This window comes from Neophocaena asiaeorientalis, unplaced genomic scaffold (assembly GCF_003031525.2).
Source record: "Neophocaena asiaeorientalis asiaeorientalis breed wild unplaced genomic scaffold, Neophocaena_asiaeorientalis_V1.1 scaffold364, whole genome shotgun sequence".
Lineage (NCBI taxonomy): Eukaryota > Metazoa > Chordata > Mammalia > Artiodactyla > Phocoenidae > Neophocaena > Neophocaena asiaeorientalis.
In genome coordinates this window covers 1,531,267-1,641,851 of record NW_020172457.1, presented here as the reverse complement: position 1 = coordinate 1,641,851, position 110,585 = coordinate 1,531,267, and the positions used below count along the sequence as shown (strand labels likewise).

At 41.4% G+C, this 110,585-nt stretch overlaps 2 protein-coding genes and 1 long non-coding RNA gene across 3 annotated transcripts; 2 read left to right on the top strand and 1 right to left on the bottom strand.

The window, feature by feature from the left end:
• The first annotated feature begins 6,761 nt into the window (after window positions 1–6,761).
• On the top strand, window positions 6,762–9,554 carry LOC112394967 (aldo-keto reductase family 1 member B10-like). The gene is given in 6 exon segments (XM_024737976.1): window positions 6,762–6,884; window positions 6,886–6,933; window positions 7,809–7,930; window positions 8,181–8,312; window positions 9,281–9,389; window positions 9,507–9,554. Coding segments are annotated over 6 exon segments (582 nt in total).
• An 8,790-nt stretch (window positions 9,555–18,344) lies between these two features.
• On the bottom strand, window positions 18,345–57,394 carry LOC112394943 (uncharacterized). Its single transcript, XR_003002253.1, has 7 exons — window positions 57,224–57,394; window positions 36,243–36,356; window positions 34,471–34,578; window positions 24,753–24,967; window positions 21,232–21,332; window positions 20,447–20,538; window positions 18,345–20,059 (listed from the first exon to the last, which is right to left on the bottom strand). It is a non-coding gene; the product is annotated as an uncharacterized LOC112394943 (long non-coding RNA).
• A 232-nt stretch (window positions 57,395–57,626) lies between these two features.
• On the top strand, window positions 57,627–85,717 carry BPGM (bisphosphoglycerate mutase). Its single transcript, XM_024737983.1, has 3 exons — window positions 57,627–57,743; window positions 67,490–68,151; window positions 83,632–85,717. The coding sequence occupies exons 2-3, from the start codon at window positions 67,551–67,553 to the stop codon at window positions 83,808–83,810; spliced, it is 780 nt and encodes a 259-aa protein (XP_024593751.1). The 5' UTR covers window positions 57,627–57,743; window positions 67,490–67,550; the 3' UTR covers window positions 83,811–85,717.
• The last annotated feature ends 24,868 nt before the right edge of the window (window positions 85,718–110,585 follow it).

Below are 110,585 nucleotides of genomic sequence, written 5' to 3'. Positions count from 1 at the left end.
AAAACCTGCACGCGCTGGCACCACTTCTGGGCATGTCAGCCACCTCCACTAGTTATTAGTGTCCCCGAGAATCCCCAGTGCCATCCCCCACCAGATGCTACAGTCTCTCTCCTTCTTTGGTGTTTGTTTATAGGGGTAGCAATAAGTGGAATACAGGGATTGGGGTGTGAGGGTAGCAGAATAGCACAAGAGTTAGTCGTGGAGCCTCTGGATTCTGAAGGCCCGTTTGCATCTTGGCTTTTCCAGTTGGCCTTGTACCTCTTTCTCAGTTTTCTCCTTGGTATAAAATGGGATTAATAATCATATCTACCTTATAGCACGGTGACAATTGAATTGGAGAATGTGTATGGCACTTAGCACAGAGCCTAACTATAAACAAACAAGTAAATGGCTCTAGAGCCCAATAATCTGTATTCAAATCCCAGCTCCACCATTTACCTTGAACAAATTACTTAACATCTCGATGTGTCAGTTCCTCATCTATGAAATGGAGATAAGAAACGTATCTACCTCGTGAGGCTACTGGGAGAGTAAATACATGTAATATTACGTAGCACAGGCCTGTTAACAGTAATAACAATAAGAGCAAACCATAATCAGAATCACCTCTCTCCTCACCTGTCAATGACGGCTTGTTTTTGCTTGTTTGTTTTAAGCTAGGTAAGACTTGTGCCTGGGTCATTCTTCCTGTGAGATACATTCTGAAGCAGATATTCCTCGTTTCGTCACAGAACTAAAACTTACTTTTTCTTTATAAATGAGTTTGAAATTAATTTTTGATGGCATGAACTAAAAAATGGGCTGCAAGCAACTGCTTCTGGATGATTATATCCACTTCTGAAAATTTTCTGTGTTACACCTCCAGCTTACACTGGCTTTCTCCTTTAGGTCAAAGTCTTGACTTTGATTTCCTTGTATTTCAGGATTAAAATCTACTACATTTAGGATTCCTTCTCTGTAGTTATCAGCAGGGTTTAGGGGAGACTTGCAAAATCCCACAGAGTGGGAATGGTAGCCGGTGTGGATCACCATCTATACACTGGCTTCCCCTGAGATATGACTCATCTCTCCGGTGCTTAGGTGTGATCATCCATCCCTTTGTGCAGTCATCCAAGATGTCCTTATCTCCATCAAGCCCTAGCCATACAGCCCACTCTATAACCTCCATCCAGCTCCCCTGAATATAATGTGTAGGACGAACTTGTACACGTGACAACTTTCACAGTCTCAGCCTTGAGATGTTCAGGGGCTCACGCTCCCTCGGAAACCTTACCCTGTAACTTACACACTCAAGGCCTATAAGGTAGCAACAAAATAATTAACAGAGACCCCCAAGCTTGTCTTACAGAGTACCAGGGAAACCAGGTATGGAAACACTAACAGCCCCTGCCACTGAGCATCACACAGGCACACTGAGGGACTAGAATGATTGATCACGAACTTTGGACATCATATGCCAAAAATCTACCAAGTGTAACGTATGGAACTCTCCTGATATTGCACATGCCACTCATGAAGAGACATGAAGGACATTCACACCTGCACAGAGGACTCCTGAAACTTCCTCTTAACTTTCCACCAATCGTTTCCGAGCCGCCTCCCTGTCTTACTCCCTACTTCCACGATAAATACCCCACTCAAAAGCCCACTGGGGAGACAGAGCTGAGCTATGCCTTCTGTCTCCTCACTTGGCTGCCCTGCAATAAAGCCTTTCTCTTTCTGCAAAAGACCTTTGCCTCTTTTGGTCTTGCTGTTACACAGGGCACCAGCCCCACTTGCTCGGTTACACTTCCTTTCAGCCAACTTTGCCAGTGGACATCAGTAACCCGGCTGTTCTCCCAATGGGACACCCTGAGACTACCTCAGGCCCACTCACCTGGACACCTCCTGTGGTCGTGGCGATCCAACAGCTTTGGGAACCAGGAGATTCCATCCTAGACTTGGTGTCTTCCCCACAGCCTCACCCCGGGAAACGAGGCACAGTTCTCCTCTGCTTTAGGATGTCCCAACTCAATAGGGTATCCACAGATGCCTGAAGATATTAACAATAATCACCTCTAAATGTGGGACTATGGATGGGTTTTATTTTCTTACTTAATCTATTCTTCATTCTCCACTGATTTTTCTTTTTATATTTTACAAAGAACATAATATTAAAAAATGAAAGTTGTAAATAATTACTGAAACATCACAAACAGTAAGGTGTGTTATTCTATAAATGGTAATACAAAAAAAAAACCCTCTCAATTTCGAACCACATTTCACATGATAAACTAAAACAAATTTCCTTTGACCACATAATCCTGCTCCTGGAGAACAAGCCTAAAATTAATCAAAATGTGTTCAATGCTTTACTCACAATGCTATTCCTTGAAATATTATTTATAATAGAAACAAACTAGAAATAAACTAAATGTCTAAGAATAGGGAGAATGATTGAGTACATTATAACCATAAAACAGAATTTTTTACAACAACTAAAAATAGTTGATGTAAAAACAATTTTAAGAAGAGCATTTATGAATGTATAGAAAAGTTTATTTTGTGGTCCTAAGTTTAAAACTATATGTGTAACTGAGCAGGACCCTATGGGGCCTTCTTGGAACTGACCTCCCCGCATGTCTTCTGCCTGTCCCTTGTCAGTAGAAGAACTTAGGCAAAGAATAAATTTAATCAGAGAAGTGAGAAAATGCAGAAAGGAAAATAGTCAAGTAAGAAAAAATAATAATAGTTTAACCATTTAACAAAGTCAAGGACCTTTAGTTCCTCCGCAAGGACTATAGATAATGTTCTGAGCCATGTCCTTCAAGCTCGATTCCAGATATTGAAACCCCCATCAAGTATAAGAAGTTAACTGTATGCTGCTCACAAGCATGGAGACCCCAGACCATTTGGAACCAATAAGGTTGATGATGTCGACCCCCGATTTCCTCACCACCAACCTATCAGAAGAATGTCCACGAGCTGATCACACATCCAACAAGCCTCAGCACGTAGCCCCTTCCTCTTTTCCCTGTATATATATGCACAGAAATGGTGCACTCTATATATGCACTCTTGTAATGGTATCATGAGTGGTGAGAATACAGATGATTAATATTTCCTTGCTTATAATCTACATTTTCTAGTTTTACTATAATGAGCATATATCATTTTGTTATCACAAAGCTTTTTTTCTTTAAGGAAGTGACAAGAATCACTAAATAAATATACGAAGAGTGTTAGCATCCTGTCCAGGTGGTTAACAGATAAACATATTCTTATACTTCTGTAATTTCCATGTTCTGAGGGAAAAAATTTGCAACTGTTGAGCAATTAGATAGGAACAGATTAAAATACATGCACCTTTTTTATTTTCCATTTATTAAACTAGCAAAAGAAAAGAAAAATGGATAAAATCTCTAAGTGTCACTCTCATAAAATAATCCATGCATTTTGAATCAGGGAGAACTGGACACAAGGTTGCAATATTTGAAGTTCATTCAAATGAATCAATATTACAAAAGGCTGAAAGGGCTTTCCTGTTCTTTCCAGGGTTGGAAATGCCTGCCCACTCCCAACCTCTAGCTCCTCCCTCTGCAGCCAGAGTCAGCACCATTAAGCGGGGCAGAAGACAACTAATCTGCTCACTCACGACTATTTTGCACTCACGGTGGCCACCCTTGTGGAGCTCAGTACTAAGGCCAACTTGGGCCTGGGCACCTGGAAGGTATGTATGCAAGGATTTGGACACCTACTTCCCTCGAGGGGCTTTGGACATTTTCTCTTGTCAGTAGGGAAAGCTCAGAGGCAAGGGTTTGGAGAGGTAAATGTTGGGCCCTGGAGGCAGGACCGAGGTTCCTTTGCTTTCTCAGGGCTGATTCAGGCTGCAAAGCTCCAAGACTGGCTTTTTCCAGCAGTGGTGAGAGCTTTGCTAGCAAGTATCAAGTTTTAAGCAGTTTGGGGACTAAAAAACACTTGCTTTCCTGGGCACTTTCTCTCTCAGCAGCCGTTCCCTCTCAACTCCCCCTGGCTCTGGGACACTTAGAGGGCCCTGGGTTGGCTGCTGTGGCCTGGGGGGTTGGGAGGACTCAGGAGGCTCTGGCACTTCACGCTGCCCAGGCAGCATCAGCAGTCCCTGGGAGAGTGTTGAGAATCAGAAGCTGAGACCCCACCCCAGGCTACTGAGTTGGAACCTGCTCTTTAACGATCTCCAGAGCATAGTAGAGTCTGAGAAGGCTGTGACCACAGGGAGGGTGGTCCCAGAGAGAGGGGCGCCTGGGCTGGGAGTCGGGGAGCTCGGGTTCCCCAGGTGTTGCTAGAGTGAGCTGGCAAAACCCAGAAAGGCACTCCCAGTGCTCAGGGAAGCAGATTGCGGAGCCTCTCTTAGGATAAGTTCAAAATGTCTTCCCATCACTTTCTAACTACCTTTGCTGTCACTTCCGTCCGTGATGGCGCCATCCTAACTAGTTCCAGTTCTCTACTTACCTTCTTCCCTCTTGTCCCTCTGTTGAGTCTTTCTCCTCTGACTCTGTCCTTCTCTGCACCTGGTTTTCTCATCTCCTCTCCTGGGTTTGTAGGTAGGCTCCCTCCTAGTCCCAGGACTGCGTCATTCTCAGAAAGCTCTCTCAGATAATCTGGGCGAGCAGATTAATTCCAGCTTGATTCATCCCAGCTTCTCTTGCTTGAACAGGGCTGCTTTTCTCCAAATCAGAGCTTTGACTTTGACACAGATGTGACAAATAATTACTTCCAGATCTCCAGTGAATCTGCTCACCTCGTCTAAATTTACCCAAAAAGGGGACTTCCCTGGTGATGCAGTGGTTAAGAATCCGCCTGAAAATGCAGGGGACATGGGTTTGAGCCCTGGTCCAGGAAGATCCCACATGCCACAGAGTAATTAAGCCCGTGCGCCACAACTACTGAGCTTGCGCTCTAGAGCCCTTGAGCCACAACTACTGAAGCCCGCACGCCTAGAGCCCGTGCTCCGCAACAGAAATCACCGCAGTGAGAAGCCCACGCACCGCAATCAAGAGTAGCTTCAGCTCGCGGCAACTAGAGAAAGCCGGCGCACGGTGTGGAAGACCCAACACAGCCAAAAATAGAAAAATAAATTTATTTTAAAACCCCCACTAATCTGAAAAAATATAAAGCTAGATGAACTGGGAGATTGGGATTGACATATATACACTAATATGTATAAAATGGATAACTAATAAGAACCTGCTGTATAAAAAATAAATAAAATTCAAAAATTCGAAAAAAAAAGAATATAGCACTCAAAGCAGTATTGTATAAAGATATAATCAATGTGATGCCAAGTATTTGGTACCAAGTATTCATCAAAGATACCATATACTTTTGGTCTTTATTTTTGTACAAGAATTACTTTTTAAAAGACAACTTAAAAGTTGGATTACTAAGTTCAACTATGCTTCGTCAATATTTCTTCTTCTAGCCCTACAAAGCAATACTGGATCTACTCTAATAAATGATTTTTCATTGGAATAAATAAATAAAAAGTTCACCCAAAAAATTATGTTCAGAATTTCAGAATTAGATGTAAGGATTATGAAGTGAAACATTTTCAAGGTGTAGGGATGGTGTAATTTTTAAGGCTTATGTGTTTACCAGTGAAGGTAAAGTAGGGTGTAGTGATTGGGAGGGGCATCCAGGGATGCTTCTTTCTTTTATTTTTATGTATTTATCTGGCTGCTTTGGGTCTTAGTTGGGGCATGCAGGTCGCGGTGCGTGGGCTCTTGGTTCTGGAGCGTGGGCTCTAGAGCGCTTGGGCTTACTTGCCCCACAGCATGTGGGATCTTAATTCCCCAACCAGGGATGGAACCCACATCCCCTGCATTGGTAGGTGGATTCTTAGCCACTGGACCACCAGGGAAGTGCCCAGGGATGCTTCTGAATGTGTTTATTATTTCATGATGAAAGAAGAGGTTTGAAAAAGATTTTGTGAAAGATCAGTATTAAGTGCTTTTTTTTCAGTTTGGCTTTGCTAGATTAGACAGAATGTGGTATTTTTAATGCCCTTCCTCCCTCCCTTCCTTCCTCCCCTCCCTCCTTTCTCTTTCTTTTTTTTCTTCCTTCCTTCCTTTCTTTCTTTTTCTTCCTTTCTCTCTTTCTTCCTCTCTTTCTTTCTTTCTTTCTTGCCTTGCGGGGGTCGGGGGGAGGAATAAACCCTATTCTTACAAGGTTTTCTATTTCTCCTTTTTCTGAAACAACAGTTATATAATGCCTTGCATCCATTGACTCTTAGGTGTGTGCCCAGTGCTGTGCTGCAAACTTGACATTCATTGTGGCCCTTAACACAGTGACCTCATGAGGCAGGTGCTATTGTTATTATTCCCATTTTGTAGACTAGGTTTAGAGAAGTTAAGTAATCTGCTCAGGCCACACACCTAGTATGCGATGAGCCTGGATTTATACAGTAATGACCATTTTCTCTCTGAAGATTCCTTTGAGTTACTTCAAAATCCAGTCTTCAGCCTGGTCATTAGAAAGAGGTTGCAGTCTCTTCCACACACCTGGAGACAGCTCCCGGCTGGAGGGTGAACCTGGATTAGAAGGGAGTGGGCTTGAGCTAGGATACGACATGAGGCTATAATCATAAAGTTAATTCACTTTCCTTCCTTCTCTTTTGAAAAGTTTTCCAAAGCACGTTTTCTTCCCAGGTGTCCCCTGGAAAAGGGGACCCCAGGGAAACCTTGGTTTGGAGAAGCTGGGCTGTATAGGAGAGCCTGTTGAAGGTGGTCTGGGGATAAGAGTCTATGATGGTCTTTTCTTTTTCCTTCCGGTCTACCCCAGGCAAAGTCAGAGAGGCTGTGAAAGTGGCCACTGACATAGGATGTTGCCACTTGGACTGTGCTTATGCCTACGAGAACGAGCGTGAGGTGGGGGGAAGCCATCCAACAGAAGATCTGAGAGAAGGTTGTGAAGCAGGAGGTGGGAGGACTGCACTTCAAGGCAGGCAGAAGTATTGGATTTGGTCAGCACCCGGAACTCTGCCAGCCTTTGCTCTAAGTACTCTGGTCATTTCCCCCGCTGCCTTTATAACATCCCTGGATACAAACATCCACACTCTAGCTCAGTATTGGTGTGCAGAGACGCTACTGCTACCTTACCCACCTCGACTGGGTTTTCCCTTTGTGGGGATGGCTCCATTGAGCCATGGCAGTACCCTTAGCATCCCCGTTCCCCATCAGTGGGCTCCATCTGCCCCGTGGCAGTTAAAAGCTAAGGCTGCAGTCAGAAATGGATCCTGAAGCTCCACCTTTTTTTTTTTTTCTGCGGTACGCGGGCCTCTCACTGTTGTGGCCTCTCCCGTTGCGGAGCACAGGCTCTGGATGTGCAGGCTCAGTGGCCATGGCTCATGGGCCCAGCTGCTCCGCGGCATGTGGGATCTTCCCAGACCGGGGCACGAACCCGTGTCCCCTGCATCGGCAGGCGGACTCTCTACCACTGTGCCACCAGGGAAGCCCTAAAGCTCCACCTTTCAGCACTGTGGTCTCAATGGTTGTGGCCCAGACGTTCTCAGCGAGCAGGTATTTTGGAAAATGGTGGGAGCGTTTTTATTGTCATATATGAATTTCATTTTAGTTCAGTCTAGTAAAAGGCAAGTTACAAAATGTTATTGAAAATCCTTTCCTCCTGCTTTCCTCTCTCTCCATGGGCTGAATGGAAAATTCCTCTTCACGCTTTGGTTAATCCTTACAACGGTGGATCCTGTACCAGCTACTCCTGTCCCAGAGAGGACTAAGCCAAGCCAGGATCCCTGGGGTCCCTCTAGCACTGCCCAAAGGTGTCCCTTTCTATGACAGGCCATGGAGGAACTGGTGGACGAGGGGCTGGTGAAAAACATTGGGATCTCCAACTTCAACCACTTCCAGATCGAAAGGCTCTTGAACAAACCTAGACTGAAATACAAACCAGTGCTTACCAGGTAAATTCTGTTTAGTAAAGGGTAAGGGTCCTGCGCTATTACTTCTTAAACATTTGGAGGCAAGTTCAGTGCTTTGCACTGAGTCTCATTTGAAGGTCAGTCATCAGGTACTTCGTTGGTCATGTGAGACAGCTCTTGGGGTCTGGTTTAGCCAGGCTAGCAGTGGGCAGTGTTTGGCTTCTGCTTGACGGTCTTTTTTTGTGTGTAGAACTCCCTATGAGCAGCTCAAAAAGCAGGTGGACTTTTCTAGTGATGAGGATTGTCCCCTTTTACAGATTGAGTGTCACCCATACCTCAGGCAGGAGAAATTGATCCAGTACTGCCAGTCCAAGGGCATCACTGTCATGGCTTACAGCCCTCTGGGCTTTCCAGATAGACCTGGGCGAGGCATTTGATCTTTCTCCTGACATTCTTTAAGAAAAGCCATCAGATGGCTAGTGGGAAGCTGTTGCTTAGCACAGGGAGATCAGCTCAATGCTTTGTGAGGACCTAGAGGGGTGGGATAGGGAGGGTGGGAGTGAGGCTCAAGAGGGAGGGGATATAGGGATATATGTATACATATAGCTGATTCACTTTGTTGTACAGCAGAAACTAACACAACACAAGGTATATAGTTTCTTTTCCATCCAGCAGATCAGTCTTGTGTTTTATTCCTTGTGCTGTCTTCATTTAATTCCTTGAAGGCAAAAAAAACAGGAAAGGAAGCCCACTGAGGCCCTTCCTTGAAAGCCTGTTTGTTTGGAACTCCAGGAAATCCCGTGGTTATCACTGAAACAAGGATGGCATCTAACGGCTTCTGTTGAGTCCTGTTGTCCAGGAAGAAGAGCATGGCTATACAGCCAAAAGATCTGGGTTCAGATCCCAGTTCCACTACTTATCAGCCTCATGACCCCAAACACTGTCCCAAGCCACTTTCCTTATTTTTAAAAAAGGAAGGTTATGAGGGCCTCCCTGGCGGTGCAGTGGTTGAGAGTCCACTTGCCGATGCAGGGGATACGGGTTCGTGCCCCAGTCCGGGAAGATCCCACATGCCGCGGAGCGGCTGGGCCCATGAGCCATGGCCGCTGAGACTGCGCGTCCAGAGCCTGTGCTCCGCAACGGGAGAGGCCACAACAGTGAGAGGCCCCCGTACCGCAAAAAATAAATAAATAAATAAAAATAAAATAAAATAAAAAAGGAAGGTTATGGAGTTGTTGTGAGGATTAAGGGAGATACTGGCAGAGGACTGACAAGCTTCTGATAGTTATAAAGTGCTCAGTCAATACTAGCTGTTGTACTAAAGATACAGTGAGTGGCAGAGATGTTTTATTTTTCTGAAAAAAAGTAGAGGGAGCAGTCCTTGTAGATAAGTGGAAACACCACGTCCCCTTCTGCACGGGTTCTGATCCGGTTCCATATCCGGAGGAACGTCGTCGTAATTCCCAACGTGACGCCAGCACGCATTGCTGAGAACTTTCAGGTAAGATTCCAGCTGGTTGGCCCTGGTTTTCTCAGTGGAGGAGGGGACGGGAGAGATTCCCTCACCAGGCCTCTCATGCTGTCCCTGAGTTTTCTGTGGGCTTTTCCCCCTTCCCAGCACCTTGCAATCTCTCAGGCCAGGAAGCTGACCTCAGAGCTGAGATGAATGACTAAGGATGGGCTGGGGGAGCAGCCGGTGAGGTCCTGTCAGGTCTGAGCACAGCTGTACCTCTGATCTGATCATGGGGACTCTGCTATCTTGAGGATATGAAGATTTAAAAGAATAAAGAATAATAATAACCAACATGCATGGAGAATTTACCCTGTGCCAGCACTATTTGGAATGCTTTTTGTATGTGTTACTCACTGAATCCTGCAAGCACCTCTTGGAGGTAGATACTCTTACTCACATTTTACGGAAGATGAAATGCAGGAATGGGGAGGCCAAGGAACTTGCTCAAGGCCACTCAGGTTGTAAGTGGCTGAACCAAGTTTCAAAGGCTCTTGGGAGATCTTTGGTTTCGCTTGCAATCAAAACGTCATCTACATACTGAAGTAAGGTTCCCTCGTATAACTGTAGGTCCATTAGCTCTTTGGCTAGGGCTTTCCTGAAAATGGTGGGGGCATTCTTGAATCCCGGGGGGAAGCACGATCTAGCAAAACTGCTGTTTCAATTTGGTCTCTGGGTCATCACATTCAAAAGCAAAAAATCCTGAGATTCGGGACTTAAGGGTGTGCAATAAAAGGTGCCTTGTGGGTCCCAAACCGTAGGGCCGGCAGAAATCCCAGGATAAAGTTGTAAGTAAGGTATAGGGGTTGGCTACCACCAGATGAATGTCCTCAGCTATCTGATTTATTGCTCTCAGGTCCTGTACAAAGTGGGTCCCTGGCTTCTGGACTGGTAGGATGCCAGTGTTGTATGGTGACTGGCAGAGGCAGATGAGGTTATGTTCAAGGAAGGCAGATATCACTGGCTGGATTCCCTTTCTGGCATGTTCCCTTAAGGGCTATTGTTTTAAGTTCGGGATCTTAGACCCTGGATGGAGTTTCACCTGTACAGGTGTTACCATCTTTGCTCTTCTTGGCCTCCTATCTGCCCAAACATCCTATCTTACCTTCTGCAGGATCTCTTCAGGAAATTCCAGGCACTCAGTCTTTCCTAGCTATAGTAATGTTGCTTGAAGCGAGCAAGTTTGTTCTGGCGGCACCTTAATGTCCATCCTTTCTTGGGAGAAAGTGACTCTTGCATTTAGTTTACTCAAGAAGTCTCGTCCCAGCAGAGGTATTGGACACTCAGGCATGTACAGGGAAACTGCTTCAAATAAGTCTCCTATCTGACACTCCAGTGGCTTCCAAAAGGGCTTTTGGAGAGGTTTTGGAGACAGTCACTATCTCTGAGGAGGCTTTGGCCAGTTTAGAGTTTAGCACAGAGAAAGTAGGTCCGGTATCAATCAAAAAATCAACAAGCTTATTTCCCACAGTCATTTTTACCCAGGGCTCCTTGTGGGAAATATCAGTGGAGCCAGTAGTTCCTAGGGGAGACCCTGGGCCCTGTCATTCTTGGTCACTATCAATCATCTGGGGCATCAGCGGAAGGGGCTGTGAGCAAATTATTTCCATATCTGCGGTTTCCCTGGCACTCTGAAAGACAAGCTTGGGGGTCTCAGTTCATCATTTTGTTTCTACCTCATGGGCCTTGTAAATGACAGAGTATGGTGTCACACTTCCCATCCACATTTTTATATTTTTGCTATTTATTTATATATCCATAAATAATCTATGAGATTGTTTTGGGTATTTTTTAAAATTAAAAAAAAATTTTCCTTCATGTGATTATGATTATGATTTCCTTAATTAAAAAGCTTAGTTATAGGATAAAAAGATTAGGTTCCTATTAATAAGTTATATGACATTTTTTGTTTCACTTGAATTTAACCAAACAGAGGTGAATTAAAATGCTGATATAGAGAAATATTTTAAAAAAACAACTTCCTAGTTTTTCCTGATTTCACTTTTCACATTTACATCTCGAGTAATGAGAACTTTGCAGGCCTCAGACCCTTCAATCTCACGATTCTAACCAAGACAATGAATCCATCCTAAAATTTGTTCACTGATTTTGGATTGCTGGGAATAAAGCCACACTAGTCATCAGCTAAACCTGAATCCAGTCTAAGATACACACTACAGGTGTGTGTTAAATTGACTCTTTGTACTCTATGATTACGTGATTATGTAGTGAACTTGCCTTTTCTTATGGGGAGAGAGGTTGGGGAGTGATGGGGAGGGGAGGATGGTGAAGCGGGGTGTGGAAAAGGAAGGCAGCTTGTCATGGGAAGTAGGGGACCAGGGAGTGGGTCCTCATGTCCCAGGTATGTCTCTCCACCTGTATTTTTGGATTGAGCTGGAAAGATGGGTACCAGCTAACTGGAAATCTGGGAATCACTGCTGCTGTCCTACAAGTCCCAGGGAGTCTCAGGACTAGACTGGACCCATTAGTATTTAAGTTAGATCTGGTAAATGCCAGCCAGATGGTACCAAACTCCAACTGAGACCTGGAGGGATTTGACTTTCTCAATAAGACCCCATAATGCGCAACCTCTCAGGCCTGCTTTAGTCATTCATTAACTTGCAATAATTGCATTTTATATGACTAGAATTTTGTACCCTACTTATTGCATTATTGTGAGATTTTGCTATTTTGCTCTATATTATAGAGTTAAAAGGGGTACAGATTAGAGAGAGGTTCCTGTAGAAAATAATTTCCAGTAAAATTTGAAAGGACCCTCATCAGTGAACATTGTTGGAAATAAGCTTTTTTTTTTTGCTTTAATATTGAGTACACATGGGTATAAGAGTGAAACATAAAACTGAACGTAAAAACCATGCAAAAATAATAGGCTGTAAAGAATCTTGGAAAAAAACATTTGCCATGAATGTGACAGACAACAGATGAGTAATTTTCTTACAATCAAAAAAGCTTATTCAAATCAGTAAGAAAAATCTAAGATGGCAAAAGAAAAGTTGGTGAATGAAAATTGGCCAATAAACAACATGAAAAGTTATTCATACTAGTAACCAAAAATGCAAATTATAACAAGCTATCTACACTATCAAATCAATAAAGCTTAAAATAAAAGAAAAATCTATCTAGCAAAATAAACATGTAAGCAGGGTTTTTTTCTATGTGGTAACCAGTGAATTTCATGTTTGTTATTCTTACATAATTTTCGTATTTTCTAAAATAGGAAATTCATGTTTACAATCAGAGATGTAAACATTAAACATTTTTTAAGCATTAAAAAAAATAACAAGGATCCAACTCAATCAGTTATTTCACACACCTATGGGGAAAGTCAAATCAAAGAAACATTTTTACTTGAAGTCATTTTCATTCAGTTGGTCTTTCAACACCCTGAGTGTACTACAGGGTGGAATGTGATTACATTGTATTTAAAATTCTATCCAGTTTGTTTTTTTCTCATTTGTTGTCAGTAGGGTAAATGTTTTCCCAGCAACTCCAGGGAAGTGCTGTCTTTAAGCACTTTTGTTGGTTCAGAATGGTCAGGCCCCACGTCAGTTAGGGAGAGATGGAAAGACCAAGGAGAAGACTTTGACCATTGTTTAAAAGTTACCCACGATAGGTGGTTTGAGGTTACCGTGTTTGTGGCCTCGGGCCTTTGCCCGGGTTATAATCAATGCTTGGGATGCTTTATCTACCCTCGGATAGTGTGAGTGATTCTCTGCCTCATAGTCTTCAGGTCTTTGCTCATTTATCATCTACTCAGGAAGCCCTTCTTTCCCCACCCTATTTAAGATGAATCCATCTTCTCTGGGGCTCCCTCTTTCTCCTCTCTGTTTTCCTCTTTTCCATAGCATGTATTTACCTAACATATTATGTGTTTTATTTATTTGTTGTTTGCTTGCTTGCTTGTTCTGTTTCTACCTAATAGAATGTAAGCTCTATGAGAGCAGGAATTTTTGTCTGTTTATTTTTATTTTATTTTTATTCTGATGTTTCAGATGAGAAAACTGAAACCAGGTCTCTTAATTGTTACAACCCATGGTGCCTACCTACCTACCTACCTACGCTGAAGTGATTCTATGAAGGACTCTACAACTAATCATAAATTATATTAATTACTGTTATGGATTAAATGTTTGTTACGGAATTCACATGTTGAAATTCTAACTCCTAATGTCATGGTATTAGGAGGTACGATTTTGGGGAGGGGATTAGGTCATGAGGGTAGAACCCTCATGAATGGGATTAGTGCCCTTATAAGAAGACACAGGAGATCTCCCTCCCCCCACCCCCGCCTGCCTCTCTCTCTCTCTCTCTCTCTCTCTCTCTCTCCTCGCTGCCATATGAAGATACAATGAGAAGATAGCCATCTGCAAATCAGGAAGTGCCAGATCTGCTGGCACCTTGATCTTGGACTTTGCAGCCTCCAGAGCTATGAGAAATACATTCCTGTTGTTTAAGTTACCCCTAGCCCGTAGTAACTTGTTATAGCAGCTTCAGTTACTAAGGGGAAAGAGTTCGTTTACGGTGGAGAAAGGTGGCAGATACCTCTGGTATTAGTTTTCTACTGCTGTGTAACAAATCATCACAAATGGCTTGAAACAACATCCACTTACGATTTCATAGCTCTGTAAGTCAGATCCAACTGGGTTCTACGCTCAGGGTCTCCCAAGACTGAAATCAAGGCGTTGGCCAGGCTGGAATTTCATCAGGAGGGAGGCTTTGGGGAAGAATTTTCCTTCAAACTCATTCAGGTTGTTGGCAGAGTTCTGTTCCTTGTAGCTGTAGGGCTGAGGTCCCCACTTCCCTGTGGCTGTCAGCTGGGGGCTGCTCTCAGATCCTGGAGGCCAATCACAGTTATTTGCCACAGGTTTTCTCCAACTCAACAAGGTAGACCTCCCTGGAGTTGAATCCCTGTCACACTTTGCATTTCTCTGACTTCCCCTTTTGCTACCAGCCAGAGAAAACTCTGCTTTGTAAGGGCTGATGCGATTAGACTAGGCCCACAGATAATCTTCCTTTTGCCATATAACTAAGCAAAATCATGGCAGCAACACCATGGGCCAAGGTCATAGGGCCATCCTAAAATTCTGCCTACCACCCCACCTTAATCAAGTGATCAGTTTAACATTATCAGTAATAGGACAAATTGAAATCATGTATCACCTGCTAGGAGGCAATGAGAAGAAGCTAGCATCACATCTCTGATATCCCTGCCAAAGTTGTATAACTTGAATATAAACATGAGGAAACATCAAACAATCCCATCAGGAGAGCTGTTCAACAAAATCAGTGGTCATGTATCAAAATGGCAAAGCTGAAGCTCAAAGGGATGGAAAAATAGAGTATTCCTTTCTACAGCATATTAAGAATGTAATTAATGTTTTTCAAAGTACACAGAAATGTCAAGGGTTTTGTCAAGGTCCCGGGCCACTCCTTTATATAGCAATAAGCAGGGTTTTAAATAGTTTTTTTTAATTTTAAAAGGAATTAATATTTACTGATTTTTTTTTACATATTTCTCCTAGAATTCAGCATGCAATAAATACATAGGACTACTTTTTAGTTTCTGTTTTTTAAAAAAAATCAGTCTTTTCTTTTTTATTTTTTATTGTCTTGGTGACCTTAGTCTCTAGACATGACCAGAAACAAGGTCATGAGGTTCCACTTTTTGAGCAGCCCCACTGCCTTCTATGTGTATTGTTCTCTGCACTTTGCACTACCATGTCCAAACATCAATACAATCTTATCAATTGTTACATGGTTGGCCAAGTTCCCCACACCATGACTTTGCATATGCATCCTCCTCACCCTGTCTTTGGATCTGGGGCTTTGGCCTTCTGATCCAAGGCTGTCGCTCGCTCTCCCAGCAAGGCAAGGGCAGCGGAGTCAGAGGCGGCAGTCCTCTGAAAATCAAATTATCCACAAGCCCCAGCTCATTCTTTCTTTTCACAACCTCTTTTTCCTGTTAGTTATTGTAATAAAGCAACACACACATCACCGAAATATATTCTTCAGAGTAAATCAAATACCGAGTATTTTCTTATAAGTCCAGAAACAGGTTAATAGATTGAAGTTAGAACCTACAACTCTTCCAGAAGTATTAATAATTGCACATGTGCCAAAATTAAGCTCCCTCTCTTCTGCCTGCCTCTCAGATGATGTAGCTCTTCTTGGATCCCACACTTCCCACTTCCTGGCAAAAATGTGAAACCAGCTAGTTCTAAGGGCCCTTGAACTCCTGAACTAATTCCTTAATTTCTGCTTAGGATTTCAGAGGAAAAAGAATGATCTCAGGAAAATACATCCCTCTACTTCTTTCTTCTCTGATCTCAGAACTTCAGATGTGCAGCTTCTTTCAGATTTGCTTGGTTTATTTCTAAACCAACAGGTGATATTCAAAAGCAGAAAATACTGCTGTAACTGTTGTGTGCTAATGTTCCGTAACTTATTTCATTTCTACCTGTAAGCTGGAAGCCAAGCACCCAGACAAGGATTTAAATATTTGCTTCATCCTAACTATCAACCGTGTAACACCATCCAGTATGAATCTGTGAACTGAAAAAAAAAACCCGCACAATGTGAGGGTTGTGAGTTAAGTTATATTCATGTTCTTACTGAGGACTATAGCCCAGGAGACTATGGCCTCTTGGTAGCTCTGAGAAAGTACTCCGAAGAGGTAGGGGGGAAGGCTAGCTCATATATGATTTTTTTTGGGGGGGTGCTGGGGAATATGCGCAGTCAAGTATGCATCTTGGTAGAAGATTGCTGCTAGTCATGAAGAACAGGTAACTCAAGTCAACGATTTTAGTGCTTTACTATGTATGGGAAAATGCAAGAAGCTGGATTCATTAAAGTTCTTCCTGAGATACAATACATCTAACTATCTAAGGGGCCTGCTCCTCAGAAGCACAGAGCATCCTGTTATCATCTTCATTTCCTCTGTCTGGAGCACAGAGTTTTTCACCCTGTTATCGCCTTAGTCTCTTCTGTCTGAAGTAAGGGATGCACTGTTGGTCAGCCACTGCAGTGGGTTCATATTCGTAGAACTGGATGGTGAGCGAAACACTCTTTGTTCTCCTTCTGCTTGCAAATCTACCAGTGGATAAGTGGCACATTCACAGCTGCATGCTCTACAAGCTCTGCTGAACAGATAGGTTTGTCTCCCTGGAGTTATGCCCTGCTTCTGTGTTGTATGAGGTAGGCCAGAGCCAGCAGCTGAGGGACCCCCAAGGCTAAAGGGCAGCTGTGCATTTTGGGCTGTGGCAGAAATGATAGGGCTGATTTAAGAGATTCACCTGGTACCAGCCAGGCTAGACTCACAGGCTATCAATGCTGGTGGGGCCTTAGAGGCACTGAAGGTCTTCCAGGTCTTCAAACATCACAGTCTGGCTAACGCCCAGCCTTCTCTTCTGCCAACTAGTATTCAGAATTTACTTCTGCCCACTAGTATTCAGAAAAATCTTGTGTTGAGAGAGGTCTTTCTTATGCTGAGGTAAAATTTGCCTTCCTATATCTTCCACTTATAGATCTCAATTCTGTATGCTGTGACCACACAGCATCCTGATCCTTGTGTAATAAGGAAGAACAAATCTGACTCCATATTGGATCTGTTTCTTTTACTTTAACCTTTGTATTCTATTGCTTTTGCTACAAGTTAATCACTAAAGGGATGTTGCCTAAAATATACATAATGGCCTATCTCTGGGAACCCTGCTTCCCATGCAATGAGCATTAAGTTAAAATACCTTTGTTTAGGGCTTCCCTGGTGGCACAGTGGTTGGGAGTCCGCCTGCCGATGCAGGGGGCGTGGGTTCGTGCCCCGGTCTGAGGAGATACCACCTGCCGCAGAGTGGCTGGGTCCGTGAGCCATGGCCACTGGGCCTGCACGTCCAGAGCCTGTGCTCCATGGCGGGAGAGGCCACTGCAGTGAGAGGCCCGCGTACCGCAAAAAAAACAAAAACAAAACCAAAAACCTTTGTTTAGCTCACAGGAAACATCCTGACCAGGCCCACCTGTGAATCGTTGCCGGAAAGAAGAAATTAACATAACCCCTCTGGAGTCTGGCCAGAACCAGGAAATATCTGCAACAACTTATTGCCTTTCTTACTTTACCTCTTCACCTCCCCCTCTTCGTTCTATAAAAGAAACTAGCATCCAAACCTGGGTAAGACAGTTCTTTGGGACATTAGTCCACCATCTTCTCAGCCTGCTGGCATTCCGAATAAAGTTGCTACTTCTTGCTCCAGAAATTTGTGTCTCAATTTATTGGCTCGTCATGCAGCGAGCAGTACAAGTTTGGACTTGGTAATGCTGTGAAAACCCTCCAAATATATGATATAGCTGTTATAGTCCTATGTTATACCCAGTTGTTTTGGGTAAATATCACCAATTAATTGATACAGACGAATGGATAAAGAAGATTGACAAAAAAAACACACACACAAAACACACTCACACACACACACACACACACACACACACACACAAAGAAGATTGACAGACGAATGGATAAAGAAGATGTGGTACATATATACAATGGAATATACTCAGCCATAAAAAGGAATGAAACTGGGTCATTTGTAGAGACGTGGATGGATCTAGAGACTGTCATACAGAGTGAAGTAAGTCAGAAAGAGAAAAACAAATATCGTATATTAACTCATATATGTGGAACCTAGAAGAATGGTACAGATGAACTGGTTTGCAGGGCAGAAATTGAGACACAGATGTAGAGAACAAACGTATGGACACCAAGGGGGGAAAGTGGCAAGGTGGTGGTGGTGGTGGGATGAACTGGGAGATTAGGATTGACATATATACACTAATATGTATGAAATAGATAACTAATAAGAACCTGCTGTATAAAAATAAATAAGTAAAATAAAATTCAAAAATTCAAAAAATAAATTAAACGAATGAATTCATTTTAATAATTTAATTTATTAATACATTATCTCAAATTAATTTTTAATATTAAATCAAGAGTAAATTAATTAAATTCAATTAATACAGTTTAAATTGGACGTGTCTTTAATTTAGTACTGATAGCTTTAAGAGACAAGAAGGATCAAGCTGAACCTTCGAGGATGCCAGCCAGTGCATTGGTGAGGTCATTTTGAAGCCAAGGTCTAGTCTACAGTGTTGCAAATTTAAAAGTTCATCTTTGTTAGTTTACTCAGAAGTGATCTGAGTTGGGATAATCCATAATAATCTAGTTCATAACAAACAGATAAATGGGGCAGGATTCTAAGTGACTGTTCTGAGAGAGGTACCCGTCATGCAGTCTAGAACATACATGTATCTGCTAGTCACACATTATCTTTTCATTAAATAGAAAGCCTTTGAAAACTACTTGAACATCGGGAGAGATTATAATAAAAACCTTATCCTGAGGCACTTACCTCTTGACTGAGCACCCAGCTGAGCACACTGGCCTATGCCTGCGGGCCAGTGAGTGGATTCTCTTTCCATAGTGCTGAAGGGGGAGTCTGACAAATTCTGGATGAATGATTCTTCTTGTTAAATATTCTTTATCTGCCACAAATGTGCTTCATCATCACATGTCTGTATTTGGCAGTACGTAGTAGTTAGGAGTCTTGGCTCAAGTCAGTTAAGTATTTACTAATTGAATGACTGAATAAATGAATCAGAAATCATTGCACAGGAAGAACAAGGTCAATTAAAATTGGACAGAATAGATTTTATGTTAGTTTGTGAATTTTTCAATGAAAAGTTTGAAAGCACTGTCTTTGCAGATGAGATTTTTAACAGCTACCACCCCAGTCCTAAGTTAGGAAACACTCCAGCCATCAACATTTGTAACGGTTCTGGACTAAATATTTGTGTACCCCAAACTCATATGCTGAGACCCTAATCCCCAATGTGATGGTATTTGTAGATGAGGCCATAGGAGTTAGATTAGATCATGAAGGTGAAGCCCTCATGATGGGATTGGTGGCCTTATAAGAAGAGGAGAGAGAGAGAGATCTCTTTCTCGCTCTGTATGCACCCAAGGAAAAACCACGTAAGAACGTAAGGAGAAGGTGGCTGTCTACAAACCAGGAAGAAGATGTTCACCAGGAACCGAATTGGCTGGCACCTTGACCTTGGACTTCCTGGCCTCCAGAACTGTGAGGATAAATGTCTATTGATTAAGCCACCCAGGCTGTGTTATTTTGTCAGCCCGAGCTGACTAAGAGAGTAACATATCATTCAGAGTAGTAAGTTGATTCTGAGATGAGATGTAGGCTAGCTGTTTTCTTACTTTGCCTTGAAAAGGATGAAATTTCTGATGTCTTTCCCATTCAGCTCAAGAAATGTACCATGGAGGACTCTGTAGGTCCTGTGCTCTGTCTACAGTGGAGAGGGCCTGCAGAGGAGGACTGGATGGATGGTCCCAGTCCTCCAGACAAAGGAGGATGTGAGGTCATCTGCTGTGGTCGAGGAGCTGAAATGCAGAAAGGGACTTCAGCGAGTGGAGAAGGCTTAGAATTGCTTCTATGAGCAATGCCCCAAGGAATTAACTAAGGATGAAAAGAGGAAACTTCAGCAGCCTTGAGGTTACCACTGAGGTTACATATTATGGATTTAGAGTTGATCCAATGTGTAGACTTTTGTAACTTTCTGCAGGAGCACCTGGCCGCCTGGAAGGAGAGAGACAAGAGGGTCGATTCCATCTAGCACTGGGGATTGGCAAGGCAGTTAAGAGCAAAGGATTCCAGGAGGCTTGTTGACATTAAGTAACTAACCTTTAACTAGAAAGAGCTTCAGAGCAGTTGGGCAAGGGATGTTTCAAAGCAGGAGGAGACTACCCACGTGTATAGGTATGAAATGGTTACACAGAACGAACCTGGGAGAACCCTGCCATCTCCCCCATTGCTTGGGTCTAGCCACTTCTCTGGTTTATACTTACATGAGGATCAAGATCTTCTTGTCCCCTGCTGCCTGATCTCCCTGTATGCTCTATCCTTTGTTTAATTCCACTTCCCCTTCAAACTTGAGGCTCCCATTATAAATAACAATGACCATACCTGACTTGGTGCCCAAGTTGGTGGACAGTTTAGTTGAGACTCTGCTGCCACCTGGTGGTCCTTGGTCACTTCAGATGTCCACGGTATCCAAGCTAGGAAGAGGCAAGTGAAACCAAGACAGAGCTGAATACTCATACCTGAATACTCGGGCATGAGCATTCAAGGGGTCTGGAGTTCACGTGAGGTTAAAGAAAAAATTAGTAGGTATGAGAAAGACAGAAAAATAAGAGTTTGTGGCCTAACAGAATTTCAGAGTTTGAAATCTTGATGACAGAGGAGTATTAAGTATCAATACCAAAGGAGTAGCCATGGTTGTGTGCTTCTAAAAATGTCCTGAAGACAATAAAGTTGAAGGTCAGAGAATCCAGGGCCAGGTTGTTGCAAGCACCATTCACATTCTCCACTTGGAGATGAACATCCCTGTGTTAGAGTCCATGTTTCAATAATATTTTCCATCTCCCACACTTCCCAACACATTGTCTACAAAATGTTGGTTGAATTGGTTTGAATGTTGAAAAATCACTAATGGTGATTGCAGGGGGTGGAGTGGAGATGACAGCTGGGATCTGGCTGAGCTAGTTTCAAATACTTGGCTTTCTCAAGTTAAGTAGCTGCTTTCAACATTTCAGTGACTGCTCCAACACATGGCCATTGGGAAAAATCTCCCCTTAACGTGGTACTTTACAGTTTCACGTATATCCTCCTAGGGCAAGAAAGCATCCATGATGTTGCTATGCGCTCATTGCCTGAAATGGGCAAACCACACTCAGAATTGCCCTTCTTACCTTCCCTGCCATTTATTTTCCACCGTGAACTTTCTGTAAGGAAGATTTTCATCCAGGAGTTCTTAACATAGTGCTCATGGATCCCAGGCTTTGGGGAGGCTCTGAAATCAAATGCAAAATTCTATGCTTGTGAATACTTGTTTACTTTCTCTCATTAAAAAAAAATAATAATTCTTAAAGGAATGTGTGGCCTATGAAAGAAGAACCCTGACTTTAGGCAATTTGACTTCCTTTGACCTCAGGCAAGTTTCTGTACCCTTCAAACTCCATCACCTCTTTCCTCCTTTCTGAGTTTGTAAAAGTTTTTGGAAGTTAATTACTCTTCTTTCCCATCCTTCTCCTGGGAAGTTTGGAATTCCTGTACCTCTGCTTCCTGGGTAGCTCTGCTCTTGACCACACTGTTCTCAGTCAGTTGGGTCATTGGCTGAACCAGAAGGGTTCCCTTCTCTACTCCCTGAAGGGTAGAGGATTTCTAGAGAATTTTTCATTTCTTACGTAGTGGATTCTACATTCCTTTTCTTTTTCTTTTTTTTTTTGTGGTGCACAGGCCTCTCACTGCTGTGGCCTCTCCCGCTGTGGGGCACAGGCTCTGGACGTGCAGGCTCAGCGGCCATGGCTCACGGGCTCAGCCGCTCCACGGCATGTGGGATCCTCCCAGACCAGGGCTCGAACCCCTGTCCCCTGCATGAGCAGGCAGATTCTCAACCACTGCGCCACCAGGGAAGCCCCTGATAAGAATTCTTAATACCACTTCCCACCTAAAAATTAGCAAAAGATTCCCAGAGTCATTCAGGGTTAAATAGTGGATGAGGGTAGTTTTTCTTGTTCAGAAAAATTTCAAGCTGAAAAAAAAAAAAACACAGTCAAACTTTACCATTGCTAAGCTATCAAACTGCTGTTTAGTTGAGCAAGTCAGGATATTCAGCTTCTATTGCTGACAAAAATTAATAGAACTGAAGTTGTGTAAGTATACAAGAGTGAATAAAGTTAATTTTTTTTACAGTATTGGTTCAATAACTCATGATAGATTCAAATACTGCCTTTGAAGTATCTGCTGATGAATCACACAAAGAATAATCACAGTCTTTAATATCCTTCTTTTCCACAAGCTTTGTAAATTTGTCCAACTAAGCCTTTTCCTGCTCCACACCAATTTTTATCACCAGGAGTTGTATACATCTTAGCAGATTCCACTTCAGGTTGTACTAAATTCGAAATTTTCTCAACTTCTTTGAAAATATTCTTGCTTGTAGCTCAACACAGACTGTTCATAGAAGCCAGTTGTTCAGTCATTTCAAACTTGGCATTGACACATCCAAGTAAACAACAGCTGACCAGCATCAGTACCATCTTGTCAATTCATGAAGATACAAGGAAGAATACTCAGAACCATTAACATTTTTTTTTTTTTAAAAACTAACTATTGATGTTGCTACCAAGGTCCTCAACTCCGAACCAACTGTTCATACCAAAAGGCTGATCATCTTAAACAGGTTTATTTTCTCTGGACACATTTATTCAGCTTCTATGATCAAACACAATTTAATTAACTTGCCATCGGTAAATGACTTTCCTTGCTTGCTAACAAGTGAGCCACTCAGAAACTCACTTTCTTTGCAGCCTCATTTACATTTTTAATTCTTGTGAAGAAATTCTGCTATAATGAGGTATTCTATTTTAAATTTCCTAATTTTTCCGACTGTTGCTTTCCTGTGAGTTTGGGGTATTGTGATGAGTGCTTAACCTGGAAATGTTGCTATATCTTGTGTTATTTTAGCACAGTTATAGTGTCATTGCCTAATAAATATAATTCAATAACAAACAAACCACCCTCCACCAGTGATTTAAAAGTGCAACATTTGAAGTCCACTTTTCTTGTTTAGACATGAAAACATGTCTGGTAACGTAAAATAGAACAAAATAAAATAAAATAAAATGGTATAACAAAATGCTTAGCATTTGTAACACTGTTTTGAGTGGGTTATGACTCATTGAGTGATAAGCATGAAGTGATGAGAGTTCCACATATGGTCTCTGTTGCAACTTTTCAACTCTGCTGTTGAAACTCAAATGTATCCATAGATAATACATAAGTGAAAGAGTGTGACTGTGTTACAAAAGAACTTCATTGACATATACTAACCCTTAATTTCAAATATTTTTCACATCACAAAATATTCTTCTTTTGATTTTTAAAAACCATTCTTAGCTTGTGGACCATACAAAATAGACAGATTTGGCCCACAGGCCATAGTTTGCCAACCACTGGTCTAGACCATTGTACCTCTAAAAGTTCCACAGATCTGTCAGGTTCCTGAATCTTTGTAGGGTTTATTTCCTATCACCTGAGGTGCACATTTCTTAATTAGGCATTCAAAGCTCTTGCCACTTTTTGTTACCGGGTCCAACTGGCATGGTGTCATCAATATAGTGGACCAGTGACCAGAATGTCCAGGCAATCAAGGTCCGTCATTATCATCCATGATCTATATACTTTAAGTGATGATCAAACTGGTGCACTGAATGGGGTATATGGAGAGCATCACTCCTGCATCCTTGAAGTGGTTGAGGGTGACATGAATCACTGCAGGATGTCCTTTCAATTTACTATCTTTGCCCAGGGATGGGGATCAGGGAGGACTTTTAGGGGTTTCCACTTAGCCTTTCCTACTATAAAGATTCACTCCACAGAGAACCAATGTGAGGGTTCTTCCAGTTGTTAAATATTCCACAGCCCCCTGACTTGGGGTAGGACTCCATATATCAATTGTTCTCTAATCATCCCCACTCTAATAAAGAGGCTGATGCTATTTTGGGTTGCTTGGTATTCATGTTGACTTATCCACAGCCTTCAAAATACCTGAATATTCACTTTCCCCAGTGTGTAGTTAATCTGGTAAATGTCTGCAGGCCCTTTTGAGGAAGGATTGCTCATAGCTATGATAACTACTTGCTATGGTGTTTCAGGGACTTTCTTCAAGGGGACATGGCTCTTCAATCAATGGATTCTGAGTCTGAAAACTGCCTCAACTCTTGAAACTAGACAAGAGACCATGATTTTCCATTGTGGTACTGACTGACTCAAGATCTTTCTTGGATATATAAATCAAGCAATTGCCTGCCTTTATAGCTTGTTCCTAGGATACCATTTTGTTTGTTAGTTAGTTTTTGGCACAGATTCCTGCGGTTCAAGTCCCCTTGCTCGTCACTCTGACCTTGTTATCCATGAGGATAATCGCACCAACCTGTCTTCCTTTAGACTTATTGTGTCAATTAACACAGCAAATTAATTCCACCAATCCTACCTTCGCTCTGACAATTATATGCTCTCAACTTGCTTCTTCTACTCCAGAGTTCTATCATCCCCCCTGACACCAGGGAGCCCAGTTTTCCCAGCAGTATTTCCTACTTGGCCTACAACCATGGCCTACAGAGGACAGAAAACACTGAGTTTGTTAAGATTCTAGTGTCTCCCTCATGAAGCATCACTTCTTACTTTAGTGAAGAGAGTGTTCACTCACCTTCCTGAGAAACATAGTCATCTGGTGATTCTCTGGTGTTGCACAAATAAGTCAGTTCTAATAGGCCCACCTTTCTGTGCCTTTGACCCCTTCCTCTGCCAAGGAATTTCCATCATCTCCACCTCATTTACTGTAGGCATCCTTTTTTCCCAAACTTTGAGGAGATATTCCAGGAGTTTATTAGGAGTGGCTCCAGGTGCCCTTGCCAGGACAAGCTGGGAGAGGAGAAAGCAAAGAGCAAGGGGAGTCAAAGAATAGACCACATATCTTTTCCCACTGGTAAATCCTCAAACCCAAAATCAGCTCTAAGCTGAGGGAGGGGAAACACTTTGAAATGGATGACAATTTGAATTTTCCGGCTGGAGAGTACCTTTTAATACCTGAAAAATCAGACTATTTAATACCCAACAGCGAATAGAAAGTGAACGGGGAGCCATTGGATCTGCCCATGGTATCTCCAAAGAAGAGTGAAGGGAGAGCCAACAGTGTTTTTGAAGGCAAAGGTAAAAGAAAAATAGAGCGGTTCCCTCATTGTACATTATCAATTATAAATGGTTCAAACGACCAGTTGAAAAAGTGTTGAAGTGCAAAATTGTGTTGCTACCTTCTAGTTCTTTGAGTTGTTTTTTCCATTTAGGACATGGGCTACAATGAGCCATTATGCAAGTGAAACCGCTAAGCATTCTGTTTTTATAAACACAGGTAACAAAATATATTAAATCTGCATACCATAATATGTGAACTGGTCTTAGAAGTTGAGAAGTAGTGACATAAGGGCCATACAAAGGTCTTAGCCATGAAGTCTGGAGCTCAGTGAAGGGAAAACCTCACCCATGATATGGGGGGTGCTGGTCAAAGAAGCTTTCATGAAGCAGATGATATTTAAAAGGACTCGAAATGCTGAGTATGATTTTGAAAGATATATAAAAAGAAGTCTTTCCAAGTAGAACGACAGGAAAAGGCACAGTGGTGTGTTACTAGGGATGAGAAATTCAATTTAGGTGAAACAAGGACTGTAACGGCAAACAGTACATCCACGTAGGGATGTCATGGGAAACTAAGCCTGAAAAAAACATGTTTGACTTGTACCTGGAGAGTCCTGGACAGCATGGAGCAGGATTTATACTTCATATGGAGGCACAGGAGTGATTGATTGAAATTCAAATACTTTCCCTAGTATTTTTCAAAGAATTTCCTGAATATGATTTTCAAGTTGTTTTTAAACCGAGTCTCAAGACAGAGCAAGTGGGAGTAAGAATCTGCTAAGGAGCCAGTGGGCAGGTAATTGCCGAAGCAGAGCACTGAAGGGGGGGTGGTGTGGGGGGTGACTGCTGTACCATACCACTCGGATGGGAACGACCTGGCAAACAGAGAGAGCCCTAAAGATCGGTCTCTGTCCACCAGCCAGCAACAGCTGAGGTGGAAGGAGGCGGGTGTCTCTTACTCAGGCACTGCTTCTGGATTTGGCATCCTCCAATAAATCCCTCTTTCCTTGAAGTCCATCTCCGGCCCTGTCCCAGTCTGCTCCTGGTCTGAGGACAGAAAGTGAATGGTACACCACTGTGTCAGATCCTGGAAGCAAAGGGCCTTCTTCTGAAGCTGATTGCTTAACCTTCACGTTGAATACTGGAGCCCAGTATCAAAAGACTTGCTCATATTAGCAAGCATATACTTGATCTTCAAATGGAAGAGAGTCATTACAATGCTGCTAAGGTGTTGAAAACATATCGATAATTGTCTTAGAGAGTTGGTGCAGGGAAGTAATGTGACAGCACGTGTAAAGTGGTTATCACTTCCTGGCACAGAGTAGACACTCAATATTAAGTTCCCTTTCTATCATTTTTCTGTAGAAGGGAGGGGCACAGAGTAAGTAATTTATCTCTTACACACTCCCTCCTTGAATCTCCCTGCCCAGCGCAGATATACCCATCACTATATTCGCCATTCCTGCGGACACGCTTCAGGTGGATGGTCAGAGCCTTGTACCTTCCCATCCCCTTCTTCTGGACCCCTGTGGCTTGATGCTGTTCCTCTATGATGCAATGCCTGAAGCAGTACTCAGTTCCCCAGGTATGGGCTGATTAGTGAAGGAGAAACAAAAAGGTTTCTTCACCTTGGCCTAGATACTACAATTCTGTTTTTCCAAGCTAAGATTTCTTTAGGGTTTTGTTTTGCTATGTTTTGTTAAGAAGCCACAACTTGCCATTGACTCATATTCAGCTTCTAGCCAACGGAAACCCCTGAGCCTTTTTTTTTTTTTCCATCTCTCTCCCACCCAGATCTTGGACAGCTGTTTGTTGTTCTAGATCTGAGTAAAGGATGTCTGTTAAATTCCATCTTGTTAGATTAATTTTCTCCATTCTAGCCTATCACAATATAAAAATTCTTGTTAAGTGAAAAATTAAATGCAGTGCACTGGCATACAGATGTCAGACTAAGGCCCAAAACATCAAATCATGGAAACCCCTCTAGCAGCAGAGTATAGCAACAACAAAACACCATAGAAAAGACATACGCTGTAGTTTTCTTAACAAAAATGACCCACGAGCCATATAACTCACCAGTGTTAGTCTCTGTTAACTTCCCAACATGCTAGACTCAAAACTTTTTTCAGAATATATTAATTAAATCTCCAGAACATGATTTCTTATTACAGTCCAGTATTTATATATTTGTATTTATTTATTTTTTTTTGAATGAAAGATTTTTACAATTCTATAGTGCTTCATAATTTTCTTTTTAAAAATATTTATTTATTTGGCTGCACGGCACACGGGATCTTTAGTTGTGGCATGTGGGATCTAATTCCTGACCAGGGATCGAACGCGGGCTCCCTGCATTGCAAGTGTGGAGTCGCAGCCAGTGGACCACCAGGGAAGTCCCTACAGTGCTTCATACTTTTCAAAAGCTTCACACAGATGATTTCATATAATCCCATAATGACCCTTTTTTCTCCTACCCCATATTGTCCCCCCCCTTCCCTCTTCCCACCTATGTAAATAGTCTCACCTATGTAAATAGTCCTTTTTATTAAACTCTCTTCAAATTACAAAGTTCCTTTGGGGACTGAAACTGATACAAGCTGTCAATCAGGATTCAATGGATAAAATAGAAATAGTTCTGAGTATTTTAAAAGAGAGAAATTTAATACAAAGAATTGGTTACATGGATATTGGAAGACCTGAGAGGCCAAATAAGTAAGAGTAAAGGAACCCAGAAATCAGCAACAGATGGAAGCCACTACCATTCCTATGACGGAGGGACAAAAAATACTGTGCTATCAGATCCTGGAGGCTGGAGTGCCCTGGAAGAAGCTAGAAGCTAGTTCAAAGGGAACTGGAGCCATAGGAGAGACACGCTGCTGCCTGGAGATGCAGGCTGAGACAGGAGAAAATATCCCTCCCTCTTCCCTCCTCCAACTCTCCAAGCTTGTGAGTTGACTGAATCTGACCAGAAGCCAGCTAACATAGGAGTCTGAGAAAAGCAGCATGCAGGAGAAAGCAGAGCTGAGCAAGGTCGTGATCAGAGAACATGCACCTCATACCACACAGAGAAGACCCTTCTAAATAAGGTGATATTTCAGGAGAGACTTTAAAGAAGTAAAGAAGCAAACCATGCAGATATGTGGAATAAAAATGTGCCAGCAGGAGAAAAAGTGCAAAGGCCCTAGGAAGAGCATGTTTAGGGGCACAGGCAACGAATGATCCTACAACAGAAACAGCACGGGAGTGGTAGGAGATGAGGTCAGAGGGAAAGACAGGCAGCAGACCATATAGGGCTTTATATGCCATACAATGGGCTTTGGCTTTTGCTCTGAGATGAAGTCATTGGCAAGTTTTGAGCAGAGGAGTGACATGAGCTGACTATGGTTTAAGAGGATCCTTGTGGCTGCTGTGAGGAAAAGAAACTTTAATGGGGCAAGAGACCAAGAGAAAAAACAGTTTAGAAATTATCTCAATTGAGGCAAGGTAGCTTGGGTGAGGGCCAACAGGTAGAGGAGAGGTAAGATTTGCACCTACGTTGAAGATGGAGCCAACAGACCTCGTTGTTGGGTTATACGTGCATGTGAAAGGAGTGGCATCAAACTGACCTCAGCTTGAGAAGTGCAGGTTTGGAGGGGAAACCAGGAGCTCACTTAGGGACACATGAAGTGTGACACGGCTATTAGACACCCACACACAGCTGTGAGGGAAGGCTATTGAACAGTGATTCTGGAAGCTGGGAGATGTTTGGACCGCAGATATAAGTGTGGTGGTCACGGGCATATAGACAGTACTTGTCTTAGTTTGTCTACTTGTCTAGAAGCAGACCCTGACAAGAATTTGAGCGCAAGTAGTTTATCTGTGAGGAGAGTTCAAGAATTACCAGTAGAGAAGAAAAGTGAGACAGGAAAAGGAAGAGAATCAATAAAATGTGCATTACGAAAGAAGTCATCTCTGTCGGCAACTGAAATTTGTCCCATTGTGGAATTCTGGGAGAGAATGTCGAACAGGCTTCCAAGGAATGTAATAGGGGCGGGGCAGGCTCGCGGCTGTTAGCGAGCGACGTTAGCAGTCCTGCTCAGCCATTGGTCGGCATCGCAGTGGGCCCCTCTCCCAAACGAGCGACCGTTAGTGAGCAACTGTTACGGAGCAACTGTTAGCAAGTGACCGTTAGCAGTCCCGCTCAGCCATTGGTTGGCATCTCGGTGGGCCCCTCCCCCCTTCCTCTGTATAAAAGGAGCCCGAATTCGGACTGAGAGAAGACGGTATTTTTGAGACACTAATCTGCCATCTTCTTGGTCTGCGGGCTTTCTGACTCAAGTCGTTATTCCTTGCCCCAACAACTCGTCTCCCAATTTATTGGCCTGTTGTGCAGTGAGCAGAGCGAGCTTGGGCTCCGTAACAGGTATCCTAACTGAGGGATTGGAAAGCTAGGTTAATTATCCACCAAACTACCGTCCATCTTCGGTTGAGGGCTGCTCTGGGGGCATTAACTCTCCAGCACTTCCAGCTTCCTCACAGGAGAGCCCCTCGTCCCGGGGGCCATTAACCCCTCCCCTAACCCAGGGAGACTCAGAAGAAAGGTTGCCAGCAAGCAGCCTTCTGTGTGTACAGGCGAGTCTTGAAGGGATACAGGTGGGGCGGCCACAGCATGAAATGATCTAGCATCACCCCAAAAGCGAGTGAGGTTAGAGAGAAAAGGTGTCCAAAGCTCTAAAGCATTCCAACATTTAGAGGTCAAGGAAATGAGAAGAAACCAGGAAAGGAGACTTTGGAGAGGCTGGTGAAAAAGAGAGTGGAGTCGTGGAAGGCAAGTTTAAAAAGTGCTCCTAGCAGGAGGAAGAGAGTAACTTTTTCAAACAGTTTTGTTGTGGAGAAACTGAACAGTGGCTGGAGGGAGATGTGGGGCTCAAAAGAGAGGGGTGTAAGAGAGAGAGAGAGAGAGTGTGTGTGTGTGTGTGTGTGCACGCGTGTGTAAAATGGGAAATGTTGCAGCACATTTGCATGTTGATGGGACTGATCCAGTCAAGAGGGAAAAACTGATGAGGCAGGAAAAAGCGGGAAAAGTACAGATATCCTTAGTAAATGAGAGGGAACATGGGATCAGTGCACAACTGGAGGGGGCTTCCTTAGGAGCACATGTTCATGGAGAGAAGGCAGAAGCTATGGCCATGTAGAGAGTGGGGGAGTGTGTAGAAATTCTCTTCTGAATTGCAATATTTTTCACAGAAGCAAGGAAGTTAGCTGATATTTGAGAATTGAGGAGGAAGAGTTGTTGGAGGATTGAGAAGAGAGAAGTTATGGAACAGTCATTCAGGATTGGGAATAGATGAGAGAAATGGAGAGAGATGGCCAAGTAGCACCAAAGGCCCACTTGAGCTTAGTGATCATAATATAAAGTGAGAGCAGTCAGCAAGGTTGGGTCTTTCTCCAGCCATGTTCAGCTGTTGCATGCAGGCATGGAGTAGGGGAAATTAGATTTGACCAAGGTTGAGCAGGCTTTATTTATGACCCCCAACCTGTAGTTTTACTCCAGGAAGACATTATGTAGTAATTAGCTAAGAAATAAAATTTTCTTGGCAAAGTCATCCTGAATTCCAAGATTCTTGGGAATATGCTATAAGCAAAGAGAGAAAAGTGATTTGTGGGAAAGTAAGGTAGAAGTAGCTTTACTCAATCCATTTTGAAAGTTTGAAATTTTGTTGCTCTACAAAAACTGATCTGGGATTTTTCAGGAAGCAATTGGCTAACCCTTCTACCCTCAATAAATGTTGTGAACTAGTCCTCCTCGCTGAGCCTCTTGGCTCTGGTGGACCCTGCAGCTACCTATTAGCTAAGGGATCAGAACCCAACATTCCATTTAACTGTTAGTGTTGTAAATAATCTGTTCCCATTCACAAAAGGATGAACATATGACAACCACAGACTGTGAAAAGCAAAAAAGGTGTGTTTTAACTAGCCCCACCTTTCTCCAGAAAAAATTTTTACTCTGGACCTTTTGCAGGTAGAGCTCACATCTTTGATGTGCCTCTGGTCAAAGATTCTAGTAAGAAAACTCTGGATAATCTGGACCTTTGTTTTACTCCTCGCCAATGGGAGCTATGGTACTGTGTCTTTCCATCCCAGTACCCAGTTTCTGGACAAGGTCTAACAACCCAGCTACAAGTGCTCAGAAGCCACCGGACGTGGGCAACGAAAGGGTGGACATAGTGAGTTGAATACTGCTCCCCCAAAAGGTATGTCCAAGTTCTAATTCCTGGAACCTGTGAATATGACCTTGCTTGAAAATAGGATCTTTGCAGATGTAATTAAGAATCTTGGGATGAGATCATCCAGGATTTAGGATGGGCCCCAAACTAATGACTAGTATCCATATAAAGAGAGGGGAGAGGGAGCTTTAAGACACACAGAGACACAGGGAAGGAGGCATTTTGAAGATGGAGGCAGAGGCTGGAGTGCTGCATCTATAAGGGCCAAGGATTGCTGGTAATTACCAGAAGCTAGGGGAAAGGCATGGAACAGATTCTCCCTCAGTGTCTTCAGAAGGAACCAATCCTGCTGACACCTTGATTTTCAGACCTCTGGCATCCTGAACTGTGAGAGAATAAATTTCTGTTGTTTTCAGCCATGCCTGTGGTAACTTGTTATGGTAGCCCTAGGAAAACAATACAGGGAGTGAACTCATAGCTTAGTAAAGTAAAGAATACATGGTCAGGAAAACCACAAGGAAGCATTCCTGGGACCATGGAAGGAGGCTGGGACCACCTGAGGTTCTTAAAACCTTGTGGCATTTCCCTTAGATTCCTTCTATAAGAGTATGGCTCCTCCTCCAGAAATCATGTTTCTAGACAGTCTGGAAAACCTGCAGTAATTTTGAGTCCATTGTCCCATTTCCATGAAAGTGTTTGCAAATATTTTGCTCCCCAGGAAGTCCTACCCTTATGATTTAACCAGCCTGATTCTGCAGTCGTGAAATTTCTGCTTGCAGCAGGGCTGAGCTGAGAAGACCATCCTTGAAGAGGGCAGCCTCCCAGACACTTGTCTCTCCCTGGATTCCTGACTTGTGTCATCTGGAATGAAAAGCAATAACAGCCAGCACTGCAGTTTGATGTACTGGTGCTTTTATTCATTCTCTTCTCTGCCTGAAGTGCTCTTACTCCACTTAGGGAGGCCCTGCTCACCCTTTGAGACTTGCCCAAATGCCTTCTGCTCTGTGAAGGCCACCCTGGAACCACGGAATTGTTCTCTTCAGCATTCCCACAGAACTTGTGCACTTCTGTTGAAGGACTTATTAAATTTAATTATAGCTTATTATGTATTTGTCTTACCTGAAACACTCCAGAGGAAGTGTTATTCATGTCTGAATCACCAGCATTTAGTCTAGAAGCTAGCTCAATAGATGTTTTTGGTATAAACTAAGGAAAGCAATATCTTAGAAAACATCCAGTAACCAAACTCAAGAGTTTCTTGAAAATATACAACTGCTCTTATTTAACTTCATCAATTTTGGATTTCAAGCCATTGGAATTTGGCAAGGAACAAAGTAACATAGAAATTAGTGTGTCCTCTATGAGTAAAGAGTTCAGTGAGTGTTTGCTGATTTGCTGTTATGGTCAGAGAAGAACTTCTCTCCAGGAGATGAAAAGGGCAGTGTCACCCCCAGCACTGCAAGCTTCTTGAACACGAGGGAGGGAGAGTCTTACTATTTTGGATTAAAATTTAGCAAAGGCTTTCCAGAATTAGCTACCGAAGAAGCACTCTGAGCCATCTTTCCTTTATCTGGTCACTGAAGAAAGCTAAAATGTTTACCACAGATGGTATTCAAAGTGATGTTATCACTCCATGGTCTATCCAAATGCCTCCTCCCATCATATTTGGTTTGAAGTTTTACCTGGAGTTTTTTTTTTTGCAGTACACGGGCCTCCCACTGCTGCGGCCTCTCCCGCCGCTCCGGACGCGCAGGCTCAGCGGCCATGGCTCACGGGCCCAGCCGCTCCACGGCACATGGGATACTCCCGGACCGGGACACGAACCCGCGTCCCCCGCATCGGCAGGCGAACCCCCAACCACTGCGCCACCAGAGAAGTCCTACCTGGAGTTTTATACATTTGAAAATATTCAGAATGAATCCTCAGTTGCAAAAGAAAAATGGGCTGTGCCCTAAGCTTATATGTGAATATGCTCCATAGAAAAGATGAAAACATCCAAGTGAACAGAAGCTGAGGGCATAAATAAAAGAGGAAGGTTTGGATAGGTAAGTATGTGTGTTCCCATGGGAACATACAGCTGCTGCCAACAAAAACCATGGGAAAAGGCTAGAGACTCTTCCTATGATTCAGGCTAAAAACAAATTTGTAAAGAAGTTAAAATACATGTGAATCATTTCCTTTTTCATCCACCACAATCATTACCATCAAGTCAAAATCTGTCCTAGCATCATAAGGAAAACCAGCCTGTTGTGACAACTGGAGATGTTTGCACTAAATAATCTCCCCACCAAGAAATCCAACAGCTTCTAATATCCACCACATAACATTGAAATGGCCTTCACCTATTAAGACCCTCACGACCTGGCAGTACAATCTCTAACCCACTTAATTAATGACTGCTTCCCCATTTTGATCAAGATGGTCTCCTCACTACCCCCTACAGACTACCCCATGTATCATGTTTATTCATAACTCCAAACTTTACTCATACTGTCTCCCAGTGCATTTTCCTTTTTCTTTATTCAAACCAACTTATTCAAGTCCAGTCCCAGTATCATCTGATCTACATGGTTTGTCATGACTGCAAACTATATTGGTATCTCTCTACTCTGAATTTCTATACTGTCCCTCGACAGCTAGAATCCCAAGCTAATGTTTCTTTTGAAATTAACTTATTTATAAACACTCATTGGCTTCACACACTGTGCTAGGAGCATAATGGAGATTTCTTGAAGATCTTCTAGCTGTTTTCTTTGCTGGGCTCACCATTTTAAACAATTCTTTCCTTCCCAAAAATGACCAAGATAACTAAGGACTTTTTGCTCCTTTTCAATCCTATGCAAGGGAAGCACTTTTTCCCCTCTCCTTGGGCTAAGAAAGATTAGTAGATACTAAACTGGTGAGAGCTGTTAGAATCTTCAACTTTAACCCCTTCCAAATTGAATAAACCTCAGTTAAAGTGCAAATTAGTCACTAATTAAGGAAAGCCTGTGTAGATAAGAAAGCATTCATTTTGGATCCTTTTACCTCTTTTTGGCTATCCAGATTGTGGAATCACAAACAGGGATATTCAGTGGGATGTGCTGATTCTCAGCCCAGGATCCAGAATAAGAGTAATTCTTTTGGGATCTGAACCTTGCAAGAAAAAAAAAATGGACAAGGCTAGATTCAGGTCTCAAGTCTGGCAATCCCAGTTTAGTCATGAACAGATAATGAAACCTCCATAACAATAACATTTGCTTAATATCTGAAACCTCCAAATGCCTCTATTTCTAGGGCAATATCATCTCTGTTAATAAGAAACTTTCTAGATGCCAAGAAATTTAGCCTATTTTAAAAAGTCACTCTAGTTCACCTGTGATGAATGAGAGGAAAACTGAAACCAAAATTCTCCTCCCTTTAACTGAACAAATTGTAGCCTGCCTTTGAGTGACTTTCCTGTAGTTTACCTGCTGTGGTAGATTATTGTCAAAAATATTTACACCTTCTCCCTTTCACCCCTTGACCTTGGGCTTGGACATGTGACTTGCTTTGGCAGATGTGACATAAACAGGGACTTGAAATGTGCTTGAGTGGTTGGGCTTGCCTCTTGTACCTCTGTCTTCACCATAAGAGCACGTCTTAATTAGTCATCCATCTAAGGAGGGTGAAGAGCCACTGCCCAGCTGACCTGCAGCTTTGTGAGATTAAATGATTATTATTCTAAGGTACTGAGCTTTGGGGTGGTTTGTCACACAGAATTTGGGGGGCCATAGCTAATTGATATATATACCAATAGCTACACAAGTGACCAGATTTTCCCCAATTCTGTTTCAGTTCCCAGAAAATACCATTCTTGACCCTAAAAGATGCAAGTATATTTTTCTGTGAGCTTCTAGATCAAATGGCACAGTGTGCTTCAGACAAACATGTCTATTTTTCTTTTCTTTTTCTAAATTTCTGACATCATTTCCCTCTGAGAGGGAAATGTGATGTCTCTGTTTGCACAGGTACTTACTTGATTCCAGGCTCAGAGAAATGACTGTGATCCCTAAATCTGTCACTGTGTCATGGACTGCTGAAAACTTGAAGGTCGGAGGCTATGTTAGCCAGGGGCTCAGCAAGAAATAGAGAGCATACCCAACTTTATTGTGTAGAGGCTTTTCAATAAAGGAACTATTTATAGAGATATAGGCAGAGTTAGAGGAGCCAGCGAGGGATGTTGAGACTCCCCCAGGGACTAGGGACAGAGGGGGCTGTTGTAATCCCCAGCCTGGACAGCAGGGGAAGTCAACCCTATTTCCAGAGCCTGGTTGACAGCTGGAGTCAAGAGGGGACTGCCCAACCCAACCACAGCTGTAGTTCTGGTGATGAGGCCACTGATAGAACCACATTGAGGCAGTGAGTGAGTGGGAGGGAATAAACACCCTGGCATCTCTCTCCTCCCACAATCTGGTCTACTGCTGGTGCCTCCCACTGGTCAGAGGGTGACACAGTTCACAGAGGCCAGCGTCCCAGTACAAAGAACAGAGCAGAGGAGAACAGAGAATGGATCTGGGGAGGATCAAAGAATAACCAGAATAGATGTTTATTAACGCCTGCCCCAGTTTCCTCTGGAAAGAAAACATGGGTGGGGAAGGGAGGATGAGAAAGGTGTTATGTTTACAAGGATACTGGTTACAGAAAGCGTACAAAGTCTTTCATTGTGAATTGATGAGCAAAGAGATGGGGAATTAGAAAATCTGGGACTGGACTAGTAGGCATCTTTGCACTGCACTATGCTGACTCAAGGATTTCTTTGAAAGTATCATGACACAAACCTGTGGCACTAGGAGTTTTTTTCTTCTTCTTCTTCATATAAACCGTAGAGTATATTTAATTCAATTAAACATGAAATTAGAATAAGGTTCAGTCCTTATCAGGTAGCAATTACACTGTTAAAAAAAAAACCAGTGAAATTAATATTAAATTACCTGGAAGACAATTATTTGAAGTGGGCTACGGAACTAAGTTTCAGGCCTGAATCTCTGGATTTGGGATTGGGACTGAAGAAGAAATATTTTAATGGCTGGAAAGTAAAATTTATCTTGGTGCTAGAAGATTTCTAGCATCTTGGGCCATGGGACCCTGATGTTTCAATTTTGTGATACTCTTACGATTCTTGACCTATAAAAATATTAAGTGGAGCTGTTTACCAAACTTAACTCATGGCACATCCATAAACCTAAACTAGCCAGAATATTTTAGCTGTCATTGTATTTATGTTTTTGAAGGAAGAGTGTGTGGAGGGCAAAGAATGCTGAGGACTCCTGGGTCCACACATACACACATGCCTGTACATACACCAGCATCAGCCATCTCTCTTCCTTCAGCAAAGCTATCCTCACTTTCCATTTGTTTCCAAAAATGGGCAAAGGTGAGTAAAACCAAAACATCAATACATTAAGAATGTCTTTTATTATACACAGAGGTATCTTAATATGCTGAGAAATAATATACATTATACGAATTTGCTTTGAGAACGCAAGTAGCTAACTATCCATCTGAACTCAAATATGTGGGACAGACTTCCTTGGTTTGGGGATTATTCCTTAAACTCGATCTTTACCTGAGAAGAATTCTCTAACAATAATACTTCAGGGATAACACCAGGTAAACTCGAAGCGAATTCTAGGTCTTTAGGATTGCTGGATGTGAAGTGAAGCATTTAAACTGTTAGAAGATTTACTAACAGTATGTTATTTATTTATTTGGCTGTGTTGGGTCTTCGTTGCTGCGCGCGGGCTTTCGCTAGTTGCGGCAAGCGGGGGCTACTCTTTCATTGCGGTGCGTGGGCTTCTCATTGTGGTGGCTTCTCTTGCTGCAGAGCATGGGCTCTAGGGCACGCGGGCTTCAGTAGTTATGGCTCGCGGGCTCTAGAGTGCAGTCTCAGTAGTTGTGGCACACGGGCTTAGTTGCTCCATGTAATGTGGAGTCTTCCCAGACCGGGGCTCGAACCCGTGTCTCCTGAATTGGCAGGCAGATTCTTTTTTTTTTTTTGCGGTACGCGGGCCTCTCACTGCTGTGGCCTCTCCCGTTGCGGAGCACAGGCTCCAGACACGCAGGCTCAGCGGCCATGGCTCACGGGCCCAGCCGCTCCATGGCATGTGGGATCTTCCCGGACCGGGGCACGAACCCATGTCCCCTGCATCAGCAGGCGGACTCTCAACCACTGCACCACCAGGGAAGCCCGGCAGGCAGATTCTTAATCACTGCGTCACCAGGGAAGTCCCAATATGTTCATTCTAATATTATTTTATTAGTTTGCTTGATATTAAACTAGCCTAGAATAGGTTTCTCCAGAACAGACCCTGAGACTAGGATTGAGGCTAGTTTATTTGGAAGATGATCTCCAGAAGCATTGGTAGGGGAGGGGACAGTGAGCCAGGGAAGGGAAGGCAGCCTGAGGAGGATGCATTCACAAGTATGTTACTACCATGGGGAACTGGGGCTCATTTCCATTGTGCAACCCTGGGAGGTGGTGGAGAGCACACCTGAGAATTGTCCCACCCCAAGGATGAGAAAGATGGAGAATTTAGCTACTAACTCCCATCTGTCACGGGAGCTGTTCCCAAGGATGTTAACTCCCTGGCACTTCCAGTCAGCCTGGCACCCAGCATGCTCCTGTGGTCAGAGAAGCTCTCAGGCTAAGGGATGCAGGTACTGGCAATAGAAAGCTATCAGTGTACAGGAATCAGTACCCTGTACAGTATAGGGATACTGAGTGCCAAGAGGATATGAGTGGTGCCAAAAGTATCTACTTCAGGGGCATAACTGATTATAAACACATTATTTAAGCTTCCTGTTAATGGGAGGAAACCAGAAGGCCAGAGCAACCAAGGGTGGCAAGATAAGGAAAGCACAAACTGTAATCTTTGTGATAGCAGCCCTACTTTCTTCCCACACAGATCCTTGCATGCCTCTCCTCAACCCCCAGGCAGTCACTGAAGGTCAGGCTAAGAGAGGCTTGAGAAAATATTTGCTTGTCTTCATAGAAGACATTGGAAACAGGTCAGAGGAGGAGCTTTACAGAGCACAGCCAGCAAGACAATGCAGTCCCTTTCTCGTCAATGGGAACTTCGTGCCTATATTCCAAGAAAATAATATTTCTTTCTCATGCTGTAAATTTTTTTATACATCTTTACTGGAGTATAATTGCTCTACTATGTTGTGTTAGTTTTTGCTGTACAACAAAGTGAATCAGCTATATGCATACATATATCCCCATATCCCCTCTCTCTTGAGCCTCCCTCCCACCCTCCCTATCCCAAAGGATATATTGGGGTATATATCCCACCCCTCTAGGTCATCACAAAGCACCAAGCTGGAGGAATCAGGCTCCCTGACTTCAGACGATACTACAAAGCTCCAGTAATCAAGACAGTATGGTACTGGCACAAAAACAGAAATATAGATGAATGGAACAGCATAGAAAGCCCAGAGATAAACCCACACACATATGGTCACCTTATTTTTGATAAAGGAGGCAAGAATAAACAATGGAGAAAAGACAGCCTCTTCAATAAGTGGTGCTGGGAAAACTGGACAGCTACATGTAAAAGAATGAAATTAGAACACTCCCTAACACCATACACAAAAATAAACTCAAAATGGATTAAAGACCTAAATGTAAGGCCAGACACTATAAAACTCTTAGAGGAAAACATAGGCAGAACACTCTATGACATAAATCACAGCAAAATCCTTTTTGACCCACCTCCTAGAGAAATGGAAATAAAAACAAAAATAAACAAATGGGACCCAATGAAACTTAAAAGCTTTTGCACAGCAAAAGAAAACATAAGAGTAGATGTAAAAAAAAATGGTTATGAAGAACCTAGGGCCAGGACAGGAATAAAGATGCAGATGTAGAGAATGGACTTAAGGACACAGGGAAGGGGAAGGGTAAGCTGGGACGAAGTGAGAGAGTAGCTTTGACATATATACACTACCAAATGTAAAACAGATAGCTAGTGGGAAGCAGCCGCATAGCACAGGGAGATCATCTCGGTGCTTTGTGACCACCTACAGGGGTGGGATAGGGAGGGTGGGAGGAAGATGCAAGAGGGAGGAGATATGGGGATATATGTATAGCTGATTCACTTTGTTATAAAGCAGAAACTAGCACACCATTTTAAAGCAATTATACTCCAATAAAGATGTTTAAAAAATATGCTTAATATATCATCACTTCTCATCATTTTCTATTTTAAAACAGATTACTGCCAATGCCATGGGTGGTTCCTAAGAGTTTACATTAAATTTCCTTCATCTCAATGCAATGCATTTGTGTGTATATGTGTAAGTGTGTGAAGTCAGGGGTTTCCGTAGACTTAGAGTGAGTTACAGATTTCTGTTTTAGGAAAAAGTTTACAGATAAGGGAGCTGAAACCAGGAGAAATGAAGTGACTTGTCCAAGGTAACAAGGTGTAAGACCACCACTCAGGGGCTTCCCTGGTGGCGCAGTGGTTGAGAATCTGCCTGCCAATGCAGGGGACACGGGTTCGAGCCCTGTTCTGGGAGGATCCCACATGCCGTGGAGCAACTGGGCCCGTGAGCCACAACTACTGAGCCTGCGCGTCTGGAGCCTGTGCTCCGCAACAAGAGAGGCCGCGACAGTGAGAGGCCCACGCACCACGATGAAGAGTGGCCTCCGCTTGCCACAACTAGAGAAAGCCCTTGCACAGAAACGAAGACCCAACACAGCAAAAATAAATTAATTAATAAACTCCTACCCCCAACATCTTCTTAAAAAAAAAAAAAAAAAAAGGCCACCACTCAGACCTGATTTCCTCAAATTGAAGTAGACTATTTGGCAATGTGCATGGATATGAAATGCTTTCCATTAGCTACATCCATACTGAATAACTCGTAATTCACTGAATACTACACAAATACACAACTGTTCAAAAGGTTCCCAGTGCACTAGTAGAAATATTTTGCCCCATGGAGATTCCAACACTTTAACAGGGGGATATCTTCAAAAGATTTTGAAAAATACTGCCAATTCACCACTTGCAGATGCTTGTGGATACAGTTATTAGAGTCCATATTGAACTGCTCAAGACCCTTTCTTCTCTTCATTTTCTCTTCTTACCCATCTTTACTTGGGTGTCACCACATGCTCTTTACACTAGTTTTTACAAGTGGTGGGTTATAATCCATTTAGTGGGCCATGAAATCAACTTAAATGGGACACAATCAGCATTTTAAAAAATGAAATTAATTAGATTAGAAAATATCAGCGTATAACACAGCAAGCATTATTTTATGAAATTTTTGTTTCAGTCATATACGTATGTGTGTGCACTGGGTGGCAATTTTCTAACTGTGGATTACAGTCAAAAGCGCTTGAAAGTCAATGGCTCTCAGAGGGTCTCATAAGGACTTTAAAATGCTTTAACTCTGATTACCCCTTTCTCAACTCACATGTTGTGTTGGGTACTATTATTATAGTAACACAAATAATCATTTATCACAATATACAATGCCGGGATTTACCCACGTTTGCTAATTACATCTGTGAACTTTTATTACAGTAAAACTCACATAAAATTCACAGTTTTAACCATTTCACAGTGTACAATTCAGTGGCATTTAGTACATTCACAATGATGTGCAACCATCATCACTATCTGGTTCCAGAACATTTTCACTACCCCAAAAGGAAAATCCATGCCAGTTAAGCAATTACTCTCCATTCCTTCCTCTCCCCAGCCTCTGGCAACCAGTAACCTGCTGTCTATGGATTTGCCTACTCTGGACATTTCAAATGGAATCATACAATATGTGACCTTTTGTGTCTGCCTTCTTTCACTTAGCATGTGTTTGAGATTCATCCATATTGCAGCAAGCATCAGTACTTAATTCATTTTTTGTGAATAATATTTTATTGTATGGATACACCAGATCTATTTATCCATCATCCATTGATGGACATTTGGGTTGTTTTTACCTTTTGACTATTATGAATAATGTTGCTATGAACATTTGTGTCCAATTATCTGTTTCAATAGCTGTCTTCAGTTTTGGGGGTTATATACCTAGGAGTGGAATTGCTGGGTCATATGGTAATTCTTCGTTTAACTTTTTGAAGAACTACCAAACATTTTTCCACAGTAGCTGCACCATTTAAAATTTCCACCAGTAATGTACAAGGGTTCTAATGTATCCACATCCTCACCAATACTTGTTTTTTTTTTTTTAATTTTTATTGGAGTCTAGTTGATTTACAACGTTGTGTTAGTTTCAGGTGTACAACAAAGTGAATCAGTTATATATATATACATATATCCACCCTTTTTAAGATTCTTTTCCCATATAGGTCATTACAGAGTATTAAGTAGAGTTTCCTGTGCTATACAGTAGGTCCTTATTAGTTATCTATTTTATATATAGTAGTGTGTATATGTCAATCCCAATCTCCCAATTTAACCCTCCCCGCTTTCCCCCTGATAACCATAAGTTTGTTTTCTATATCTGTGATGTTTATTTATTTATTTATTTATTTTTTGGCTGCTTCAGGTCTTTGTTGCTGCACGTGGGCTTCTTCTAGTTGCAGCTAGCAGGGGCTACTCTTCATTGTGGTGCACGGGCTTCTAATCGCGGTGCCTTCTCTTGTTGCAGAGCATGGACTCCAGGCGTGCAGACTTCAGCAGTTGCAGCACGCAGGCTCAGTAGTTGTGGCATGTGGGTCCTAGAGTGTGCGGGCTTCAGTAGTTGCAGTGCATGGGCTCAGTAGTTGCGGCACACGGGCTCACTAGTTGCAGCACGCGGGCTCGAGGGCTCAGTAGCTGTGGCGCATGGGCTTAGTTGCTCCGCAGCATGCAGGATCTTCCTGGACCAGGGATCAAACCTGTGCCTCCTGCATTGGCAGGTGGATTCTTAACCACCGTGCCACCAGGGGAGTCCCTGTGATATTTATTTTTATTTAAAAAATAATCATGGCCATTCTACTCGGCATGAAGTGGTATCTCATTGCAGTTTTGATTTGCATTTCCCTAATGACCAATGATGCTGAATATCTTTTCATGTGCTTGTAGGCCATTTGTACATCCTCTTTAGAAAAATATCTATTCAACTCATTTGCTCACTTTGTGATTGTCTTTTTGTTGTTGAGTTGTACAAGTTCTTTATAAATTCTGGATACTAGACACATCATTTATATAATTTGCAAATAATAGCTCCCACTCTGTGGTTGCCTTTTCACTTTCTTGATAATGTCCTTTGATGCATAAAAATTTTTAATTTTGATGAAGTCCAGTATATTTTCTCTTTTGTTGCTTGTGCGCTTGGTGTCATATCTAAGAAACCATTGCCAACTCCAAGATTATGAAGATTTACCCCTATGTTTTCTTCCAAAGGTGTTACGGTTTTAACTCTCACATTTAGGTCTTTGATCCATTTTGAGTTAATTTTTGTATGTGGTGTAAGATAAGGGTCCAACTTCATTCTTTTGCATGTGGGTATCCTGAACTTGATTTTAGAATCATTTTTCTTCTTTCTAAAGTGCATTCTTTTAAAAGTTCCTTTAGGGAAGGTTTCTTGGAGGTAAATTCAATCTATGTCAGTCTATGTCTTTGCTTCCCTTGTCCTTGAAAAAAGGTTTTGCTAAGCCTACAAATCTAGGTTGATGGTTATTTTCTCTTCAGAACTTTGAAGCTATCATTCTCCTGTGTTGTGGATTCCATAGCTGCTATTGAGAAACCTGATATCTACTTGTTGTCCTTTGTAAATTATCTACCTTTTTCCTCTGCCTGTTTTTAAGATCTTCTCTGTCTTTGATATTCTTTGGTTTTACTAAAATATATCTGGGTATGACTTTCTTTTTATGTATCTATTCTGTCTTGGACTCTATCTGTGGATTCATGTCATCAGTTTTGGGAAATTCTCAGCCTTTGTGTCTACAAATATTGCCTTTTTTTTTTCTGTTTTCTCTTTCTGGAATTCCAATTAGATGTGTTATATTTTCTCATTATATCTTCCATGTAACTGACCTCTCTTTCAAATTTACTGCCTTGTCTCTATGCATTATAGTCTGAGCATTTCCTTCAGACTTAATTCTCTCTTCACCTGCATATATTCTGCTGTTTACTTCATCCACTGAGTTATTAATTTCAATAATTATATTTTATTTATAAAAGTTCTAATTTATTTTTTTGAAATATGCCTTTTTTGAATTTTATTTTATTTATTTTTTTATACAGCAGGTTATTAGTTATCCATTTTATACATATTAGTGTACGTGTGTCAATCCCAATCTCCCAATTCAACCCACCACCATCCCCCCCACCCCCCACCACTTTCCCCCGTTGGTGTCCATACATTTGTTCTCTACATCTGTGTCTCTATTTCTCCACTTTGCAGAAATCCCAAGGCTTAATTTTCTAATCCCAGTGCTGGTATTGACATTTTTCCCTCAAGGCAATCCTAGCCTTTCCATTTGTTTAAACTGCTCATCATTCCAAATTTAGCTGTTTTCATTTTCCATTTTTGGCACATGGGGATACCACTTATTTCTTGTATGTCAGTGATGTATTAAAACTATGTTTGAAATTTATCCAGGTTCTAGTCATCTCGTAGTGGGAGAGTCATTCTGTCTAGTCCATCATAATCTTAGCTGTGAAAAGCATTAGAAAATTTTAATTTATATCAGTTGAAGGTTGTAACTTTGGAAGAAAAAAGAAGTGAGAAACAAATAATAAGCCATGTAGATGTGCTGAATAACAGGATTTGGTTTCTTGGACCATGATTATATCATGTGTCTTTTTCTAGAAAGAGAGACAGCAGAACAGATGAAGAAAAGTTAGTTATAAATGGGGCTAAAATGGCTTGAACCAAATTCACCCTAAAGAGCAAAAAAGAAAAATGTCATCTTATAACTGACTACTTAAAATAAGTCACATTTTCATGAGACGATATGCTTCTTGAGAATAAAGACTATATTTCTCCCATACTACTCAGGGCCCCAACACAGGATAAGTACTTATGTACTCTGTGGGATCCAAGACTGCTATATTAAAAAGATCTTTAAAGGTTATGCAGTTTAACATCTTAAATTTACAGACAAATAACTTGGATAACAGTTTTAAGCAATTTATCCTGAGGTCACACAGCTAGTATAGCAGATCATGGGAGTAGACCCCAAATCTCCTGACTCCAGGCCATGCGTGTGTATTACACCACACTATATCATTGAATTGAGTCAATATGAATTGTTCAAGTGTGTGGCACTGCATACCAAAAAGAAGGGGGAAAATCCTCTCTTTGAACTAGTTGTTTTTCTTCTTTTCCTTTTACAGAACTGATGACTTCATACATAACCTTGTTTGCTGAAAGAAGCACATATTTTCTATGAATATAAATACTCTATTGTATTTTTTTAAAAATAGTTTGCACTGTAAGGGCAAATTTAAAAAAATTTTTTTGGTAATAGTTCAACTCCTAATCTCAGTGTTTAAGGATACTGCCCAGGAGTAAGCAAGAAATAGAACTTCAGTTAGAGATCAGGAAAGAGCTGATTTGTGCATAAGAATCAAGGTGTCTCAGACAGAGACATAAATAGCAAAGAGGTGAAGAGGGAAAGAGCGAGCTGTACATGTGTGAGGCGGTCAGGTTGGGATCTAAAATTCTAAAAGATGGATATGCTTAGCTGATTTGGGGGAAGTTCTGAAGAGGTGAAGACTCAGTGTACACTGTCTTTGTCTATTTTCTACCTCCCTTCATGGTGAGGCTGAGTAGAACTGAACTGGAGTTTCCTTAGTGATTCTTTAGTAAAAGGCTGCCACATGGTCGAGGGTTTGCTTGTAGCACTATAGTCTTGTAGTCAAATGGTCATCTGACCATTAGGTACTCAGTTGCTTTACACAATACTAGGAATCCAAGAGAACATGTACAGGGCATCTTAATTTCCTTCCCCAGTAACAGAAATGAGCTATGGAGGCAGGGTAGGGAGATGTATAGGATAGATGCAGCTGGGCTGAGTAGAGCAAGGACCCATCAAGGACAGGTGTATGTATATATAGGTGAGGAGAGCTAGAGATGTAAGTAACATAATGACAACTCTGGATGTCCAAGAATAGACATAAGACTTTCCCACAGCTCACAGCCAGGATTAGTAACAGATCATCTAGAAAGAAACTACCCCTGTTTTACTACTTAAATAGTCCCATTGGGCCACTGATGGACATAGCAGGGAATGATAAAAGATGGGGCAGATACACATAGAGAGGGTGTGGTCAGAGTGGATATGGGGGGACTAGTCAGGAGGTAACTGCAGCCAAAGTGAAATGATACCATCTTGAATAACAAAAGGGTTGTAAGTACAGTCAAAAAGATATTTGAATGTTCTAAGAGAATACTACATAAAATTTTGGTGCCATAAACTTGAAAGAAATGTCTGATTACATAGGAAACACAAATTACAAAAATTGACTTAAGAAGAAAAAGGAAACCTTAGTAGACTGGGTTGCACCAGGGGTGAGAGGTGGGATTGAAAGGGTAAAAAGTATGTAAAAATGTCTACCCTCTTAAAAGTTCCAAGCTAGAATGATTAATCAAAAGAATGCTATCAAACACTTAGGGGACTTCCCTAGTGGTCCAGTGGCTAAGACTCTGCACTCCCAATGCAGGGGGCCCGGGTTCTATCCCTGGTCGGGGAACTAGATCCCACATGCCTTAACTAAAAGATCCCATATTCCGCAACTAAGACCCGACACAGCCAAATAAATTAATTTTTTTTTAAAAAAAGAAAAGACATTCAGAGTGCAGGTAATATCTATGATATTCACGTTATTCCAAAGCATCAGAAAAGAAGGCATTTTCCCAATTCATCTTACAAGGTTAGAATAACCTCAGGACCAAAATCTTCCCAAGAATCATTCAAAACTGTAGAACAGCCTCTTAAAAAATATAAACTAAAAATTATAAATAAAATATATAACAACTGATTCTAATGGCATATTTGTAAACCACAGTGCGCCCAAATATGCTTTACTTCAGAAATTAAAAGATAGTTAAATACTAGAATATCTATAAAGTGATCAACCAATGAATTTTATTAATAGAATAGAAGATTAAAAAGAGCAGAAGGTCAGGAGCCAGTCATTATAGCAGAAATCAGAGGCTGAAGAAGCAGCCAGGGGGTCCAGTCAAAACAGGTGAAGAGGGTTATTCCAAGCAAACAACAGGGACAGTGAGAAAACTAAACTATACGGGTTGAGTCGGTAAATTAGACATTTGGTGATCTTTCCCGTTGTTTTCTCTTTTTCCCTTAGGGGTCCTTCAACTACAACAGGAAGATCCTTCCTAGCACAAATAATTCAAGCTGTTTAGTATTCCCCATGAGGCTCCCATTGGTGTGCTACCAGTACAGCTGGAATTTAAAAAAAACTAGTAATATCTAATAAAATCACAGATTTCTTTGTAAAGTTGGCTGGTGATGAGAAGTCATATTAGCCCAGAGATTATACCCATGAGATGTTAAGATCTCTAAGAGAACTGAGTAGATCAACAGACATTTGGGTTAGATGTCGAGAATGGGCTTTGGCTACAGGTGGCCCCGAGGAGGAAATCTGCCCTCGTCACTCACTCGGTGACCTTGAGTCATTTACTTCAACTCTCAAGTCTATATTCCCATCTGTAAAATGGAGATAACGTGACATATCTCTCAGGGTTGTTATGAAAATTAAATGAGATAATGAAAATGAAGAAGTTAGAACAAAGTCTGGCCCATAGTAAGGCATAGTAGCCCTTATCTTACATTGATTATTATTGTATTTGCTGAAACTGAGGCCAATCGCCAACCCCTTCATCACACATGCTTTCTCCTCTGACCACCGGACGGCACATCAACATTGCCCTTCCCAAGTGAGAAATGCCCTTAAGTTCTGCAGCCTGAGACCTCAGGAATGCTCTGGTTAAGCCACTCTTCGTGAATTTTGTCAGAAGAGCAAACCAACCTTCTTGAAAGGCATAAGCAAAGTATCTGCTTTCCTCCTGATATGTTAGTTCAGCAAGGAGTGGGCAGGATATAAGTTAGTGATTGAATATAAAATTATATATAAATATTGAGATACACTAGGTTTCTGGCATTAGGAAGCAAGGTAATTTGAGGTATTAACTTCCTTTTCCTTTTATATTTTAGAATATTACTTCTTTGAAGTACTATTCTATACATATTTTCATTTTTTCCTGAAAATAACACTGTGAAGTACACAGGACAAAGTACATTTTACCTGTTTAACTGGTGTGAAAATTGAGGCTCTGGAAAGTTTAGTGACTCATTCAAAGCCAAAGAGATATTTGGTGTCAGAATCTGAACTGCCACGCAGATCTTAAGACATCATGTACAGGAATGCTCTTTTGTTTCTTTCCCTCCCTCCATCCTTCCCTTTTTATTTCCTTCCCTCCCTTCTTTTCTTCCTTTCTTCTTTTCTCTTCTTTCCCTTCCCCCAGCTCCTCCCCCTTTTTCTTCATCATGCAATATTTCACATATATATATGTCTGATCTAAATAAAATGAATGCCCATTAACCCACCATTCAGCTTAAAAAATATACTACCAACACTTCTGAAGCCCCATGCATTCCACCCCCTACTGTAATCACTATCCTGGATTTTGTAGTTATCGTTACCTTTTCTTTCCAGTTTTATCATCTTATCACTTATGTTTCCCTACAAATATCTATATTGCTTTATTCTGCATATTGATGAACTTTCTGTAAATGGAATCATGCTGTCTGTATTCTTCTTGGCTAATATGCATCTGAGATTCATTCCTGTTGATGTGTATAGCTGTAGCTCGTTTTCACTGCTTTAGAATATTCCATTGTATGAACATACTGCACTTTATTCATCTGTTCTCCTACTGATGGGCGTTTGGGTTGTTTTCCGTTATGTGTTATTCTGAACAAAACTGCATACAACTCCAGTTGCACATGTGCAAGAGTTCTTCCAGTGAAATTACTGACTCATGGAATGTACCTACCTACGCTTTAGTGGCTAATGCCAAATTGTTTTCCAACCTGATTGTACCAATTCCCATAAGCATATGAATTCCAATTAGTCCCCATTTTCATCAGCCTGGAATTGTGAGAAATCTTAGCCCATTTCACACCTTGTGCTCAGATCTTGGATTCTAAACACCACTCTCTAATGAAAGGAACCAGAGTTCCTTGGGGAAATAGTTGATTCCAGGGCCAAGGCAGGTAATATATAAGATGAGACTAGAACATCTTTTGCCAGAAAGTAAGAACATGCTCCAAAAACAAAACAAAACACAGGGGCAAAGTAACTCCTAAGTGCCAGAGCTGGAACAATTTGAGCAGCAAAACATATAATTATAGTATTAGATTATAATCCATAAATAAATGAGTCCACACTGATAAAAATAATAAATGAAATAAATAAATGGTAGAGATGGGACAACTCTTCCTTACGGTAGAACTTGAATTAATAAATGTAAAAGGAAAGAGAAAAATATAAAATCACCATGAAATACCACAATAATAACTGTTGTAGCCAAATTGCATCAATAGATGATAAAACTAGTGGGTAAAAGTTTGAGGAGAAATAAAGTTTCATGACTTCAAAAGATCTCCCCCAACATACTTATTAATTACAAAGGGAAAGATGTAATTTTATGGTGGAGAAACTTGGCAGAAACCACGTTAACCAAGTGATCAGGGTTAATACCACCAATAATAAAATATATCAACATCATGAACCCTGTGATATGATGCAGTGAAGACAACACAATATTTCATGGTATTCTCACCTAAACTGCAGAACCTGAGTTCAATCATGAAAAAACATTAGGCAAACTCAAATTGAGAGACATTTGGCAAAATCATCTACACTCTTCAAGAATATCAAGGTCATAAAGGACAAGGAAAGACTGAGGAGCTACTGCAGACCTCAGGGCACCAAGGATAACTAACAACTAAATGCAATGTGAGATCCTAGATAAGATCCTGGAATAGAAAAGGGACATTAGTGGGAGATTAGTGGCAAAATTTGTACAAGGTCTTCAGTTTAGCTAGTAGTACTGTACCAATGTTAATTTCCTGATTCTGACGATTGTAGTATGCTTATGTCAGATGTTAACATTAGGGGAAGCTGGGTGAAGGATACACGAAACTCTGTACTATTCCAGCAACTTTTCTATCAGTCTAAATTTAGTTCGACATAAATTTTTCACCAGTCCAAAGTTGTAAAATTGGTAACTAAGTATGGAAAGAAATAGGTGTCATAAAGGTAGGAAGTAGAATATCAGCTGTATGCCTGATAAAGTTGTTGGATAATGTGGCTCAAGTATGAGGCAACAATAAGCTTCTTAATACCATCCCCAGACCTAGACACACTGACTATCCACCCAGACAGGTAGCACTAGACCCTGAGGTCTATCGGGCAAAGGCAGTGGCTTTACAACAAATAAGATCATTCATGCACTTTCTCTCTGAAACAAGCCAATTGCAGGAATCTGTCCACATGTGTCTGTTTCTAAAGCCAGTGTTCTTAAGAAAAAAAACAAACAGTTTGAGATATAATTTATATACCATAAAAGTTACCCATTTTTAGCATATAATCCAAATGAGTTTCAGCAAGTTTAATACAATTGTGCAACTATCACCACAATCCAGTTTTGGATTCTTGCTGGAAGTCTACTCATTTCTTAACATTGCTCAGACGTTACCTCTTCCATTATGTATCTATAGTTCTCACATCCCTGCCAACTCTTCTCACCCCCAGCCCCTCCCCACACACACTTAAGAACTCCCCCTCCCCCATCCAACCAAAACACCCTGTGAGTCCTCAATGATTGCACTTGCACATGTATTTGTTGGACCGTGATTCATAGTTCATGAGTTGGTTTCGCTCTTACTGGGCCATGCTCCTGGAGGATAAAGATCATGTTTCATGTATCTTAATATCTCTTGCTCCTGGCACAGCTTATGGTAGGCATTAATAGTGTTGTTAATTCTCTTCCTTCATTCAATGAATAATTGGTTACTTTTTGGATTGATTTGCTGGTTGGGACCAGACCTGTGCATTTCTGAAGGTTTTACTTATTTTCCCCTTCTTCCTTTTCCTTTTTTTGTCCTTATTTGTCACCCATTTTAGAGAAGGTAGAGAAGCAACAAAGCATAAAGAAATATATGTGTTTAGGCAAAGAGGAATATATATAAAGCAACAGTTACCAGTTTTGGATAAAAAATGAAATATTTACCATAATATTTTGTTAAAAGTTGGTCCGTTATTAATATTTTGCCTAATATAACTGACTTTGAATCTGAGAACATAGGTTTTTTTCCTAATGGTCCTAAAAATAATTTTCAACAGTAGGGAAGTTTTAGCAAGCTATAGATGCTTGGTCTTTATATAATTGCTTAAAGTTTCGAAGGCGAAGAAATGTAGGTCATTTGGCATTGCAGTTCTCTGCTCCAGCTGTCACTGAATAATCATGGATCACAACAACCGGAGTTTCAGCCCATCATCTCTCCAAGAACCATCAAGTGTTAGAGCCTCTGCCATTACTCGTAAGTCTAATAATAGTCTATAGAACACCACGTATGAGAATAGCCTTTCTTGCTAATTTTTATATCCTGTGGCTACCGACAGGAGACTTACCTGTTCCTCTTATCTGACCTCACAGAGAGATGATGGCAGAGACTAGTTAGGAGACTCAACTGGCATAAAGAGACCTACACTCCAGTGGCCAGAAGTCACTGATGGTTACCAAACTGGTAACAAATTCTGTACTCTTATTACTCTTTACTTGAAAACTCACTAATAAGTGAAGGCAGTCAAACTATTTTCTAAATTTATTTAATAAGGATTCTGTAAGGATTTAAATGGGGAATATAAAGAACTTTGTCTCATTCAAGCTGGAGTAACAGTCTACAGGTAAAGTAGCTTCTCTCTTCTAGGTACAAAATAGTACCTAGAAGTACCTAGAAATGACAGATCTCAAAGCTACCATAGAACATTCTGGTAAAAAAATTCTGGGACCTCAGGTAGCCTCCAAAATGTTTATTATACATGGAAAAGATATTTTATGACAGGGCTTAGTTTAGAAGCTGAAAATGATTTCATCTGTAAACAGATTATCTTTTGTCCGCTATTGTGATTTTTTATATACTATTTTAGATTTCTTTAATTTATTTTTCCTTGTGTATTTTTTAAATCCCTTAGGCTTCATGTTAGCTCACTAGCATTTGTGGCCTGGCACCTGTTTTGACTATGTAATCATGTGTCTTTCCCTACACAGTGCAGACCCTGAAGCTTTATCTGCTAGGACCAGCCTTCCGCTGCCCTAGGAGGGCCTCCCAGTTGCTTGCTGTATCTGTTTTTTCCCAGAAGAAAACAAGAGAAAATTACCAAGGTTGATTTTACTTTCTACATAAGAAATTATATTGGGCCCTTAATCTATTGTTGAGACTATTGTTAAAGTTAAAATTTACTGAGCTCTTTCCATGTGTTAACTTATTTAAACAATATAGCTTTATGAGGTAGATAACCTTACCATGGCCCATTATACAACAGAAGGAATAAGGCAAGGGTGTTAAAAAAAAAAATTTGCCCAAGATCATATCATTAGTACTGGACTGGAACCCAGGCGGACTGGCCCCAAAGCCCACACTCTTAACCCCTGCACTACTGAATTTCCTTTGAACCTCCAAATCATGTTTTCCCCCTGCTGGACAACAACTAATCCCCAGGAACACACTTACATTAGAGATTCAGCCTGGGAATTAGGAAAATTGGGTTCTTATTCTGCGCTTTAACTACCTGGAAAGGAAGAGCATTCTAGGTAGGGAAAATGCTTGTGCCAAGGTCTAATGGCCATAGGGAAGAGGAAAGAAGGCCAATACCAGGGACAGTGGGAAGCTATTGCAGTGTTTCAAGCTGGGGGAAGGAGGGGGTTAGCTGTACTATGATCACAAAGATCACCCTGCCTGGCTAAAAGAGAGGAAAAGTGGATTCAGGAAGATTTGTTAGGAAGCTACTGAGAAAATCCATGCAAGAGGTGATGGTAGTTTGGGCTAGGGTACTGGTATAGTATGGGGGGTGGGGCAGGGAGGATGGAAAAAAGGTATCTTCTTGGGACTTCCCTGGTGGTCCAGTGGTTAAGAATCTGCCTTCCAGTGTAGGGGACACGGGTTCGATCCCTGGTTGGGGAACTAAGATCCCACATGCCTGGGACAACTAACTACTGAGACTTCACGCTCTGGAGCCCCCACACTAACCCCTCTAGTGCCACAACTAGAGAGAAGCCCGTGCGCCGCAACAAAGATCCCGTGTGCTGCAACTAAGTCCCAGCACAGCCAAATAAATAAATAAATACTAAAAAAAAAAAAAAAAGAGCGAGAAAAGATATCTTCTTGATTGAAACTGATTCTGATTAGATTATATATAGACCCTTTAACAAAACATTCCAGAAATTACACTTCCAAATATGTGTTACTGCCTTAAAAGTGTCATATTGGTAGGTTATACACCCATTTTAATGATGCTACATGGCTCTAAACAATTTTGTAAAGTTTCTTTTAGAAATTCGTTTAGAACCAGGTTATAACCAAACCAGAAAAACAGACTTATTGCTCTCTATATAGTCATACTTTATAAATCCCCAAAGCTAAGGAACTATGTGTAACATTGTTAACTTTATGCAGGCTTTATGAGAACTTCCTTTTATGAGTTTGACCTTCCAAGGCATATAGTGAGGACACTTTGGGAAGAAAACTAGCAAATGTTGGGCAGGGGTGAACAAAAGCTAAATTGTCTGATTCTTTATCAAAGAATGAGGATATATTCTTTTGGCAAAGGGGGAGCCAACTTGGGAAATCCAGAGGCAGAAGAAATCCTTGGACAGTCAGGAGGGAATTTTTTTTTAAGGGAGCAGATAACCAATAAATCTTAGGAGACTGACAACAAATTTCTCACAGAAAAAAAAAAAAGAAGAATGAAGTTATAGCCATCTGTTTTTAGAAGAAGTAGGAAGCATGGTGGGGAGAGTTCAAATTTCAGAACCAAGTCAAACTCAGACTCTCTAATTAGCTGTGCAGGTTTGCACAGATTGTCTCTGTGCCTTACTTTCCTCATCTGTAAATTGGAGACACATATGCCAGGAGTTTTGTGAGGTTTTATTAATTGAGCCCTGATTTCCAACCCCTCCCTCAATTTCTTTCACCTCAATACCTTTTCTTCAGGTTGAAGAGCAGGAAACTCTGGGGGGAGCAGGGGTGAAGGGACTACCCTACAGGAGCTTTCAGGCTTCCCTGGCTTCAGCTTTCTTAGCTCTGCAATTCCAGGCCACAGAGAAAAGAATGCCTGGCGACTTTATCAGCCTCTCTGCAGAGAAGGCCAGCAGCCAGTACCTTTGGTTCAACAGACATTCCCAGAGCACCCTGTCATTTAAGGAAAGCAGCAGCCCATTTACGTCCCTGAATCTTTGAAAGAAACTGAAACAACCTCAACGCCCAAGAGTAGGAAACTGGTTGAATTGTGAGACATAATACCCAAAGGCACAGTCACCTGATGGAATTTTAATCGAAGAAGAATATTAAATGACATGAGGAGATGTTCATAATGAATTAAGTAAATATTGCCATGAACCAGTATATATACTACGGATTCCTGTCTTTTTTTTTTTTCCTTTCTCTTTCTTCCCTTTGCGGTACAAGGGCCTCTCATTGTTGTGGCCTCTCCCATTTCAGAGCACAGGCTCCAGATGTGCAGGCTCAGCGGCCATGGCTCACAGGCCCAGCCGCTCCACAGCATGTGGGATCCTCCCGGACCAGGGCACGAACCCGTGTGTCCCCTGCACCGGCAGGCGGACTCTCAACCACTGCGCCACCAGGGAAGCCCGGATTCCTGTCTTTTTAAAATAATTGATTTATAGAGAAAAAATAGAAGGAAATAAAAATTAACAATAAATTCTAAGTGGTAGGAATGTGGGTGTTTAAAATTTTTTCTTTTCTAAGCCTTATGCAATAAACAATAGTTTTAATATAAAGTATAATACATAAATCTGATATAGCATTTGAAAAACAACTCCACGAGGAGAAATTATGACAACTTCATTCACCCCTTGATGCTCCATGTTGTACAGTAGGGAAATTTCATATAGTTCAGACTTCCCAATACCAGAGGCTCCCAGCCCCACAGTGCATCTGTACTCTCTTTGGCATTCACATCTTGACAGTCACCTCTCTGGGTGGCAACAAGATAACTAAGGAAATTCCTGTCCTGTAATCTCTGCAGGAGGCCAGGTCTCCATGTGGGTAGAGAGCAGGCAAAGGGGAGGAAAGCACAAGGCCTAGACTTCCTTGAGTTCTTAAAACAAGAGTACATGTAAGTAGTTAAAACACTTTACATTTATCATTACTGTAGTTGTTAAGAATAACTACCATTTACTGAACACTTTCCTTGTGCCAGGTACATTCAGCATTATCTCATTTAATTTTCACAATGGCCACTTAGATATTATCCCTATTTCACAGATAAAGACACAGGCTGAGGTCAGACAACGTGCCAAAGTTCCCAGTGCAAAGAAGTAGCAGACGTAAGGTGTTTCAGAGATTGCAAAAATATTTCAACATGGCCTCAGTTATTCTTTGCACTACTCTGTGAGATGAGCATTCTGTTTTAACCTGTAAAATGAAGGGACAGATGGCTTCAAAGTCTCTTCTAAGGTTCTACATGGCTGATCCCAAAGGGCATTTCCAGTTTTTGGTTTCAGTAGAGGGATCGTGTACTGAATAGGTCAATAGGTGGGAGCCAAACACTTTGGGCCTGTTACACTAGATTACAGGGAGCATATTTTAATCTGACCCTGAAAGACAGTAGCGTGTGGTGGGAGACTAGATACTAGCAGCAAACAACCAGATCATAACGATAAGATTGTCAAGGAGACAATCTGTAAAGGGGATATAGGATCAACTACTTTCAGAAGTTTGCTGGAGGGAAGGAGAGAGCCAAGGCAGAATAGCCTAGGTCTCTGGATGATGTTTTGATGCATGGTGGACCAGCTCAACCCCACCTGCAAAGGCCCTGTGTAAATAGCTGTGAAATTTAGGCCCAGTATGTAGGCTTTCATAAAATTGTATTTTATTCAGGTCCTGAATAAGACAATCTGCTACTAATTCTTAAAGTACTATATGTGTTAACATTGCCTTTTTGATACACTCACATAACAGAAAGAAAGACAACATGGCTATAATACTTTACTGCATTTTCATTTCTTATTTGGATGAAAGTGGGACTACACCAAAAGTTGTTTGAAGTAGTGAACTGAGAACCTGAGTTATTTTCGTACTATCTATACTGTTTGCTACATCAGAAGTAAATTTTCATGACTGGTCTCAATGGAAATAAATTTTCAAATTAGTAATTTGATTTAAAAAAATATTGCTTTTGTGTTTGTGTCTTAGTGGGGAGCAAGAGGCAGCAGGAGAGGAAGCATTTTCCCCAGAATTATGAATTAGCAACCTTGGATCCTTGCCCAGGCTCTGTCCCCAACCAGCTAAGTAATTCTGAATAAACTTCTTAAATTTCAGATTCCTCACCTGTACAAGGAGATTCTAAAAGGCAGGTGATGTTTGATGTTGTTAATGTTCTATGTGACAAACCAGCATTCCACTGGTATACATAACAGTAAAACAAAATCCAGTGAGCCCTTAAGTCCAGATAAGTATCGCTAAATGCTATAAGACTGACACTTGTCTTTATCCTGTCTTTATCCTCCAGAGTATGGATGGTGGGCACTCTAAGTAGGAAGCTTTGATGTTACACTAGCAGAAAAGGTTTCCCTTCACTTTGTCCTCACCTGGTACAGAGAAAAGGAAGAGGAAGTGGGTAAGAGTATAGGATTTGGAAGCTGCATTCTTGGGAGTCAAGACCGGAAGCCGCCTCCTCCAGTTGCTCTGACCTGACCTCTAGTTAATCCTGTACAAGTTTAATTTGACTGTCCCTAGATGGTACCTATCACCTGCTGGGATCTGTCAGTCCTTGGATTTGTGCTCTCCCAGAAGTAAGGGTCTGTTCTTTGACATCCTAGGAGGAATTGTTATGCTCTAAGAAGGATAGAGGAGATACAGAACTAACTACCAATGCTTACATCTTAACGAATTCAATACATAATGTGTCACAGGGTTAAAAATGTGGAAATTAGCTTTTCAAATTTATGTTTAATTATTCTGAGGACCTGCTTGGCCATCACGTATCTACTGGACTTGTTTTGAGGATGAAATAGGAAAAACTCAAAAGAGGATACTAAACACTAGGTAGGACAGCTTTTAGAAATCAAGAAGCAGAATTTCCCATGTGGTCAGGCAAACAAACCAATCATTATTTTCACACCTACCCAAAGGTTCTGACACTTTATGCTTCAAAGGCTTGTGTGGTAGTTCAATCCTACTTGAAGAAGCTTACAAGGCCCTGTGCCCAGCTTCGAGTATTTTCATAGATTTCCCTTGTTCAGTAACCGTGGCCCCCCAATTTATCATTCTCATATCACTCCATCCTCTCTTCGTCTGTTCTATAAGCTTTTAGTGCCTTCCATGTTCACTGTTCTTCCCCCAACCAAAATAATCTCGGGGGATTGCCTAAGGGGAAATCCCTATAAAAGTATCAACACTAGGAGAGAGTGAGGACGAGTTACTGCCCATAAATCGGGCACTTTAAAGGCTTTTGCTTTAATCACCGTTTAGGACTTAAAACCATGAGGAAAGGAGGAGCTTTCCTCCGCGAGGAGTGCCCACCTTCATCCGCCGGCTGCAGTTTCCCAAGAGTAAAGGAAGGCATCACCTCATCACTTCCAAGATTCCGTCGACCCTTCTCTACGTTGGCAGGTATTTCCTTCACGACGCCGAACACTTTCTAACACCCCGACCGCTTAAGCACTCCTGAAGTTTTCCAATTGCCGTGGCGACGCTCCCGGCTTTGTTTTTCTACTTCCCTAGGCAGAAGCCCGCCCACTAGCGTCAAAGCTAGCTCTTCACTGGCCCGAAGGTGTGCTCGTCTCCTCAGCAAGCCATTCAGAGCCTTACTTTCTACGCCGGGGATTTGAAAAACGGAAAAGACCTCGACCTGTTCCTGGGAGTAGGGTGGGGCTGTGAATGAGTGACAGCTTGACCCTCCAATAGTCAGAGCCATAGGACCTGCCCCTTGTGGCTCCGGGGCTAGAAAAGAGAGTCGATGCCGGCAGCCGTGATGAGTCTTGGGAGGTACTGGCAGCTTGGCGGTTCCGAGGAGCGGCTGCTGCTGGTGGCCTTTTTGCAGGTGAGTGGTTTTAATATTGCTGTTGCGAACGTTTCCATTTCTCAATGATGTGGTGGTTTATTTTGGCGTGCGGGAGGGCCAGTTCCTTTCCTCCCCGGGTTCAGTCTTTGACGGGAGTCTGGCACTCGCGCGTCCACCCCTCAAGCTCCGACCCTCACTTATCCCCCAGGTCCCGCTCAGCTGTCCCTTTGTCAGAATAAGCCTCTCTGGTCTGACAGCCGAAAGGAGGATTCCGCTTGGTAGAGGTACCTTGACGGCAAGAATAAACAGGAATTGAAGGGAGTGATGAACTCAACTCCCCTGGACGTCTGAGGCACGGGGTGACAGAGCCCCGTAAATAGTAGGGCTCCCACTGGAAGGGAGCTCGGTGTGTTTTCAGGGCTGTGCCACTATATTGAGGGCCATGGCAGACCTGGCCCTAAAAGTCTCAGTAGACAGAAAAAACTTGAACGTCATGAAAGGAGAAAGGTGAATATCTGCAATGGTTTATGGAGGGTTCTAGTCTGGAGCTAAATCACAGGTTCTTCGAACCACTACAAATGAAAAAATAAGTGTATTTCTTCTCCTTTCGAAGGGATGGGGGCCATATTACTGGAGAAGGACAACAGAAATGTGTAATGGAAGTGAAGTTCACAGTTAACGTTTTAAGGATAATTGGTTGTTAGTTAACTTATTGTAACTCTCATTCCCCTACCACCTCCCTTCCAAATTATGGAGGCTTTATAGCTTGTGAGTGGTACCAGAATGTTAACTGACTGAATGCACACTTTTGGGGAAAAAAATCAAATGCTATCTTTCACCAGTAGCTATTAGGGTTTTCTATAATGAAAGCAGAACACATGTCATTTTGTCTTTTATTTTAAAACTGTCTTCCCTGAGGCCAGGGGACTAGGTTTGATCCATCTTTGTGTTCCTGTAGCACCTCACACACCACAGATGCTACTCAATTGTGGTGGGGTTGAGAGAAGCATAATTCAAACAAATGGTGTCATGGAAGGAGCTCTGAGTTGGCAGTCAAGGCACCTGGGTTTTAGTCTTGAAGCTGTTTGTGTGATCTTAAATCATTTCAGTTATCTGTCTCTTAATTTTCGCATCTTTAAAAAGTGGATGTCGCATTGGATTATTTCCAAGGTCCATGCCTGTGTTCAAAGTCTGTTTTAAACTAAAGATCCTTAGACGTTTTCCACCACAAGTACATCAGCAAAATCTTATTGCAGTAAATTCCTAACCAGCCTGTTAGCAAATAAAAGTTCCCAGCTACAACAGTAGTACCTGTTCTTTTGTGTCCATATTTAAACCAAACCAAGTGGATCATTGTAGAAAATTTGGCTTCTGTCCAGAATGAACATTGTACAGAAGTATAATGTGGCAGAAAATGCCATCCTTTATTCCATCACTCAGAGGCAACCACTGTTGGTGTCTGGGTAGATCTTTCAGTCTCTCTTCCTCTTTTGCCTCCTATGGTTGGTTGAAATTAAGTGGCATGTTTCATTTTAAGTAATGACATCTAAATTCAGCCATGCCCTCATCTTTGTGTGTCTGGTGCCTAGAGCATAGAGGACACGCCAGCGTCTGAACTGTGAGGTCACTTGAACATCCTTGGAATGAAATCTGGTGTGAAGGGATATTTATATGGGGAAATAGGACTAAAAGTATCACTTAATAACAAAACTCTTTAACTGAAACTTGGCCACAAATATGGATAAAATATAGTTTATAAAATGTAAAATAAATGTTAGCCACTTCACTAAAGCATTTGGATTGTAGAATATTGCTTAGTATTTGGTATGCTTCTAGGACTGTATCTTACTGGCAACGCCTCTTTCCTGAAACACAACATTTGATTGCATTCCTACTTCCACCGTCTAATTTAACCTTTTCTCCTTCCTGCCACCCTCATTTTGCTTTATTCCCAGCTTTTACTTCTGCTCATACCATCAGCAAGTCAGGATCACTCTCAAGGGCCTGAGGTCTGTGTCAGTGTTCATGTGTTAGTCAAAGTCTGCTCCATTCAACCCAGAATACCTCACACTCTTTGGTAGACCACTTCACCCTAATCTCATTTAGTCTTCTTCATAGCCCCTTGAGAATAGTAATTAGATAGGAAGGAGGTGTCATGAGTGGGTGTTGTGCAGATCAGTGATGCCACGCAGGCTGGAACAGGCCACATGCCCCAGGCACACACATATGTCATTACACGTGTGTCCCTTTCCTGTGAAGAGGGGTCTACCTGCTATGGTTTGTTACCTTTGTAACAAGTGGTTAATAGGTATAAAGTTGGAGAATGACACGGTAATAGTGTCTGGAAAACACCTGTAAGTAATAGCGTTTGCTCCTGGTAAAGAGTTGTTCTTATAATGCAAACACAAATGGAACAGTTCCCATAAAGCTTTAGGAAAAGTAATAGATTATGGAACAATAGGTACTTTTGGAAATAGTCATGTTTGAACTTTTCGTAATGAGCTGGGCTTGCGGAAAGGCATATCTTAAGACCCTAAGGGACTGAGCTCCAGATTTCATTTCCACTGTTCCTTTTTAATCTATCAGAAACACGGTTAACCTCTCTTTTTCCTATCCTCACATCTAGCCAGCCTATCTTTATAGAGTTAGATCCCTAATGCAACGGAGGTTAAGAGTTGTTCAAAGGTATGTAGTGAGGATTTGGACCAGGGAAAACATCCAAGTGGGTAGTATTTGAATATTTAATATTTAAGGGTAAGCTTTGGCTCAAAGCAACTCTGGCTCTGCATGCCTTATTTTATATTACTTCAACATTATATCATTGATCACATTTCTTACTCAATTTTGAAAACAATAAACAAACTGTTTAGACTGGACTTTATCCTATAATTTTCCCCACCTGTTCATGAGTTGCCATACTAGAGTATTAGACATTATTATTTTTCAAACACCTGAGGAAAGGAGGAGGCACTGTCCTAGGAGCATTGGTTTGGGAGAGAGGACGAGACTCAGGTATGGTGGGTGAGGGAGAGGTACGTGAAATTATATGGTTTAATGAGGAGCAGGTGTAGGAGGCAGCAGCAAGATTTTTAGCTACATTTGTTGATACTACCTAGAGATTCTGGAAGTATTGTAGAAGTAACCTCAGTAAATGCAGTGGCCTGATGTGTACCAGTCTCCTACCTACCTACCCACCCTCTCCATCCCTACCTTGCCAAAAGGATGCTAATCTTGAAACATAACTCGACTTTACGGTGACGTTTATGGAAAGGATATTTTTTACCCTGTCGCCAATTTAGGTGGGAAAAAATGCATATACGTATATGTATTTCAAAAGGTCTTTGAAAATATGAGTCACCTGCAAATTGTGTTTTCTTCAAATCGCCTATTTGTTTCTTTTTTGCCAAGGCAATTCCATAGCACCCATTCCTGAGCAGGTATACATTCACCTGAAGTGTGAAGCATTTATAAAGATGTCTAATAAAAGTAATGCATGTCAAAATGACAGATTATATTTTTGAAGTTGGTTAACAAGATGAATAATTTTTTCCCTCTTCTATCTTGAACCCATTATTAAATAATTCGATGAAGCAAAATAAACTACTCAGACTGATTTAAATGTGCTCAGTACTATCTTCTGTGAGGGATAAAAACAGTTACGAATGGGATTCCATTATTCAAGGCACTTGCAGTTCTGGCCAAGAATGAAAGCAGGTGATTTAATAATGTTGGGATTATCCCATGACAGGATGCTTAAAGGTTCAAAATGCTGATGTGATTAGTCGATCTGAATAATCCCAGCTAGGCCGGGGTTTGGCAAACTAAGGCCTTCTGACCCACTACCTGTTTTTGTACAGTCCACAAACTATGAATGGTTTTTAATGGTTGAAATAAATCAAAGTATAACAATATTTCATGTGCATGAAAATTATATGAGATTCTAATTTCTTTGTCCATATGTAAAAGACAAAAAAAGTTCCAGTATGTTTATTAGAACACAGCCTTATTTATTCATACATGCATTGTTTATGGCTGCTTTCAGCAGAATTGAGTAATTGTAACAGAGACCACATAGCCCACAAAGCCTAAAAAATTTACTCTTTGGCCTTTTACAGAGAAAGTTGCCCCCACCTGAGTTAAGCTGGAGTGTCTTTCACATCATTGCCTTTACCCCTTTTCAAGAGCCATTATGCTTGTCCAGGTCTTCATTAAATGTTACCAGAATGGTTGCAAAAGCCTCACAAGTATTCAAATCCCTGGTTTTCCCATCTCTCTTACTTGTAGGTGCTGCCTGATCCTCCTAAAATACACATTATTAACCCTTTAATGATGTCCCAATACTTACAGAAGAACCTGTGTTCTTTGGCACAAGGCCCTTTTGGGGGCCACTATTCAGTCTTATCTTTCTAGACTAGTCTCCTCCTACTTCCTTGTTATACCCTATACTTAGTTTAAGGTGGTCATATAATTTTCCAGATGGGACCTTCAAGTGTGAAAGGGGCCCTATAATAAGTATGTTGGGAAAACAGGCCTAAAGCAAGACTGTTCTAGGCAAACCAGTTTGAATGGCTCACCATTTCTCCATAAACACCTATTCCCTTGCCCTCTACTCACTGTTCCCTTAGGCTGGAATTCCTTTTCTTTTTTCTATAAATCTGAATCTTAAACATCCTGGAATTCTTTTTCTTTTTTCTATAAATCTGAATCTTAAACATCTTTTCAAATTCAGCTTAAATAGTGCCATGTCCATGAAGCATTATTCAAGTAAAAAATCTCTCCTTGGGGCTTCCCTGGTGGCGCAGTGGTTGAGAGTCTGCCTGCTGATGCAGGGGACACAGGTTCGTGCCCCGGTCCGGGAAGATCCCACATGCCGCGGAGCGGCTGAGCCTGCGCGTCCGGAGCCTGTGCTCTGCAACGGGAGAGGCCACAACAGTGAGAGGCCCGCGTACCACACACACACACACACAAAAAACAAACAACAAAAAAAAAAGCTTCCTAAAGTCTCGGGCCTGACTATTTTTGCTTTGGTGGTTACCACTAAAAATGTCAGGCCTTAGCCTTATTGGCACAAGCTAATCCTTTTTGCCTAACTTTGATTCAGTCAACACACCTACTAAGTACCTAGTATGTGTCAGGTGTCATGCTGGGTTCTAGAGATGGGGCAGTGAGTCAGACCAACCTTGCTGCAGCTTACAGTCTAACAAGGCACACAGATGTGGAACAAGTGATCTGTCATAAGTGACCCATCACAACGGCACCTAGTGTCCTAAAGCAGGGGGCTGTGGAGGCACCTCGCTACTTCCCAGTGGGTGGGAAAGAAGGGCAGAGAAGTCTGCAGAGGCTTTAAAAGCATTGTCCTCAGACCAGCAGCCTCAGCATCACCTGGAAGCTTGCTAGAAATACAGATTCCCAGGCCTGCCCCAGACCTATTCATTCAGGCTCTGGAAGTGGGGCCCAGCAGCCTGTTTGAACCAGTCCTCTTGGTGATTCTGATGCACATTAAAGTTTGAGGACGACTAGCCTAGAGGAAATAACATTTAAGCTAAAGCTGCACCTGTCAATACAGTAGCCACTGGTCACGTGTGGCTATGGAGCCCTTGAAATGTGGTTAGTCGAAATGGAGATGTGCTTTAAGTATAAAATACACATCAGGTTTCAACTTACTAAGAAAAAAAGAAAGTAAAATACCTCATTGAGAATTTTATATAGATCATATGTTAGAATGATAATCTTTTGAACCTAAAGGGTTAAATAAAATGTATTATTAAAATTTCACCTATTTTTGCTGCTTAGTACGGCTTTTAGAAAATTTTAAATTACAAATTTAAAAAAGCCAATTATATGTGGCTTGCATTACATTTTGATTGGACACAGCTGATCGAAAGGATAACTAGCAGGCCCCCAAAGAAGGGAGGAATTGAAATGGGGGTCGAGGGGAGGGGGGTTGGGTGAGGGTTCTGTGTAGGAGACAGTGTGTGCAGAGGTCCCGAGGCCAGAAAGAACATGGCCAGAAAACCAAAGTCTTGCAGGTCGCATTAAGGATTTTGAACTTTGTCCTAAGATCAACAGGAAGTAATCTGAGGGTTTTAAATAGGGTACTCAGTTTTCAGAAAGTTTGTAGCTAATATATGAGGGCAAGAGAGCTACAGTTGAATATTGCAAGGCTCAGAATCAAAGCTCCCCCCCACCTGCCCAAAAGATGGTGGGGATGGAGGCATTTGGACAGGAAGTACTATTGAGAGGGAGGGAGAGGGACCCTGCTCGTCAGCAGCCCCTGCCACAGGATACGAGGCACGAACACCCCTGCTGAAGAGAGAAGCAGACACCTGGGAATAGTTTGGTGTTCAGTTCATTTTCAGCTTGGTTAAAGTTGAGAGCTAGAGGAAACATTCCAGAAGAGTCCAAAGTTGAGTAGGAGTTTGATTACAGAGCTGGGACTCTGCAGGGCACTGGCGAAGTTTTGGTGAAGAGAGGGTCAGGGACAAGGAAGCCTGGCACACGTGGGGATTAGAGGGTCTGTCCTTTGAAAGAGTGTGCTGGACAACCACAGAGGAAGGCTGGGGTTAGAGCCTGGAGGCTTGGGGTCTGACCAGCTCCAGGGGGCAGGAAGGCGGGGCTGGGGGGTGGTGGTCCTCATTCACCTGAGGCCTGGAGGAGGTTTCTCTTTAAGTCACAGTCATACACTAGCAGACTCAATCTACCCTCAGAAATGTCTTGTTTAGCTCACATTTTAAAAATGTATTCAAATTAGTTGCTAGTATTTGTATTAGATATCACATAAAATTCACATTTCCAGTTCTTTTGAGAATTGGAAGATTGAGGACCCCAGTTCCTCAGTCTCACAGAGAAATGGGCTGGAGCTAAGTAGCAGCTACTCCCTTCATTTTTCATTTGAGCTTCTGAGAGCTGAAATGATCACATTAAAAAAAAAGACATTTATTTACCCTAAAAACAAAACAGAATCCACAGGTTCTGTCTGGTCTGAGTCTTGCATTCTCTCCAGTCTTTGTTTTCAGCAGCCCTGGCTTCTCCTTGTTCTGCAGAAAAGTTCTAGAATGGTACCCTTAGCTCAGCGAGACCAGATTATACAAATGCTTTGTCCATGCACATGAGTTGCTTCCATCAGAGAAGCGCGTGTTCCCTGCAGTTCAGCACTTTTCCTACCACCTTGCAGCCCCGCAGCACTGCTCCTCACAGATCTGCCTGAAACTTTAAATGAAACTGACTACAGTGTTATGTTTGTTGACACTTGACACACCAACTCCCACAATGATTAAATTGTAAAGAATGCAAACTATAAACCTCAACAGCTCCTTTGTGAATATTCAGTAGTTAATTAAATGGCAAAGATCAGTTGATAGCAAGGAGGAGAGCGGGGAGGGACTTTCTGCTGACCTGAGGTAGATGCTGCAGTTTGGTACCTTATCCTGTATTCGCCCTCTGTACACCGGAGTAAAGCGCAGGTGTGTATTTATTTGTAGAGTCCTTGTGGCTGTAGCACTATTTCTGTGCTCCAATATATATATTTTGAGGGGAAGAAACAGAAATTGTTTTATTTCTTTAAGTAAGCAAATAGAGCAGATTAAAATACTGCTGAGCTTGGTGATAGTTGCCTCAGTGTTCATGATATTATTGCTACATTTTTTTGTTGCCTCCATATAGTTTATAATCAAAAGATGATGGAGAAGTGCCTCTGCCTATAATATTTGTCTATCACACCTTCTTCATTTGAAGGGAAAGTAGCTTCATCAACCTAAGGAACTCTTGTTTGACAAGACACAGTAAGGGCTGAGGTAGAGAACAATTGATAACTTCTCTTTTCTCCATCCCCCTCCTCACCATCACGGAAAACAAAACAGTAAGTGTTGCGTGGGCATGGATCCAGCTTTTGATGGGCCTGAAACTTCTAGTACTTAGTGGATTGGGGTGGGCCCTTTACAAAAAAAAAGCAATACAGAAGTGTCTTCTGCTGATTAAACACACACACACACACACACACACACACACATACATTCTCAACGATGTGAATTCATTATTTGGTCTCTCCCAGTGCCTTAGAAGGAGTTTGTTCAAGTGAGGGGCCCTGAAACTTGAGCTTCATTAGTTTCATGATTATTCCTCTTCCGGGCACCGGTAATCCCCTAGCCAAACACTGCCCAGTTCTTTCATCCCATTCTCTGTTCTTCTGCCACCCGATGCCCATCTGGGCTGAGAATAGAGACATTGCTTTCCCTCTGGAAAGTCTTAGCTCTGCAAGGTACCTTCACCTGAGTCCTTAGCCCAGCTTCTTGCAGTGACCTGATGCTTCCCCACTTCACATGCACTAAATAAAGCGTCAAATTTTATTGATACCTGATGAGAAAGGGAAGTCATAAACCTAACCATTGTAGCCTTTCAGCCACTTGCAAGTCACCTCAATCTGCTTCCTCCCTTGGGTCCTCTGTTGGCCCTCCACTGAAATTGGAAGCTTTGTTTTAAAGACATTTTCCGCCCTTGAGAATCTCTAGGAATTACTAAAGGAAGGAAGAAATTAGATCTAGATTCCAATTAACTTTGTCATTGATTGTTATATAACTGTGGGTGAATCACAGTTTAAGTGGGACAGAAAATCTCCAGTTAATGGAAGTTGCCAAGAATGGCAGAAGCCCAGGCCCTGATGTTCATATAATCTCTACTCTCCAGTGTGGAAAGTGCTGGGCTGGAGGTGGAAAGTGCTGGGCAAGTAAACTGAGCGGGGTTTGTCAGTGTAGATCTGTCCACTGCAAGGAGAGCGAGGCAGGCTGATGCAGCCAGTCCGAAGATTCTCCAGGGGACAGAGTGGGCCCAGCAGATCTTTGGGCCGGCAGCTTCACTTAGGAAGTTCAGAAACACTTTAGGGTTGCCTGTCCCTCTTTACTAGAGTCTTCGCCTGCTGAGATGTGGCTGGCATGTGTAGGACAGCTGAAGGGTTGGGAGAAGGAGAGGGGGGCCTCCTTATCAGTGTGCTTCCTCTCACTCCTACAGACCTGCTTCTGGTAATCTGTTTCTACAGGCAGCATCTCTCAGCTGCTTAATTTGATAGCTTGTTTTGCATCCAATTTATTCCTGCCAAAAACTCTATCTTGAGGCAGGTGAAAGATTATTTAGGTGAGTACCATATTGGGTGTTAATGTTGATTTAAATCATTTTAATGTTTAAATGTTGAACCTTAGGTTTTCTTGTATGTGATGTAGCCTGTGGCATTGAAGAGCTAGTTGCCACCAATCAATGATTTACATACCAGATGAATGTGGTGGTTTATTGAATTAACATGTTTAATAACTTCGATAATAAGACGAGACTGGTAAATTATTTCTCCACCAGAGGGGGAAACAAAATGAGAAGGGTGCCTTCAGTCTCGAGTCAGCTTCTCAGACCTGGGAGTTCCCAACTACGAGTCATCCTTTTAGACACCTAAAACTCATTCTATTAAATCCTGTCTCCTGGAAGCAGAAACTGCCTTTTGATCTGGTGGAAGTGTAGCATATGCCAATAGAGTGAAGTGTTCTGTTGTTTTGTGTCATACAATTAACTTTCTACCCAGCCATCAGAAAATTTGTCAACTAACTAGGTTCCCTGTAATTATCTGTAGACTCTGCCTGGATGTGCCACAGTATGTACGAGTTGCCGGATGTCTGATGTCAAAACTGTTCAAGGAATCATTCCAGTGTGTTTTAGAAACTGGCTGTTGAAAAGTTGTGCTTCCACCCCCAGGTGGTTAGTTGAATGAAGAATATAACTTATACTTTTTTTTCTTCTCTTTCTAGATGTATTGCTGTCACTGAACACTGGCCCATTGGAAAGCACTAGAGAAGCTCAGCCATCAGTATGTCCAAGTACAAACTGATTATGTTAAGACATGGAGAGGGTGCTTGGAATAAAGAGAACCGTTTTTGTAGCTGGGTGGATCAGAAACTTAACAGTGAAGGAATGGAAGAAGCTCGGAACTGTGGGAAGCAACTCAAAGCGCTAAACTTTGAGTTTGATCTTGTGTTCACATCCATCCTGAACCGGTCCATCCACACAGCCTGGCTGATCCTGGAAGAGCTGGGGCAGGAGTGGGTTCCCGTGGAAAGCTCCTGGCGTCTCAATGAGCGTCACTATGGAGCCTTGATCGGTCTCAACAGGGAGCAAATGGCTTTGAATCACGGCGAGGAACAAGTGAGGCTGTGGAGAAGGAGCTACAGTGTGACCCCACCGCCCATAGAGGAGTCCCATCCTTACTACCACGAAATCTACAACGACCGGAGATATAAAGTGTGCGACACTCCCTTGGATCAGCTGCCACGATCCGAGAGCTTAAAGGATGTTCTGAAGAGACTCCTTCCTTATTGGAACGAAAGGATTGCTCCTGAAGTATTAAGTGGTAAAACCATTCTGATATCTGCTCATGGAAATAGCAGCCGGGCACTTCTGAAACATCTGGAAGGTACCATCTTTATGCTACTACTTACTGAAGGTTGCTACTGGGCCTTAATCTAGAAAGGAACTGGTTTCTAAGCTAATAATGCACAGTTTACGTAATAGACTTTCCTTCCCTATTACCTTTTGTCCTTTCAGTCTTTTCAGGATCCTTTTGTTCTATCAGTCAAAAATCCTGGGCCTTTTACATTCGTGTTATCTGAAGCAGTGATTCTCTAACGTCAGCAAGCATCAGAATCACCTGGAGGGAGGGAGCGCTGGGACCACCACTGGTTTCTGGCCACACCCTTGGAGTTTCTCAGTCTGTAGGTCTGGGGTGTGGCCCAGTAATTTGCGTTTCTAAGGAATTTTCAGGTGGTGCTGATAATAATGCTTGGGCTTCTCCACGTGCTTGAGAACCACTGATCTAAAAGATTCTGTGGCTTTTGTTGTCACAAGGTAAACGGAGGCTAGGGAGGGAAGAAATTTTTGTAGAAATGGTATGCAAGGTAAGTTTTTTTTTCTTTTGAGTCTTTCAAGTTAAGTAATATCATATAGACTCCAGTTTTGCTCCCGTTCTTCCAACTTTAAACAATCATTGCTGTGTTTTCAGACCTAGGTTTCCTGAATAATTGTTTTGTTCCAGTCTTCTCTTTGTTCCAGACCAGGCTTAGTCATCGACTGGGAGAAAGTTCAGGAGAAGGAAAATAAAAAGATGGCTTATTGGAGATAATTAGTAGCCTTAATTTTATTTTAACTCCTTGATGTTATGTTCTAGAAAGTACTGTGTTGTTACCTTCCTCTTAAGTAACATGAACTAAATGAACTCCTCTGAGGACTTGAGCTCACCAGTTTTGGGCACCAGTGATTGCACAGTGACACCTTCAGGGGGTTTCTCCCTCCCCTCTCTCCCTTCACTAAATAATCCCGGAAGGTTGTGCGTTTTGAGTGATCTGCTCTGTCTGGTGTTTTCCTGTCTATCGTCACTGTCAGCAGTCAGCCCACTGGCGTTAGAATGCATTTCTCCAACATTCCCTTTTCATTCTGCTTTACTTTTCTATATGAGGCTGTGAAAAATGAAAAAGTTGACCTGGCACATGAAATAAGTGAAAATCAGTTCTTGTTAACAAAATGAACTGATCTTTATAAGATTTTAATGTAAACCTTTTAGCATGTGTTTTTTTTCCCCTAGTTTTTATAACATGGCCAAGAGCCAAGTCATTACTCATATACCTGACCTCCATTCATTGTGCAGAGATCTAAAATCTACAGGCTTTATTGGCTATTTAAAACATCATTGGCCAGACATGGCACTTGATCTGTTTGTGTATGTGTATATATCTTATTTACTCAACTATATAAATGGTATTATTCTTCCTTGTTCAGAATAGTCATGTATTTGATTAAATATCTATATATAACTTCATCATTACTGGATTTATTATAGTACTTTATTGTTTGAAGAAGAGTTGAAGCTCCTCTTAGGACAACAACAAACTGAAATTCAGAATTTCAAAGTTTCTGCCAGAAGATGTATTCTCTGTCTCCATGCCAATTCCTTTTTTCCAGAGATGGGACTTAGATCTCTTTGTGGCCAGATTCCCTTCCCTTAAGAAAAGACCATCATCTCCTTCAGGATCCTCTTTTCTTCCCCATCTCAGCTAGGAAATCCTCCTTTTAAAGACAGTTTCCTGCTGGTTAGTACCATTTACCCATCTTCAGGTTTAGAGCGCTAAGATTATTCTGCAGCCCCGACCATAGCATATTCTAGATACCCCCTTCCATTAGTGTGTTGGTAACTTAACCATTTGTTACTGTTATTTTTGAAAGAAATAGGAAGGTTTAACAAATGGTGGTGAAGAAGACTGCCACCATTGTAGGGATGCAGGGAAAACTACCTGTCGAGGGCAAGGTAACAAATAGAAAAGCTGACTGTCTATATTTGAGGGAGGTTTTGAAACCATTAATAGTTTATTGAAAAACAATCAAATGGTATAGCTGCTTGGGAAAACAATCTGGCAGTTCCTTGACAGTGACACATAGAGGTACCATATGATCCAGCAGGTCCACTCCTAGGTACATACCTGTATTCATTTCCTAGTGCTACTGTAACAAAGTACCCAAAACTGGGTGGCTTAGAAAAACAGATAATTATCTCACAGTTCTGGGAGCTGGAAGTCCTAAATCAAAGTATTGGCAGGATCCTGCTCTCTCTAATGACACTAGGAGAGAATCCTTTCTTGCCTCTTGTAGTTTCTGGTGTTTGCTAGAAATCTTTTTTTTTTTTTTTTTTTTTTTTTTTTTTTATGGCCACGCTGTGCAGCATGTGGGATCTTAATTCCCTGACTGGTGATTGAACCTGTGCCCCCTGCAGTAGAACCACTGGACTGTGCTTAACCACTGGACTGCGAGGGAAGTCCAGAAATCTGTAACGTTTCTTGGTTTGTAGATGCATCAGTGCAACCCTCCATCTTCACTTGGTGTTCTCTCTGTGTGTCTCTTCTTCTTGTCCAAATTTTCCTATTTATAAGGACACCAATAATATTGGACTAGGGCCTGCCCCAGTGACCTCATTTTAACTTGAGTACCTCTCTAAAGACCTGTTTCCAAGAAAGGTCACGTTCTGGGGTACTGGAGGTTAACTTCAGCATATCTTTTTTGGGGGAATGCAGTTCAACTCATAACAATACCTAAATGAAGTGAAAACATATGTCCACACAAAAACTTGTACACAAACCTTCAAAGCAGTATTACTCATAATAGCCACAGCCACAGTGTGGAAGCAACCCAAATGCCCATCAACAAGTGATTAGATAAGTTAAATGCAGTATGTCCATACAATTAAATATTATTCTGCATTAAAAAAAATGAAGTACTGACACGTGCTATAACATGGATGAATCTTGAAATCATGATTACATGAAGCCAGGGCTTCCCTGGTTGCGCAGTGGTTAAGAATCTGCCTGCCAGTGCAGGGGACACAGGTTCGCTCCCTGGTCCAGGAAGATCCCACATGCTGTGGAGCACCTAAGCCTGTGTGCCACAACTGCTGAGCCTGTGCTCTAGAGCCCACGAGCCACAACTACTGAGCCCGTGAGCCACAACTGTTGAAGCCCGCATGCCCAGAGCCCGTGCTCCATAACAAGAGAAATCACCACAATGAGAAGCCCGCACACCGTAACAAAGAGTAGTCCCCGCTCACCGCGACTAGAGAAAGCCCTGCGCACAGCAAAGAGGACGCAACGCAGCCAAAAATAAGTAAATTAATTTATTTAAAAAAGTCTGCCCTGTTTAAAAGAAAGAAAGAAAGAAAGAAAGAAGCCAGTCACAAAGGATCACGTATTGTAGGATTATATTTGTATAAAATCTCCAGAATAGGCAAATCTATATAGACAGAAAATAGATGATTTGTTTCCTAGGACTGGTGTGGAGGGGAAGAGGGTGGATTGAAGAGTGACTGCTAATATGTGCAGGTTTTCTTACTGGGGTGGCGAAAATGTTCTAAAGTTGACTGTGGCAATGGTTGTACAACTCTGAACATGCTAAAAGCCATTGTATATGTTAAGTGGGTGAATTGTATGGTATGTGAATTATCTCATTAAAGCTGCAAAGCAATTTAACCAATGAGATTTAAAGATGAAAGGATTTGACATTGGCCTAGAAAGCAATAGTTTAGGGTAAATACGTGGAAGTGACAGATAACAAAGGAGATATGCATGGATGTGGAGTATAGAATAAAGAAAAGAATTAAAACACAGCTTTGACCACGGTGGGGCAGAAATGTGTTTACAGGGATTACTGAGAAATAAGCAGGCATTTATCCTCAGGCTTCATTTAACTTTTCTTCTGAAGGTCTTTTTTTTTTTTTAATTTGGATGTACAGAACTAAATTAACTTTCAGAGATTAATGAAATAGAAGCAACCTTAAATTATAACTCCTATCCCTATCACTATAAATAGGCTATATAGAAAATTTTGGGGGGTGGTTTTTTTTTTGCAGTACGCAGGCCTCTCACTGTTGTGGCCTCTCCCGCTGCGGAGCACAGGCTCTGGACACGCAGGCTCAGTGGCCATGGCTCACGGGCCCAGCCGCTCCGCGGCATGTGGGATGTGGGATCCTCCCGGACCAGGGCACGAACCCGTGTCCCCTGCATTGGCAGGCGGACTCTCAACCACTGCGCCACCACGGAAGCCCCTAGAAAATGTTTTTATTTGGGGGATAATTGATTTAAAGCAGTGGTGTTCATACTGGAAGAGGTAAATTGTACAAAGAGTAGGAAGTATGTGTAGAGAAAGGTGTGAGGCTGGCAGATGCCTGAAGGAGAGGAGAAGGGAGGTGAATGGGCAGGAGACAGGGAATAGAAATGGTAGGGCTGGTGGCCAGGGAGGATGGCAGACATTCAGGGAAAAAAACTGGCAGAAAAGTCAGAATATACCACTAGGCACAAGCGAATAGCTGGGGAAGCAAATGAAGTGGAGTGAGGATTGCGGTTTGTCCATAGGAAGACATAAGAGTGGTTTGTAGTCTCAGCTCAGCCATCCTGGGGAGGAGAACAACTTTGTTCCCTTTTGGCCTATAGTACCCCCTGGTGGTACTGTTGTTAAGATTCATCAAATTCTTTGATGTTGCTAAGATTCCCTGTACTAACTTCCATGCCTCACATGGAAGAATTACTTCATGTGCCTGAAATAGACTGGACTAGATTTTAGGATCACATCATACATTAGTTGTCATCTTTTGTTTTAGGGGTCCTCTAAAGGCCAATCTCCACTAATAGAATTCTCTTGCAGTGTGTACTGAAAAATAAGATCCAACTATTCTATGTCACAGCTCTAAGAATTAAGCATAAGTCACTTTCCCAAAGATAAGAAGAAATAGTGTGTTATTTCTCCCATCATTTCTGTTAATTTAGTGAGATTTCAGCCCTTTTAAAATTTATTGTAGACGTATGTGCTCACTGGAATAAGAATACTAGCATCTGTCTTCTTTTCTTGCATGTCTAACTTTTTTTTAATGTTTATTATTTATTTAGTTTTCTTATTAGTCATCAATTGTATACACATCAGTGTATACATGTCAATCCCAATCTCCCAATTCAGCTGACTACCACCAGCACCACCACCATCGCTTTCCCCCCTTGGTGTCCATACGTTTGTTCTCTACATCTGTGTCTCTATTTCTGCCCTGCAAACCGGTTCATCTGTACCATTTTTCTAGGTTCCACCTATATGTGTTAATATACGATATTTGTTTTTCTCTTTCTGACTTACTTCACTCTGTATGACACTCTAGATCCATCCACGTCTCTACAAATGACCCAGTTTCGCTCCTTTTTATGGCTGAGTAATATTCCATTGTATATATGTACCACATCCTCTTTATCCATTTGTCTGTTGATGGGCATTTAAGTTGCTTTATCATGCCACTCCCTTCTGGCTTGTAGAGTTTCTGCTGAGAAATCAGCTGTTAACCTTATGGGAGTTCCCTTGTATGTTATTTGTTGTTTTTCCCTTGCTGCTTTCAGTAATTTTTCTTTGTCTTTAATTTTTGCCAATTCGATTACTATGTGTCTTGGCGTGTTTCTCCTTGGGTTTATCCTGAATGGGACTCGCTGCACTTCCTCAACTTAGGTTGCTATTTCCTTTCCCATGTTAGGGAATTTTTCTAGTATAATCTCTTCAAATATTTTCTCGGGTCCTTTCTCTCTCTCTTCTCCTTCTGGGACCCCTATAATGTGAATGTTGTTGCATTTAATGTTGTCCCAGAGGTCTCTTAGGCTGTCTTCATTTCTTTTCATTCTTTTTTCTTTAGTCTGTTCCGCAGCAGTGAATTCCACTGTTCTGTCTTCCAGGTCACTTATCCGTTCTTCTGCCTCAGTTATTCTGCTATTGATTCCTTCTAGTGTTTTTTCATTTCAGTTATTGTATTGTTCATCTCTGTTTGTTCTTTAATTCTTCTAGATCTTTGTTAAACATTCCTTGCATCTTCTCGATCTTTGCCTCCATTCTTTTTCCAAGGTCCTGGATCATCTTCACTATCGTTATTCTGAATTCTTTTTCTGGAAGATTGCCTATCTCCATTTCATTTAGTTGTTTCTCTCGGGTTTTATATTGTTCCTTCATCTGGAACATAGCCCTCTGCCTTTTCATCTTGTCTATCTCTCTGTGAATGTGGTTTTTGTTCCACAGGCTGCAGGATTTTAGTTCTTCTTGCTTCTGCTTGCATGTCTAACTTTCGAGAGTTCATGTATGAAGGCTTCCTGTGGTACTTGACAAATTCTTAACCTAAAAGAAAACATCCTATTGAATTTGGATACTGACTTTCCAAGACTCCAAATGTTAAGTGAATCTCTCTTACTTTAAGGGGAAAATACAGATTTTTGTTTTATAGGAAAGATTACTGGCTAATTTATTTGTGTGTATGTGTTTATTGTGTTAAAAAATGTCATAAAATGTAACATTTTAATTGCCAATTTATTTTTATAGTGAATTTATACGACTACACACCCCCCTATTTTCTGGTTAATACCTGTTATCCGTTGCAATTATTAACAGCATCTCCTTTCACTTTCAAAAGTGCCCAGCTTGGAGGATTATATGGTCACGTTATAAGAAAGTTAGCTTTCATCTGTATTAAGAATGAATCTTTGAAATGGGTGTGACCAGATTGCATATTCCCTATAAATATGAAAGTTGCTAAATTCTTTGAATTGATTACAAAAGTAAAAATGCATGTTGTTGTAGACTGATCTGATTCCTAGTCATGTTTTCTAGATATGTTTATGTAAGATTCTCCCATATAAACAGGATCTTTCAAGGAAGTGGGCAATTTTTCCCCATATTGTCCTTAAAATGCTTGATAGACTTCAAGCATCTTACCTTCTGCTAGGGAGGAGTGTGGTAACTGATAGAATCAATGACAGCATACTGTCCTATCATAAAAATACTTTATTGTAACTTTGAAGTAGGAAGAATGATGACCCAGTCACATAGCTAATTAAGAAATTGGTCTACCCTGAAGTCTCCAAGTGCCTTAAGATCTTTGACTAAGAGTATACTAGTGTTACTAATTTACTCTAGATTGTATGTACCTCAGCAGTGGAGAGTGTTGTTAGTTCCTTAGATGTTATTTTGTTTCTCAAATATTTGGTGCTATGATTTTACCCTATAGTCAGTCAAGTCCTGCCTGACACTTCTTCCATTTGTGGGAAAGAAGACAGATGCTGTTGAAGGAAAATGAAACCCAGACAGACCTCAGATGGCTTAGCCATGATCGCGATAAGTAGTTGGCTTCATGAACTCCGCCTAAACCCAGTTCACTGAGTCTCCACACACAATTACTGCCTGGGCTGTTTTGTTTTAAACTTTTTCTAAAATGTAGCCCTTCTGTTGATCTATTCTGTTCAGAATAGTACGTTGTGAGAAGCTGAGTCAAGAGTATCTTTGGCAAGTAAACCATAAAAAGGTAATTTCGTGCAACTAATTGAGTCTTACATTATTGCTTTTACCTTAACATTGTGGTCTGTGAATGACACTCCCTAGTATAGCTATACCAGGTGGCCCTTTTTTGAGCGCACACTGTGTGCTAAATGCAGTTCTAGGCATTTTACATATGTATCTTGTTTCTTGTAGGAACTAGAACAAGTCTCTGAACTCACTGGAAAGCTATGGTTCAGTATTTTGACTTTGTTCAATACTTTGTTTTACTCTGCTATTTAATGTAGCTAAGCCATGTTTTTTAAATTTCATTTGAGCAATTGTTCACTGTTTGCATTTTATTTTGTTTGTTTGTTTTGGTTTTTAGATTCCACATATAAGTGAGATCGTACGGTATTTGCCTTTCTGATTTCACTTAGCATAATTCCCTCTAGATCCATCCATGTTGTCACAAATGGCAAGCTTTCTTTTTTTTAACGGCTGAGTAATATTGTATATATGCACCACATCTTCTTTATCCATTCATCAGTGAACACTTAGGTTGCTTCCATATCTTGGCTATTATAAATAATGCTACAGTGAACATTGGTGTGTGTGTATCTTTTTGAAAAAAATTTTTTTTTTCTTGGCCGCAACCATATGGCTGTGGGACCTTAGTTCCCTGACCAGGGACCGAACCTGCGCCCTTGACAGTGAAAGTGCAGAGTCCTAACCAGTGGACCACCAGGGAATTACATGTATCTTTTTGAATTAGTGTTTTTGTTTTCTTTGGATAAATATCCAGAAGTGAAATTGCTAGATAATATGGTAGTTCTATTTTTAATTTTTTGAAGAACCTCCATACTGCTTTCTATAATGGCTGCACCAATTTACAATCCTACCAGCATTGCACAGGGTTCCCTTTTCTGCACATTCTTGCCAACAGTTGTTTTTTGTTGTCTTTTTGATGCTAGCCATTCTGACAGGTGTGGGGTGATATCTCACTGTGGTTTTAATTTGCATTCCCCTGATGAGTAGTACTGTTGAGCATCTTTTTTATGTGTCTGTTGGCCATCTGTATTTCCTCTTTGGAAAATGCCTATTCAGGTCCTCTGCACATTTTTTAATCAGGTTGTTTGGTTTTTTGATGTTGAGGTATATTAGTTCCTTGTATATTTTGGATATGAACCCCTTATCGGATATATCATTTGCAAATATGTTCTCCTATCCAGAATGCTGCCTTTGGTTTGTTGGTAGCTTCCTTGTCTGTGCCAAAGCTTTTTAGTTTGGTGTAGTCCCATGGAATGCTTTACTTTTAACTTGATAGTAGTTCTTAATCCCTTCAGAATAAAGAAGACTTAAAACAGATATAAGAAATATTATATAGTGAGAAAATTCCTGCTTAAGGGACTGCTTTACTGATTTGTGGCAGCATAAACAATTGCCTAACAAGTCCGGATTACAGCAGGGCCCACCTCCCACCAAGCACCACCACGAACACTCCTAACCCAGGCGTAGTGTCTAACAACACCCTGTTCCTTAGCACTCCAGACAGGTGTGTGTTTCTTTCTCTGCGGTTGGCATAGTCACTTCGTGTTTGTTTCCTGCCGGCCCACATTGAAGGAGAAGCCAGGTACTGAACTGAAGCACTGGATGTAGTCTGCATCTTGCCAGCAGAAGTGGATTGTTTAGTCTGGGTTCAAGAAAGGACTAGGCAGGGCTTCCCTGGTGGCACAGTGGTTGAGAGTCCGCCTGCCGACGCAGGGGACATGGGTTCGTGCCCCGGTCCGGGAAGATCCCACATGCCGCGGAGTGGCTGGGCCCGTGAGCCATGGCCGCTGAGCCTGCGCGTCCGGAGCCTGTGCTCCGCAACGGGAGAGGCCACAGCAGTGAGAGGCCTGCATACCGCAAAAAAAAAGAAAGGACTAGGCAGTTTCAAGTTTGGAGTAAGAGTGGCATGCAAGACAGACTTGACCCCTGAAGAACCGTGTGCAGCTGCACATATAACAAGGCAAAGAAGTGACGAGGTGAAATTAGAGACTCGAGGAAAGGTCAGCTGGGACTTGCTGTGGGGATGGACACTGACCAGTCAGTCACCTTTGGTATGCTGTAGTGGGATATTTTCAGAAGTAGCAGTCAGGCCTCTCTTCTGTGAAGCAAATGCTTATCTAGTAGTGTGGCTAAGCTTTCTCTTATTATAAGTATAATTGATTTATAGAAACCTTCATTTTTAAAAGTTGTAGGCCACTTAACTATAAAATTAGATGTAGAATGGATTCTTCTCTCTACCTTATTCTAAATTAGAGGCCGTTATACTGTCATCATGGTACATGATTCAAATAACCCATTTCCAGTTGTTCCCCAGCCAATCTTTAAGTTGTACATGGATAGCATTCAAACCTAAAAGAATTCTAATTAAAAATAGGTAAGCCATATATGAAATTCAGAATCTCTTCTGTCAGCTCTTATTTTGGCAATAGAAGAATACAGTACTCTTATCACAGATCACCCATCGGTGGGGTTTGGATTGTGACTAACTCAATTGGGAAAGGGAAGCGGGGCATGGGTGGAACCTCAGAGCTGAATGATTTGATCGGAGCTGTTTTCCCTCTCTCTCTGTCATCCTCAAAAATAAGCATTATGGAATTGGGGTTTCCTCTTGTCCTGTAACAGATCTGTCTCCCTGAACATCTTTCCTCCTGTTTCCTGATATTCAAAGATTTTGAGCACAGTTTGGAGAACACCAAAGAAAATATATAGACGACAAATTTAATTTGACTTTTTTTCTTAATAAGGTAATAAAGGAAACACAACCTTTAACCAAAGCTTCAACAGTAAAGGACTAGATTTAATTTGAAAGCTCAGAGAGTTCAGATTCATTCATTTCAGCTATGTGCCAAGGGTCCATTAAATCAGGTACTGCACTATTTCACTGTTGTGGCCTCTCCCGTTGCGGAGCACAGACTCCGGACGCGCAGGCTCAGTCGGCCATGGCTCACGGGCCCAGCCGCTCCGCGGCACGTGGGATCCTCCCAGACCGGGGCACGAACCCACGTCCCCTGCATCGGCAGGCGGACTCTCAACCACTGCGCCACCAGGGAAGCCCCAGTCCTTACTTCTGAGGAGCATACATCTCCCTTTTGATTTCCTTCTGAAACTTAGCTGGTACTGTACCTCCGAGAAAGTCCTCAGAGTGCTTTCACATATAGGCTTTAGGCATTAGCGTTTCTAGTTAACATTTTATTCCTAATAGCCTTTATTTGTAAGAAGTAGATTCATATAATACATATAGTTGTAATATTGGATCATAAAGCTAAATCATTTCTGGATCCTAGCAGCAACACATGATAGAATTCCTTACAGTAGAACAAACATTTACTAAAGTCTTGCAGCATATAAGGCACTGTTTTGAGAGCATGGGTGACACAAGGATGTATAAAACATGGTCCCTTATAATCCCCGTGGGAGAAGTGAGCATTTGCTCAGCCACTTCTAACAGAAGGCGAGTGGGAGTGCTGTATATATGTGCAGTGATCTTAATTACTGTCTGTGGTTCCTGTTCCTGCTACAGTGACTCAGGGGAGTCATCAAAGGTACAGATTTGACTTTCTGAAGTTAGTCCTGTATGCAGAAAATGAAGTTGTTTGAATTTCTTCCTGTTTTGGCTTTGAGCTACTCGTTTGACTTACCACCAAATTTTCATTATTTCTTATTTAAAATATCCCAATCATTTAAATGGATAGCAGTTAACTCCCAGACGCTCCTACATGAAGATTCAAGAATTAAAGACAATGGTTGGGGGTTGGTGAAGGGGCAGTGATAGAGATGGGTTGATGCAGGATTAGATGTTTCCCTTCAGAACGTTCTTGGATGCTGTATCAAACAATCTAAGCCATTATCAGAGGATGTGATATCTGGCCATGCGTTTTAACTTTCATATGATGTTCCAGTTAATGAATTTGTAATACGATATTACATAATATAGTATCGATTCAGTTTGGTTTAATCCAATGCAGATGCATTTTTCTAGCCTTAGGAGTTCTGCTTGCTTGACTCTCTTAGGACAAAGAATGTGGCTTATGCCAAAACTGAGTAATGAATAATGGCTTCATTGTGGTTTTTCCTCATTTGCTATTTTAAAAAGCCAGTCGCTTAAGTCTCATTGACTGATTATTAACCAGTCTAAGTATTTTAAATATTTGGAAGTAATTAGTCTGCTGTGTGAATGGCTTGAGTAGTCATTAAAGTGGAATGTCAGCTTTATTTATTGGAAACATTTCTATTTTTGTTGAGCCCTCCTTTCTTTATAAGTGAAACATTATAGTTCTCGTGGCCTTTGTTAGTTGGCTCTTCCATTTGGTCCCACACAAAAGTGGGTTTTTATCTAAGCCACAGGCATGAGCTTGAGAGTGGTGCTCTTAAAGAAAGGGCTTGTTAGATCTGGTTAGATCTGAGGCCATGGTCAGATGAGTTCTATGTGTGCCCCTCTCCCCCTGCCAAAGACCCAGAACTTTTTACTGAGGCCACAGACTGCAAACCCTCAACCTGGCCCATCATGATCCCAGTGTGTTAGGTATTTCAAGGGGATCAGACAAATCTGTTGATCCCTTTACTAGTCTTGAAAACATGAGAACACTTGGTGCTGGTGTCCAGTTAGCACCCAGCCCTTCACAAGGGCAGAGCATGAACACAAACATTCTCCTCTCTCCTTATGCTGTGGTGGAAATAGCCATAGACAAGTCAGACGACCAGAGTTGAAGTCCTGGAATTTGGGAATTTAAAAAAAAGGTCTAATTTTACTACCTTAACAGTCTGGTGACTCGAAGAGTTTTATTTAACTTCTCTGGATCTGTTTAGTAGTTTTTTAAACAGCTTTCTTGAGGTGTAATTCACATGACATACAGTTCACCCATTTAAAGTGTTCAGTTCAGTGGCTTTTCACAGAGCTGTATTTTCACAGAGTTGTATATTCACAGAGTTACCCATCTATCACCACAGTCAATTTCAGAACATTTTCATTACCCTCAAAAGAAACTCCATACCTAGCTATTACTGCCCAGTCCTCCCATTCCCTCTGGCCCTAAGCAACCCCAGATCTATATATGTCACTATAGATTTGCCTATTCTGGACATTTCATAGAAATGGACTCATACAATATGTACTCTGTGACTGGCTGCTTTCACTTAGCATAATGTTTTCAAGGGTTGTCAATGTTTAGCATGCATCAGCACTTCTTTCCTTTTTATTGCCAAATAATATTCCATTGCATGGATCTGCCACATTTAATTTACCCACTCATCAGTTGATGGACATTTAGACTGTTTCCATCTTCTGTCTATTATGAATAATGCTGCTGTGAGGGTTCGTGTACAGGTTTTTGTGTGGACATGTGTTTTCATTTCTCTTGGGTATATATACCTAGGAGTGAAATTGCAGGGTCCCATGGTAATTCTGTGCTTACCCGTTTGAGGAATTGCCAGACTTGTTATCCAAAGATTCCACAGGATTTTATACTCTTAATTTTGCAGTGTATTAGGATTTCAGTTTCTCTATATCCTTAGCGGTCACCTGGCTCTAAACCACGTGCTGTTGCATTCCTCTCTGGCTATCTCCAGGGGATGTGGGTGGCAGCTACTATGCGGCCAGCTGACAGATCTGACCTGAGAGGGTCCGAGGGCTTTTAGAATCCCAGGCAGTCATCTCCCAGCTAAACAGCTGGCTGTCTGGTCTGAATTTATCTGTTCTTGCCAGCTTTGTTTGGGATGGTAATCTTGTGTAGGGTTGCAGTGTGGGGATGGGGGCTTGGCAGGGCAAAGGAGTGTTTTAGTAGCCTACCCTTTAAATCTTCTACCTAGAAGAGAATTCGTAGTACAGAAAGAAGAAACACTTGTTGGGCTATACTTTCTCATGTATGTTCTCTTTTAAGTCCATTCCTCCTGCCCCACAGGGTTTGTAATAGTGGTAGAGAAGAGTGTGTGTTTCTTTTTTTAATTAGACAGAGGCAGTGGAGGCCCAGAGAGGTTACTTACCTAAAGTTATATATTTGGAAGGGGACTAGCAAAGGAGGAGATGGGATGGGTACTTAGAATAGACCCTGACTTCCAAGTTATGATCCTTTCCATTGTTTCATAGCTGTTTGAGTATACAGCTTGTGCATAAGAGTTCTCAGGCAGCTCTTCTGAACCTAGAAATGAAATTCTAATAAAGAGCCACCCCAGCGGCTGAGATCCAGTGCTATGATTCTGTGACTGGTGCTCATAGTTATGACCAAAGTTAAAATGACACAGTGCATTGATAACTAACTGCTACTAACTTATTCTGCCATTCTCACCTTCCAAGATGGACCCTTGCACTCCCCTCAGAACTTGCTCTACCCTGGGTCCTTTCTATTAATAAAGAACAGAAGTATATGGTTAGAATTTAGAAGTCTATATAATAAAAGTGTGTTTTTAAAGTAGATAATTTGAATACTTTCAGTCACCTTTTAATTGGCTTAACTCCATCTTTTTAGGTCTCCTCTCTTCTCTTTGCCCATTTTGAACTCAGAGGAACTTGAAAGACATTGTGCACTAGTTACATACACCTGGGTTTAAATCCAGCCTTTGGTATTTACTGCCTGTGTGACCTTGAGTTGTTTGCTTAACCTCTCTGTGTCAGAAATTGTTACATGGAAAAATAATGGTGCATATCTTCCTAGGATAAGTTAATACACATAAAGTGCTTAGAAGAGTACCTGGCATGCAGAATGTACTCAGTACATGTTAGCTGTTTATTGTTTTTTAAAAACACTCATAATAATAGAAACCTTATCACGACCACTGCTGCTACCATCCTTGCTACAACTCCAGCTCTTCTGGTCAAAATTGAACAACCTATGATTCAGGTTATCTACTTATTAAAAAAAATTTTGTGGGAGCACACTGTACGGCATGTGGGATCTTAGCTCCCCGACCAGGGATCGAACCTGGGCCCTTGTCAGTGAGAGCGTGGAGTCCTAACCCCTGGACCACCAGGGAATTCCCTGATTCAGGCTATTTTAAAAAGAACTGAGGGAATTGCCTGGTGGTCCAGTGGTTAGGACTCCATGCTTTCACTGCCTCGGGCGTGAGTTCAATCCCTGGTCAGGGAACTAAGATCCCACAGGACGCGCAGCATGCCGAAAATAAGTAAGTAAGTAAATAAATAAATAAATAAGTAAGTAAAATTTTTAAAAAATAAAAAAAGAATTGAAGGTGATTTGTCCATTACACATACCTTTCTCTCCTAGCAGTTGGGCTGTTAAGGGACAGCAGGAGAACGAGACCTGTTTACAAGGCATGTCGATCAACCTTCTTTTGATTCCTCTTGATTGTATTTCCTGAGCACCTAGGGGAGAGTTATTCCTTGACTGGGTCTAGCCCAGGGCATCCCATGCTCACTCAGTGTTGGAAAACCAGCCACTTTCTAATCAATTGAACTAGATTTTGAGGTTAATTTTAGCCAGCCTGGGGACAACATATAAAAGGAAAAAAACCGGAAAGCCCCCCTAGTTCACTTTCAGATTTTTCAAGATTGATTTCTGCGGAAAACCAGTAACACACATGTGAGCGTGGAGAGAATAATTTTCATTTCTTTAAGATTTAGATAGGAAACAACCAGGAACAGTTTGCCCCAAAAGGTATTTACTGTCCCAAGATTTAATGTAATTTGAATTTCTGTCTTAGATTTTTAAAAAAAAAAAAACTTCTGAGGGACTTCCTTGGTGGCGCAGTGGCTAAGACTCTGTGCTCCCAGTGCAGGGGGCCCAGGGTTTGATCCCTGGTCAGGGGACTAGATCCCACATGCTGCAACCAAGAGTTCGCATGCCGCAACTAAGGAGCCCGCCTGCCGCAACTAAGACCTGGCACAACCAAATAAATAAGTAAAGAAATAAATAAAACTTCTGGGACGCCCTTGGCTTCCAGCAACTATAGCTGGAATCCCTCACAGTACCTGGTGTGGTTCCAAACATGCAGTTAATATGGGACTAAGTGAATGTGTAGTTAATTAACTAAACACAGCTGCCTCCTGGGTTGTCTTTAATGCCTTGCTCCTCCCTGTCTTAATCTCCAGGTATCTCAGATGAAGACATTATCAACATCACTCTTCCTACTGGAGTCCCCATTCTCCTGGAACTGGATGAGAACCTGCATGCCGTTGGACCTCACCAGTTCCTGGGCAACCAAGAGGCTATCCAAGCGGCCATTAAGAAAGTAGAGGATCAAGGAAAAGTGAAACGCGCTGACAAATAAAATCTTTCCCACGTGCTAGCTAGGGATAGCTGCAGCAGGAGTGGTATGCGGTGTGTTATGGGTGCTGATCTCGCTTTTTTTTTTTTTTCTCCCCCGCTGATTTTTCCTGATTTTTCCAGATCTAGGCTGTGGGGTAGAGTTTGTGTAAGTAACTAGGTAACATATGTTGGCCCAGATAAAGGCTTTAGGATGCCTGAGTGCTAATGTCATAAGCCTTATGCATTAGCCCCTGCCGGCCCCGTTTGAATTAGTCACTAAGTTAGTCACCAGTGGGGCTAAATCAATGTCATAAGTTTCCAAGATGGGGAAGCAACAAGTGGAGGTCAAGTTCAAGGTATTCCTCATTCAATAAATCAGTATAGAGTGACCACTGACAGGCACTACTTACTCCAATAAGTAGTTCACAGTTATATTTACTGAGACTTTCTAGGATGATAATAAAGGGCATTAGATAACACACTATACTTAAGTATTTATTACTAGTCTTTTCCTCTAGGGAGAGGGATGCTTTGATAGGTTAAAACCAGAGGCCCATTAAATGGGAGAGTCATGGATGGATTCCTCCAAGACAGCCAACAACAAACACCAAGTCCCTTTGCCTCATAACATTTGGTGGAATTCCTCTCTGGCTGCTAGAATTAGCAGCATATAGACAGCTATAGCTGTTCGTGTTCTCTTTTTGTTTTATTTTTGTGTTTTAAACTTTAATTTTGGGGTCTTTAAAATTAATTTAAAAATAAGTTCTGTGACTGAAAATGGTACCATCCCAAGAATTTCCATATGATTCATAAATATTAAGTATAGGCTGCTGAATTATTCTCTGCTCTTATCTTCCTATAACACAAAGAGTTGTACTTATTTCAACACATAGACATGCCTAATTCTCTAAAAATTGAAGGTCGGGTCGGGGGAAGGTAGAATATAGTGGGTGTAATTTTATTCACTTGAACAGGGGAAATGGTATATTCGCCCTTGTCATGTACATTTGTTCTTTATCTGCTGAGGGCAAAACATTATGGTACGTAGTCTATAGTATTCAGGGTAGGCCACAGACAGAACTGACTGCTTATCAATCTTAATGATATAGGATGTTTTTAGATGCTGGAGATAGGTAAGTGATCATTTCTTTAAGCTACTGCCTTATTTCAGAGCAAGTGACATATATTTCAGTGATAAAGTCATGTAAACAATTTACAACTATAAAAGCTGTTACAGATATCACCAGTTTTTCATGGTTTTCCATTGGTGGATTGGTTTATTTGTATCCATTTTATAGTAAAACTGTCATTAGAAGGAAACTAATTCTAAAACCCTTGCTACTGCTTGCTTGGTCTCTACTGATCCTTAAATCAAGACTTAGGGCATCAGCTGAAAAGAAGAAATGAACCTGGTTTGCTCACAGCTGGCTGCATCTGTGATGCATAAGGACATGGAACGTGGATGCTTGACGTTCCTGACCAACTACTGGCTTTTCTGCCGTAGTCCTTCTTTTCACAGTTCTGTTGCCTAACCAAATAACACTGTTTATAATTCAGAGATCAGGGCCAAGAATACAACTACCAGATCTTCCTAGAATTCCAAACCTATGGCTAAGCTTCAACTCAGGCCATTTTTGAACAGCTTCATCTCTGGAATTGGCATCTGAATTTTCCAGCCCAAGAAGTGACCATGTCTTAACACAGCTTAAGAGCCTAGAGTTGGATTCTTCCCTTGTCCTGCATCTAGATATCCACCTCCCATGGACACCTGGCAGCATGATGTGCTCCTGCACACAGAGCTGTGCTCACACCCCGTCACTGTGGAATCTTATAGACTTCCTGAGAGAGGGATAATTTTTGCTGACACTTTCTGGTACAATTTGGTTTTTGAGATCTTGGCTGAAATAAATGAAGAGATATTTATGAAAATTTGCTGTAAAATTATTTTTAACGACTCCAGCACTTCAACCTTGAGACCACCTAGTGAATCTGTTTTCTTTGCATGGCTTACAAGGGATCCAGAATTTTTTTTTTTTTTTTTTTTTTTTTTTTTTGGGTAACCGGGCCCCCCTGGCAGGCGGACTCTCAACCACTGCACCACCAAGGAAGCCCGGATCCAGAATTTTTGATGTAGGTATCTTGAAATCTGCCTAACCTGCATCCTCATCTTGGCATCCTTCTGTACCACATCAAGCTGGGACCAAAAAATGGGGACTTTTTTAAATTTAAAAAATGATAGACAGCTTATCCAGAAATTTGGCCCTTGGAGAGGGCAGCCCATCCTGCTGCCAGGTTGGGCTTGCCCTGGAGCCAGTTAGACACGTCTCTTTTGCCCAGGCTGTAATGATTGTTTCATGCAGGTCCAGTGTGGTAAGATAAGAGCCATAGCAAGATGCTACTCCTAGAGTTTTAATTTTTAAATATCTCAGATGAGTAGTGTATCCCAGTACACTCAGACTTTGTTTTTCTGAAAGAACAGAAATTCTGCCTCAGAAAATGGAAGTTCTTGCATCATCCAGTACTAATTTGAGCACTGAATTAACAAAGCATCCTCGGTTAGAGTACATAATGTCGTGTATGTTTCCTTGATAAGATGTATGAGGCAAATTTCTTAACATGATCTGGCTATTTCCAAGCTCAACCAGATTCTTTTGCTCCAGATTTGCAGACTATTTCTCATCTTGGGTCATGACCACTTTTATTAAAATGCAGTCCCTCCATGTGCACGGTAATGGCAGTGGTTATTTGTCTTCTGGCCTGGGAAGCCTCCCCAGGCTCTATAGTTTTGTTGTGAAAATGCTTTTTTTTGGTCAGTGTGTGAGCTGGTTAACCCAACTGCCCCATCGGACAGCAGTTGGGCAACTCGGTGGCCAGAAGCAGAAGTCCTCCTGATCATGATGACAGTCTCAGGAAAGAGAAGCCAGAGGTCATGTACATTTCTCCCCTTTTCCTACTATGTAGTTATAGTTTTTTATTTTTCTAGCTCCTTTGTGTTTATGACAGAATGAGGTAGGGGAACCAGCTTTACTAGACAGAAGATTGATTCATCATCCCCAGCGTCATTTTTAATATATTTTTATGCTTTTACATAAAAAGTGGCAAGCCTCTTTTCAAAGTTCAGCTTTCCTCTTACCTGGAAAGTCTTTCATATGTTCAAATTGCCTCAACATTGTAGACCCTGATCGTTTCTCCTGTTTTTGTCTTCTGCATGGTTGGATTTTGCAAGTTTGGGGCTCACTTATGTAACACTGTTCGTTGTATTAAATCATGCCTGGCCTCTCAAAAGATCTGGCTGTGACAGATGCCATGTTATGCTGTAGCCTGATGGTTTCCACATCGGTCTGTGAGGGGACTTTGATCCCAAGGGGAATATGAAACATCCGTTCTATAAGAATATTTTAATCATACAATCTCCCTCTAGTGACAAAGCTATTTGGCAAAATGATAGGCAGAATTTAAGTCAATCTTTTTCCACAATTGGTGAAGTTTTATTTATTGGAGGATAATCTAGCTATATAGACTAACCTTTAAAACATGCAACTTAAGCCCCCAAAAAATGAAAGTTCCTTAGACAATTTTTTAAAGATAAGCTAGATTGTCATCAATACTTCCTATTTTCACATAATAGAGCCACATCTTATTTGCCATTTATTTGAGTTGGGGCTAGCCATTTAAGCTTATGCTTACTCTGATTTGACAGGAATATATATTTTGAAATCTTTTTATTATAAAAAAATTTAAACATCCCCAAAAGCTGAGAGCATAAATAACACAAAGAACACTCACCCATCAGCCACTATCACCTCATTAACCATTATGTGTATCTTCTCACACTGTCCACTGGATTGCTTTGAAACAAATGCCAAACGTCAAACAGGATAAATTTTGAAAAGGAAAACACCTCAAATAGTCTTCAACCAATTAAAGCAGAAGCCACAGTAATCTGTTCTAAATTTGTCCTCTTTGGTCCTCTCAAGAAACAACCATTGCTAAGTTGTCCAATTCGAGTCCTATATATAGGTGCATTATCTCTTGTTGCTATTTAAAGAGCTGTTAGTCTGTGCGACTTCTGCGGAATAATTTGGGATGATATGGTACCGCTGATGTTAAATTCAAGTGTTTAAAGATGAAAATGTTCCTGAGACTGTTTCTAGGATGTAATTCTGAATCTCATAGATTTAAAAAATTGAGCAAATTTGTTGATGTCATTGTAAATTAGGTTACTCACAATGGGAGAAGGGAGATAGAAAGTGGAGGAAGATAAAGATAGAAAGTGGAGGAAGATAAAGAAGACCCCCGTGTTACTAGTTTTGAGCTGGAGATACCTGTAGGAATGTGTGTGCATTTTCCCCTCTCTTTCTTCCCAACCCCACCCCACCTTTCCCCCACCCCCCAACCCCAGCTCTGGCTCTGTGCTCTGAAAGGGCCTAGAAGCCATAACCTAGTAATAGCACACGTAGTTCCCTTGATCTTGTTTTCTAAATACTGTTCCACAAACCCAGGCATGTTTGGGAAAATCGTTGATTCCAGGTTGGAGGCAGATAAAGTATAAGGTGAGTTTAGAACATCTTGAGTCAGAAAAGAAAAAAATGCCCAAAGACTGGTGGGACACAAAAATTGGCTTCAAATGCCAAATCTGGGACCGTTTGAGATGAAAGAAAAGAATAACAAGAATGGATTATAGAACATTTGTCTCAGTCTGTTCAGGCTGTTGTGACAAAACACCACAGACTGGGTGGCTTAAATAACAAACATTTCTCACAGTTCTGGAGGCTGGGAAGTCCAAGATCCAGGCACTGGCAGATTTAGTGTCTGATAAGAACCCTCTTTCTGGTGCTCAGAAAGACGCCTTCTCGCTGTGTCCTCACATGGTAGAGAGGGAGGGGGCTCTGGTCTCTTCCTCTTAGAAGGACACTGTTCTCATCATGAAGGATCCACCCTCACGACCTCATCTAAATCTGCTCACCTCCCAAAGGCCCCACCTCCAAATACCATCACACCGGGGATTAGGGTTTTAACATTTGAACCTTAATTTGATATTTTAATTAAAAGTTATAAAGGATATTTTGGGGGCCTGAAAAATTTAAGGGTGAGGTGTCATTATGTCTGCAACTCACATTAAAATGTTTGAGCCAACACAATTGCTCCTATATATTTAAAGAGACGCAGAAAGCAAATATAGTAAATGTTGTAATTGATGAGGAAAGAGTTAATAATGTACTATTCTTCCAGCTTTTCTGTAGGTTTGACATTTTCCAAAATAAAATCCCCCCAAATAAATAAAGTGACAGGAGAAAAAAAAATTGGCAAAGAAGCAACTAAAACAACCTTGTATTAAGTACAGTCACTAAAACATGTTTCGCTATATGCAGTGACTGGATAAAGGTGCCTGGTTTCTATACTTTTTATTCTTGAAATCTCAGTTTTGGTTAGTAAAGGAAAAACTTCTTTGTATTGTCAAGAAACAAATTTTCTACACTTATTTTTTTCTACTAGGTCTAGTGCTACAGTTATGTATCAGACAATTAGCTTCTCTGCTAATACAAGTCAAAAATAGGATTATGATTGCCATCACCTTGTAGCTGAACAAATAGAATTTCTCCTGATACAAAACCTTCTACTTTAATCTTTTAGTACCTTAGGATGGCATCCCTTCTTAATGCCACCGTTTGGCCCCTAAACTCTACTTAATCTCTGGGCCTCCGTTTCCTTCGATTTTAGCTCTTTGCAGTGGCCACCTCCCGTGTCCCTTGTGTCACTCAGCTCAGTGTCATCGCCCAGCTTGAATCCATGTGACCTCAAAGCAGCCATGATTTCTACTGCTGCTCCATGCTTCCTTCTACTAAGACTGCTGAGGGTCAATAGCCTGTAATGAATGCTTCTCATTGCCCAAAGCGGAAGTCAAATAGGTTCTGTTGGCACTAAAGATTGGCCTTTTATTTATGTTGTGGTTGACAACTTAAGCCTGAAGTCTATTCTTACTTTAAAAACAACGTTCACGAAAACAATCCTGTTTTCATGAAGGAAACTCTAACTTTTCAAGACGGCTTCATTTAATTCTCTGCAAAGCCAAGTTCTTAAAAACTTCAGCATAGACCAGAATGTGACATAAGCTTGTCTCCAAACAGCCAGTGCCTCATTTCCAGTTGCAAAAAACAGATACCATTTGACACCAACTGCAGCTGAAGGAGCTATTTTTTTCTTCTTTTTATAAATTTATTTATTTATTTTGGCTGTGTTGGGTCTTCGTTGCTGTGCGCAGGCTTTCTCTAGCTGCGGCGAGCGGAGGCTACACTTCGTTGCGGTATGCAGGCTTCTCATTGTGGTGGCTTTTCTTGTTGCAGAGCACGGTCTCTAGGCGTGCGGGCTTCAGTAGTTGTGGATTGCGGGCTCTAGAGCGCAGGCTCAGTAGTTGTGGCGCACGGGCTTAGTTGCTCCGCAGCATGTGGCATCTTCCTGGACCAGGGCTCAAACCCATGTCCCCTGCATTGGCAGATGGATTCTTAACCACTGCACCACCGGGTAAGTCCGGAAGGAGCTATTTTGCTGCAGAGAGTTTACTCAAGAATTTCTCATGAATTCACTCTAGCCACACAGATGCTGAAAAGGGCACATCCACCAACCACACTGTCCTGCATCCACTTGAGAGGAATCTTCATTTGATGTAATGCTGACCTAGGTGGGGATTAAGACACAGCTGGAGTTTGTATCAGTCAAATTAATTGCATAAAAATCTACTCTTTTAGTGAGAAGACTCTTTGGAGTAGTTAAACCTGGACGTTGGAGCAGAGAGGGCCAAGACCATCACATAGTTACACACCCATGATTGAGACCAAATCCATTCTGACACTTATTCTATAGAACATTCACTAGAGTTCTCCTGGCAGCCACTAGCCATCGGTATAGTAAAATACTAGTCAGTATTTCTGTTTCTGAAGCGCCCCAGGATTCTGAATTGGATTGCAGGGAACATTATTTTTAGCTGGAATTCCAGGTACTCTCCTAAGAGTCTTGGTGTTTTATCTTTATTTTTAATCTTTATTTCTGCAGTTAGACACTGGGGGTCAGTATTTATTCATAAATGCCTCTGGGTTTGACTGCAAACCTAGCTCTGGCTATTTACAAAAGGTAATGTCTAAAGAGTCCTGGAATTGATTGTGGGATTTCCTTCTCTGATTATGTAACTACAGAGCTCAGCCTAGGTAAACATAAAATGTAAATATAAACATCGTGGATCCCCATGGGATTGTAACCTGGGAAAGATGCAGACAGTTTTCAATCTAAAATACAAACTAATAATACCAAGTCCTTGTTGGTTTCTGGAGACTTGTCTGGCAACGTTGTTCCTACAGATGCACTCAGATGTTTGGCAGGATTTGGCCGTCATCCTTGACCTTCCTTCTTCTGATTACTTATTGAGTCCTGCTGGTTCTCTCTCCTCATACCTTTCAAATTCATCTCCTCTCTGTCCCCATTGCTCAGGCCTTGAGTCACATCCTCATCTTTTCTCTCTTTAAACATTTCAACAGTCTTCTAGACGATCTTCCTGCCTCCGCTTTTACTCTTCTCCAATCCTCTCCAAGATTTGTCAGGGTGACTTTTCACAAGATCTACCACACAGAACTTCACGCAGACTTTCAGAGACACGATCATTTTTTAAGGCTCTGCTTTGGCATTCATCTCCCCTCCATTGCCTATCCCACTTTGCCTTCTTTTTATTTCCTGCCTAACATCTGCTTATCCCTCAGAGCTGTTAGCCTCCCATGGATGCCTGTGATTTACCTGTGCTGGATCTCACCTGTTCCTTTGTCTTTTCACTGGCAGAAGAATGAATTCAAGTTCTCTGCCTCATGAAGCTGGGTACCAGACAAGGTCATGCAAATTTACTCTTCAGAATCCCCCAGGGGCTTCCCTGGTGGTCCAGTGGTGAAGAATCTGCCTTCCAATGCAGGGGATGTGGGTTTGATCCCTGGTAGAGGAACTAATATCCCACATGCCGCAGGGCAACTAAGCCTGCGTGCCGTAACTATTGAGCCTGTGCGCTCTGGAGCCCATGCACTACAACTGGAAAGAAGCCTGCCAGCACGCTCTGGAGCCCGCACGCCACAATGAAGATCCCACGTGCCGCAACTAAGACCCAACACAACTAAATAAATAAATACTTTAAAAAAATTTCAGAAAAGAATCCCCCCAATTTATCTCACTTGAGCATTAAACTGTCCGTTTATTGTAGATTTATTTAAAAATATTTCTTGTCTAGAGATATTTGGTCTTAATCTGTACTGTGCTTTGTGGCTGTCTTCCCACTGTGAATCCATGGAAGCAAAGATGGAAACCCTGCTGCTGGTGGATAGGAAGGCAAGTGAGGCTGAGTAGTCCTTCATCTCAGAGCATTTCTCCATAGGCAGCTGCTATAATGGTGTGGAAACAGGTTATTTAATGAGTTGTGTTCTTGCCTTTTATTCAAATTATAGAGTTAAATGTAGCAATATAAATATTTTGAAAATAACTACAGAAAATTCCTTAATCCTACAATCCTGAAAACGATTTCATTTTTTTCTTATATGCATTTTCACATAGATATATTCTTAATTTATATTTGATTTTATATGCTTTTCTTCATCATAAGTATTTCTTCATGCTTCATGGGCTTCAAACAATCTTACTATATGGATAAATACCATTCCATTATTTGGATAGAATTTAAATGTCCCAAAGGGGAACAATGAGATGCTTTCAATGTTCTGCTATAATAACTAATTCTGTTCATATAACTTCTCTCCAGGCCCTTCCTGAGTGTTTATGAGGCCTGATACTGTTTGTCCAAATATTTTAAAATATCAATCAAGCTAACATTTTATGTACCTTTACAAATATATCTTCATAACAAAAATCTTGAATGAGGTGTGTATGTGTGTGTATGTACACATGCATGTGTGTGTGCACATGCATGCATGTGTGTGTGCTGAGGCAGAAAAAGGTGTTTAAGAAACATAACAGATAATATCAGGATAGCTCGAGAATAGTTATGAGCAATGAAGCATCATGATATGGGATTGGAGAAGTAGACAGAAGCCAGACAGGACCATGGTGGGATGTATGGAAGATATAGAAGGTCTTCTAAACAGAAGAGTGGTCCAGTGGCCCAAGCCCTCGCTGCCACTGAAGAGCTTCAGCTACATGAACCCACTTTCTCCCCAAGGCAACATTTACATTCCACTATTGAGAAATATGATCCCTATATCATAAATCCTATATTATTTAAAGAGAGATTAAGGCTCCCAAATGTATGAATCATTGACATAACTGAAGGGAGAAATGGACAGCAACATAATAATAATAGGAGACTTTAATCCCTCCTTTCAGCTATGGATAGAACAGCCAGACAGAAGATCAATAAGGAAACAGAGGGCTTGAACAACACAGTTAGACCAATTAGACTTAACAGACACATACAGAACACTCCACCCCAAACAGCAGAATACGTTCTCAAGTGCACATGGAACATTCTCCATGATAGACCACATGTTAATCCACAAAACAAGTCTTAACAAATTTAAGAAGTTGAAATCATGTAAAATATCTTCTTTGACCATATGGAATGGAACTAGAAATCAATAGCAGGAAGAAAACAGGAAAATCCACTAAAACGTGGAAATAAATAATTGATTCAAACAACCAGCAAGTCAAAGGAGAAATCACAAGGGAATTTAGAAGCTATCTGGAGATAAAATGAAAACACAACATACCAAAATGTATGGAATACAGTGAAAGCAGTAATAAGAAGAAAGTTTTAGTGGCAAATGCTTACATTAAAAAGAAGTCTCAAATCAACAACCTAATTTTACACCTCAAGGAACTAGAAAAGAACAAACTAAACCAAAAGTTAGTAGAAAGAAGGGAATAAAAAAGATTAGAGCAGAGATAAATTGAGAATAGAAAACAATAGAAAAAATTAAAATCAAGAGCTTTTTGAAAAATTTTTATTGGAGTATAGTTGATTTTAAATGTTGTGTTAGTTTTTGCCATACAGCAAAGTGAATCAGTTATACATACACATATATCCACTCTTTTTACGATTCTTTTCCCATATAGGTCACTGAAGAGTATTGAGAAGAGTTCCCTGTGCTATACAGTAAGTCCTTATTAGTTATCTACTTTATATATATGGTAGAGTGTATATGTCAATCCCAGCCTCCCAATTTATCCCTCCCCCACCTCCCCCACAGTAACCATAAGTTTGTTTTCTACATCTGTGACTCTATTTCTGTTTTGTAAATAAGTTCATTTGTACCATTTTTAGATTCCACATATAAGCGCTATCATATGATATTTGTCTTTCTCTGTCTGACTTACTTCACTCAGTATGACAATCTCTAGGTCCATCCATGTTGATGCAAATGACATTATTTTGTTCGTTTTTTATGGCTGAGTAATATTCCATTATATATATGTACCACATCTTCTTTATCCACTCCTCTGTTGATGGACATTTAGGTTGCTTCCATGTCCTGGCTATTGTAAATAGTGCTGCAATGAATATTAGGGTGTATCCTTTCAAATTATGTTTTTCTCCGGATATATAAGAGCTAAATTGAAAAACCCTTAGGTGGAATAACTAAGAAAAAAATGAGACTCAAATAACTAAAATTGGAAATGAAATGGGGGACATTGCAACTCAGAATGTCTCAGAAATAAAAAGGATTATAACAGAGTACTATGAACAATTATTTGCCAACAAATTGAATAACCTGGAAGAAAAAGATACATTCCTAGAAACATACAACTTACCAACACAGAATCATAAGAAATTTAAAAATCTGAAGAGACATATAACTAGTAAGGAGATTAAATCAATAATCAAAAGCCTCCCAACAAAGAAAAGTCCAGGACCAGATGCCTTCACTGGAGAACTCTACCAGACATTTAAAGAAGAATTAATACCAATTCTTCTTAAACTCTTCCAAAGAATTTCAAATGAGGGAACACTCCAAATTCATTCTATGAGGGCAGCATTACTCTGATATCAAAAAAGAAATAAAAGCCACCCAAATTGGAAAGGAAGAAGTAAAATTATCTCTGTTCACAGATGACATGATCTTATATGTGGAAAACCCTAAAGATTCCACAAAAAAATGGTTAAAATTAAGAAATTATTTCAACAAAGTTGCAGGATACAAAATCAACACATAAAAATCACTTGTGTTTCTATACACTAATAATGACCAATCTGAAAAAGAAATTAAGAAAACAATCTCTGTTTACTATAACATCACAAACAATAAAATGCTTGGGAATAGATGTAACTAAGGAGAAGAAAGACTTGTGTACTGAATACTACAAAATATTGCTAAAAGAAATTAAAGAAGATACAAATAAATGGAAAGTTATCAGTGCTCATGGATGGGAAGACTTAATGTTGTGAAAATGTTCATACTACCAAAAGAGATCTATAGGTTCAGTGCAATCTCTATCAAAATCCCAATGGCACTCTTTGCAGAAGTAGGGGGAAAAAAATCTCAAAGCTGAATCTCATAGGACCCTCAATAGCTAAAACAATCTTGAAAAAGAAGAGCAAATTTGGAAGCCTCGCACTTTCTGATTTCAAAACATACTACAAAGCAACAGTAATCAAGACCATTGGGACTGGCAAAGAGATAGATGTTGAGACCAATGGAACAGAATAGAGAGTCCAGAAATAAGCCTTTACACATATGGCCAAATGATTTTTGATAGTGGTGCCAAGACTACACAGTGGGGAAAAACAGCTTCTTCTCAAATGGCACTGGGAAAACTGGATATCCACATGCAAAATAATGGAGTCGGACACTTACACCATTTATAAAAATTCACTCAAAAATGGATTAAATGCCTAACCGTAAGACGTAAAACTATAAAGCTGGCCAAAGAATAAGGTTGTCCAACGAAGCTATTTTCATCCTTTTACAAACAAATATGGTGCCACATAAGTTCCCTCGGGACACTGAGTGGAGCTAGTGAGCTTAGATTTTTCAAACAAAATTGAAGTGTTTGCTTTTCTAAATGGGAGAAAATGGAGTTTGCCTTCCTTCTTTTCTCAAACCATCTTCGAGTTTTGGGGAGTCCAGAGCTGGTGTATGAACGCCTAATTGGATTATATGAATGCATACCTAGGAGTAGGTAAACTAAACATTTTATTTGCAAAAAAATAAAATATTGTGCCTTCTTCAACATAGGGTATTTCAAGCCATAGAGCCCCAGGCTTAGAAAACTATCGGTGTCAGGATCCTTAGTTAGTTAGAAACAGTAGAAACCACTCTAGCTAGTCTAAACAAAAAAGGAATTTATTAAAAGAGATCAGATGCCTCACAGACTCTTCGGGAAGGCCAGAGAGTTAAGCTTGGAAGGCCACTCAGCTGAGAGTAATACACAAAGCACAGTGTGGGATGGCTCCAGCAAGGACTCCAGTGCCCCTGCCACTTGGATTCCAATACTGCAGCTCCCACCGATGATGCTGGAATAGTATGGAGATTCCTTAAAAATTTAAAAAGAAAATTACCATCAATTCTGCTGTTGTAGTGTGAGAGCAGCCATATACTATAGGAAAATGAATGGGTGTGGCAGTGTTCCAGTAAAACTTTATTTACAATAAAAGGCAGTGGGCCTGATTTGATTCACAAACCAGAGTTTGCCAATCTCCACGCTAGAGCAACGTCATTGGTGGTCTTATTAGGGTGTGAATGTTCATAGATATTAACACCATTTTTAAAAGGTGAGAAACTTGCATGTCTTCACTGGGTGCTAGAAATTCTGCTGCTGTTATCCCAATTGGCAGTGGTCTGGTAGATGGCAAAAATGGCCATACATTCTTCTCCTCCCTTATCCATCCATCCATGCTTCCTTACCGTGGAACTTTGAATGCCCTCTCACATAATTCTGGGCTCAGCCAATGGGATGTCAGGAAATGTGACATAAGCAGAGACTTGAAAAACATGTGCACAATGGAGCTTGTCTTCTCTTAAAACCCTGAGGCTGCCCATGAAGAAGTCCAAACTGACCTCCTGGATGATGAGATACACATGGCCCAGTCACTCCTGTTACCCAGACCTACAGCTTGACAAACAGCAACCATGTGATTGAGCCCATCCTAGATTGCCCATCCACTAGCCAATTTGCCAGCTCAGCATGAACACATGAGTGAGCCCAGCAATGATCAACTAAGCTGACCCAGACTACACAGTCCAGCCAATCCGCAAAGTCATAAGCTAAATAAATGGTTATTATTATAAGCCACTGTGTTTTAGGGTATCAGCAGCAAAAGCTATGTGCTATACATTTTTTTCACCTACCTTATTTCACTTTACTCTGCTCACAATAACCCAGTAAGGCAGGAGGGGCAGGTATGTAATCCCCATACTGCAAGGGGAGGAAATTGAGCTCCACAGAAGCTTAATGACCTGCCAAATATCAAACTGCTAATAAATAAAAATCTGGGTCTAGAATGGAAGTTACCTTGACCCCCTAGTCAAAATGTACATATTGACTATATTGTTTTGTTTGGAGCAAAGCAAAAGAGAAATTATGGCTTCAGCTCAGCCAGTAGTTCTGCTAATATAGTCTTATCTCCTCCAATTACCAACTAAATTCTTAAAATTCAAAGGATGGTCCCTCTGTCAAAATCTGTTCGATCATTTACAAGCAATTATCAAAGTATCCAGACTTGGGTAGAGATACTTTCAGGTGATTGTAGGGAATAAGCAGACAAACATCTCCTATGAAAAGCATAATTTGGAGGAAATCAGTATCTCAATCTCTACAGGTCTCTGCTATGGTTTCTCACTTGCTGTTATCTCTTACAGATGTCAGTGTAGGTAAACGTGCTCAGCACATTATAAGCAAAGATCCTAGGATGGAATCTTGGCTCAGTGCTAATACCAGGGCAAGTTCTTGGTCCTCAAGAAGCCTACTCTCTGTTAAGGATCTTAACTCAAGTTTGTCGTTAGCTCTGGTTCTAGGCAGAATACACATAATGTCATTAGCTATGGTTCTAGGAGGAATATGCATAACGTCGTGTTAGCTATGGTTCTGGGAGGAATATACATATTGTCGTGTTAGCTATGGTTCTAGGAGGAATATGCATAATGTCGTGTTAGCTATGGTTCTAGGAGGAATATACATATTGTCGTGTTAGCTATGGTTCTAGGAGGAATATGCATAATGTCATTAGCTATGGTTCTAGGAGGAATATGCATAATGTCATTAGCTATGGTTCTAGGAGGAATATGCATAATGTCGTGTTAGCTGTGGTTCTAGGAGGAATATGCATAATGTCATGTTAGCTGTGGTTCTGGGAGGAATATACATAATGTCGTGTTAGCTATGGTTCTGGGAAGAATATGCATAATGTCGTGTTAGCTGTGGTTCTAGGAGGAATATGCATAGTGTCGTGTTAGCTATGGTTCTGGGAGGAATATGCATAAAGTCATGAAGCAGCGGCAATAAAATGCTGTTGGTGCTCATTTGCAGGTTCACAAAATGTTCATGAGGGTGATATCATTGACACTGAGCTTTAAGGATCACAACAGAAGGACGGGAAGCCAGAGGGGTGAGTTAATTTCACAGGACTTGGAGACTGATTAGAAGGGATCTGAGTAAATGGGAAGACCCAGACACACTAAGGCAGGTTTTAAACAGGAGTGACCAGAAAAACCTTAATTAATAAGGAACTGATTCATAAGTGCACCAGTCTAGGATTTGCTTATGATAAGAAGTCAATGAAATAGGTGTTAGTTTACAGTCTAAAGAAGAAGCCAAGGACTGGTTTAGGGAAACAGACAATCAGTTATTTTGAATACGTTGGGCTTAAGGTGTCAATAGATTATCTACATAGGCATGTCCTGTGACCAGTTAAAAACATAGCCCTGGACCACAAGAGAGAAGCCAAGGGGCTCAGCTTGGCTCAGCTGTGGTTCCTACGTTATGGAGTTTCGTGAGAGTTAGACAGGATAACATATCTAAATGTCTAGCATGGTGCTTAGCTGCAAAAGAAAGTTGAAATTATCATTCAGTCCCTAGAATAAACAGCTTCCTTACCTGACTTCCCTCTTCTCCCTTGATGACGGGGGAGCCTAACTTTGGGTGTCTCCTTGGATCTGCCAAGACCACCTGAAAGGCCTTTACTAAGCACCCACCACCAAGAATGGTTTGTGAACTTCACAACTAAGAGTGCTTGTAAAGGTCTTGGCAGACGTTTCCTGTGAAGGGCTAGCTGGTAAATGCGGCCATCCTTGTGGGTCGTACGAACTCCCTCAAAACTACTAAATTCTGCTGTCGTAGTGTAAGAGCAGCCATGGACTATTTGAAGATGAAAGAGTGTGGCCGTGTTCCAATAACTTCTTTTTACAAAAACAGGCAGTGGGCCTGATTTGGTTCACTGGTCAGAGCTGGCCAATCCCCACTTTGGAGCAATGTCTTTGGTGGCCTTATTAGGATGTGAATGTCCATAGATATTAATACCATTTTTTAAAGATGAGAAACTTGCATATTTAGTGCACTCTAGTTTGAGGGGACTATCCCATACTCAGGCCCTGTTATTTAATGATTGCACCAGGAGGGAACACCTTATTAGACCGCTTTTGAGTGCGTGGACTGTCTTGTTGAAGAGCAAGCATCATCTCCCACTAGCACCATGCCTAGCACATGACACGAGTGGCAGAGGCCACTAGATACCCACCTAAGACACAATCTCTCCTTGTATAATAAAACACTGCAGGTAGGGTCATAGCCAGCCAACCAGAAACTACTTTTCCCAGCCTCCCTTGCAGCTCGAGTGGCCATGTTTCTAAGTTCTCACCAATGGAGTGTGAGCTAAAATGAAGAGTTCAGCTTCCCACCCTCACATCCTTAAAAGGGAATTGCTGCCCTGGACTTACTTTCTCTCCTCCCTTCCTTCAAGCTGGCACAAAAACGTCCAGAGTCCTGGCCCATGTAAGTGAGAACAGTGCTAGAGACCAGGGCTTCTCAAACCAAAGTGCATAAGCATCATCTGGATAGCTACCCACCAGCAGAAGAATGAAGTTAGACCTTTACCTAATACTGTGTATAAAAATTAATTCAAAATGGGGGCTTCACTGGTGGCGCAGTGGTTGAGAGTCCGCCTGCCGATGCAGGGGATGCGGGTTCGTGCCCTAGTCCGGGAAGATCCCACATACCGCGGAGCGGCTAGGCCCGTGAGCCATGGCCGCTGAGCCTGCGCGTCCGGAGCCTGTGCTCTGCAATGGGAGAGGCCACAACAGTGAGAGGCCCGCGTACCGCAAAAAAAAATAAAATTAATTCAAAATGGATCAAAGACCTAAACATAAGACCTAAAACTATGAAACTCTTAGAAGAAAGCTTCATGACATTGAATTTGGCAATTATTTCTTCACATGACACCAAAGGCACAGTCAACAAAAGAAAAAATAGACAAATTAGACTTCATGAAAATTAAAAAATTTTGTGTATCAAAACACAGTATTGGCAGAGTAAAAAGACAACCCACAGAGTGTGAAATAGTATTTACAAATCACCTATCTGATAAGGGATTAATATCCAGAATATATAGAGAACTCCTAAAACTCAACATAAAAAAACAACTCAATTCAAAAATAGACAAAGGACTTGAACAGACATTTCTCCAAAGGTATACAAATGGCCAATAAGCACATGAAAAGATTCTCAACATCACTAATCATTAGGGAAATGCAAATCAAAGCTACAATGATATGCCACCTCACCCCCTTTAGGATGGCTACCATCAAAAACAAAAGCAAAACAGAAAACTACAAGTGTTAGTGAGGATGTAGGGAAACTGGAACTCTTGTGCACTGTTGATGGGAATTTTACATTCAGCAGCTGTAGAAAATGTTTAGGGATACAGCAGCTGTGGAAAACAGTATGGTGGTTTCTAAAAATTAAAAATAGGATTACAATTTGATTCAGCAATTCTACTTCTAAGTATATATCCCAAATAACTGAAAGTAAGCTCTTGAGATATTTGTACATTCATGTTCACAGAAGAATTATTTAAAATAGCTAAAACATGGAAGCAACCCAAGTGTTCAGAAGAATGGATAAGCAAAATATGATATATACATACAATGCAGTATTTGGCCTTAAAGAGGAAGGAAATTCTGACATATGCTACAACATGGATAAACTTTGAAGATATTATGCTAAGTGACATAAGCTAATCACAAAAAGACAAGTGCTGTATGATTCCACTTATGTAAGATATTTAGAGTAGTCAATATCATAGAGACAGAAAGTAGAATGGTGCTTGCCAGGGGCTGGGGAAATGGGAAGTTATTGTTTCATGAGTACAGTTTCAATTTTACAAGATAAAAAGAATTCTGGAAGTGGCTGATGGTAATGGTATTACCACATTATGAATGTATTTAATACCACTGAGTTATACACTTAAAAATGGCTAGAATCGTAAATCTATGTGTAATTTACCACAATAAAAAAAAATTGAAAGAAAAAAAAGAAGAATTACCTAGAGAGTTTGGTAAAACACAGATTCCTGGGCACAGCCACCAGAAATACTGGTTCAATAGCTCTGAATTGGGGCCTAAGAACTGAACTTTCTAACAAGCTCTCAGGTGATGCTGATGCTGCCCATCCCTGGACCGTACTTTTTTTTTTAATATAAATTTATTTACTTTTATTTTTGGCTGCGTTGGATCTTTTTTGCTGAGCAAGGGCTTTCTCTAGTTGCGGCGAGCGGGGGCTACTCTTTGTTGCAGTGTGCAGGCTTCTCATTGCAGTCACTTGTCTTGTTGTGGAGCGCGGGCTCTAGGCACACGGGCTCCGGTAGTTGTGTCACGCGGGCTTCAGTAGTTGTGGTGCACGGGCTTAGTTGCGCCGCGGCATGTGGGATCTTCCTGGACCAGGACTCAAACCCATGTGCCCTGAATTGGCAGGCAGATTCTCAACCACTGCGCCACCGGGGGAGCTCTGGACCATACTTTGAATAGCACTGTGCTAGGGGAAAAGAGGTTAACAATAGTTAAGGATTTATGTAACAGGGATGAGAGAGAGAGAGAGAGAGAGAGAGAGAGACTTTCTTAAGCCAGTGTCAGTGTAGTGTGTGCCTCTGTCATAATAGTTTAGCTTCTTTCCTCATTCAGTTGGTACTCAATTGTTTGTTGGATGATTGAATAAGTGAACCATTGTGCTTATGGGCACAAAACACACAGATTGGTCTGGAGTGCTTGGTTCTTCTGGGTCTACTTTCCTCTATTCCTATGTGTTAGTCTGAGGTGGATCCTAGTTACTGAAAGGACTAAAGTCAATAGCTGGGCTGTGGGCAAGGGCAGCGGTGCTGCTCTGCACGGAGCAACTCCCGCTGCTCCCCAGCGCCAGCGCTCAGCTCCCAGAGCTGCTGATACTGCTGCACACACAGGTCCTCTGTGCAGGGCCAGACGGCTGAGCTCCCCTACACCTCCAGCCGCAGTTCACTCTTTACCAACCATTCCCATATAGAGTTAAAGGACGAATTATCTCGCAGGGAATGCTGGGCGCACAGGCTTGCTGAGAGAGCTGGCTTCCAAGTTCAGGAGACAAGAGACTGATGAGCAACATTAGACCAGGGAGGTGCTGCCTTGGTGGGAAAGAATGCTGGTCGTGACCACTTCCTTCTCTTTATTCTGCATTGAAGTTAAATGCTGGCCTTGCCTAAATCTCATGCTGAGACCTGGACCTCAGTAACTCCAAAACACACACCCTTTTCAGAAATTTGTAATTTCATCATTTCTTGACCAAATGACTCCAACCACAGAAAGGCACACATTTTCCATTGGGATTTATTCTGCTGCTCCCTTTTGGTGGGTATATTCTTTCCTGCTTGCTTTTAAAAACCCCATTCATTATATGAAGTATAGGTTTTTTTGAAACTGATTTTAAAGTAAACTGGTTATTAAATATCTATATCTTGTCTTTCTGTCTTTCTCACTGCACTTTATGGATTTGAGAACCAAGACACAGAACAGTCTATGCTTTAGAAAAGCTAAGTTCACTTTTTATTTGGCCTATGGACCATGATCTGAGCTTTGAAGTCTAAAGATCTAGGATTACCCACCCTCAGTATAGCCAGACCCTGATGCAAAAAGCCAGGAACCTCATTCCGCAAGTACGGGCAATCCAAGACTTCCAGTTTCTGGTTGCAATTGAAGGCCAGTAAATTCAGAGAACAGGATGGAACTGTTTCTTGTACAGGCAAAACAATTTGTAATCATTAAGAAGTATGAAGCTAATGAAAAGCAATTAATCCAATGGCAAACATTGCCATAAATTTTATTCCCAAAGCGAACACTTGATACAGGCATGATTCTTGATTTCAGGTAAAGAAAAAAAAGGTGGAGCTATTATTAAATACAAAGTAAAACAACATGAAAAAAATGCCAGAAGATAGAAAGAATGCAAACAGTAGCCCTGGGGCTGAGGGAGGGGAAAGCTCAGTAAAGGCAGAATGTGTGGGGAAGACGAGAGGGGAAAGAGGACACTGCTGTGGGGCTGTACCAAGGGGAGTCAGTCTCCAGGCTGGCGATGCTGAGCTACAAGGGACAGAGCCTGTCCTCCCTGAGGACGCCTGAGCCGGGGCCGCTGTGGGCTCCCGAGGAGCCACTCAGCCTCCCCACCCCACCGTCCCCTTCCACAGGGAGTCACGTGGGGCCCTCCCCTTATGGAGCAAGAAATAAAGAATGACTCCTCGTTTCCTGGAACAGGGGAGTTGTCAGAGGCAGGGGAAGGTTCAGATTTTTGGTGGAGTTGGACAAGGAGAGAGGGAATAGGGCACCCCAGCTACCTATGTCTCTCTCCCCACCAGGCAGAATTCTGGCAAATGTGCATGTGAGGGCTTCTGAGGTAGCCTGTGGTTGAAAAAATCAGCAAGGGATGCTTCAAGTTCTATGCAGATCCAGAGGACTAGGTAGGGATTTCTGCCTTTGAAAGATCAAAATAGCATTTCCTCTTCTAAGTCACCTTAAGGGTACCTTGAATGAGTACCTAATATGATCACAAGATCTTCCCAACCACTAGGAAAAAGTATCTTTCCTTTTTCCATCACACGTGCCTGAAATTCCTTTAATAAGGGACCAAAAATCTTTATGAAATCATTAGAGACAAAATTTTTAAAGCAATTACCACTAAGGAACAGAGCATACTGAAGACAGCCATTCATAAGGAAAAAAGTAGTCAGTAAACTGAACCACAGGTAAAATTATTGGTGGTAGATTTCTCTCTGCTTTAACAGAGGAAAAGGGTGCTAAAGCAGAGGAAAGCATTATGTTGAAGAAAGACCTGGAAAACAAAGTTACTGACTAGCTGATTACAGTAAGCGTTGGCCTTGTTTATCTTCAGTTGGGGTGGAGGAGAGAAAACAGTACACTTTCAAGCTGGATGTGAAGATATCTTTGTCTCGGGCTGTTGGCAATAGATAGTGTTGTGTACGCTTTATGGAGATTTTGGTGCTTTCTTTCCTAATGCTTTTTAAAAAGCAGTATTTGAGCATTCCACAGAATGCTTGAGATACCTTATGTATGAGACAGTTGGTGGTACAGCATGGAGAGATGCAAAGGACCCCAAGATTTGGGTTTGATGCCAGGCTCTGCCACTAACTAGCTGAATGTCCTGTGGTCACTTGCTTCATCTCTGAAACTTAATTGCCTTGGGCAGTGCTCTAGATTATGGTTTCCTTCTTTCTAAACCAGGACACTATGAAAGCAGAGCTGTCCCATTGGAAGTGGAGCCAGGGCCCCAGAACTCTCCCTACTCACTCCCCGCTTTCCTCGCCTGGCCTGTGTGGTACCTCATCCGAATTTTGGGACAGTTTGAACTGCATTGGCCTAGATGATGGATAAAGTCTCCTTGAGTTCATCAAAAAGTAGCTTTTCCTGGAAGAACATCGCAGAGAGGCTTTGAGAATCTGGCAGTCCTGTTTTAGAGCAAGGCACATACTCCATGAACCTTGTTCTGCTCAGGGATTGTGCATGGGAGCCAGAGGATCTCTATCCCTGTCTCTTTCTCTGTCTCTATCTCTATCTCTGTCTCTGTATTTATATCTCAGGGCCCCAATGTCCTATTTTTTGGCAATAAGCATTTATTGAACACTTACCCCTTGGGAAAGCAAATTATTAAGCACTGGAGAGAAAAAGAAGTCACATAAAAAATGAGAAGCAATGAAACTGGTTTTTTATGTCTCCATGAAAATCAGCGGCACGTCACATACAGGAGAGAAGACCTGCAGATCCTTAGATGTTGGAGTTCAGTGAGAAAAAATTGTATTTGAGCAAAACTATTCTGGCAAAAAGATGTAAAGGGGATCAGAGCAGGGAAAACTCAAACAGGGAGACCCCCTACCCAAGGCCTGGGTGTGATGAGGACCTGGGTGGGGCATGACAGCTCTCCCCTCTGAGAGCAGCTCCAGGCAATGGGAAAAACTTGGTCTGGGGAAAGAAAGCATGGAGACCCAGAGACTGGCACTAGGTTTGCTCTCAACTTGTCAGCACGAGGCTCTAGGATGAGGGGTAGGGCCTGACAGTCTGTGAGTCCCACCCTGATCCATAAAGTCTAAGATGCTCTCCTTCAGCAGCCTTTGTGACCCTGAGGGGCCATAAGTCATGAGGCTTGCTTTCCTGTATTCCCCGCATACATTTTAACTGGTCCCCAGATCTTTCTAGACGTTTTCCATGTTGATGGTTGACTCAGAGCCGTGCCCGATGGCTGAATTTACTACCTAGAAAAACTGTGCGATAGCAACTAGCACTCGTGTGGAAGTTATTCTGTGCAGGCCCTGCTTAACCGCTTTATATACATTAGTGAATGAAGAAGGTACTATCATCATTCTCATTTTACGGATAAGGAAGCCCGGGCACAGAGTGGTTAAGCAAGTTGCTTAAGGTCACACAGCTGTAAGTGGTAGAGCTAGACTTCAAACCTAGGTGGTTTGGCTCTGGAGCCCATGTGTTAAACCACCACACTTCACTCTCTGTCATAAAACAAATAATAATAGCAGTGGCACGGTAATACCATATATGGGAACTTCTGGTCATTCTGAACAAGGAGAGTTTTGAGCCCTTAGGAGAGGGGCGATTAAACAAGGAGGCAGGTGGTGGGGGGTTGTCAGAGCATCTTAGGGTACTAAGGGGCCGTGGAGGATGTCACAGCTACTGTATACATGTATTGCTGCCACTGTATCTATTTCTCTCTAAAAATTAACAGCAACAGAGAAACAGGATCATTTGCAACTTTAAAAAGAAGCTAGCAGCTATAGGAATCTGGAAATAATATCCCCTTAACTCAAAGGACTGATGCATTGGTTTAAAAGGGGTTGACTTTAAAGCTGGTATGTGAGTTTACTGGGGCCATTGGCAGGGATGTTAACAATTTATGGAATGCATTTTTGGAAAGGATTAGGGAAAAAACATGTTGTGTCTTACAAACCCAGAGTTAGGAATACAGCTCTAAGGGGTGAGCCTTAAATATCAAGCTTTCAGTATGCATAGTTTTTAAGGGAATCGGTTTGCCTTCCCTCTTCTCTTTCTTTTCTTTTTCGGATCTTACCCAAAGGATCAAATTCAGGCCATACCGGATGTGCCCAAATCATTTCCATCTGACGCCCAGGACAGCCCAGGAGGCCTGGCCTTGAGGAGCAACCCCCAGTGAGCACTATTTGTGAAGGGACCAAGATAGAACCACGTCAGTCTTTTCTGTTCAGGCTGGTCCCGGGCCCCGCCAGCATCGGCTCACTGCTATTCCTCTGTCGGCTGAGTTTTAGAAACAGGCTACTGTTTACATTCTGGCCATGGACTGAAATAAGAAAAAAGAAGCTTTTCATTTCTATTCTACTTCCCTCCCTCCTTCTCCCTCCCCACTGTACAAATGACATGCTTCCCACCAAGTAGAGGTGATTTATAACAGATGGGTAAACTGAGGCACAGAGCGGTTGACTGACGTGTCCTGGCTCTGCTTGACTGTTGTATAACAAAGAAAGGCACACAGATTTCTCTGTCCAGAGCAAAATGCCTGGTCGCTAAGAGAGTGTTCAATCAAAAGGAAAACACCAGGCTTTTAAAAGAATCCCTTTGTTGCTATTTCTGGGAATGGTGCTTGGAGCCCACCTGCCTGGCCCCAGATTTTCACAGCTCCCTAAAACACAGAGAGCCTTTTAGTTCTGTTTTCACCTCCACAGTGACCAACATTATCAGACAAAATACACCTGGCAGGAAGGATTTCCAGCTGCTCTTGAAGGCAGCAGTGATTGCATCAAGGGCGGAGGTTGGGCACACTAGTATTTACCATTGAGGCAGTGTCCAAACTGAATGAGACGAAAGACGGGACTGGCAGCCCGCGGCAATGGGCCGGGTGTGCACAGAACCTCTGCTTCTGCTGCAGGAGAATCTGATGGGGGAGGCTTGTTCTATTGCAGACAGTGGTCCTACCCCAGGAAGGACCCTTAGACAACCCTACATCCAGCCGTCTAAGTTGTTTTCTTTTTTAAAGACTGTATTTTTTTTACAGCAGTTTTAGTTTCACAAAAAAATTGAAAGGAAGGTACAGAGATTTTCCATATATACACCCCTCCCCCTACACATGTATAGCCTCCCCCAAGATCAGCATCACTCACCAGAGTGGTACATTTGTTACCAAGGATGAACCTACAATGACACCTCATAATCATCCAAAGTCCATAGTTTACCTCAGGGTTCATTCTTGGTGTTGTATATTCTATGGATTTGGACAAACATATAATGATATACATCCATCAGTATAATACCATACAGAGTATTTTTATTGCCCTAAAAATCCTCTAGACTCTGCCTACTCATCTCTCCTGCCCCTCCCTGACCCCTGGCAACCACTGATCTTTTTACTATCTCCATAGTTTTGTCTTTTCCAGAATTTCATAGAGTTGGAATCATACTGTATGTAGCTTTTTTCACTTAGTAATATGCATTTCAGTTTTCTCCATGTCCTCTCACGGCTTGATGGCTCATTTCTTTTTAGTGCCAGATAATATTAAATTGTCTGGATGTGTCACAGTTTATTTATCCATTTACCTACTAAAGGACATCTTTGTTGCTTCCAAGCTTTGGCAGTTATGAACAAAGCTGCTATAAACATCTAGGTGCAGGTTTTCGTGCGGACATAAGTTTTCAGCTATTTTATTTTTATTTATTTATTTATTTATTTTTTAAAATTTATCTATTTAATTTATTTATTTTTGGCTGCATTGGGTCTTCATTGCTGCGTGTGGGCTTTCTCTACTTGTGGCAAGCAGAGGCTACTCTTCGTTGCGGTGCGTGGGCTTCTCATTGCGGTGGCTTCTCTTGTTGCGGAGCATGGGCTCTAGGCGCGTGGGCTTCAGTAGTTGTGGCACACAAGCTCAGTAGCTATGGCTTACGAGCTCTAGAGCACAGGCTCAGTAGTTGTGGCGCACGGGCTTAGCTGCTCCGCAGCATGTGGGATCTTCCCGGAGCAGGGCTTGAACCTGTGTCCCCTGCATTGGCAGGTGGATTCTTAACCACTGCGCCACCAGGGAAGCCCTCAGCTATTTTAAGTAAATACCAAGGAGTGCAACTGCTGGATCATAAGGTAAGAGTATATTTGGTTTTGTAAGAAACCACTAAACTGTCTTGCAAAGTGGCTGTACCCCACTGGTGCATTCCCACTAGAAATGTATGAGAGTTCCTGTATATGATGTGGAGCATATTTTCACATGCTTATTTTCCATCTATGTATCTTTGGTTAGGTGTCTGTTAAGATCTTTGGCCCATTTTTAAATTGTTTCCTTGTTGACTTTTAAGAGTTCTATGTATTTTTGGGTAACAGTCCTTTATCAGATGTGTCCTTTGTGAATATTTTCTCCCAATCTGTGGCTTGCCTTCTAAGTCTCTTGACATTGGATCCCCCAGAGCAGAACTTTTTAATTTTAATGAAGTCCAGCTTATCAATTATTTCTTTCATGAATTGTGCCTTTGATGTTGTGTCTAAAAAGATATCACCATGCCTGAGATCGTATAGGTGTTCTCCCATGTTATTTTCCAGGAGTTTTACAGTTTTGTGTTTTAAATTTAGGTCTATGATCCATTTTGAATTAATTTTTGTGAAGGGATATAAAGTATGTGTCTGGATGCATTTATTTTGCATGTAGATGTCCAATTGTTCCAGAACCATTTGTTGAAGAGACTACCTTTGCTCCATTGTATTGCCTTTGCTTCTTTGTCAATGATCAGTTGACTATATTTAAAAGGATATATTTCTGGGCTTTCTATTCTGTTCCATTGATCTATCTGTCTATTCTTCCACCAATACTGCACTATCTTGATTATTGTAGCTTTAAGTTGTCTTAAAGTCAGGTAGCATCAGTCCTACCACTTTGCTCTTCTATTCAATATTGTGTTGGCTATTCTGGATCATTTGCCTCTCCATGTAAACTTCAAAATTAGTTTGTTGATATCTGTAAAATAATTGCTGGAATTTTGACTGGGAATGCATTGAATCTGTAGATCAAGTTGGGAAGAACTGACATCTTGACAATATTGAGTCTCTCTATCCATGAACATGGAGTCCATTTCCTTCATTTTTTAGGATGTTTGAAAAGGACCGGTGAGAGAGGACATCTTTGCCTTGTACCTGATTTTAGTGGGAAAGCTTCAAGTTTCTCACCATTAAGTATAATGTTAGCTCTAAGAGTTTTGCAGTTAGTTTTTAGCAAGTTAAGAAAGTTCCACTCTATTCCCAGTTTACTGAGAGGTGTTTTTATTGAAGTGTATACAAAAATGTTTAATGACTATATACAAAAACATGCAAATATAAATGATGAACTGGAAAAAATGTTTATAATACATAAGACAGTCCAAGAATTAAAATACTCACTAACAAGATAGCTAAAGGAGGAGTTTTTGGAGACTTTTTTTCATTGAAATATAGTTGATTTACAGTATCATAAACAAGTTTCAGGTGTACAACATAGTGATTCACAATTTTAAAAGATTATACTCCATTTATAGTTATTATAAAAGATTGGCTATATTCTGTGTGCTGTACATTTACTGAGAGTTTTTGTCATGTGTGAGTGTTAGGTTTTGCCAAATTCTTTTTCTGCATCTATTGATATGACCACGTGATTTTTCTTTTTTAGTTTGTGGATGTGATGGATTTTTTTAATATAAAATTCTAAATGCATGAAAAATGTTATTTTAAAGAATAAGATGTTTTCATCATCTAAATTACTTGTTCTTGCTACTTAAATCAAGACTTTACAGAGAGACCTCTGTATTTTGTATCACACAGAGCAATCTGCTCAGTACTGGTCACATTTCATTTTCTAGAAATCAAATAAATCACATCAGTAAGGATTTGTGAGCACCATTTGTATGCAAAGCACAGTGCCTGACATGAAGAAAAATGCCAAGTAGCATATCCCTACAGTAGTGTTTAAAATTTCTACTTTGAAATCATTTTAGAAGTTCCAAAGGAGTTGCAAAGTTAGTGCATAAGGTTGCTGTGCTTCACCCTGCTTTCCCCAATAATAACAGTATACATAACCTTAATAACTTATCCAAACTGGGAAACAACCCTCTAACCTTACAGATGAAAATATGGAAGCTTGGGAAGGCTGGATGACTTGCCCAGAGGCACACAGTGTGTGAGCAGCTCTGGGGTCTCCCACAGGCACAACCCTCACTCCACTGGGGCAGGCAACGAGTGACTGGCAATGTCAAGGTTTACTTGAGTCCAATTTCTGACACTGATGAGATGGGTGACTTTGGACAAG

What these genes read in the sequence shown, in the direction of transcription:
- BPGM (XM_024737983.1), top strand. Translation starts at nt 67,551, where the DNA reads ATGTCCAAGTACAAACTGATTATGTTAAGACATGGAGAGGGTGCTTGG. An exon ending in ACTTCTGAAACATCTGGAAG is followed by an intron (nt 68,152 to 83,631) that starts GTACCATCTTTA and finishes CTTAATCTCCAG; the next exon opens with GTATCTCAGATGAAGACATT.